This window comes from Toxotes jaculatrix, chromosome 6 (genome assembly GCF_017976425.1).
Source record: "Toxotes jaculatrix isolate fToxJac2 chromosome 6, fToxJac2.pri, whole genome shotgun sequence".
Taxonomy (NCBI): Eukaryota; Metazoa; Chordata; class Actinopteri; family Toxotidae; genus Toxotes; species Toxotes jaculatrix.
In genome coordinates this window covers 22,815,820-22,953,561 of record NC_054399.1, presented here as the reverse complement: position 1 = coordinate 22,953,561, position 137,742 = coordinate 22,815,820, and the positions used below count along the sequence as shown (strand labels likewise).

General features: G+C 40.4%; 5 protein-coding genes across 8 annotated transcripts; 2 read left to right on the top strand and 3 right to left on the bottom strand.

Annotated features, from left to right (window-relative positions):
* Window positions 1–28,903: 28,903 nt before the first annotated feature.
* Window positions 28,904–35,979, bottom strand: naprt (nicotinate phosphoribosyltransferase). Of its 2 annotated transcripts, none has more exons than XM_041040206.1 (13): window positions 35,662–35,979; window positions 34,437–34,564; window positions 34,257–34,339; window positions 32,908–33,038; window positions 32,372–32,487; window positions 31,348–31,544; window positions 30,826–30,966; window positions 30,616–30,700; window positions 30,435–30,515; window positions 30,069–30,171; window positions 29,706–29,863; window positions 29,365–29,472; window positions 28,904–29,221 (listed from the first exon to the last, which is right to left on the bottom strand). In XM_041040206.1, the coding sequence occupies exons 1-13, from the start codon at window positions 35,906–35,908 to the stop codon at window positions 29,135–29,137; spliced, it is 1,665 nt and encodes a 554-aa protein (XP_040896140.1). In that variant the 5' UTR covers window positions 35,909–35,979; the 3' UTR covers window positions 28,904–29,134. The 2 variants fall into 2 exon arrangements, with proteins under 2 accessions (XP_040896140.1, XP_040896141.1); XM_041040207.1 differs by having other exon boundaries at window positions 30,826–30,963.
* Window positions 35,980–36,409: 430 nt separating this feature from the next.
* c6h8orf82 (chromosome 6 C8orf82 homolog) lies at window positions 36,410–39,807 on the bottom strand. Its single transcript, XM_041040211.1, has 5 exons — window positions 39,772–39,807; window positions 39,314–39,400; window positions 38,294–38,465; window positions 38,152–38,200; window positions 36,410–37,712 (listed from the first exon to the last, which is right to left on the bottom strand). Exons 3-5 carry the CDS (start codon window positions 38,456–38,458, stop codon window positions 37,213–37,215), a joined length of 714 nt encoding a protein of 237 aa, XP_040896145.1. The 5' UTR covers window positions 38,459–38,465; window positions 39,314–39,400; window positions 39,772–39,807; the 3' UTR covers window positions 36,410–37,212.
* Window positions 39,318–43,221, top strand: si:ch211-191a24.4 (uncharacterized protein LOC100150331 homolog). Of its 2 annotated transcripts, none has more exons than XM_041040208.1 (4): window positions 39,318–39,458; window positions 39,838–39,934; window positions 40,624–40,742; window positions 41,633–43,221. In XM_041040208.1, exons 2-4 carry the CDS (start codon window positions 39,840–39,842, stop codon window positions 42,289–42,291), a joined length of 873 nt encoding a protein of 290 aa, XP_040896142.1. In that variant the 5' UTR covers window positions 39,318–39,458; window positions 39,838–39,839; the 3' UTR covers window positions 42,292–43,221. The 2 variants fall into 2 exon arrangements, with proteins under 2 accessions (XP_040896142.1, XP_040896143.1); XM_041040209.1 differs by having other exon boundaries at window positions 39,321–39,458; window positions 39,835–39,934.
* A 961-nt stretch (window positions 43,222–44,182) lies between these two features.
* On the bottom strand, window positions 44,183–63,234 carry LOC121183230 (PH domain leucine-rich repeat protein phosphatase 1-like). Its single transcript, XM_041040203.1, has 17 exons — window positions 61,290–63,234; window positions 56,304–56,500; window positions 55,117–55,242; window positions 54,772–54,920; window positions 52,528–52,674; window positions 51,811–52,038; window positions 51,258–51,460; window positions 51,091–51,151; window positions 50,889–50,984; window positions 49,964–50,119; window positions 49,568–49,768; window positions 48,944–49,106; window positions 48,086–48,216; window positions 47,867–47,983; window positions 46,912–47,106; window positions 46,550–46,787; window positions 44,183–46,031 (listed from the first exon to the last, which is right to left on the bottom strand). Exons 1-17 carry the CDS (start codon window positions 62,911–62,913, stop codon window positions 44,877–44,879), a joined length of 5,187 nt encoding a protein of 1,728 aa, XP_040896137.1. The 5' UTR covers window positions 62,914–63,234; the 3' UTR covers window positions 44,183–44,876.
* A 1,562-nt stretch (window positions 63,235–64,796) lies between these two features.
* si:ch211-191a24.3 (tensin-3) lies at window positions 64,797–106,226 on the top strand. 2 transcript variants are annotated; one of them, XM_041040294.1, is made up of 27 exons: window positions 64,797–64,905; window positions 68,302–68,475; window positions 69,667–69,717; window positions 69,806–69,928; window positions 70,037–70,101; window positions 71,684–71,767; window positions 72,409–72,521; window positions 73,346–73,406; window positions 73,491–73,566; window positions 73,833–73,962; window positions 74,230–74,295; window positions 75,297–75,401; window positions 79,774–80,691; window positions 84,344–84,474; window positions 85,838–85,946; window positions 86,033–86,101; window positions 99,687–99,846; window positions 100,496–100,938; window positions 101,501–101,584; window positions 101,737–101,868; window positions 102,179–102,274; window positions 103,491–103,568; window positions 104,003–104,080; window positions 104,318–104,486; window positions 104,601–104,669; window positions 105,441–105,470; window positions 105,989–106,226. In XM_041040294.1, the coding sequence occupies exons 2-27, from the start codon at window positions 68,326–68,328 to the stop codon at window positions 106,128–106,130; spliced, it is 3,732 nt and encodes a 1,243-aa protein (XP_040896228.1). In that variant the 5' UTR covers window positions 64,797–64,905; window positions 68,302–68,325; the 3' UTR covers window positions 106,131–106,226. The 2 variants fall into 2 exon arrangements, with proteins under 2 accessions (XP_040896228.1, XP_040896229.1); XM_041040295.1 differs by lacking the exons at window positions 64,797–64,905; window positions 68,302–68,475 and having other exon boundaries at window positions 69,668–69,717; window positions 71,689–71,767.
* The last annotated feature ends 31,516 nt before the right edge of the window (window positions 106,227–137,742 follow it).

Below are 137,742 nucleotides of genomic sequence, written 5' to 3'. Positions count from 1 at the left end.
CAGTATCAGCAGAAATCTGCAAGGCTGTAAAAGAACACACAAGCAAAGTGTGTGAGTGTGTGAGAGTGTGAGAGTGTCGACACTGAGATGAGACAGTCACGGATGATATCACAGCCTGTCCATGTCTAATCAACTGCATATGTCTCACTGGGCGTATCTGTGTTTCTACTACCACTGGTCAGCAGGCAGCCAATCAGAATTCAAGGAACCACTTCTCACATTTCCTGCAGCTGGGAGGGAATGTGTGTGTGTGTGTGGGGGGGGGGGGTTCTTACTGGGTTTCCACGGTGTTAGCCACATTTTTTATATCGCTGAAAGCAGGGGCGGGCTGGGGTTGAAATTCAGCCCAGGAGCTTGGTTTGGAGAGGCCTTTTACCCGATCGCACAACGGATGTAAGTGGAACTGTGATTTTAACATGAATACTTTATTTGCAATATGAAAACAATCTAATGATATACAGTAAGTAGAGTGTCAGTGTTTTGAGGTCAAAAAAATTTTTGACTTTTTTTGACCGATTTTGACGCCTTACTATACTATGACGTTTTTTATGACATTTTGAGGTCAAAAAATTTTTTTGACTTCTTTTGGCCGATTTTCACGCCTTACTATACTATGACTTTTTTTATGACATTTTGAGATCAGAAAAAATTTTGACTTTTTTTGGCTGATTTTTACGCCTTACTATACTATGACGTTTTTTATGACATTCTGAGGTAAAAAAAAATGTTGACTTTTTTTGGCCGATTTTGACGCCTTACTATACTATGACATTTTGAGGTCTGAAAAAATTTTGACGCCTTACTGTACTGTGACGTTTTTTTATGACATTTTGAGGTCAAAAAATTTTTTGACTTTTTTTGGCCGATTTTGACGCCTTACTATACTATGACCTTTTTTATGACATTTTGAGGTCAAAAAAATTTTTTGACTTCTTTTGGCCGATTTTCACGCCTTACTATACTATGACTTTTTTTTATGACATTTTGAGGTCTGAAAAAAAAAGACTTTTTTTGGCCGATTTTGACGCCTTACTATACTATGATGTTTTTTATGACATTCTGAGGTCAAAAAAATTTTTGACTTCTTTTGGCCGATTTTCACACCTTACTATACAATGACGTTTTTTATGACATTTTGAGGTCTGGAAAAATTTTGACTTTTTTTGGCCGATTTTGACGCCTTACTATACTATGACATTTTTTATGACATTTTGAGGTCAAAAAAATTTTTGACTTTTTTTGGCCGATTTTGACGCCTTACTATACTATGATGTTTTTTATGACATTTTGAGGTCAAAAAAATTTGGACTTTTTTTGGCCGATTTTGACGCCTTACTATAATATGTCGTTTTTTATGACATTTTGAGCTCAAAAAAATTTCTGACTTTTTTTGGCCGATTTTGACGCCTTACTATACTATGACGTTTTATCGGACATTTTGAGGTCCAAAAAAATTTTGACTTTTTTTGGCCGATTTTGACGCCTTACTATACTATGACCTTTTTTATGACATTTTGAGGTCAAATTTTTTTTTGACTTTTTTTGTCCAATTTTGACGCCTTACTATACTATGACGTTTTTTATGACATTTTGAGGCCGAAAAAATTTTTGACTTTTTTTGCCCGAAATAAACGCCATACTATACTATGACGTTTTTTATGACATTTTGAGAACGAAAAAATTTTCGACTTTCTTTGCCCGAAAAAAACGCCATACTATACTATGACGTTTTTTATGACTTTTAAAGGTCAAATTTTTTTTTGACTTTTTTTGTCCAATTTTGACGCCTTATTATACTATGACGTTTTTTATGACATTTTGAGGTCAAATTTTTTTTTGACTTCTTTTGGCCGATTTTCACACCTTAATATACTATGACATTTTTTATGACATTTTGAGGTCAAAAAAATTTTTGACTTCTTTTGGCCGATTTTCACACCTTACTATACAATGACTTTTTTTTAATGACATTTTGAGGTAAAAAAAAATGTTGACTTTTTTCGGCCGATTTTGACGCCTTACTATACTATGACGTTTTTTATGACATTTTGAGAACGAAAAAATTTTCGACTTTTTTTGCCTGAAAAAAACGCCATACTATACTATGACATTTTTTATGACATTTTGAGGTCAAATTTTTTTTTGACTTTTTTGTCCAATTTTGACGCCTTACTATACTATGACGTTTTTTATGACATTTTGAGGTCGAAAAAAATTTGGACTTTTTTTGTCCGATTTTGACGCCTTACTATACTATGATGTTTTTTATGACATTTTGAAGCCGAAAAAATTTTTGACTTTTTTTGCCCGAAAAAAACGCCCTACTATACTATGACGTTTTTTATGACATTTTGAGAACAAAAAAATTTTCGACTTTTTTTGCCCGAAAAAGACGCCACACTATACTAAGACGTTTTTTATGACATTTTGAGGTCAAATTTTTTTTTTGACTTTTTTTGTCCAATTTTGACGCCTTACTATACTATGACGTTTTTTATGACATTTTGAAGCCAAAAAAAATTTTGACTTCTTTTGCCCGAAAAAAACAGTATACTATACTATGACGTTTTTTATGACATTTTGAAGCCGAAAAAAATTTTGACTTTTTTTGCCCGAAAAAAACGCCTTACTATACTATGACGTTTTTTATGACATTTTGAGGTCCAAAAAAATTTTGACTTTTTTTGGCTGATTTTGACGCCTTACTATACTATGACGTTTTTTATGACATTTTGAGTTCAAAAAATTTTTTGACTTTTTTTGGGCGATTTTGACGCCTTACTATACTATAACGTTTTTTCAGACATTTTGAGGTCAAAATTTTTTTTTACTTTTTTTGGCCGATTTTGACACCTTATTATACTATGACGTTTTTTATGACATTTTGAGGTCAAAAATTTTTTTGACTTTTTTTGGCCGATTTTGACACCTTACTATACTATGACGTTTTTTATGACATTTTGACGTCCAAAAAAATTTTGACTTTTTTTGGCCGATTTTGACGCCTTACTATACTATGACGTTTTTTATGACATTTTGGGGTCTGAAATTTTTTTGACTTTTTTTGGCCGATTTTGACGCCTTACTATACTATGACGTTTTTTTATGACATTTTGAGGCCTGAAAAAAAAGGGTTTTTTTGGCCGATTTTGACGCCTTGCTATACTATGACGTTTTTTATGACATTTTGAGGTCAAAAAAAATTTGGACTTTTTTCTGCCGATTTTAACGCCTTACTATACTATGTCGTTTTTTATGACATTTTGAGCTCAAAAAAATTTTTGACTTTTTTTGGCCGATTTTGACGCCTTACTATACTATGATGTTTTTTATGACATTTTGAGGTCAAAAAAATTTGGACTTTTTTTGGCCGATTTTGACGCCTTACTATAATATGTCGTTTTTTATGACATTTTGAGCTCAAAAAAATTTCTGACTTTTTTTGGCCGATTTTGACGCCTTACTATACTATGACGTTTTATCGGACATTTTGAGGTCCAAAAAAATTTTGACTTTTTTTGGCCGATTTTGACGCCTTACTATACTATGACCTTTTTTATGACATTTTGAGGTCAAATTTTTTTTTGACTTTTTTTGTCCAATTTTGACGCCTTACTATACTATGACGTTTTTTATGACATTTTGAGGCCGAAAAAATTTTTGACTTTTTTTGCCCGAAATAAACGCCATACTATACTATGACGTTTTTTATGACATTTTGAGAACGAAAAAATTTTCGACTTTCTTTGCCCGAAAAAAACGCCATACTATACTATGACGTTTTTTATGACTTTTAAAGGTCAAATTTTTTTTTGATTTTTTTTGTCCAATTTTGACGCCTTATTATACTATGACGTTTTTTATGACATTTAAAGGTCAAATTCTTTTTTGACTTTTTTTGTCCAATTTTGACGCCTTATTATACTATGACGTTTTTTATGACATTTTGAGGTCAAATTTTTTTTTGACTTTTTTTGTCCAATTTTGAGGCCTTACTAGACTATGACGTTTTTTATGACATTTTGAGGCAGAAAAAAATTTTGACTTCTTTTGCCCGAAAAAAACGCCATACTATACCATGACGTTTTTTATGACATTTTGAGGTCAAAATTTTTTTTGACTTTTTTTGGCCGATTTTGACACCTTACTATACTATGACGTTTTTTATGACATTTTGATGTCCAAAAAAATTTTGACTTTTTTTGGCCGATTTTGACGCCTTACTATACTATGACGTTTTTTTATGACATTTTGAGGCCTGAAAAAAAAAGGGTTTTTTTGGCCGATTTTGACGCCTTGCTATACTATGACGTTTTTTATGACATTTTGAGGTCAAAAAAAATTTGGACTTTTTTCTGCCGATTTTAACGCCTTACTATACTATGTCGTTTTTTATGACATTTTGAGCTCAAAAAAATTTTTGACTTTTTTTGGCCGATTTTGACGCCTTACTATACTATGATGTTTTTTATGACATTTTGAGGTCAAAAAAATTTTGACTTTTTTTGGCCGATTTTGACGCCTTACTATACTATGACGTTTTTTATGACATTTTGAGGTCTGAAATTTTTTTGACTTTTTTTGGCCGATTTTGACGCCTTACTATACTATGACGTTTTTTTATGACATTTTGAGGCCTGAAAAAAAAAGGGGTTTTTTGGCCGATTTTGACGCCTTGCTATACTATGACGTTTTTTATGACATTTTGAGGTCAAAAAAAATTTGGACTTTTTTCTGCCGATTTTAACGCCTTACTATACTATGTCGTTTTTTATGACATTTTGAGCTCAAAAAATTTTTTGACTTTTTTTGGCCGATTTTGACGCCTTACTATACTATGATGTTTTTTATGACATTTTGAGGTCAAAAAAATTTGGACTTTTTTTGGCCGATTTTGACGCCTTACTATAATATGTCGTTTTTTATGACATTTTGAGCTCAAAAAAATTTCTGACTTTTTTTGGCCGATTTTGACGCCTTACTATACTATGACGTTTTATCGGACATTTTGAGGTCCAAAAAAATTTTTGACTTTTTTTGGCCGATTTTGACGCCTTACTATACTATGACCTTTTTTATGACATTTTGAGGTCAAATTTTTTTTTGACTTTTTTTGTCCAATTTTGACGCCTTACTATACTATGACGTTTTTTATGACATTTTGAGGCCGAAAAAATTTTTGACTTTTTTTGCCCGAAATAAACGCCATACTATACTATGACGTTTTTTATGACATTTTGAGAACGAAAAAATTTTCGACTTTCTTTGCCCGAAAAAAACGCCATACTATACTATGACGTTTTTTATGACTTTTAAAGGTCAAATTTTTTTTTGATTTTTTTTGTCCAATTTTGACGCCTTATTATACTATGACGTTTTTTATGACATTTAAAGGTCAAATTTTTTTTTGACTTTTTTTGTCCAATTTTGACGCCTTATTATACTATGACGTTTTTTATGACATTTTGAGGTCAAATTTTTTTTTGACTTTTTTTGTCCAATTTTGAGGCCTTACTAGACTATGACGTTTTTTATGACATTTTGAGGCAGAAAAAAATTTTGACTTCTTTTGCCCGAAAAAAACGCCATACTATACCATGACGTTTTTTATGACATTTTGAGGTCAAAATTTTTTTTGACTTTTTTTGGCCGATTTTGACACCTTACTATACTATGACGTTTTTTATGACATTTTGACGTCCAAAAAATTTTTGACTTTTTTTGGCCGATTTTGACGCCTTACTATACTATGACGTTTTTTTATGACATTTTGAGGCCTGAAAAAAAAAGGGTTTTTTTGGCCGATTTTGACGCCTTGCCATACTATGACGTTTTTTATGACATTTTGAGGTCAAAAAAAATTTGGACTTTTTTCTGCCGATTTTAACGCCTTACTATACTATGTCGTTTTTTATGACATTTTGAGCTCAAAAAATTTTTTGACTTTTTTTGGCCGATTTTGACGCCTTACTATACTATGATGTTTTTTATGACATTTTGAGGTCAAAAAAATTTGGACTTTTTTTGGCCGATTTTGACGCCTTACTATAATATGTCGTTTTTTATGACATTTTGAGCTCAAAAAAATTTCTGACTTTTTTTGGCCGATTTTGACGCCTTACTATACTATGACGTTTTATCGGACATTTTGAGGTCCAAAAAAATTTTGACTTTTTTTGGCCGATTTTGACGCCTTACTATACTATGACGTTTTTTATGACATTTTGAGGCCGAAAAAAATTTTGACTGCTTTTGCCCGAAAAAAAACACCATACTATACTATGACGTTTTTTATGACATTTTGAAGCCGAAAAAAATTTTGACTTTTTTTGCCCGAAAAAAACGCCATACTATACTATGACGTTTTTTATGACATTTTGAGGTCAAATTTTTTTTTGACTTTTTTTGTCCGATTTTGACGCCTTACTATACTATGAAGTTTTTTATGACATTTTGAGAACGAAAAAATTTTCGACTTTTTTTGCCCGAAAAAAACGCCATACTATACTATGACGTTTTTTATGACATTTTGAGGTCAAAAAAAATTTTGACTTCTTTTGTCCGATTTTGATGCCTTACTATACTGATGTTTTTGATGACATTTTGAGGCCGAAAAAAATTTTGACTTTTTTTGTCTGATTTTGACACCTTACTATACTATGACGTTTTTTATGACATTTTGAGGTCAAATTTTTTTTTTACTTTTTTTGTCCGATTTTAAAGCCTTACTATACTATAACGTTTTTTATGACAGTTTGAGGTCAAAAAAAATTTGGACTTTTTTTGTCCGATTTTGACGCCATACTATACTATGACGTTTTTTATAACATCTTGACCGATTTTGACGCATTACTATACTATGACGTTTTTTATGACATTTTGAGGTCGAAAAAAATTTTGACTTTTTTGTCCGATTTTGACGCCTTACTATACTATGACGTTTTTTATGACATTTTGAGAACGAAAAAATTTTCGACTTTTTTTGCCCGAAAAAAAGCCATACTATACTATGAAGTTTTTTATGACATTTTGAGAACGAAAAAATTTTCGACTTTTTTTGCCCGAAAAAAACGCCATACTATACTATGACGTTTTTTATGACATTTTGAGGTCGAAAAAATTTTTGACTTTTTTTGTCCGATTTTGACGCCTTACTATACTATGACGTTTTTTAAGACATTTTGAGAACGAAAAAATTTTCGACTTTTTTGTCCGATTTTGACGCCTTACTATACTATGACGTTTTTTAAGACATTTTGAGAACGAAAAAATTTTCGACTTTTTTTGCCCGAAAAAAAACACCATACTATACTATGACGTTTTTTATGACATTTTGAAGCCGAAAAAAATTTTGACTTTTTTTGCCCGAAAAAAACGCCATACTATACTATGACGTTTTTTATGACATTTTGAGGTCAAATTTTTTTTTGACTTTTTTTGTCCAATTTTGACGCCTTACTATACTATGACGTTTTTTATGACATTTTGAGGTCAATTTTTTTTTTGACTTTTTTTGTCCGATTTTGACGCCTTGCTATACTATGAAGTTTTTTATGACATTTTGAGAACGAAAAAATTTTCGACTTTTTTTGCCCGAAAAAAACGCCATAATATACTATGACGTTTTTTATGACATTTTGAGGTCAAAAAAAATTTTGACTTCTTTTGTCCGATTTTGACGCCTTACTATACTGATGTTTTTTATGACATTTTGAGGCCGAAAAAAATTTGGACTTTTTTTGTCCGATTTTGACGCCTTACTATACTATGACGTTTTTTATGACATCTTGACCGATTTTGACGCATTACTATACTATGACGTTTTTTATGACATTTTGAGGTCAAAAAAAATTTAGACTTTTTTGTCCGATTTTGACGCCTTACTATACTATGACGTTTTTTAAGACATTTTGAGAACGAAAAAATTTTCGACTTTTTTTGCCCGAAAAAAAGCCATACTATACTATGAAGTTTTTTATGACATTTTGAGAACGAAAAAATTTTCGACTTTTTTTGCCCGAAAAAACGCCATACTATACTATGACGTTTTTTATGACATTTTGAGGTCGAAAAAAATTTTGACTTTTTTTGTCCGATTTTGACGCCTTACTATACTATGACGTTTTTTTTGTCATCTTGAGGTCAAATTTTTTTTTGACTTTTTTTGTCCAATTTTGACACCTTACTATACTATGACGTTTTTAATGACATTTTGAGGTCAAAATTTTTTTTGACTTTTCTTGTCCGATTTTGACGCCTTACTATACTATGACGTTTTTTATGACATTTTGAGGTCGAAAAAAATTTTGACTTTTTTTTGTCCGATTTTGACGCCTTACTATACTATGTTTTTTATGACATTTTGAGATCAAATTTTTTCTTTAACTTTTTTGTCCGATTTTGACTCCTTACTATACTATGACGTTTTTTGTGACATTTTGATGCCGAAAAAAATTTTGACTTCTTTTGCCCGAAAAAAAACACCATACTATACTATGACGTTTTTTATGACATTTTGAAGCCGAAAAAATTTTTGACTTTTTTTGCCCGAAAAAAACGCCATACTATACTATGACGTTTTTTATGACATTTTGAGGTCAAATTTTTTTTTGACTTTTTTTGTCCAATTTTGACGCCTTACTATACTATGACGTTTTTTATGACATTTTGAGGTCAATTTTTTTTTTGACTTTTTTTGTCCGATTTTGTCGCCTTGCTATACTATGAAGTTTTTTATGACATTTTGAGAACGAAAAAATTTTCGACTTTTTTTGCCCGAAAAAAACGCCATAATATACTATGACGTTTTTTATGACATTTTGAGGTCAAAAAAAATTTTGACTTCTTTTGTCCGATTTTGACGCCTTACTATACTGATGTTTTTTATGACATTTTGAGGCCGAAAAAAATTTGGACTTTTTTTGTCCGATTTTGACGCCTTACTATACTATGACGTTTTTTATGACATCTTGACCGATTTTGACGCATTACTATACTATGACGTTTTTTATGACATTTTGAGGTAAAAAAAAATTTAGACTTTTTTGTCCGATTTTGACGCCTTACTATACTATGACGTTTTTTAAGACATTTTGAGAACGAAAAAATTTTCGACTTTTTTTGCCCGAAAAAAAGCCATACTATACTATGAAGTTTTTTATGACATTTTGAGAACGAAAAAATTTTCGACTTTTTTTGCCCGAAAAAACGCCATACTATACTATGACGTTTTTTATGACATTTTGAGGTCGAAAAAAATTTTGACTTTTTTTGTCCGATTTTGACGCCTTACTATACTATGACGTTTTTTATGACATCTTGAGGCCGAAAAAAATTTTGACTTCTTTTGCCCGAAAAAAAACACCATACTATACTATGACGTTTTTTATGACATTTTGAAGCCGAAAAAAATTTTGACTTTTTTTGCCCGAAAAAAACGCCATACTATACTATGACGTTTTTTATGACATTTTGAGGTCAAATTTTTTTTGACTTTTTTTGTCCAATTTTGACGCCTTACTATACTATGACGTTTTTTATGACATTTTGAGGTCAATTTTTTTTTTGACTTTTTTTGTCCGATTTTGACGCCTTGCTATACTATGAAGTTTTTTATGACATTTTGAGAACGAAAAAATTTTCGACTTTTTTTGCCCGAAAAAAACGCCATAATATACTATGACGTTTTTTATGACATTTTGAGGTCAAAAAAAATTTTGACTTCTTTTGTCCGATTTTGACGCCTTACTATACTGATGTTTTTTATGACATTTTGAGGCCGAAAAAAATTTGGACTTTTTTTGTCCGATTTTGACGCCTTACTATACTATGACGTTTTTTATGACATCTTGACCGATTTTGACGCATTACTATACTATGACGTTTTTTATGACATTTTGACGTCAAAAAAAATTTAGACTTTTTTGTCCGATTTTGACGCCTTACTATACTATGACGTTTTTTAAGACATTTTGAGAACGAAAAAATTTTCGACTTTTTTGTCCGATTTTGACGCCTTACTATACTATGACGTTTTTTAAGACATTTTGAGAACGAAAAAATTTTCGACTTTTTTTGCCCGAAAAAAAGCCATACTATACTATGAAGTTTTTTATGACATTTTGAGAACAAAAAAATTTTCGACTTTTTTTGCCCGAAAAAACGCCATACTATACTATGACGTTTTTTATGACATTTTGAGGTCGAAAAAAATTTTGACTTTTTTTGTCCGATTTTGACTCCTTACTATACTATGACGTTTTTTATGACATCTTGAGGTCAAATTTTTTTTTGACTTTTTTTGTCCAATTTTGACACCTTACTATACTATGACGTTTTTAATGACATTTTGAGGTCAAAATTTTTTTTGACTTTTCTTGTCCGATTTTGACGCCTTACTATACTATGACGTTTTTTATGAAATTTTGAGGCCGAAAAAATTTTTGACTTCTTTTGTCCGAAAAAAACGCCATACTATACTATGACATTTTTTATGACATTTTGAAGCCGAAAAAATTTTTGACTTTTTTTGCCCGAAAAAAACGCCATACTATACTGACGTTTTTTATGACATTTTGAGGTCGAAAAAAAATTTGACTTTTTTTGTCCGATTTTGACACCTTACTAAACTATGACGTTTTTTTTTGACATTTTGAGGTCAAATTTTTTTTTAACTTTTTTTGTCCGATTTTAACGCCTTACTATACTATGACGTTTTTTATGACATTTTGAGGTCAAAAAATATTTTGAGTTTTTTTGGCCGATTTTGACGCCTTACTATACTATGTTTTTTATGACATTTTGAGGTCTGAAAAAAAATGACTTCTTTTTGCTGATTTTGACGCCTTACTATACTATGATGTTTTGTATTAGATAAATAGATAGATAGATAGAGATACTTTATTAATCCCCTTGGGGAAATTCATTTGTAGCAGAAGTCACAAGGAGACAATAAATACACTCTATAAAGGAAAATTTAATTTGGGAAAGAAATATATATAGGAGGGGGTCTTACATACACATACAAACATAGCAGCAGACACGTATACATACATTTATATATACACAAACACACATATATATATACAAACACATATGTATATACACACACATATATATACATATACAATATATTTAACATATATATACAGTTAATGTAACTGAGATGTATAGCGCACCCTAGATGATGCATTAATCCAGGTTTGTGAGCACAGACACAGATGTGTTATAGTGTCTGATGGCGGATGGCAGGAATGACTTCCTGTACCGTTCCTTAGAGCAGCGTGGTAGCAGGAGTCTTTTGCTGAAGCAACTTCCCAGATTGTTCACAGTTTTATGGAGCAGGTGAAAGGGACTGTCCATGATTGTCCTCAGCTTTGACAGCATTCTGTCCCTCGCCACTTCCTCCAGGTTGGCAAGTTTAAAGTCAACAACAAACCCTGCCTTTTTGATGAGTTTATCCAGTCTGTTGGCATCCTTTGCTTTAATGCCAGCACCCCAGCACACCACAGCAAAGAAGATGGTGCTCGCCATAACAGACTGGTAGAACATGTGGAGCATCCTGCTGCAAACACTGAAGGACGCGAGTATCCTCAGGAAGTTAAGTCTACTCATGGCCTTCCTGTACAAAGCATCTACTGTTTGTGGACCACTCCAGTTTGTTGTCCAGGTGAACACAGAAGAACTTATAAGTAGTTTGAGGTCTTACTAAAATATGACTTTTTTTGGCCGATTTTGACGCTTTACTATACTATGACGTTTTTTATGACATTTTGAGGTCTGAAAAAAAAATGAATTTTTTTGGCTGATTTTGACGCCTTACTATACTATGACCATTTTTATGACATTTTGAGGTCCAAAAAAATTTTTGAGTTTTTTTGTCCGATTTTGACGCCTTACTATACCATGATGTTTTTTATGACATTTTGACGTCTGAAAAAAAAAAGATTTTTTTTGGCCGATTTTGACGCCTTAGTATACTAGGACGTTTTTTATGACATTTTGAGGTCTGAAAAAAAAAAGTTTTTTTTGGCCGATTTTGACGCCTTACTATACTATGACATTTTTTATGACATGTTGAGGTCAAAATTTTTTTTGACTTTTTTTGTCCGATTTTGACGCCTTACTATACTATGACGTTTTTTATGACATTTTGAGGTCAAAAAAAATGTTGACTTTTTTTGGCCGATTTTGACGCCTTACTATACTATGACGTTTTTTATGACATTTTGACCGATTTTGACACATTACTATACTATGACATTTTTTATGACATTTTGAGAACAAAAAAAATTTGGACTTTTTTCTGCCGATTTTGACGCCTTACTATACTATGACTATACTATACGTTTTTTATGACATTTTGAAGCCAAAAAATTTTTTGACTTTTTTTGCCCGAAAAAAACGCCATACTATACTATGACGTTTTTTATGACATTTTGAGGTCAAATTTTTTTTTAAACTTTTTTTGTCCGATTTTGACGCCTTACTATACTATGACGTTTTTTATGACATTTTGAGGTCGAAAAAATTTTTGACTTTTTTTGTCCGATTTTGACGCCTTACTATACTATGACGTTTTTTATGACATTTTGAGAACGAAAAAATTTTCGACTTTTTTTGCCCGAAAAAAACGCCATACTATACTATGACGTTTTTTATGACATTTTGAGGTCAAATTTTTTTTTGACTTTTTTTGCCCGAAAAAAACGCCATACTATACTATGACGTTTTTTATGACATTTTGAGGTCGAAAAAAATTTTGACTTTTTTTGTCCGATTTTGACGCCTTACTATACTATGACGTTTTTTATGACATTTTGAGAACGAAAAAATTTTCGACTTTTTTTGCCTGAAAAAAACGCCATACTATACTATGACGTTTTTTTATGACATTTTGAGGTCAAATTTTTTTTTTACTTTTTTTGCCCGAAAAAAACGCCATACTATACTATGACGTTTTTTATGACATTTTGAGGTCGAAAAAATTTTTGACTTTTTTTGTCCGATTTTGACGCCTTACTATACTATGACGTTTTTTATGACATTTTGTGGTCGAAAAAAATTTTGACTTTTTTTGTCCGATTTTGACGCCTTACTATACTATGACGTTTTTTATGACATTTTGAGAACGAAAAAATTTTCGACTTTTTTTGCCCGAAAAAAACGCCATACTATACTATGACGTTTTTTATGACATTTTGAGGTCAAATATTTTTTTTACTATTTTTTTCCAATTTTGACGCCTTACTATACTATGACGTTTTTTATGACATTTTGAGAACGAAAAAATTTTCGACTTTTTTTGCCCGAAAAAAACGCCATACTATACTATGACGTTTTTTATGACATTTTGAGGTCAAATATTTTTTTTACTATTTTTTTCCAATTTTGACGCCTTACTATACTATGACGTTTTTTATGACATTTTGAGGTCGAAAAAAATTTTGACTTCTTTTGCCCGAAAAAAACGCCATACTATACTATGACGTTTTTTATGACATTTTGAGGTCGAAAAAAATTTTGACTTTTTTTGTCCGATTTTGACGCCTTACGATACTATGACGTTTTTTATGACATTTTGAGGTCGAAAAAAATTTTGACTTTTTTTGTCCGATTTTGACGCCTTACGATACTATGACGTTTTTTATGACATTTTGAGAACGAGAAAATTTTCGACTTTTTTTGCCCGAAAAAAACGCCATACTATACTATGACGTTTTTTATGACATTTTGAGGTCAAATTTTTTTTTGACTATTTTTGCCCGATTTTGACGCCTTACTATACTATGACGTTTTTTATGACATTTTGAGGTCGAAAAAAATTTGGACTTTTTTTGTCCGATTTTGACGCCTTACTATACTATGACGTTTTTTATGACATTTTGAGAACGAAAAAATTTTCGACTTTTTTTGCGCCAAAAAAACGCCATACTATACTATGACGTTTTTTATGACATTTTGAGGTCGAAAAAAAGTTTGACTTTTTTTGTCCGATTTTGACGCCTTACTATACTATGACGTTTTTTATGACATTTTGAGGCCGAAAAAAATTTTGACTTCTTTTGCCCGAAAAAAACACCATACTATACTATGACGTTTTTTATGACATTTTGAAGCCGAAAAAAATTTTGACTTTTTTTGCCCGAAAAAAAACGGCATACTATACTATGACGTTTTTTATGACATTTTGAGGTCGAAAAAAATTTTGACTTTTTTTGTCCGATTTTGACGCCTTACTATACTATGACGTTTTTTATGACATTTTGAGAACGAAAAAATTTTCGACTTTTTTTGCCCAAAAAAAACGCCATACTATACTATGACGTTTTTTTATGACATTTTGAGGTCAAATTTTTTTTTACTTTTTTTGTCCAATTTTGACGCCTTACCATACTATGATGTTTTTTATGACATTTTGAGGTCGAAAAAAAGTTTGACTTTTTTGGTCCGATTTTGACGCCTTACTATACTATGACGTTTTTTATGACATTTTGAGGCCGAAAAACATTTTGACTTCTTTTGCCCGAAAAAAACACCATACTATACTATGACGTTTTTTATGACATTTTGAAGCCGAAAAAAATTTAGACTTTTTTTGCCCGAAAAAAAACGCCATACTATACTATGACGTTTTTTATGACATTTTGAGGTCGAAAAAAATTTGGACTTTTTTTGTCCGATTTTGACGCCTTACTATACTATGACGTTTTTTATGACATTTTGAGGTCGAAAAAAATTTTGACTTTTTTTGTCCGATTTTGACGCCTTACTATACTATGACGTTTTTTATGACATTTTGAGAACGAAAAAATTTTCGACTTTTTTTGCCCGAAAAAAACGCCATACTATACTATGACGTTTTTTATGACATTTTGAGGTCAAATTTTTTTTGACTATTTTTGTCCAATTTTGACACCTTACTATACTATGACGTTTTTTTATGACATTTCGAGGCCGAAAAAAATTTTGACTTCTTTTGCCCGAAAAAAACGCCATACTATACTATGACGTTTTTTATGACATTTTGAGGTCGAAAAAAATTTTGACTTCTTTTGCCCGAAAAAAAACGCCATACTATACTATGACGTTTTTTATGACATTTTGAGGTCGAAAAAAATTTGGACTTTTTTTGTCCGATTTTGACGCCTTACTATACTATGACGTTTTTTATGACATTTTGAGGTCGAAAAAAATTTTGACTTTTTTTGTCCGATTTTGACGCCTTACTATACTATGACGTTTTTTATGACATTTTGAGAACGAAAAAATTTTCGACTTTTTTTGCCCGAAAAAAACGCCATACTATACTATGACGTTTTTTATGACATTTTGAGGTCAAATTTTTTTTGACTATTTTTGTCCAATTTTGACACCTTACTATACTATGACGTTTTTTTATGACATTTCGAGGCCGAAAAAAATTTTGACTTCTTTTGCCCGAAAAAAACGCCATACTATACTATGACGTTTTTTATGACATTTTGAGGTCGAAAAAAATTTTGACTTTTTTTGTCCGATTTTGACGCCTTACTATACTGTGACGTTTTTTATGACATTTTAAGGTAAAAAAAAAATTGTGACTTTTTTCGGCCGATTTTGAGGCCTTACTGTACTATGACGTTTTTTATGACATTTTGAGGACCAAAAAAATTTTGACTTTTTTTGGCCTAATTTGACGCCTTACTATACTATGACGTTTTTTATGACATTTTGAGGTCGAAAAAAATTTGGACTTTTTTTGTCCGATTTTGACGCCTTACTATACTATGACGTTTTTTATGACATTTTGAGGTCAAATTTTTTTTTTACTTTTTTTGTCCGATTTTAACGCCTTACTATGCTATGACGTTTTTTATGACATTTTGAGGTCGAAAAAAAGTTTGACTTTTTTTGTCCGATTTTGACGCCTTACTATACTATGACGTTTTTTATGACATTTTGAGATCGAAAAAAATTTGGACTTTTTTTGTCCGATTTTGACGCCTTACTATACTATGACGTTTTTTATGACATTTTGAGGTCAAATTTTTTTTTTAACTTTTTTTGTCCGATTTTGACGCCTTACTATACTATGACGTTTTTTATGACATTTTGAGGCCGAAAAAAATTTTGACTTCTTTTGCCCGAAAAAAACACCATACTATACTATGACGTTTTTTATGACATTCTGAAGCCGAAAAAAATTTTGACTTTTTTTGCCCGAAAAAAAACGCCATACTATACTATGACGTTTTTTATGACATTTTGAGGTCGAAAAAAATTTTGACTTTTTTTGTCCGATTTTGACGCCTTAATATACTATGACGTTTTTTATGACATTTTGAGAACGAAAAAATTTTCGACTTTTTTTGCCCAAAAAAAACGCCATACTATACTATGACGTTTTTTATGACATTTTGAGGTCAAATTTTTTTTTGACTTTTTTTGTCCAATTTTGACGCCTTACTATACTATGACGTTTTTTATGACATTTTGAGGTCGAAAAAAATTTGGACTTTTTTTGTCCGATTTTGACGCCTTACTATACTATGACGTTTTTTATGACATTTTGAGAACGAAAAAATTTTCGACTTTTTTTGCCCGAAAAAAACGCCATACTATACTATGACGTTTTTTATGACATTTTGAGGTCAAATTTTTTTTGACTATTTTTGTCCAATTTTGACACCTTACTATACTATGACGTTTTTTATGACATTTTGAGAACGAAAAAATTTTCGACTTTTTTTGCCCGAAAAAAACGCCATACTATACTATGACGTTTTTTATGACATTTTGAGGTCAAATTTTTTTTGACTATTTTTGTCCAATTTTGACACCTTACTATACTATGACGTTTTTTTATGACATTTCGAGGCCGAAAAAAATTTTGACTTCTTTTGCCCGAAAAAAACGCCATACTATACTATGACGTTTTTTATGACATTTTGAGGTCGAAAAAAATTTTGACTTTTTTTGTTCGATTTTGACGCCTTACTATACTGTGACGTTTTTTATGACATTTTAAGGTAAAAAAAAAATTGTGACTTTTTTCGGCCGATTTTGAGGCCTTACTGTACTATGACGTTTTTTATGACATTTTGAGGACCAAAAAAATTTTGACTTTTTTTGGCCTAATTTGACGCCTTACTATACTATGACGTTTTTTATGACATTTTGAGGTCGAAAAAAATTTTGACTTTTTTTGTCCGATTTTGACGCCTTACTATACTATGACGTTTTTTATGACATTTTGAGAACGAAAAAATTTTCGACTTTTTTTGCCCAAAAAAAACGCCATACTATACTATGACGTTTTTTATGACATTTTGAGGTCAAATTTTTTTTGACTTTTTTTGTCCAATTTTGACGCCTTACTATACTATGACGTTTTTTATGACATTTTGAGGTCAAAAAAAAATTTGACTTTTTTTTGTCCGATTTTGACGCCTTACTATACTATGATGTTTTTTATGACATTTTGAGAACGAAAAAATTTTCGACTTTTTTTGCCCGAAAAAAACGCCATACTATACTATGACGTTTTTTATGACATTTTGAGGTCAAATTTTTTTTTGACTTTTTTTGTCCAATTTTGACGCCTTACTATACTATGATGTTTTTTATGACATTTTGACGTCTGAAAAAAAAAAGTTTTTTTTTGGCCGATTTTGACGCCTTACTATACTATGACATTTTTTATGACATGTTGAGGTCAAAATTTTTTTTGACTTTTTTTGGCCGATTTTGACGCCTTACTATACTATGACGTTTTTTATGACATTTTGACCGATTTTGAGACATTACTATACTATGACATTTTTTATGACATTTTGAGGACAAAAAAAATTTGGACTTTTTTCTGCCGATTTTGACGCCTTACTATACTATGACTATACTATACGTTTTTTATGACATTTTGAGAACGAAAAAATTTTCGACTTTTTTTGCCCGAAAAAAAGCCATACTATATATACTATGACGTTTTTTATGACATTTTGAGGTCAAATTTTTTTTTTACTTTTTTTGTCCGATTTTGACGCCTTACTATACTATGACGTTTTTTATGACATTTTGAGGTCGAAAAAAAGTTTGACTTTTTTTGTCCGATTTTGACGCCTTACTATACTATGACGTTTTTTATGACATTTTGAGAACGAAAAAATTTTCGACTTTTTTTGCCCGAAAAAAACGCCATACTATACTATGACGTTTTTTATGACATTTTGAGGTCGAATTTTTTTTTGACTTTTTTTGTCCAATTTTGACGCCTTACTATACTATGACGTTTTTTATGACATTTTGAGGTCGAAAAAAATTTTGACTTTTTTTGTCCGATTTTGACGCCTTACTATACTATGACGTTTTTTATGACATTTTGAGGTCGAAAAAAATTTTGACTTTTTTTGTCCGATTTTGACGCCTTACTATACTGTGACGTTTTTTATGACATTTTAAGGTAAAAAAAAATTGTGACTTTTTTCGGCCGATTTTGAGGCCTTACTGTACTATGACGTTTTTTATGACATTTTGAGGACCAAAAAAATTTTGACTTTTTTTGGCCTAATTTGACGCCTTACTATACTATGACGTTTTTTATGACATTTTGAGGTCGAAAAAAATTTGGACTTTTTTTGTCCGATTTTGACGCCTTACTATACTATGACGTTTTTTATGACATTTTGAGGTCAAATTTTTTTTTTACTTTTTTTGTCCGATTTTAACGCCTTACTATACTATGACGTTTTTTATGACATTTTGAGGTCGAAAAAAAGTTTGACTTTTTTTGTCCGATTTTGACGCCTTACTATACTATGACGTTTTTTATGACATTTTGAGATCGAAAAAAATTTGGACTTTTTTTGTCCGATTTTGACGCCTTACTATACTATGACGTTTTTTATGACATTTTGAGGTCAAATTTTTTTTTTAACTTTTTTTGTCCGATTTTGACGCCTTACTATACTATGACGTTTTTTATGACATTTTGAGGCCGAAAAAAATTTTGACTTCTTTTGCCCGAAAAAAACACCATACTATACTATGACGTTTTTTATGACATTCTAAAGCCGAAAAAAATTTGGACTTTTTTTGCCCGAAAAAAAAACGCCATACTATACTATGACGTTTTTTATGACATTTTGAGGTCAAATTTTTTTTTGACTTTTTTTGTCCAATTTTGACGCCTTACTATACTATGACATTTTTTATGACATTTTGAGGTCAAAAAAAAATTTGACTTTTTTTGTCCGATTTTGACGCCTTACTATACTATGACGTTTTTTATGACATTTTGAGAACGAAAAAATTTTCGACTTTTTTTGCCCGAAAAAAACGCCATACTATACTATGACGTTTTTTATGACATTTTGAGGTCAAATTTTTTTTTGACTTTTTTTGTCCCATTTTGACGTCTTACTATACTATGATGTTTTTTATGACATTTTGAGGTCGAAAAAAAGTTTGACTTTTTTTGTCCGATTTTGACGCCTTACTATACTATGACGTTTTTTATGACATTTTGAGAACGAAAAAATTTTCGACTTTTTTTGCCCGAAAAAAACGCCATACTATACTATGACGTTTTTTATGACATTTTGAGATCGAAAAAAATTTGGACTTTTTTTGTCCGATTTTGACGCCTTACTATACTATGACGTTTTTTATGACATTTTGAGGTCAAATTTTTTTTTAACTTTTTTTGTCCGATTTTGACGCCTTACTATACTATGACGTTTTTTATGACATTTTGAGGCCGAAAAACATTTTGACTTCTTTTGCCCGAAAAAAACACCATACTATACTATGACGTTTTTTATGACATTTTGAGGTCGAAAAAAATTTTGACTTTTTTTGTCCGATTTTGACGCCTTACTATACTATGACGTTTTTTATGACATTTTGAGAACGAAAAAATTTTCGACTTTTTTTGCCCGAAAAAAACGCCATACTATACTATGACGTTTTTTATGACATTTTGAGGTCAAAATTTTTTTTGTCTATTTTTGTCCGATTTTGACGCCTTACTATACTATGACGTTTTTTATGACATTTTGAGGTCGAAAAAAATTTTTACTTTTTTTTTCCGATTTTGACGCCTTACTATACTATGGCGTTTTTTATGACATTTTGAGAACGAAAAAATTTTCGACTTTTTTTGCCCGAAAAAAACGCCTTACTATACTATGACGTTTTTTATGACATTTTGAGGCCGAAAAAAATTTTGACTTCTTTTGCCCGAAAAAAACACCATACTATACTATGACGTTTTTTATGACATTTTGAAGCCGAAAGAAATTTTGACTTTTTTTGCGCGAAAAAAACGCCATACTATACTATGACGTTTTTTATGACATTTTGAGGTCGAAAAAAATTTTGACTTTTTTTGTCCGATTTTGACGCCTTACTATACTATGACGTTTTTTATGACATTTTGAGAACGAAAAAATTTTCGACTTTTTTTGCCCGAAAAAAACGCCATACTATACTATGACGTTTTTTATGACATTTTGAGGTCAAATTTTTTTTTGACTTTTTTTGTCCAATTTTGACGCCTTACTATACTATGACGTTTTTTATGACATTTTGAGGTCGAAAAAAATTTTGACTTTTTTTGTCCGATTTTGACGCCTTACTATACTATGACGTTTTTTATGACATTTTGAGGTCGAAAAAAATTTTGACTTTTTTTGTCCGATTTTGACGCCTTACTATACTGTGACGTTTTTTATGACATTTTAAGGTAAAAAAAAATTGTGACTTTTTTCGGCCGATTTTGAGGCCTTACTGTACTATGACGTTTTTTATGACATTTTGAGGACCAAAAAAATTTGGACTTTTTTTGGCCTAATTTGACGCCTTACTATACTATGACGTTTTTTATGACATTTTGAGGTCGAAAAAAATTTGGACTTTTTTTGTCCGATTTTGACGCCTTACTATACTATGACGTTTTTTATGACATTTTGAGGTCAAATTTTTTTTTAACTTTTTTTGTCCGATTTTGACGCCTTACTATACTATGACGTTTTTTATGACATTTTGAGGCCGAAAAAAATTTTGACTTCTTTTGCCCGAAAAAAACACCATACTATACTATGACGTTTTTTATAACATTTTGAGGTCGAAAAAAATTTTGACTTTTTTTGTCCGATTTTGACGCCTTACTATACTATGACGTTTTTTATGACATTTTGAGAACGAAAAAATTTTCGACTTTTTTTGCCCAAAAAAAAACGCCATACTATACTATGACGTTTTTTATGACATTTTGAGGTCAAATTTTTTTTGACTTTTTTTGTCCAATTTTGACGCCTTACTATACTATGACGTTTTTTATGACATTTTGAGGTCGAAAAAAATTTTGACTTTTTTTGTCCGATTTTGACGCCTTAATATACTATGACGTTTTTATGACATTTTGAGGTCAAATTTTTTTTTGACTTTTTTTGTCCAATTTTGACGCCTTACTATACTATGATGTTTTTTATGACATTTTGACGTCTGAAAAAAAAAAGGTTTTTTTTGGCCGATTTTGACGCCTTACTATACTATGACATTTTTTATGACATGTTGAGGTCAAAATTTTTTTTGACTTTTTTTGGCCGATTTTGACGCCTTACTGTACTATGACGTTTTTTATGACATTTTGACCGATTTTGAGACATTACTATACTATGACATTTTTTATGACATTTTGAGGACAAAAAAAATTTGGACTTTTTTCTGCCGATTTTGACGCCTTACTATACTATGACTATACTATACGTTTTTTATGACATTTTGAGAACGAAAAAATTTTCGACTTTTTTTGCCCGAAAAAAAGCCATACTATATATACTAGGACGTTTTTTATGACATTTTGAGGTCAAATTTTTTTTTTACTTTTTTTGTCCGATTTTGACGCCTTACTATACTATGACGTTTTTTATGACATTTTGAGGTCGAAAAAAAGTTTGACTTTTTTTGTCCGATTTTGACGCCTTACTATACTATGACGTTTTTTATGACATTTTGAGGTCAAATTTTTTTTTTAACTTTTTTTGTCCGATTTTGACGCCTTACTATACTATGACGTTTTTTATGACATTTTGAGGCCGAAAAAAATTTTGACTTCTTTTGCCCGAAAAAAACACCATACTATACTATGACGTTTTTTATGACATTCTGAAGCCGAAAAAAATTTTGACTTTTTTTGCCCGAAAAAAAACGCCATACTATACTATGACGTTTTTTATGACATTTTGAGGTCGAAAAAAATTTTGACTTTTTTTGTCCGATTTTGACGCCTTAATATACTATGACGTTTTTTATGACATTTTGAGAACGAAAAAATTTTCGACTTTTTTTGCCCCAAAAAAACGCCATACTATACTATGACGTTTTTTATGACATTTTGAGGTCAAATTTTTTTTTGACTTTTTTTGTCCAATTTTGACGCCTTACTATACTATGACGTTTTTTATGACATTTTGAGGTCAAAAAAAAATTTGACTTTTTTTGTCCGATTTTGACGCCTTACTATACTATGACGTTTTTTATGACATTTTGAGAACGAAAAAATTTTCGACTTTTTTTGCCCGAAAAAAACGCCATACTATACTATGACGTTTTTTATGACATTTTGAGGTCAAATTTTTTTTTGACTTTTTTTGTCCAATTTTGACGCCTTACTATACTATGATGTTTTTTATGACATTTTGAGGTCGAAAAAAAGTTTGACTTTTTTTGTCCGATTTTGACGCCTTACTATACTATGACGTTTTTTATGACATTTTGAGAACGAAAAAATTTTCGACTTTTTTTGCCCGAAAAAAACGCCATACTATACTATGACGTTTTTTATGACATTTTGAGGTCGAATTTTTTTTTGACTTTTTTTGTCCAATTTTGACGCCTTACTATACTATGACGTTTTTTATGACATTTTGAGGTCGAAAAAAATTTTGACTTTTTTTGTCCGATTTTGACGCCTTACTATACTATGCCGTTTTTTATGACATTTTGAGAACGAAAAAATTTTCGACTTTTTTTGCCCGAAAAAAACGCCATACTATACTATGACGTTTTTTATGACATTTTGAGGTCAAATTTTTTTTGACTATTTTTGTCCAATTTTAACACCTTACTATACTATGACGTCTTTTTATGACATTTCGAGGCCGAAAAAAATTTTGACTTCTTTTGCCCGAAAAAAACGCCATACTATACTATGACGTTTTTTATGACATTTTGAGGTCGAAAAAAATTTTGACTTTTTTTGTCCGATTTTGACGCCTTACTATACTGTGACGTTTTTTATGACATTTTAAGGTAAAAAAAAATTGTGACTTTTTTCGGCCGATTTTGAGGCCTTACTGTACTATGACGTTTTTTTATGACATTTTGAGGACCAAAAAAATTTTGACTTTTTTTGGCCTAATTTGACGCCTTACTATACTATGACGTTTTTTATGACATTTTGTGGTCGAAAAAAATTTTGACTTTTTTTGTCCGATTTTGACGCCTTACTATACTATGACGTTTTTTATGACATTTTGAGAACGAAAAAATTTTCGACTTTTTTTGCCCGAAAAAAACGCCATACTATACTATGACGTTTTTTATGACATTTTGAGGTCGAAAAAAATTTTGACTTTTTTTGTCCGATTTTGACGCCTTACTATACTATGACGTTTTTTATGACATTTTGAGAACGAAAAAATTTTCGACTTTTTTTGCCCGAAAAAAACGCCATACTATACTATGACGTTTTTTATGACATTTTGAGGTCAAAATTTTTTTTGTCTATTTTTGTCCGATTTTGACGCCTTACTATACTATGACGTTTGTTATGACATTTTGAGGTCGAAAAAAATTTTTACTTTTTTTTTCCGATTTTGACGCCTTACTATACTATGGCGTTTTTTATGACATTTTGAGAACGAAAAAATTTTCGACTTTTTTTGCCCGAAAAAAACGCCTTACTATACTATGACGTTTTTTATGACATTTTGAGGCCGAAAAAAATTTTGACTTCTTTTGCCCGAAAAAAACACCATACTATACTATGACGTTTTTTATGACATTTTGAAGCCGAAAGAAATTTTGACTTTTTTTGCGCGAAAAAAACGCCATACTATACTATGACGTTTTTTATGACATTTTGAGGTCGAAAAAAATTTTGACTTTTTTTGTCCGATTTTGACGCCTTACTATACTATGACGTTTTTTATGACATTTTGAGAACGAAAAAATTTTCGACTTTTTTTGCCCGAAAAAAACGCCATACTATACTATGACGTTTTTTATGACATTTTGAGGTCAAATTTTTTTTTGACTATTTTTGTCCGATTTTGACGCCTTACTATACTATGACGTTTTTTATGACATTTTGAGGTCGAAAAAAATTTTGACTTTTTTTGTCCGATTTTGACGCCTTACTATACTATTACGTTTTTTATGACATTTTAAGGTAAAAAAAAATTGTGACTTTTTTCGGCCGATTTTGAGGCCTTACTGTACTATGACGTTTTTTATGACATTTTGAGGACCAAAAAAATTTTGACTTTTTTTGGCCTAATTTGACGCCTTACTATACTATGACGTTTTTTATGACATTTTGTGGTCGAAAAAAATTTTGACTTTTTTTGTCCGATTTTGACGCCTTACTATACTATGACGTTTTTTATGACATTTTGAGAACGAAAAAATTTTCGACTTTTTTTGCCCGAAAAAAACGCCATACTATACTATGACGTTTTTTATGACATTTTGAGGTCGAAAAAAATTTTTACTTTTTTTGTCCGATTTTGACGCCTTACTATACTATGGCGTTTTTTATGACATTTTGAGAACGAAAAAATTTTCGACTTTTTTTGCCCGAAAAAAACGCCTTACTATACTATGACGTTTTTTATGACATTTTGAGGCCGAAAAAAATTTTGACTTCTTTTGCCCGAAAAAAACACCATACTATACTATGACGTTTTTTATGACATTTTGAAGCCGAAAGAAATTTTGACTTTTTTTGCGCCAAAAAAACGCCATACTATACTATGACGTTTTTTATGACATTTTGAGGTCGAAAAAAATTTTGACTTTTTTTGTCCGATTTTGACGCCTTACTATACTATGACGTTTTTTATGACATTTTGAGAACAAAAAAATTTTCGACTTTTTTTGCCCGAAAAAAACGCCATACTATACTATGACGTTTTTTATGACATTTTGAGGTCGAATTTTTTTTTGACTTTTTTTGTCCAATTTTGACGCCTTACTATACTATGACGTTTTTTATGACATTTTGAGGTCGAAAAAAAATTTGACTTTTTTTGTCCGATTTTGACGCCTTACTATACTATGACGTTTTTTATGACATTTTGAGAACGAAAAAATTTTCGACTTTTTTTGCCCGAAAAAAACGCCATACTATACTATGACGTTTTTTATGACATTTTGAGGTCGAATTTTTTTTTGACTTTTTTTGTCCGATTTTGACGCCTTACTATACTGTGACGTTTTTTATGACATTTTAAGGTAAAAAAAAATTTTGACTTTTTTTGTCCGATTTTGACACCTTACTATACTATGACGTTTTTTATGACATTTTGAGGTCAAAAAAATTTTGACTTTTTTTGACCGATTTTGACGCCTTACTATACTATGACGTTTTTTATGACATGTTAAGGTAAAAAAAAATTGTGACTTTTTTCGGCCGATTTTGAGGCCTTACTGTACTATGACGTTTTTTATGACATTTTGAGGACCAAAAAATTTTTGACTTTTTTTGGCCTAATTTGACGCCTTACTATACTGTGACGTTTTTTAATGACATTTTGAGGTAAAAGAAATGTAGACTTTTTTAACCGATTTTGACGCCTTACTATACTATGACGTTTTTTATGACATTTTGAGGTCAAAAAAAAATTGGACTTTTTTCTGCCGATTTTAACGCCTTACTATACTGTGACGTTTTTTATGACATTTTAAGGTAAAAAAAAATTGTGACTTTTTTCGGCCGATTTTGAGGCCTTACTATACTATGACGTTTTTTATGACATTTTGAGGTCAAAAAATTTTTTTTGACTATTTTTGGCCGATTTTGATGCCTTGCTATACTATGACGTTTTTTTATGACACTTTGAGGTCAAAAAAATTTTGACTTTTTTTGACCGATTTTGACGCCCTACTATACTATGACGTTTTTTATGACATTTTGAGGTCAAAAAAAATTTGGACTTTTTTCTGCCGATTTTGACGCCTTAATATAATGTGACGTTTTTTATGACATTTTGAGGTTAAAAAAAATGTTGACTTTTTACGGCCGATTTTGAGGCCTAACTGTACTATGACGTTTTTTATGACATTTTGAGGACAAAAAAATTTTTGACTTTTTTTGGCCTATTTTGACGCCTTACTATACTGTGACTTTTTTTATGACATTTTGAGGTAAAAAAAAATGTAGACTTTTCTGGCCGATTTTGACGCCTTACTATACTATGACGTTTTTTATGACATTTTGAGGTCTGAAAAAAAAATGACCTTTTTTTTGCAGATTTTTACACCTTACTATACTATGACGTTTTTTATGACATTTTGAGGTCAAAAATTTTTTTGACTTCTTTTGGCCGATTTTGACGCCTTACTATACTATGACGTTTTTTATGACATTTTGAGGTCATACAAAAATATGACTTTTTTTGGCCGATTTTGACGCCTTAGTATACTATGACGTTTTTTATGACATTTTGAGGTCAAAAATTTTTTTGACTTTTTTTGGCCGATTTTGACTCCTTAATATACTATTACGTTTTTTTTTATGACATTTTGAGGTCAAAAAAAATTTAGACTTTTTTTGGCCGATTTTGACACCTTATTATACTATGACGTTTTTTTATGAAATTTTGAGGTCTTACTAAAATATGACTTTTTTTGGCATATTTTGACGCCTTACCCCCGTAAGACATTTTTTACGACATTTTTAGGGCTTCCTAAAATATTACTTTTTTTGACATATTTTGAGGCCTTACTATACTTTGACGTTTTTTATGACATTTTGATGTCTTTCTAAAATATGACTTTTTTGGCATATTTTGAAGCCTTACCCCCGTATGACGTTTTTTATGACATTTTGAGGTCTTACTAAAATAGGACTTTTTTTGGCATATTTTGACACCTTACTATACTATGAGGTGTTTCATGACATTTTGAGGTCTTACTAAAATAAACAGCCCTCCTCTGATCAATATCCCAAAAACACAAAAATGAAACAGCGTGTAAATTATATGTTTTTTTAGGCTGTAATGTTGGCTATTGTAACATGGGGGTAAATGGATAATTGCTCACTTCTGGAGCCAGCCCCCAGCGGCAGCCGAGAAACGCGAACGCGGAAGTGATCCTCACTGCTGAAACCTACAACTCTTGCCTTGGTTACGTTCCAATCTGTGCCACCTACGGCTGCGAGGATTACACTGATACTGCATTTTATAGGGTAAAAAAAACGTTCCGACCACCAGCCGGGAACAGACCGGCCGTTCGGGAAACGTCCCGAACCTCCTGATGGTAGCCCGCCCTGGCTGAAAGTCTACTCTACTAATACGTCAAATTGGTCAAAGAATGACGGAAAACAAACAATAAACCCTACAACTTATTTACAGAACAGAGATCCCTAGTAATAGATGGAGTGGGGCACAGACCCAGGAACCTGAAACAAGAGGGACCCCAAGACCATCACAAAGAGACTCAAACCACCGCAGAGAGAATAACAAGTTATTCACACTGGAGACAGTGTGAAACTCTTCAGTTAATCATTGAACTCTCCTGAAACAGATTTCAAGTCCAAACTAAGTCAAACACAAACGGGACAAGAGCAAATATCACACACTGCACTGCTAAACACTGTCAGCACGTCTTTATCTTTGGTTGTTTCTGGCCAAACTCAAAGTAAAGCATGTGAATGAGCTGCAAATACAGTCCAATAACTTGGCTATTGTTTTGGTAACCAGTTAATAATTTAAGCAGTTTATTAAGCAAAAATGTCAGACGTTCTCTGGTTCCAGCTTCTGAACTGTGAGGATTTGATGCTGTTCTTTGTTCGCTGCAGGATGGATTTATTTCTATTCACTTCTAAAATCAATCAAATGTGCCATTTCCTCACAGGCGCTACTAGGTGTCACTGTTTGCCACATCACTGCAGACATTTCATTTTATGTTGGTATAAAAATATTGATTAATGCAGCTTTAAGTTTAAAAAACGACCCCTATGTAACATTTGTCTGTTTTTAGTGAAGTGAGGAACATCCCCACGTGTGACTGCACTTTCCATTTGTTGCATTTTATTAATACTTTCACTTTACTGTCTTTGCACAGTTTTATTTTCATTGTATCTGTTCTAATTGTGTACATCGTCTCACTGAAGGATCAGTGCCCTGTATACTGAGCACTGTCTATGGAGCAAATGGCAATAAATTCTATAAATTCTACCTTGAACCTTGATAAGACAAACACAACAAACTGAAAAGCTAAAGTCTGAAGGATAAAAGAACACAAATACTGCATGTATTTGAATTGTGTTTGAATCACAGATTAATTTTGTGTTTTCCCAATCAATCATCATTTAAAATGTAAAGTCAGTAATTTCCATGACATCTGAGCAAACGCCTTCCCCTGAGGAAGGCCATAAGACAGAGCTGAAAGCTCAAGCTAATTTGTTAATCTAAGGGTTTGTTTGTTTTTTTGTCAAACAATTTTTTACATGGTCAAGAATAAACATCATTCTTATCCTGCCGTGAACAAACTTTTTGTAGAATCAAGAAACATTACAAACATTTAGTTTTCGTCTGGTGTGTGAACATGTGTTTTGATTTTCAGACAGCCTCTCTGTTGTTTACCTTTGAATCACTGATTGAGCCTTTATCCATAAAAATGTGGGTATACATCAGGATGTTTGGTAGTTTGTTTATTTTACCCTGTTTTATATGCATAAAAGGAAGGAAACAGGCCAACAATGGATTTGTGACCTTCTGTATTTTACGACATGGTGATATGGTTTCATTATGGCAGAGCTCTAAATGTGTATTAGAACTGTGAGGGACTTTGGGAAATAGTGTTAATAAGACAACAAAAAACAACAAAAAACAGGAGATGGCAACAGAAGAGTTGTGTAGGATTATCTTTAGTTGGCTAAGAGAAAGTTGCTGTCATTGGAGCTGCCTCTTTGAATCTCTGTCACCAGGTTGTGGAGTTTCACTGACAGTGCCACCTGGTGGGGGAGAAGGACAAAGACGAGATACAGAAATCTTTCAGCTAAGGTGGAATAGTTTGTACGAATCAGCTTTTGTGTCTTAGAGAAGGTCTGAGTTGTTCTGTATTTTTGACTTCAGGACGGGTTTGACTGAGACTCACTGTGTAAGAGTCTGGCTCCTGCAGCCTCTTATGTCGAGGATGCAGAGTCTGGAGGGAGCCCTGGACCTTTGCTCTAGTTTCTGCAGCGCTACACAGACGGTGTGTGACCTACAACATGTGGGAGACACATTCATATAGACAAAACTCCACCATAGTATAGTGCTGCAATATTATCTTGTTTTGTACCATTCAGTACCTTCCAGAAATAATTTAGGATCAGATTAGTCAGCAAAGGTGTCTCAGACTTTGCCCAGAGGGTGATCCAAAAGAAAACAAGCATCAGAAAATAGAAACTAGTCTGCTGATGCAGGTTGTGTAATGATGGTAGCAGTCACCCTCACCTGTCCTTTGGTAAACACTTCCTGACGGAGACAGGTGACCTGAGCTGGAGTGATTGAGACAGCGGAGTTATCGCACCCCAGAGGGTAACAGCTCAGTGGGACTCCTGCCTCTGGAGGAGACTCCACCTCCAGGCACACCAGGTCCAGAAAAGGATGGCCTGCAGAGGGTGAAATGGTGAAAAGGTGTGGCTGAAATGCTCATTACACACCTGAAATGAGGACGTGCCAGTAGATCTAGATAATATCTAATCTAATACTGCCATAAAGAAGTCCTGCTTAGTTTGTCTGGAGACAGAAAAACAAAGAAAGAAGAAAGTGTGTTGGAACTGGGGTGAGGCAGTAGTCGTACACACTGATTCTCACCCTCAGCGTCCACCAGCCGGTAGACAGCTTTCCTCCCAGGTACAGTGCTCTTCTCTGGGTCCTCACTGATCTTCATCCTGGGCCTTCCCCTGACCTCCACCAACTAACACACAGAGACAAATAGCTTCATACAAATGTAATACAATCAAAAAACTGAGTTCAGGCATTTGAACAGAATAGAATGACTTTACTGTCACTGCACATTTCTAGTACAACAAAATCACTTTCAAAACTCTTAACTTATATGCAGACTTCTATATTAATAGACGAATGAAAATAGAAATAAATAGAGGCAAAAAAAAGGCTTCTGTGTCTCTGACCATGTTAGTTTTCTCAGTGTGTGCTCTTCTGTTTTTATTACATTACCTTATACACACAACCTAGCGAGGGCTGTTTCGTGCAGGTGACCAGATGTGTTCCAACACCAACCACGTCAATCTCATTCTCCTGAAACAATCACATACAGACCATCAGGGACGGGAATAAAGTCCAGAGAGGAGAGCAGATCAGAGACGATAAAATCTCTGCCACTTATTTATCAATTCACCTTCTTGTTGAGTTCAGCCATGCTTTGCTCTGAGATGTTATTGGTCCCAACAATGATCAGTGAATCAAAGGCAGGGATGGAGAAACTGTGGAGTGAAAAGGAAAACTGAATCTTAAATGTGTGCAGATTCTCTGGGGGCGTAAAATCGAATCTCTCTGTAGGTTTTTAAAGACATACTGATGCACACATGCAGCATGGCACCGCACTCACTGCTCGCTGCAGAGTCTGAAGACGCGACGGACATCAAGCGACTGCCTGCAGAGGTCTCCGCTGTCCAGACGAACTCCCACAGGCCTGTAGCCCAGTTCACACAGCGCCAAGGCCACAGCGCAGAAGTTCAACACCCCACTGCTGAAATCAGATGCACACATACACACAAAATCAACTGAAACATGGATAGAAACGACTGAGAAGACAGTAGGTGGTGTATCACCTTGGTTTCTGAGGAAGAAACGAGGGGGAGTTTTTACTATTTCCTGAGACTAGGTAATTTCTCTAATCGATTATATGAGAAATAACTAAAGGATGAATTGATAACGTAAGTAGTAATTAGCTGCAGTCCTGAGATTAGTTCCTTAAGATGTCTTTAACCCAGTGGTTAAAGTAGTCACTGGTGACACCTTCTGGTAAAAGTAATTTAATAGAATAGAATAGATAGTAATAGAAGCTGCTGTAAGCAAGAAGAACAACATAATTAAGTCCAAGGTATATTTCCATTCCATCACTAATTACCAGCCAACACTGTAGCTGTCAATTACAGGGAGGAAGTTCTGAGGGTAGGCGATGGCATAGGACAAGAAGGCGGCCAACTCGCCCTCTCTGATCTTCCCCGGTTCTGCTCCCAGAAGCTCACAGACACGTCTCAACCAGCCTTTTGTCAGAGAAATGAAGTCAACCGGATCTGGGTCCCCGCTCACTGCCACGAGAGTCTGTACAGGGACAAACACATGGCTCTGTGACATGGGATCTGAAAATAAAAGCTGAGCAGATGTCAGTGTCTTCAATTGCTTCCTGCAACATATATGATGCCTCCAGCCCTTTTTTTTTTTTTTTACACGATCACAGGCAGAATTTCTTCTTGAGCATAAATGATTTATAGTTTGGTCTGTGAAACATTAGAAAATAGTGGAAACATGAAAAAAGGAGACATTTTCAAGCCGAAGGTGATGTACTCAGTCTAAACCCAAAGTTGTTCAGTGTTATGATGTAAGAAAAGGAAAAGCAGCAAATATTCATGTTTGAGAAGCTCCAGCCATCAAATGTTTGGCATTTTTGCTGATCAAAATAGTTCTCGATTCATTTTCTGTGAATCAACTAATGTTTTAATTTCTATATTTGACCTTCAATTTGTCAGCCTAGTGCACCCACAGGTTCATGTTAGCCCCCTAAAATCCCAACATCCTCTGAGCAGATGCCTCGACCAATCAAAGGTCATAATCCCTCACTGACTTTACACTGGTGAATAGTGTTTATTGGACTAAACAGCTGCAGGTAAATCTGTGTGTTGGTTTGTCCCTGTGTTACCTCCGTCAAGAACAAAACGATAGAAACAATAAAGAAATAAAGGCTGTAAAATAAAGAAATAAAGGCTCACTATGGTGAGCGAAATCAGTCCACAAACGTATGGTTTGCTGCAGATGATGAGTGACAATAGGACAGTAAGCACATGCAGTTTGCAGTTAATGAGCTAAAATAGGACACACACCACTGATATGGTCCTATACAGGTGATTGGAGGAGAGATAAAACGTACTCACTTGAGGCCACACCTCCTCCAGGGAGGTAAAGGAGGTGACATATGAGTGAGCCATGGTCCCGGCAACGGGGATCCCGAACAGGAATCCAGCCTGTACATTACTGGTGAGATCAAACCCTGGACAAATTCAGGACACATTCAGCCAAAGGCAACAAACCTGAATCAAATTTTGAAGCATTTAAGATAATGACTTAAATTGTTGATTTGTTGTCATGTGTTCACTAGTTACTGCATTTTTTTAAAGCACCAGTGTGTGGGATTTTGTGGCATCTAGTGGTGAGGCTGCAGATTGCAACCAACTGAATATTCCTCTGCTCACCCCTCCATTTCCAAGATGACAGGAGAAACTACGGTGGCCTTCAGGTAATGTAAAAACACAAAATTTGTCTTGAGCCGGTGTCTGGCTTGTTTGATATTTTCAGTTTTGTTTATGTAAACAGGCTACTTGTGGCAAACAAAACTGCAAATGTGGAGAGTAACTGCACAGAATCTTTATATAACTGTCTGAACATGTTTGACAGGTCACACAGCATTCACCTCCAATGTGTGTGTATCGTGAGGCGGTGAGACCTCCATCTGGCCCCTGGGCCCGCCTGAGGCCCATCTCCAGCAGCTTCCTCCTGGGGCCGGCCGCCAGGCGGAAACGGGCAGCGTTACTACACACCAGACTGACAACAGAGGAAAAACACGCTGTTTTATAGCTTCTGCTAGAGTAAAACGTTTGTACAGTGTTATACCATCAACAGTTTGTGCCCACAGCTGTGACCGACTGACTGATGAGTGAAGCAGAGGTCAGAGACTCAGCAGGAGACTAAAGTGTAGACAAGGCTGAATAACAGTATCACATATACTGTATCTGCATCTGGTTTCTCCAGGACTAAACTGTTACTCAAACTAAACTGCTCATGTTGTATGTTTTATGACTGCACCGTTCATCATGAGGTGAAATGATTATAGACATTTCCTCATAATTTAACTGAACATGTTTAAAATCTCAAATAGACTTTTGCACACAATATGTTTGTAAATGGCCAGAGGGTGAAGCCAACAGAATTAAAGAGGTTAATGGATTTTAAAAATACTGGATTACAAGGAAAGAACATGACCTTGTATCTGTGGGCCTTGAAATACTAAATACAAAACACTGCCATGACTGTTCAGTTCATCTATGACAATCCATTAACTTAAGTCATTCATCAAGCAGAAAGGACAAAAGCTGGTTCCAGAATCAGAGTTACTCTATGTGCATCACAGGCCACTGGATCACCAGGATTTAAACAAACAAAAATAAAAGCAATAGATAAATCAATAGTGAAAGTAATTAATTGGTTGCAGAGCTACAAATATACACACATGGTTTTATAATGGTATACTACTGACGTACTGGGAAAAAGTCACCATTAAATGTTGTACACATAACATTCAGAAAACCCTTGTTATTAATAAGAGCGGTGGCCGTGAAGAGATATGCTGTCAGCATGATGTTACTCGTGCATGTGCTCACACTCAGTAGGCAGTGAGTGAGTGAGCGAGCATCCTGACCGGTCTAATCTGTTACACATGTTTTCCTATCAACTCCAAAACGCAAAACTGATCAAATTCAGATTTGTGTTCTTACTTTTCATAACACACAGGCCTTTTGATACATGTCTGGTAAATGGTTGAAGCCATTCAAGTTTCCTTGATGTGATTATGTGTGGTACAGGCATGACTCACAACCAGGTGTGTCTCCTCAGACAAGTCTTCTACTGGTGGGTGACGCAGGTGTAAGACCTTTTGTTTTGGACAAATGAGCATTCTGCAATAATCAGATATTTGTTATAGGCCCAGAGTAGTTGGAGCTCCTCAGTCTAAGGTCAGGTCACATAGTCTGTGTGTGTCATTACCTTGCGTAGTTAACCAGACACAGTAAACTGGTCTCCAGCAGCTGAACCACAGCCAGCGGGCCTGCCACCTCCATCAGAGGCACCTACAGACGTTTTAGACAAGTTAGACATTCTGACCCCCATATAGACCCTGACTGTGAACTTTGACCCTTGGTTCCACTGTGAGGCCCTGCAGCTCACCCTGGCAAACACCACAGTGCCCTCTGGGACGGAGCGGAGTGTGACGCCAGAACAGTCCAGGCCTCGCAGAAACTGGAAGAAGGCGGGGTCTGTGGCCGGCGGCAGGACGGAGCGAAGGAACTCCACATCTGGATCCACCATGAAAACACAGTGTTAACACAACAGCTGGAACAGTAACAATAACAACAGAGGGCATCCTTCATCCTAAAACACACCACACATGTGATCTTACATAAGCACATGTGTCCTTCATGTGCTCTCCCTCCCTCACATGTCCTGTCTTCACCACACACACACACAATTACAATAACAGAGCTAAATCTAATAACTTTCTGTACAGCTAATCTAATCTAGCTGCTGCTGAGATTCCTCAGTGGTGTGACTGGTTGGATTTAACGTGTTTGACAGCCTGATGAATGCAGCAGTGGAAAGTAACGATAAAGTACTCAGTTCTCAGTTGAGTACAAATATTTAGTGCAATGTAGTTATTTGTACTTTGAGTGTTTTATGTTATTTTAAACCATATTCCACCAGAAGGAAAACAGACAAAACAACTGTAAAAACTCTTGAGTACAAGTAAAAGTCCTTCATTCAAAAAAAACCATGACATTCTTACTTCGCTACATTTCAGAGGGAATTGTTGTACCTTTCACGCCCATTCATTTATTTCACAGCTTTAGATGTTAGAAAGATTAGAATTCAACAAACAAAAGAAAAAAAAACTTTTTCAGACCAAACTACAGCTGTACATTTACTTACCAACAACTTAAACATTTTGTTTTAGATTGTGCAAAATGATTTGTTGTGCTGTCTAATTCACTTTGAACTGCATCCGTGTGAACTTGAACTTGAACCTGTTGCAAAACCAGAATAATAACTTCCAGGTACATGAGCGCAGGGCAGTCTGTGCTTTCTCTGCACACTGTGTGCCATGTTGCTTCATGCACTGATTCTTACGGTACACAAGAGATTATTCTTGTGTGCTAAAGTTCAGAGCTTAGCTCAAACTTCCCTGAAATACCGCACCGGTATTCAGTTTTCTCACTGAAAGTCTCACGGGGGCTTCACGGCGAAGTATTGCGTAACCGGATCGGTATGCGTGAAAGGAGCTAGAGGAAAGAAAAGTCATTCCGGCCTGATGAAAAGCAACAGTCATTAATTAGATTATTTCACTATTGTTAATCCTGTAGACAGGCTATACTCAAGTCCAAGCTGACTTTCTCACCTTCATCTGTGAAGCGAAAGCTGCGCAGGAACAGCTGACAGTCGTGCAGACCGGCGAACAGCGAGAAGCCACCGCCGAACGGATTGTCCCTGAAGAAGAGCTCGAACACTGCGGGCTCCTGGTGCCGGCCGGTCCGCCAGTACGCGTAGGCCATGGTGAACTGGTACAGGTCGGTCAGCAGCGGGGGTACTCGGTCGCGGATAGACCGCTCCATAACCCCGCATGTGTTGCTGGACGGCGCTGCCATGTTACTCAAGCCCAGGCTCCTCGGTTCACTGATGCCGAGATCTCTGGGACATGGAGTTCTCCAGAGCCCCTGACTCCTTCACCTACTGAGTCAAGAACAGAGCGGGGCCTCTGACAAATACCGCAACGGCAGGATAAGGCGTGATGTGTGTGGGCAAAACTTCGCTGCAGTCGCAGTTTCACACGATTGTGTCCGAAGCTGATCAAACTTTCCTCACGATTAAAGCTCAGAAATGACACTTGGGTTATGTGAAAACTCTAAATCAAAAGTACTCCAGATAAATTTGCTCTTACAGGCTGTTAAGTGCAAAATGCATTTTAATACCAGTGTCTGGTCCTTGTAGTGATAATTATGTCTAACTTCACTGTTAAACTGTTTAAACTCCATGAATCTTCATTGACCTAAAGGTCAATGTATAAATATGGATTTATAAGTATAAAGTTTGCCAAAACTGAAATAGTTAAAGTATCCATGAGAAAAAGGAGAGAGAGGTGTAGAGATCTGAGATAAAAACTGACATTAACAAAGCAAAAAACAATAAGCAACATATATCTTATTTATTCAACAACCAACAATATCTTCAGTAGTATATTTCAAAATGTTTGAAATGAGGTTGTTGCCAAAGCACATTTCAGTTATCAGAAATGCTCCTGGCATCACTTATACATAAAAAGCCCATTGTTAGAATTGTGTATGTCTATGTGTCTTTGCTGAAGCTGTGGAGATGCTCTAGTTGTTTTTATAAATGTTGCTGTATTTGTGATATATAACCATCTGTAACCAATCTAACCAAACTGCTCATTTCTCTTATTTATATTCAGTGCCATATTTTCACATGACAGGACCTGATCTTTAAATGTGGTGACACAGGTCTGAGCTGAAATACATCAAGCTTTCAACCTCTTTATCTCAGCACCTGTAGCTTTAGATCAGCAGTGGCCAAAACAGGAGGTCACATAATAAATCTGAGAGGCTGCAAAACAAACAGTATGTTTTCAGACTTTTCTCTTTACTTTTTGCTAGTGAATTGTTTTGAACTGCAGCCTGTGTTGATGCAATGCACTAATCTAACCAATGAAGTCTGCATCACACACTGTATCAACAGTGAATGACAGTCCACTTCTCATGTGTCACATATATTAGGACAGGAGGACACATCGGCTCATCCTTCTAACTGTGACAACCACACTGTGAGCCCCACAGCAGTAGTCTTCTCCCACATGTATTTGGGAAAGACATGGCATATGTGGCTGAATGGGGAAATTTTTCAGAAACTAAAGTAAACCTTTGACTAGTTCTGGCCATTATCCCAGGTCTCCCTGCTGCCCGCTGCCTTCATCTGCCGAGGGGAAGAATCCTGCGAGCTCATTGGTCAGAGTGTGCTTATGTCCTCCCCAGAGAAAATGTGTGGGCTGTCCTGATTGGCCCTGCTCTGGAGCATAAACAAAAAATGGGCTGAGCTCGATAGCCAGAGCAGACCGGACCAGGCCGACCCTCCCTGAGCGCTCTGAGCAGGGATGATACACTCGTCCACTGATGGGATGCATGTACAGAGCCTCAGGGCGGAATGGGAAGGACAGCTTCTCCGCTCCGCCGCAGTACGACAGCAGCTCCTGGTCTCCTCCCATGATCCCCTGCGACCCTGCAGGGGTCTGCAGCAGGTGAGTGAAGACCACAGGTCGGTCATCACAGCGCAGGAAGTTCCTCTCCCTCCCGCACAAGGACAGGAAGGGGAAGTCCTCCTCATAGCGCCCGCTCTGATTTGAACGCAGACGACTGAAGAAGAAGACCAGGAACTGTTTATCTGATGAAAACAGAAAGACAGATGATGGATGACAAAAATACCTTACCGTGAAAACTAAGAGTCAGGCTGATGAAACATGTGAAAGTGGATTCACAGTTAAAACCTGTAGTCAGAGGGAATAATTTTGAGCTCCTGAAAGTGACCTGGACACATTTAAATCCATTTTTAGGTGGTTCTGCTCCCAGATTGTGTCTGTGTCACTAGTGGAACATCAGATACTACCTACAAAATCATTGTTAAAATATATAAGGTAAATAATTATTATCATCTCTCACTGAGACAATAAACTATATCATGATGATGTGATAATACTGTGTTGTGTATTTCTTTGTGTGTGATTGTTTTCACTCTCATAGCTTCGTACGTCCCAGTGTTTGCTCAGTCTGTTTCCAGTGATAAATCTGAATTAGTAGCATAAGTGTGCAGTGTGTGTTTATACCTTTGAAGCAGGTGACAAAGTTCTTCACTTTAGTGTCATCGAGGAAAAGCTGTGAGTGGAGAACACACCGACATGTTATGATAGAATGAGAATGCAGATTTTATTTTTGAAGACTGTGCTTGGTGTCCCTTCACACATTCACCTGTCCCTGGTGGTCCATATAGTAGAAGTACTCTCGGATGCGTGGCTCGGGGCTCTGGCCCTGGATGTACGTAGCGGTAGCTCTAGAGGCGGTGTAGCCGGCGGGCAGGCAGCGCAGAGCGGTCAGACCTCCGCAGCTGAGAGCCGCAGCCCGGAGGAACAACATGGCCGAACTGGACCACAAGCACAGCGAATATGTTCAGGAATAAACACGGAGACAGAGAAGACGAGGAGTTGAAATGACAACCGGTATATTAACCGGACACTCTACTGTAAGAAGAAGTTACACAACTAACGCTGTGTCCTCATGTTATTGTTTACAGCTGCAGACACTGTTTGACCCGGAAGAGCTTCACCGTAACACCGTCTGCTCTTCACTGCTGCCGCCTGCTGGTCACTGATGATACGTGTTTTAAAATGCGTAGATTACAGGACTTAATACGATACATAAAAAGAAATCTAAGAAAGCAATAAGTATTTCATTTCACTTCATTTTTTTTGTTTGCTTTGTTGTTATTTAGGCATTTTAAATCTTTTATAGCTATATATAGCAATAATTATTATTATCATTATTATTACTTATCAATTGGTCTTTTGAGTATTTTCTGATTGTTTCGTTTATAATCGGAAAAGCCCACAACCCAACCTGTTAATTTAAAGTCCTGCATATTGTACAACAGCAGAGAGCAATTTATTGCTGAGTGAAGAGGGCTCTTCATGGAGCTTCATGTAAATGTCTGTGCCGATAAAAGAGGCACATAAACAACAGCATTCCTCTCTGACAGTGCTGTTAAAAGGCCAACGCCCCCTAAAAGAGTCCAAACAGAGGCTTCTTTGGCTTCTCGGATGAGTCGGATGAGACTGACAACACACACACACACACACACACACAAAGCAGCTGATTCAGACGAGCTGGTAACGACTTGAACTTGAGCAACAAAACAAAACAAAACAAATCTTCAGTCTGGCTCTCCAGCTGTGAAGCTGTGACCAGAGGACTCATCCATCTACCTGAACCAACCTGTCGGTTTCTCTTCCGCCTCTTCCTCTTCCAGGTAGGGGTGGAGCAGTTTCTACCTGGACTCCGAGTACACGACAGTCGAGTGATCTAAGGATTAAATAATGGCGTTATAGCCGGAGTCTGAAGAGCGTTCATCGACTTCACAGTAAGTTTGTCTTTGGTAGCAAACGACTGAACAGGTTCGAAAGTTTTTAGCCGATTAAAATAGAAAAGAAAGTATCGAAGAAAATACGAAGCCATGTTATTGTTGTTTTTTTTTTTTAACTCACCTGCTCCACGGCTGCTTGATATGAAGTTTAAAAAGGAAGCAAAGTTTATGTTTAGTTAGTTTTTCATCGTAAAGTCTTTTTGACGTTAATAGTATAAGTTTACTTTACGTTTTCTGGCGTCGTGACGTCACGTCAGCGGTCGCTAAAAAACTAACTTTCTGTGCTGAGCCGCGGTTTCTTGTTCAGTACCTGTGACGGTTTCTCTGGAGGTCAGAGGTCGTCTCTGCGTCCTAACGTGTCCCTTTCGGTCAGCAGGTATGAGCCATCAGCCCCGTTCAAACCGGGGACACCGGGAGAGGAACGGAGACCATCGACATTACCGGGACGATGACAGACGTCCGTCATCGGACAGGTGTGCCCAGTGTACTGCAGCAGTGCACCTGTACTTTACTTACGATTTACTCCAATACTGCGCGCAAGTACAGTTTACCTGTACCTTTAAATGAATAGTGAAAGATTAATGGACATTCTATAGAAACTAAATCTGCCAACTACTCAGATCCTGTCGAATAAATAAGTGTTCAGAGCTTGAAGGTGTCAAAGCATCCAGTATTTCACAAAACAGCAAACATCAGAGAACAGCTCAAAATATAAAATATGGATTCATTAATGCATCAGTGGATGCATCAGTATTAACAGTCTAATAATGTCCTATATAATAATATATCAGTCAGACTTTTACTCTTGATACTTAAGTTGAAGTTGAGTTGATTGACTGATTCTTAGTTTTAATGAGTTTTTACAGTTAATTTTGCATTTTTTTCAATATTGCTACAGCTTTTACAATCATAGGTCATTATTATGTACTGAAAAAAAAGTATTTCTCAATACATGAGAAACAACTGAATCAAATCAGCCAAAAATATTCTGGAATAAAATGTAAGATTAGACATTAGACATTTAGTTGAGATTAGTTCCTCAACAATACCAGGTTCTCCTGTGGATATTTATTATTTATAATTCCAAAATGTTATGGAGTAAAAAATCAGCAGTGATTGTTTTGTCAGTGTTATCATGCATATGTTTCTATGTGCCTATAAGGTCTTCATCTCAACCCCCATACTACCCCAGAGAAGGAGACCACCCTCCCAAACATGTGCGGGAGGTCCCCCGAGTGGAGCACCATGGCTCCAGCTGCACACACATCTGCTCCAGGAGGGGTAAGTCACGACCCGAGGAGAAGCCGTGACTGCAAGTGAAAGCTGCTTTGACAGAGGGCAGACTTTGGTTTCAGTGCAGTTCAGTTCCTCCTCCTATGATTACTGGACAGACTGGTTTTTTTGGTGTTTACCAACTGCTTTTCTCAGAGTTTAGACTTTAGCAGTGTAACGTGACCCATTGATGAGGGAGTAGGCTCACTGCCTGATACCTGAGTCTGATAGTTTAATGACATGCTCCTGATGAGTTTTGTGTATCAACAGAGTTGATCCTCTTGGAATGGGATTCTGTATAGTGCTGAAAACTAATACACATCAGATCATAAAATACATATTCATATATATACATACTTCTACATATAAAATTATTTGGTTACCAGTTAATCATTTAAGTCGTTCATCAGGCAAAAATGTTTTAATTTCAGATTTTCACATGAGGATTGGTTGCTTTTCTCTTATTTAACATCAGTTTTAATAAAATATTTTGGCTTTTAGATTTTCAAGGCTTCAAAACCAGGCATCTGAGGACATGAGCTCATAGCATGGCTGTAGACTCTTAGTCTTGTTAAGTCCTGAGGGGCAAGTACATATTAAGTCTCTAGTATTTCAGGACCAGTTGGTCTCCAGTCGAGTCTAAAGTCCATCAGGTTTTCAGGTCTCTGACTTCTGACTGTTACAGTCACACATCATTCTTCAAAGGTTTTCCTATCAAATCTGCAAATGTCAGATGGATTGTTTTGTAGGACCAAGCGGAGCTCATACAAGTACAGGATGTTTATTTTTAATACCTACTATTTATTTTTAAATAGGGTATTTTGGCAGATTTATCAATATTGAAAATAACTGTTGGGATTTGTGTCCTCACCTATTTCACGTGTCCACTCTCTTCCCAGGTATCGTGCTGATCTGTGCTGTACTGACCAACGCCCTGGTCCTGATCTGTGCGGTTGCAGCTCAGATGGTGACATCGGGGTTATCTTCGGCGGCCGGCCTCGGCGGCATCAGCCTCGACTCCAGCTTCAACCTGCAGGGCACTGAGCTGCAACAGATACGCAACCTGGACATGCAGTACAGCCAGATGAGAGCGCCGGGGATCTATGGGGGCATCCCCTTCAGCCTGACCTTCGGGGTCATCTCGCTGCTGTTTGTGGTCGCCGGGAACAAACCCCCCCACCTGATGTCGAAGAAGCTTCTGGTCGGAGCGTTGGTGTTTCAGGCAGTGGGCGCAGTGATATACGTGGTGGCTGTCGGTCTCTACCTGCACTTCATCATCAGGGTCAACTCCACCGATGTTTGTAAACAGCGGGAGAGGTTGTACGCACGTAACGGCTACACCTGGATGAGCTGTGACGTGAGCGGGGCGGATGCAGCCGTGGCTCTGTTTGGGCTCATCACAGCCATCCTGTACACAGCCGGCACAGTGCTCACCATCCAGACCATACGACGAGTCAAGAGCTACCTGCAGGAGAGAAAACGCAGAGAGGCAGAGAGACAGCAGGCCCGAGCCCAGCCACAGAGGGCCCCGCTGAGGGCCGAAACCACCTCCGTGTGAGGGGTGGAGGGGCCGCTGATGATGATGGACATCTGGAGCCTGTATCACAAAGTGAAGCTGATGGGTTGACTTTGCTAAACACAAAAGTAGTTGTTAAAATCATCCTGCTGTGACCTTTCAGGGGCTATTATACCATGATAACTACGTCACAGACAGAAACGTTTTTTGCACAAGCCATGTGTCCACACAGGAATGAAAACAGATCTCTAACAGAGGTATAGTTTACCCTAATGAGTGAGGATTACAACTGCCTGTTATTTTCACTAAGTATCTCTCAGTCCTCACAGTGCAGATGCTTTTAGATTCTTCTTCATTGCAGCTCATGATCATTATTAGTGCTTTTTAGACTCAATGAGAGGATAACAGAGTAAAAAGTGATCAAGTGGACGTTCTAGGCTTTCTTTTTTTTTCAGACTGGATTTTTCCTCTGCTTTGGCAGATCTAACAACCATACTTTACTTTTGACTGTGAATCAAATTTTACTTGTGTGATTTTAGTGTTGATACTTGACCTTAGTATACGTCGCTCTTTGCTGCCTAACCTAATTTTCCCTAGTGTATCACAGTTTTCATCTCCCATCACACTGAACACTCACGTCACTGGCTTGTAAACGCTCTCGTGGCTGGATCAGTAAATCCAGAGTGAACAGAACATGATAAAAAGCTTTGTGATACCTGTTGTTCGGGATCATTTATGTTAGTCCAGGTAGTGCAGGGAAAAACAGATTACGTGCTTTGTCATAAAGGTTGTGTCCTTTGATTTTGTTTTCAAATGAACTGTTTAAATGTTGGATTAGACAAATGTTTTTAACTTGTATGAATTTTTTTTTTAGTTTTTTTAATATCAAAGATTGACTTTATGATGTAAAGTTTTTAATACTGCACCTCAGCTGTACAGGTTTTATCTACTCAAATTAAACGTCCACCTGTGTGACTCTCTCAGTTTGACTCTGTTCAGCCTGTAGGGGGCATCAGAAGCCTGCGCAGCTCCTGTTTGCCTTCTGTCCCCTCCAGAGGCTTCCTGCCAATCATGACATCGCTGCTGTGTGTCTCCCTCTCTGCTGTCGCACAATGGACCACACACAGACACACAAAGGACACAGCAGTGATGTAACTGTTGGTCTGTTCAGTCAAGACTTAATTACTAACAAAAGAAATTCTCCCGAGTGAGGTAATTACCCAAGTTCTAATTTTACCATTTCTCATAACACAATGCAGCGATTGTATCACAGACAACGTGACAGTAGCCCAGAGAACTGAGGGTTTGGTGCTTGTTGTTGTGCCGATCCTTTAAAAAGGCTCCGTTCACCCAAATTACAAAGACACTTCAGTGGTTCAGATCTCTGCTGCCACAGACTGGAATCAGAAAATGTTTGGCTGTGGTTTTGGCTTGAAAAATGCCAAACAATTAGTAGTATAAAGATTACTTTTCTGTCCCTTTATCAACCAACCGTTCAGGCTCTAGAATACAAGTTTTGATTGTTGTACTAACTTAATGGAAACATGTTTGAAACATTTAAAAACAAATTTGAGCAGGTCAGTCAGATCTCTGGATCATTCTCCTGTGTTTCAAGAAGGTGGTGGCAGAAGTTCTAGAAACAAGTATCTATCTTGTCACAACACTAAAACTATCAGCATGGTTTGATACCAAGAGGGTTACATGAGAAGACGTCTGTAATTTGTGTGAACTTTGAGCAAAGTGCTTAAAAGATCCTGACAAACAGAAAATATGAGTTTAAGAATGTAACAGCTGGCTGCACAATGTATCAGAGTATCCACCACCTCTCCGCAAGCAGTCAAAGTCAACATGTTGTGTTTATCTGAAAACTTAAATTTATTATATAGCAAAAGTAGCTCTGTTGTGCGATTTGCCATTGTCCAGAAGTCTGTAACACTGTTCTGAGAACATTTATTGAGCTGGTAACAAGTGTAGGATCATCCTGATCAGTATCTACTCACCACTGCAGCACCACTCTGAACTCTGCACAACCCCGAGAACGCAAACCTGGAACATCAGCCGTCTGAAATAATCATCTTTTCTCTCAGAGAATATTAGTACGCTTCAGTGACTAAGTCACTTTAAAGCATTAAACTCCTAGGAGTTAGTTAAACAGTTTTACTAACTCCGACAACTGTAAGGCCATCAGCCACACAAACTGGGGAAATGTCTGCTACAACAAAAAAACACAATGGTCCAAATCTAAAAGTACCATTTAACACAGGATGAATCTCCAAAGTCTAATAAAAAGCATTCAAAATGCTTCTTCAAATTAAAGATATGGTAAAACTCAACTACATGTGAGGATTGAATCAACATAAAGTGTTATAAAAATTGCATTGCATTTCAGGGGGCATAGAGTTAACAGTAGAAAATAAAGTATATAACAAAAACCATTAACGAAACACAGTCTCTCTGGTCCATGAGCATGTTCAGAATACTCTGAGGTTTTTGGAGGGAGCGGTACAAATGAATGCAGTGCCGAGCGTCGAGACCGGCAGTCCTGAATCCACCGTTCTCCATCCCTGAAACTCACTAAATCTGAAATCCCGGAGGAGAAACCAGCTGCTGTGGAGGGGGAACTGGAGTTAGAGTGGTGTGACGAAATAGTCTGCAGGCTTCTGGTAGCTGTGTGCTTGCTGGTTTTGTGTCTGCATCTGCTCCTGCTGCTGCTGGATGATCTGCCGGACTTCCTCCTCCAGCTCTGGCGGGATGATGAGCTGGTCGTCGGGGTCCGGCTGGGCGGGAGCGTTGAAGTAGCCCCCCTGCTTCCTGACAGGGGCGTCGCCCGCCTCCTCTATGAGATCCTGGTTCCTCCCTTGGCAGGCTACAGAGCCGTTAGCTCGAGCCCTGCGGCCCAGTGTCCCGGACCGAGCCTCTCCGCTGAGGCAGGGAGAGGAGGGAGGGACGGGGGAAGGAGACTGGGAGGAGAAAGGAGGGGGTGAAGGCTCATGGTGCGAGGCGACAGCAGGAGGGATGTTTGTGCTTGGCTGAATGTGAGTGTGTGTTTGTGCTGCTGGGCCGTCATGGCGGTGGAGACAGTGGATGTCGGCCTCCACCTCCACACGACTGCCGTTAGAGAAGACACCTGCGATGGGCTCCTCGTCTTCACTGTCGAGCCCGTTGTCAGACAGAGCTCCAGAGAACTGCCTCTGGAAGCTCCCTCCTCCACAGGCAGGTCTTCGCACGCCGGTGCGTCCCGGCAGGTGCAGGTGTGATGTCAGGGGCTCGGTCTGAGGCGGCGGCTCCTCTGACGATGCCGTGGATCCCACCTCGCTGCTCATTTCAGACGTGCTGAACTCACTGCTCAGTTCGCTCACCGTTCCTGAGGAGGCAGGTGGCAGTGGTATGCCACCATCACCGCTTGCTGAGTAATGGTGTGTGCTGGCGTGTGCACCCAGGCCGGGGCTGGGGGGCGGGGGCGGTGGCTCGCAAAAACAGCAGCAGTCTTCGGTGATGCTGAGCTGGACGACGACGGCGCTGAGGCTGTCGGAGCAGCCGTAGCTCTGAGCCAGAGTCACCAGCTTCTTAGCAGCAGCCAGAGCGTCCGGTACATTCCTGACCGCCTCCACCGCCTCGCTGGGAGACAACATGTCCCACAATCCTCGGCTGCCCAGGAGAAAGAACTCGTCCTGCGGGGTGAGCGTCACCGTGGAGACGTGGGGTTGAGGGGTCACAGACGGGCACAGGAAGGAGTAACCCATAATTCTGGTGGAGTCAGTTACCCCGCTGACTTTGTTATCCTGCAGAGCAGAGGAAGTACATTTTTTCCCACAACTCTTCACATAGTGCACACAAAGGCTGCACCTAATAGTAACAGTACTGACAATAATGACATTTGATAAACTAAATGATGAATCAATGAATCTGGCGATTGTCTGATTAATCACTTGGTCCAATATAGTGAAAACAGTAGTGAAAATAATCGTTAGTTGCAGCTATAATCTATCATATTATTAATGTATTTATTTAAAATAATTTTTAAATGAAGTGACACATTTCAGAGACTAAGGTAACATCTTCAGATAGACCTTTCTGTCCAACCAACTGTATTAAAACCCAAAGCTACTCAGTTTACAATGATATAAAACACAAAAGAGCCAGAAATCCTCACATCCAAGGACTGAAACCAGAGAATACTCAGCATTTTTGCTAAGTAAATGACTTAAAGAGCTTTATCTACTTACTGTGGATCAGAAAATCAAGTCATCATTTTAAAGCTACGACATATAAACCATGAGTGAACACAGCCTGTCTTTACCTCTGTGATGATGGCGTTATGTTGTCGAACCCTCTGGTACTCCGGCTCCTCTTTGACAGTGTGTGTGGTGGAGAGTTGCATAGCTTTGCCGTCTCGGCACAAAACAGCCTGGCACCTGCCCACGTTGGCGGCCTTCAGAGTGAAGCAGCCACCATGCTCGCCAGGAGCCACCGGGTCGTGTCTGATGTGGCATAAAGCTGCTGAGCCGCCCATCCTCTGGCCTGCTGTGCCCAGCTTCCTGTGGGAGATCAACACACGAACACAAGAGTGTAAGAGTGTGTACAGTCGCTGTCACTGTGGGAATATCCAGGTGTGATTGTGTGCCTTCTGTGTGTTGTTCAAGGAACCTTTTTAAACTTTACCTTTGCATGGTGAGGAAAGTGTTGGTCATGTAATCCTCCTGCCTCTGGCCCCTGTGGAGCTCCTCTGCTAGAACGTCTCCCATGGTGCACTGCAGCAGATAAGGCACCTCGACATTCCTGTCCCCGTCAAAAACTCCATACAGAGCTTCACGGATCCCACAGAAGCTGTCGAGGGCCAGAGCAGCCACACACAGCCTGAGAACGACAAACAAGATGATCCACAAGTTATTCATGTGTGATGAGAACGATTCTCCCAGGAAATCCAGCGGAGCATCGTCCCGGCCTTTATCTCTCCGTGCCTCTTTAATTCTCCAACTCTTCCCTTATAGGTCTGAACTGTTCAAAATGCAGCTGCAAAACTTCTGACCAGCACCAGCATTAAACCCCCCAGCTGCACTGTAGCAGCTTCCACTGCATTAAAAAATAAATAAATAAATGTACGATTCTGATAATTGCAGTCTGAACCCTCCAGGGTTCAGTTAGATAAAGAAATCTACTGTATAATGTGCAAAGATCAATACTAGGATATTTTATTGACGTAGTTTCAGAGACGTTGCAGGTCTGCTGACTGTATTTAGACCTGGTCTCTAAAAAAAAAAAAACAAACACACTTTCATGCTTTTACACTATGGCCTCAGGTGAGCTGAGTCAGTGCTTTTTACAAGAGCACCTTAAGAAGTCATCTGCATAAACCAGCTTTCTCATAACTTTGCTGTTTTTATGCTTCTATTGAACATTTTTATTTCATTACTTTTGTTATTGCATTGTATTTATTTTTGTGTATAATTTGAAAGCACGTTCTAAATGTGGTTTGGAAAAATGCAAAATAATCTAAATTAGGTTTATTCACTGATGTAATTGTGTTCTTACAGACTACAGAGATCAATAAAAGACATTAATTCCAAAGAAAAATCTGCTGGTGAGTAAAAATAGAAACAGAGGGAAAAGGACTGACTTGTTTTTGACTCCAGAGGCCTCAGTGTAGCCGTGACTCCACACTGCAGGGGCCCCATGGCTCTCGCTCACACATGGAGCAGAGGGAGATGGATCTACTCTGAAACATCGGATGTTACTTCAGAGAGGAGGAGGAAAGAGGCAAAAAAAAAAAAAAATTAGTTGGTTTTGTATTTTAAAGATTTTTGCTTTTGCTTTTGTTTATGTTGGAAGTTCATACTTGAGGAGCTCCAGACTTTTGTGGTCCAGGTTGAGGCGAGGATTTCCTGTGAGGTCCAGCTCCTGAAGCTTGAGAGGAAGCGTCTCTGGCAGAGTCACCTCAGTCAGCTCGTTGCAGCTCAGGTCAACACACTGAGGAAAGAGAGAGAGAGAGAGAGAGAGAGAGAGAGAGAGAGAGAGAGAGAGAGAGAGAGAGAGAGAGAGAGAGAGTGAGAGAGGGTCAGTCCCCTGCAGGGTTCTTAATCCAGTTCACTTTTACCCTCTAACTGGTGAACTCCATTTTGGATCCAGGTCCTCGTCAGCAAAATAGATTCCCAGATTCATTAAACTGAGATGATCAAATGTCCTGGTTACTTTCTATTAGCAAAGACCAATGTTGAAACCATGCAGGTAACAAAAACGGTTTTTAAAAAGCCTCGAAAGGGTTTTGTGCACCAGTACTGAATCATTCAATAGAAATCACAATGCATGAAAAACTCTATTATTTCACTACCCTTGTTGCACACATACACACACACTCATGCACTGGCAGGAGTATGAAACCGTCATTTAGGTTCAGACAAAGGCAGAGATTAGGGAGTTACCGGGAGATTACAAAGGATTTCCTCATCTGGCTCTACCCAATGAAGATGAACACAGAGACAGACAGATAAAGAGACAGAGGGATAAGGCTGATTTTCTTCCCTAATTTTCAGAATTAATTCCACACTAACTAGGGGAACAGCTGATACAGGTGTTTGTGGACGTTGTGTGGACGTATGCCTTGAGAAAGATCGAGCAATGAAGCAAGAAAAATATTAGTGCGCAGCCCCCACTCAGATGAATGAATGCCTCAAACACCTGTGTGTATCTGACCAACCTTGATCTCAGGCAGCTGGAGGACCTCGGGGAACGCGCTGATGCAGTTGGAGTGTGCTGAGAGTGTGTGCATGCGCTGACAGCTGAGGATGGTGGTGGGCACAGCCCTCAGTCTGTTGCCGCTCAGGTCCAGCTCCTCCAGCTGCTCCAGTCGTGCCAGTTTACTGCAGGAAGTGGAGGCACGGTTACATCAGAGCGCTGGCGCAGCAAATTTTTATTTTTGGGAACCACATTTATCAAACTCAACTCTCTTGTGACCCACAACTATTTGTGAAGGATGGCTGTGATTGGAGACTGGATGATATGGTAAAATGTACCATGTTTTTAGGATTAGAACAACTTGTAAAATCAAAGGAATGTGAGTTAAAGTAAGTTTGGGTGGACCTGCAAGCCTAAAATTAGGTGCACAAAGCCAGAAGCAGCCTTAGATCTCAACCTCAGTGTGTTTGTGAACTTAAACCTCTCAAACTAGACCTTAACAACTCTACTGAAACACTTCTGAGGTCGACTGTGTGTGTCTGTGTGAGTTTTCTATTTCTTAATTTGTCCTTAAGTACAACACAATTCTAGGAATACAACTGCCACTTAAAGAGAGATAGTATTCATATACAGTACTGCATTATACCTGGCAGTGAAGGTCTGCAGCTGGTTGTAGGCGAGGTGAAGCACCCTCAGACGACCGTGTCCCGTCAGGAGAGGGACACACTTGTCTGTCAAGCCGTTATTGGTCACATAGAGCTCCTCCAGGGCGCTGCAGCTGTCCTCTGATTGGCTGGCTGCAGGGAGGTTCTCTAGCTTGTTGGCCGACACATTTAGGTATCGCAAGCTGTGAAGACATCCCAACAGAGAACACAAACTTTGTATTGTTTGTACAATTACTTGACAAAAAAGAAGACATATCGATGGGAGGACAAATATAAAGACAGAAACAGATGAAAGAAAGATGTGACACAGACAGATGAAGAGATGCAGCAGAATGAAATACACATGGAAAAAACAATGTTTGTGTTGCTGTGTGCACCTCTGTGCTTTGATGAACAGGTTGTGTGGAAGCTCAGTCAGATAGTTGTGTTGGAGGTCAAGGACCTCTAGCTGTGATCTCTCCAGCCTCTCAGCCAGCCGACACACTTCGTTCCAGCCTGCAAGGAGCTTTCTCAAGCTCCCACTGGACAGCAGCCTACAACACAAACAGTACAGCAAGCTCAGTGTCTCTGTGTGTACTGTAAATCTGTGAGTGGGAGCAGACCTGTTTTACCCTGATGAGGACACAGAACAGTATACAAAACACACTCTGCTTTCATGATCTAATTTTCCACTGAGGTTCAATAAGTACACATTATGTTGAACTAACTCTACAATCATGGACAGCAGGAAGAAAGAGCTTCGTGTGGACTGAAGCTGAATATAAAGGCTGATGTCATTATGTATGTGTGTCCCCCTAAAAACCCAAATACATCATCAAACTGTCTTTGTGTTACATAAAAAGTAATGTGAAAAGTGAGTTCAGTGCAAGAGTTAACATGTTTAATTGCTCAGTGGTAGATGCTGCCTAAAGCTGTATACTGACTGAAAATAGCACTGCACTGGTGTGGGCGTGTTGCTACAGGTACCGGGGAGAAGATGGAACACAATCCAAGAGGTCCCGTTATAATAATAATAATAATAATAATAATAATAATAATAATAATAATAATAATAATAATAATAATAATAATAATAATAATAATATGACTGTGAGTTTAAAGACTCATCAGATGTTAAAACACTTCACAGTGGTTTATATTATTATGAGCCAAAAGAGAAGCTTCAGCTTAAAACACACATTTCATTGGCACAAATCTCAAATTTGAGAATCTGTGTGCCAGGTGTAAGGTGTTCTCCTTGATATAACCTTATATTCATTTGTGAAAAACCAGGTGTTGTGTGTGTGTTTGTGTGACGCTCACTGTATGGGCAGCTCAGTAACACAGTTGTGACTGATGTCCAACACCTCCAGCCTGACGCTCTCACACACCCAGTCAGGGACACACCCCAGCTTGTTCCTTTAAGAAAACAAATACAGTCAGCAACAAGCTCAAGAACAAGAACCTGTTAAACTCTTCTGCACTGTAAATAGGACAGTGAAGTGTTCGTAGTGAGTCTTCCTACCAGGACAAATCCAGAACAGTCAGATTCTCTGGCACAGGCTGCACCTCCAGCTGCTTCAGCTCTACAAACACAACATGCAGAACTCTTTATAGTCTCAGTGTCAGTGTGTATTTAGTGTCAAACACAATCTGTTTAACATCTCCACAACACATAATACGTGTCTGTACCGTTATGTGCAGCATGCAGGTTCTTGAGGGCGTGGCCACTGACTCTGAGGAGGGAGAGAGTGTTTCTGTCACAGCGAAGGAGCTCCAGCCTACAGAGAGACCTGACATCCAGCTCCTGTAGACCAGTATCTCTCAGGTCCAGCTGGACAATGTGGACCAGCTGCTCTGAGTCTCCCACTGTCACCTTTTGAAGCTGGTTTAATCTGTACAAGAGAGAGTATGAACAGGGAAGGAAACAGGGTAGTGAGAAAGGAAAACTGTCGGTGACTGATTAGAATTCATTGATTTCAGCTCCAGTTTAAACCCTCGCTGTTTTGGCTGCAAATTAAAAATTAATTAATAAAAAAAATTAATAAATTAAAAAAGGCTATATTTTACTTTAATTATTTGTTGTTAAGACTTTCAAATCCACAAGACAAAAAGACCAAGACGAGCAGCGATGAAGAATCTGGAGCACATTTTTCCTGCGGCATCTTGCTAAGTGTTAGATTTCAGCTGAGCTTTGTTCCAGCATTACTTCTAAAAATGTCAGAGTGTGTGAGGATGTTCTTACCTGAGATCTATGTGGTGAGCAGGCAGCCACTGCAGTCCAGCCATATCCAGGACAGAGAGCTGGTTCCCTGCCAAGCAGAGTCTCTCCATGCCTTTGAGCTTCTCCAGGACGGGGGGGACGCAGCTGAAACAGTTGAAGGATAAGCCGAGGTAGGTCAGGCCCTCCAGAGAGCCCAGCTCCACAGGCAGACAACTCAGGGAGTTACTGTCCAGGAGAAGAGTCTGCAGACTGGACACAAACAGACAGAGTTAAACCATAAATGACTGCTGCATGTGGTAATGTGGTATTGTATGAGACCTGTTACTCTCTGTCACCAGTTACTAGTCTTTCTTTCTAATGTCATCCTGAAGTTGCACGTTAAATTAAAGCACAAATGAACAAAACACTTATGACCACACAGCATTTGACCCCAGATACCCTATCATACAGGGACCTCGTCATCATGACTCCACACTCTGATCACCTGGACAGAACCTCTGCAAAGTCAGGACAGAAGTCTGGTGCTCAGCCAGTTGTTCATTTAATACAGAGAGGGATTAATCTGCTCTGATGGGACCACAATGACAACAACCCCTGTCTGATGTCTCTGTCAGCAAAGTACAGGTCACTGAGGACACATTTGGCTATCGGGCAAATACCTGCCAAATTATCATCATCATCATCATCATCATTTATAACGGCAGCCCTGAGGCTGTCACTTTCTTCCAGCCCACTTACTTGTGCATGGTTCCTACTTCTGCAGGCAGAGATGAGAGATGGTTTCCAGACAAGTTTAGCTCACTGAGCGAGGTGATGTCACACAAGGCCAGAGGAAACTCGGACAGAGAGTTATTTGACAGACTCAGGCTTCTCAGTTTACAAAACCTAGAGAGTGACAGTAAGAGAGACATTGAGAGGTAGGTAAGGAGGGAGGGAGGGAGGGACAGGAAGGCAAGGGCAGGAAAAAAGGGACATACATATTAATCGCAGTGCTACAATCAGACTTTGGACTTCTTCTGAACTGAGGCTCTAATAAAAATAAACACTGTGAAAACTTTTTTTAGTAGTTACATAACACCTGCCCCATAAACTGGGAAAATTACCAGGGTGGAAGCCTGCACATGGTCTCAAGGATACAGCAGCACACACATAAAGTACACAAACTATTTAAAGCTAAATGTTTACATGACTAAAAGCTTTCACCATAACAATGCAGCATGTGGTTCAGGTAGGAGTTTGTGTGTGTGTGTGTGTGCTCGCTCCTTGGCTTCCCAGGCCTAACCTAATCCAGTTCACAGAGGGGTCAGGGCAAAAGGCTAAACCAGACCCACGTCCTTCCGAGGGAAAGTCACAGGAACACCACGGGACAAACACATTCCTCAAAACACCAACTGGGAAGCGAGTGTGTGTGTGTGGAGGAACAATGGGATTATATATATACACGTTCTGTTTTCATTTCCATTGAGAAAATGTCAGGTTTTAAACATAATGTTCACTTGGCATAAAGTGACAGCAAAGACGCAAACTGAGGCAGCGTCACTGTGCAGTAAATTTTGGATGAGAAGCCTAAACTTAAAGAACAGAGATTACAACATGACAGTAACAGCTTCTTTTGAGCATTTTAGTTTAAAAAAATATACAGTTCGAGGTTCACATTAATGCTTCTCTTCTTGTAAGCAACTCGGCCACCATGTCTGTGTATATATATTATATACACATGTCAAATAGTCAGGTCATTACCACTTTAACTGACAACGCGTGACAATACGTTGGATCATTAAACAGGAGTTACAGCTCTCTAACAGAGTCTGAGTGTGTATAAATATCTTGTGCTGGTAAATTAGTTTTTGCACAAGACAAGAGAAAGAAAGCTGTATTTTGGCTCGAGGACATTATTACTCAGGCAGGTGTTAACACACACTGTGAGATGACGCCACAAGCATGACTGATTCTCATTGGTTTATTATGTTAATACTACACATGAGTTTTATTTTAAGTCCAAACATAACAGATCAGCAGATCTCAGCCTTGTATGACAGAGCACAATGTTCCATTCTTCTATTAGTCAGTCCAAAACAGGGTTTCTGCAGAGCTCAGGACCTTTTAATACCACTTAGAATGCAATTTAATATTGGTTTCATGATCATACTTTAAAAGAACAGCCATACATGTGTCTGGTGACATAAGTAGTGTGGTTTTTCTCTGGCTCCTCCAACAAAACTGTGCATCACAGCCAACCTCTCGTCAGAAGACGAACAGACACAATCCAGTTACTGTCGCTACGTCGTGTGATAAACTCAACATACAATGACAAACAATGGCTGTGACATTAAAACTGAGTGATCACAGAGTGGGTTAGTGCTGACAGTGCTGACTGCCAAAAGCTCTGTTTTCCCCACACACTAAAAACATGCGTGAGCATTTCCAGATTTAGCCACTCTGTCTACTCTGTAGACACTGTTTTTGTTGTTTTCTTTTTTTGGGGAGGTTGAAAATGCCAACTTAGTGTGGACAGAAAGGCAAAGATGAGAGACACATGAGATTTTAACTTTCAGTTTTAGCTCTGTGTGGATGTGGTTTTACAATGTAAAATGACTTCTCTTCATAAGATCGTGACATCAGCGACCAATCTGACAATCTGACCTGGAAAACAAGGAAAAGCCCTCTGCCCCAGAGGTCAGGTGGCTGATGTCAAATCTCTAAACATGACTGCAGCTTGTTTTTAATCATCCAAACCACAGAGCCACCCACACACACGTCATCTGTAATTTGATCTAAGCTGCTTCCTCTATAGACCATATGGTAGCTCCCCAAGACAGAAAGAACCACCGAGGGACATTCCACATCCAGAAGAGACAAAAAAAACAGAAAGAGGAAAATACTGCTTTCATCTGCTGGCTCCTCCTCTTGCTGTGCTTCAAAAAACACACAGGGTGGTAACACGCAGTCTGAGTGTGTTGTGTGCTGATGATAGAAACTCACCTGGTGAGCGCTGGAACACCTTTGTCTGGGGACATGAAGTTGTTTTTGAGATTGAGGTGGGTGAGGTCCTGGCTGTAAAACAGCTGAGAAGGCAGCTCCTCCAGGCTGCAGCAGGACAGGTCGACCGAGTTCACCCTCTGGGACACAATCTGACACAGTGAAGGGTGGGAAGGACAACGCGATGAGCAACAATAACGAGCTCACAAGAGGCAGATGTGTAAAACACTGCCGTCATCATCATCATGATACATCAACCCTGAATTTATGTGTCAATAAAAATGTAAAAGTTGAAGCAAGAGTGTTACTGTGGTCAAAAATACATACATAGTATAAATCTTAATTTACCTTTGAGGCCGTCCTGTGCCACCGCAGATACTCTGAGTAGGAGTCGTAGCTGACGTAGTAGGTCTGACTCTGAGGACCAGCTGAGCTGAAAGCCAGACAGTGGCTGTGTCTCCTCACCTCCTCCACCTGCAGCACAGAACACGTTTCAGTTTCCTCCATGATTTCCTTAAACAAGTATTTGTTTGTCGGGTCAGCGTAATGACTGAAGGTTCAAAAAGAACCACTTTTTAATCTCTGACCCTTCTCTTTTACCAGAGGTACACAACCATGAGCTGATCACTGTAGATCCCAAGGATCCAGAAATTTGTGTTTTTCTGTTTTGGACATGGATTAAATAGCATTATTCCTATTTCTTCTGGCTAAAGAAACACTTTTATTTCTAACACACACAGAGGTGCAGAGAAGTATGAACTGTAATAGTCCAACTAAAATGAAAACAAGTTACACAACTCTACTCAAATAAACCATGCTTTTTTAAATGAGACTTTTTCTGCTTTCTTGCCTTCATCAGGGTGGTGTCTGTTTCTGGTCTCAGTTGATCAGTTATGGAACACCATAGAGTTATGCTATGTGTTTTAATGTTGTATAAAGATTCATTCAAATACGAGCACACATCACTTCTCCAACTCTTCATGTTTTGAAGAGTTTGTCTTACAGTTACCTATGATCTGGATGTAAAGAAAACAGAAAAGTCTCAAATTTAGGGTCAACATTGTTGTTATATTGTCTTTAGGGACCAAAAGCAGACTTAAAACAGTAACTTCAGCTAACACAGGGTTTTATTCTCATTTTTCTACTTTTCATTTTTTATGTCCGGTTTCTGCAGGTCTGCATTTACCTCTTTTAACCTCAAAAAAGAACTAAATGTCATTTTTTCACTGGTACCAAAACTTTCGCACACAACTGTATATAATACAGTAGTATAACAAACTGAGCCATCTCTCAGCACCACATCTAAATGAAGACCTGTAGTTAGTTGGGAATTGTGTGGCAGCACAACGTGATGCAGCAGGAGCACACACAGCTGAAGGAGGAGGTGAATGACCTCGGAGTTTCATAACAAAAATGTTTTGTAGCACTGGTCTAAACCACAGACAGGAAGTCTGCCCCTTTACAGCTGATAAACAGGTACTCATTCAGAACACTTGCTTCGCACGTTAAAGACATGAAACCACTTTTTAAAGTACCTTTCCTCCGATGAGTGGGAGGATGTGCATCTTGCCAGTGTGGGCGTGTTTCACAGATGAGACAATAAGGCAGGTTCCACTGAGCGTGACCTGACGCTTCGACCAGCGGTTCACTGGCAGCGCCAGCTTCCCTTTCCGAACATTGAACACCCCTGAAAGCTGCACGCGCTCAGAACCGCCCGCACTGCGAGGCTTACCTGGAGAGAGAAACACACAAGATCACGGATAATCATGAGGGTGGTGGTTATTATACAGAGACCTTTCATAATGGCTTTCTGCACAACAGAGAGTTTTATTTTTAGCTCTGTGGGATTTTGTGAATCAACTCTCTCAGCTCATACTGGGTTTCTCTTTCAGAAAGTGAGAGCAACAGAGAGCTGTGTGGTTATATAAGTGAACTGAAGCTAATAGCCTGTGGGCTGAGAGAGAGAGAGCAGTCACTCAGGCATGATTTGTTACATTAACCCCTCGCTGGCACCAAAAGCAGCCTCAGTTCAGTTACAGACACAAGGCAGTGGGGGTGGGGGGGTGGGGGGCTGATGGCGTTTCTGGTCACTGCCCTGCACTGCCCCATGCGCTTAAAACCAACTCATAAACTCTGCAAAATATACACACACTACATTTTCTTATAAAACTGTGTCTTCTGGTCTGCTCTACCGATCACATCATCACACCAGAGAACAGGAGAAAAGGAGACACATGAAGAGTCTGAGCCACGGAAAGGCCTGAAATCAGATTAGCTTGTTATGCAATGTCTTCTAACACTAGCACCTAGATCCTCCCTCCTGCCTCCTCCAGTCACTTACACAAAACATCACTTAGGTTTCACCAGAACTAACCAGCTCTTGTGTATGGCAGCGTAGTGAACCTCTTTCCCTCTCTGGGAAAACCTGCCAGACATTTTTTTAACAAATTACATTTTTAAGGGCAAAATTTGATGCACCAGACTCAAGTTCTTAATTCAACCATGATCAACATGTGGCACTTAGAAATGTTTCCTTCAACAAAGTCCTTGCCAACACGGCAGCACACTTACGTCACAATTACCAACAGATTAAACACACAAAAGCCAGGAAAAGGCAAAAAATGTAAGAGCAGGTCACTAAATAATTACAGCTACAGTACCTGTTCATTTGGGTCCATAAATGTCCACAAATCATTCAATTAATCATTATTTTCCTTACCAAATAATCTGCAGATTACTTTTAGAATTGATTGATCAATCAGCTTTCTATAACATGTCACAAAATGGTGAAATATGAGCTTAACAGTTTCCCACACCCCAAGGTCACATTTCTCAGTTGCTGCTTTAAACTGACGAAAAGCACACAACCCAAAACACATTTCAGTTTACCATTATACATGACAAAGATAAGCAGCAAAACCTAAAATTTGAAAAGCTAAAAACAGGCAATGACTGAAACAATTAATCCATTATTAAAACAGTTGACCTGTTTTCTGTCAGTCAACTAAGCATTTCAGCTCGAGTTGTGTTTAAATCCATTTTGGGTGAGTGCCGTGCATAATTTCAGGGCTTTTTGCGGTTCATTCCAAGATGAAGGATCTGCCCACATGAAAGCTCCTTTTCTGAGCTCTGTACAGACCCTGAGTACCAACAGGAACAGCAAGTCCTGACAGTGCAGACAACAATGATGCAAGTAACTGTAAGTAAAGATACGATGGAAGAAACCAAAAGTGCTCAGAACCCAGTGGCTTGATGTTTTAGAGTAAAAAAAACCTCCACAAAGATGGTCTGTACGTTGTGTGAATATTGGTCATTTCATACAATATTAACATGTTACTAAAAAAAACATCATGTGGCTTCTTCTACCATTATGATTTGATAAATGTGATGTAAATAAATACAATAAATATAAATGTGATGTAAATAATAAATGATGTGCAATACCATTTGTGAAATATACCTCTGTTATTACCATGTGCAATATCTTTTTACGATCACCATCGTAAAAAAAAGGGGGTGGGTGCACAAGCGTTCCAATGTACATGTACTGCAATGTATCTGTTCGAAATTCACCATATAACTCATGGAGCAGATCAATCTCATTCTTTCAAACACAACCCCTTTTAAAATAAACAATCACGTGGAATGCGTATTGTGTGAGTCCACCCTTCCCTGGGCGGCGGAGGCGAGATGTATCGTGCTAATATGTAAACGCATACATGCCCTTTCCTTCCGTCCATTTCTCCGACTGTGGAATATCCTGTCTCTCAGCAAGCAGCCAATAGCAGTTTCCTGCTCAAGCTACAACAAAACTTTTGGTTGCATCTTGTCCTTGACACGCCCAATGTCTGTCCCTAAGGGCACCAAGCATCTGACTAGAGCTGAAACAATTAATCGATTAATTGATTCGTCAATTGAGAGAATATCAATCAGCAATTATTTTAATCATCCTTATTTAATCCTTTCAGTCATTTTTCAAACAAAAATGTCAAAATTTTGCTTGTTCCTGATCCTCAAGAGGAGGATTTTTAGTTTTACTCTGTTTTATTTCATTGTAAACTGAGAATCATTTGATTATGGACAAAGGCTCGAACAAGACACTTGTAAATGTTGGGAATCTTGGACTGTAGGACACTGTTTTTGCCATTTTCTGTCATTTTATAAATCAAACATCTAGAGGTGATATAATTAGTTGATCAATCATCAGTCATTTGACAGAAATCACCTGATAATCTTAGAAATTGTTTAAGCCATTTTCAAAGCACAAATGCCAAACATTTGTTGACTCTACCTTCTTAAATGTAAAGGTTTAATGCTTTTCTTTGTGACACATGATAGTAAACTGAATATCCTGGACATTATAACTGCCATTTTTCATTATTTTCCGATATATTACACAGTACAAATAAGCCCTACATCTAATTTTAGGTAGCTTAGGCCGCATATATCAGACAAGTTTGTTGGATACGTAGTATTTAACCTTGTAAAGTAAAGCAGTGACCTCGGGATGCTGCAGTTCCAGGATGAAGAGGCGTCTGCTGCTGCGACTGTCTCTGACAGATCCGAAACACTGAGGAGGTGAAATCTGAGTTCTACTAAGGTCGCCTTTCTCTTTCTGTCAGCACTGTGTGTGTGTGTGAGTGTGTGTGTGTGTGTGTGTGTGTGAGTGTGTGTGTGTTTGAAACAGAGAGAATACCTGGCAATGTGCATTTTACCGGTGGGAATTTTGCTTAGTCAAAATCCTTTGGCTCGACTCTGAACTTCAACATTAACAAACAACACGTACTGTGAGGAAAAGAAAGTGTGGCGCAAAAATACTCTTTTGTCAATTAACGGATAGTTTTACTTCTTCTTTCTTTCAAAATGACACAGTCTGAGACAAAATAAATCGCTTGACATGGGGTGGAGAGTTAACTTTGCTAACCTTTTAAGGGGTTATAAACCAAAAAGGCAGAGATCAATGTTTTACAGTGGATGACTTGTGATAAATTACTCCAATTTAACTTGGGATTTCTTATTCTGAGAACATCATGAACGTTGTTGTCACGTCATATCACCACACCAGTTCTCCTCTGTGATTGTTCCTGTCATGCCAGTAGCACTTCCACTTTCCCGTCATACGTACCAGCCTGTCACTGCTTGTTTCATGGTTGTGTGTTTGTCTGCAGTAGGTGGCAGGGCCCCTGCTTTCAGCAGCATAGCTCTACGTCATGCTTTGTTTCTCTGTCATGTTACTGTGGGAGCCTAGGGCAGGGGGTGTAGGGGGAGGTGGGGGAATTTGCCCAGCTCCCTGTGTAACATGTTCAGGGTAGAGGAAAACTTGTTTTGAATTATGTCTTGAGTAAAGAGCTTCGACAAATAGTTGACTAATTGATTAGTCAATTGAAAGGAAAATAATAAACAACAGTTCTAAGAACTGATGAATGATTTTCGAGTCTCCAGTTCCATCTTCTTAAATGTAAATACTGCTGGTTTACTTATTCTTCTGCAATTGCTAAGTAAATATCTTTCCATTTTTGAATTTCGGTCTGACAAGTCAGGACGTCACTTGTGGCTTCAGGAAACTACAAGGCTTGATTTTACTGAACAAACAATTAACTGACTAATCAAGAAAATAATCAACAGATTAATCAGCAATGGAAATAATTATCAGTTAAAGCCATGAGTATATATCTAGGTTAATGGTATAAGTAGTACTAGTATGTCTTATGGCGTATTTCTCAGTAAAAAGGAAGAAGAGGAAAAAAGTTTTCTTAAATGTTCAAAAAAATGTTTAAATAAGACAGAGAATGGGAATTAAATGAACTTGAAGTGTTCATTTTAGTAAATTATTATAATTTTCCTGCTCCATCACCACAACATTGGTTCCTGACTCTTTATCCCCATGGTCTTTGCTGAGGGTGTAAAAATAAGGTCAAAAACAATATCCAGTTGTGCTAATCCCATAAGGGATCATGGCTGTTTTTACATCCTCTTACCGTGCTTGTCAGCAGCACAACAGGATCATTATCAATAACAACATAAATAACAACAGCAGCAGAACAAGAAGAGAAACCGAATCCATAATGCCTCATGATTCTGGTCTCTGGTGTGCCAAAAGATCAGACCTGTTACCTCCAGATGTGTCTCCCTACAGGACTGCACACAGAGAGGGGTTGGAGTGGTTTACAGGCAAAACACTAGGTATTGTCCCCGCAGAACAATTGAATACACTTGTTTAACACTCTGACTGACCTAGCACAATGAGCACTCACGGTACACTGCGAATGGATGAACAATGAATGAGCAGAGACAAGCCGAGCACAACGAAAATGGCATGGTGTAATTAGCAGCTAGTGGCTGTATAACAGCTTTATCTCAGAACATTTAAACAGGAACTATAATTAACCTTCCCAAGATAATGTCCTGATTTGGACAAATACACTTAAAGCATACCTGTCCTGCGGATCTTCTTCTGTTCTCACTAAGAATTAAAGATGTTCTGAATTCAGATTTTTCTACAACTTAGACAAAGTACTCACCGAAGTAGAAACGAATCAGGCAGCCAATTTCTGGATTCATTCCCTCCTCCTGCACTCTCCAGGCATCTTCAAACCCAAGATGAGTGAGGTATTCATTTAATATCTGCAGAGGTCTCTCATCATCTCCCAGCCGTCGCACAGCTCCACCATGCAGCTGGACAAAGAGGGCCGGGGTCGGATTAGTATTGATGGGCTCCAGCCATTCCCTGCTGCCCCCGGGGATCTCCAGGTCAGGCTGGACAGATGCTTGGCTGGTCAGGGGCCGAGTCTGAGAGCTGCTGGAGCATTTAGAGGGTGGTTTGATTAATTTGGGGGTATCTGAGTTATCCCCAGCTCCAGCTTCACTGTCATGATCTAGTTTTGTCACTTGGTTGGAAGCATTACAGGGGTCTGTGGTGGTGGACAGATCTCCGTGCTGATCTGCAGCAGAGTCACCGGTAGAGTGAGTTGGAGAAGAGGTGAGATCTACTTCATCTGAGGAGCTCTCAAATGGGTCAGGTCCCTCTGGGGCACTGTCACAGTTAGGGCTCAACACTGAGGAGTCTGTACCCAAACCCAGACCATCACTGAGGGAGTCCTGGTGCTCTGTGCTTCTGGGTCCACCTGGGCTGAAGTCCTCACAGGTGCTGCCCTCCATATCTGAACCTGAGTAGACTCCATAACAGTCTGCCGCACTCAGGCTCAAATCCATCCCAATGTCATTCAGGTAGACCTCAGATGAAGAGTTACTAGCAGTTTTATCATCCAGCAAGTTAGAAGACAGTTTAGCATCAGGATAATATTGTTTGGTGTGTTCATTCTCCTCTTCTTTGGGGTTTTTGACATCGACACTGTCACTAAGACTTTTAATATCATCAGTCTGTCCATTACTATCTTTACAATTATCATTTAAGTCAATTAAAGCAGTAGTTTTGCAATTAATTCTTAACACAGCTCCAGCTTTGCTCCCTTCCAGCTTACAAGCTACCTCTTTAGCGGTGGTATCCACTGTGCACAGCACCGGGCGTGGATAGGAGGGCGTGAGCCAGTCGTGGACGTGAATGCAGCCCCGCCGAAGGTCCGATCTCACCCATGTTTTATCGGAGGCCTGAAGCTGCTTTGACTGCTTCTGCCGAAGAAAAGTCTTCCTATCCAGGCTGAGGGTGCTCAGCGGCGAGGCGGAAGGTGCGGGACTGGCCGCCTCCGCAGAGTACACCCCGGGCGAGCTGCTGGTCGGCGGAGCACCCAGCGACAGATTCCTCTTGTGCCTCTGCCGTCTCCTGCTGAGCAAAGAGTTGACAGAAGTGCTGCTGTTGACCGATGTCAGACTGTAAATGCTGGCTGTTTTCACGGCGGGCATGTTTATATTTTTGCCCCCACCGCCGATAGCGTTGGCAACTTGGTTTTGATAGATCCCGTTCCTTATAGCAATTTGGAGAAGGGAGGTGGCTGCAAGTCCCTTCCCGAAGAGTTTCGCCTCTGCGCCCCCTCCGTCATCCTCCCCGATAGAGGGTCTCTTTCCAGCAGACAGTGGTGTTAATCCACTTGGCTTAACGGAGTTACTGTCACTGCCCGAATCAACTATCCCCTGTGGTGTTGATGGAGCTGAAACCGCTCCAGATTCGTTTTCCTTTGCACTGTCCATCCCGTTAGCTAGCGGCGGCGTCAGTTAGTTAGCAACAGCCCGCAGGTGAACGCTAGCCCGAGTTAGCTCAGAGCCGTTAGCTCGTTGTAGTTACTGGCTAGTTTATCCTGGCGGCTCCACGTTAGCTTAGCATGCTAAGGTGCTGCGCAGTTCGTCCGAAGAGTTACTCAGCTACATCATCCCGTCCGGTAAAACGCCCGTTAGCTCTCCTACCGGAGCTAACCGGCTGCTTGACTTGAGAAAACGCTTTTCTAGTTGGTCGCCATGGAAGCTAACGCGTGAGGGCGCGACCGCTACTGTACAAACCGAAGAGATTGACGGTCAGCCGTACACGGTGGACAGGGCGGGGTCTCATTGGATATGAATTATGAGACGTTCGCGTGCCACCACAGTGCTCGGAATTATGTACACTGTGTCCATTAATGCGACGCGTTCACACTATGGCCCGAATACTTCCAGAACTTATTCTCTAATGTTGAACATGTTAACATGTCTTTATTCGGCGTGTTTTGGCATGTCTTTTAAGTGTAGTGTGATCTGGTGGATAGTGTTGTTAGCTTTGATATTCGGATAAATATGACAAAAAGAAGCAGAAACACTGACCCTTTATTTCCTTACAAACCACACTGAGGCTGTGAATGCAACATAAACTGCAGTTACATTACTTTACCAAGCTCAACAGTCCCATTTTAAGAAGATTAAATTCAACAAAAAATATGTTTGTCACTCACTTGATGACCTGATGCCACATTCTCCTATATGTCAATAAAACGTCTACAGTTTCCGTGGGGTTTTGTATTTGTTGTCTATCAGTGAGCACAGAAGAGATTTAACTCGTCTTTTGGTGCCACCTAATGGGATAAACACCGTATCACCGAAGCGACCAGTGACTCCCGAAGTGAGATTTAAGATTATTTTTTATTTTATTCTCTATAATTCAGAGCGGAAAGAAGTATTCAGATCCTTCACTTAAGTAAGCAGAGCAACAATTTAAAAATAACCAGCTGCAAGTAAAAGTCCAGTGAAAATAAGTAAGTAAAAGTAATAGCAGCAAAATTCAAGTACCAAAAGTGAAAGTGTTCATTGTCAGTGTTACATTATATGTTAATTATCTGTCATTGCTGATGTATAACTGTGTCGGTGAAACTAACTTGAGCAACTCATTTAGGTAGTTCAATTTATAGCATTACATTTTATCAAATGGTTATATAGTTTGCACATGAAATCTTAAAAAGTAAATAAACTTGTGCTGTGAATGTTTTTGTGAGTGATTAATGACTTTTGTTGTGGACTATGATGATCTGAAGATTTGATTGTGAAAGATGACACTATTTTTTATTTTTATTTTTTTATTTTTTATTTATTTTTTGACTTTTTTGGGAAATGTATACATTTGTATTGCAGGCTAGGTATATGACCCTGATAAAAAAAAAATCCTACTGAAATGTAGTGGAGTATAAGTATAAAGTAGCAGAAAATGGAAATACTCAGCTACAGTTACCTCAAATTTGAACTTAAGCACGGTAGATGAGTAAGAATGATTAGTTAGCAAAATAATGTAATAAATCATACACAGGATTCAATTTAATTACTATTGCCCTCATATAAAAAGCATGAATTTGTGTCCTTCACATTAAACAGTTTAAAGACTCTGCAGCACAGATCAATTAGAACTGCAACTCCAGCTTAATCAGCTGCTGTATGTGCAGAGTAGTGCTTCTGACAGAGAGGTGTCTGTATGTTATATCTGTCTTAGTCTTTATCACTTTCACATGTGCACAAACAGGGTGGACTGCTGTCACACTGCAGTCCAACAGAGGGCAAAGTGCAAGCTGTAACAGTATCATGCTCTCTCTCTCTTTTGCTTCCTCCCTCCCCCCTGTCAAGTCTCCACCTCATTTTCTATACCAGTCACACACAGACTTTCACTCATCTGGCTTCATAGTGCTGCGATTTTGACTTCACTTCTTATTTACTGCATCAACAGACAAGGTAAGAACTCTTCTATTGTATCTGAAGCTCTCTAAGTTCCCTCCTTGCGACTTCCAGTGAAGTTTGAATGAATGACAATCTGCTCCCCCCACAGCTTCCCTGCCTTTTCAGCGAGGCTAATCCAAACTGCACTAATTAGACATGAAGTGCCTTTTTCCTTGAACCTTGAACTTTTTTGGTCACTGGTGCTGGTCCACATTTCAGTGCCAACCACCACTTTGAGTAAATAAAGGAACATGTGACAGAAGAGAAATCTTGGTAGGGGGGATTACCAGTGAAAAACGTCTCCCTGCAGATGCACTGGGTGGAGGGGGGGGGGGGGGGGGGGGGGGGGGGGTTGCTGGGGGATTAGCCTCCTGACACATTAAGACACTGAACCCCAGCAGACATGTTTCCACTGGGATTCAGTCCGTGTTAAGAGGTCATTTAATCCTGTGCCAAGTCTACTTTTCTTGGGAAAGAAACAAGTGACAAGTGGGGGTGTGATAATTACTCTTATCACCAATGCAAATGAGCTTCCTGCGAAATTCTCTTGAATGATATGACATGATTTTGATACTAACAAGAGGAACGACTAACTGATTGAGACCTCTGTGAAAAAAAAGGAAGAGAATGAAATTACCTCACCCTGCTGGCTTGTTTAATTCAATATCTTTATGGTAAAATAAGACTGTGTAATTCAATAAGGAGTCTCAGTGAGGATCAGATGGGCTAAAGGAGTCTCAGTTTACTGCGGTAATGAAAAGCACTCAGAGAGAGAATTTAAAAAAACAGTAAGAAGGGGCTCTAAGTGGAGATGACAGGATAGGAGGCTCGAGGATGGCAAGCAGAACAATAGTTGGTCACAGTGAGGTGTTGCTGTCAATTTCATTTCTGTTTTTTTGCACAAACACTTTCAATTTCAAATGATGTTGTCTGTTGAATTAACCACCAAACGATGGCTCTATTCCTGCTGCATTTAAGATGCCAGAGGATATTTTTCCGCTGCCAGCTTGTGCCTTAATGAGAGAAAGGAAAGAAACAAAGATGGCTAATCCAATTCAGAATGCCTTCTTTTAAAATGGGAAATAGAGACTATAATTAGATGTGGCTAGTTCAAGCTCAAGGACTTTGCTAAGGAGCTCTCCCTATAGCAATGTGTGTGTACATGCATGTGTGTGTATGCATGTGTGTGGTTAAGTCACACACTTCTGTTTGTTTTGGTTCCTCAGGCGGAGCACTGACAAATTTAGATTGCAGTCGTCTAAAACTGCTGAAGAAACAGACCAGAAATACATAATGGGAGAGTAGTCACTTATTAAGATTGTTTGCCCAACCCCGTCAACTGTTTCAGCCAGGACACAACACATACACCCAAATGCAGAGCCACAGGAGGAGCACGTTTGTAAAAAAAAAAAAAAAAGAACATTTTTCACACATGTACCAACACAAGCCCCAGATGTGTGCCATGTGAGCCACTATATAGGAAGTAGTCACTTATACTTCAAGGCACAAATTTGCACCAGTTCAGGCTCAGCTGATTATACTGAACTGCACTGAGGTGCCTGGGTGGGACAGGGGCACTGCAGGTTCCTGGGTTCAGTCCTCAGCTGCATCATTTCTGGCTTGCCTCCATTGAACTCAGGTGGGAAGCTGATTTCAATCAAATAGCAGCGAGTCCCACCGATTGGTCTTTTTCTACAGTTGGTTTTGTTTGTTTGTTTGTTTGTTTGTTTGTTTGTTTGTTTGTTTGTTTGTTTGTTTGTTTGTTTGTTTGTTTGTTTGGTTGGTTGGTTGGTTGAGTTTTTTTTTTAATTCACAAATGATATAATTAAAAAAAAGAAAAATAAAAAAGTAGCAAAGTGAGGACTTGACTACACAGACTGCTCCAGAATAGAACATTTTGATTGGTTTGAGTGACACTTTGAACCTTTAGGTTAATTTTTGACTGTGATTTTTGATGTTTCACACTGATTTGTTGTCTCCTCTTTGGAAATGGGATCAATAACTGTTGACCCAGCCCTGAGGATCCTGGTACAATAATTGAAATTTGGACTTTTGGCCAATCTGACATTTCATCACTCTTTAGAGATCACACACAGAACCATGCATTAATGTATCAATGGGCCACATTCCCAACACAGTCTGCTCGTGTTGGGAATAATAATATGATTGATCAGAGGATCACAAATTAAACAGAAAGTTGTGTCAGGACAAAGCCTGAATAGCGCTTCCATTCGTGCTGCAGTGGTTCCCAGTAGGTTATTCCTGTGTGTAGCAGTGGTGAAAATGGTTGTATCACTGTTTACTCTGCTGTGGTCACATGGTCAGGGTGAAGGCAAGGTTAACCACCACTCTTTGTGTACTTTCCTCCGCTCCACTGTCTGTAGATCTCGCTCTCATTGACATGCACCAACATGCATGTAATTGCCCTGGTCCATATGCTAAAGTAGAGCCCAGATACCACAGAATTATCCACTCCATGGTTTACAGAAGAATGTGGGAGGAAGTCACATACTTCAGGATCTCAGATTGGATTCTGAGAAAAAAAAAAAAAATCAGAGACAGGCTGCTCATTTTTAAATTTACAAAAGCTTAGGAATTACAGCCTGTGTGAAAACAAAAGGAACATTTGCAGACACATTTCATGGCCTTTGAATTATAAGGTCAAAATAATGCCCTGCGCTACTAGTGCTCAAGTAATAGGAACATCTTTTGGGTTGCCAGGTTGTGGAAAATCTTCCTCCACCCTGCAGCTCTTTTCCAGAATAAGTGTTCAGACAAGTGTTGCACTGGGGGATCTTCAACAGCCTGGCAACCAAAAAGCTGTTCTTTTTAATGGCTTACAACAGATCTATAAAACATTCAACAGCTTATAAACCTTCCATAACTGGTGCCCAATCAGAAAGTGATACAGTTGAGACATTTAATTTTTCGAAATATAAGCCTTATAAAGGCATGTGAATGACAAATGTTTGAAAAAGCTGGATAGAACCATGATTTTCTGTATTGTCAGACTCTGTGTTTCAGTTCAGTGGTTTTGAGTTGGTGAGTAATAAGGTTGTGATCTGGTGTTTAGGCAGCGTCGTCGTTCCCTGACTCATCGTGATCTCTCCTCCGGTCACAAGCTCAGTGATGAATTCATTTGGTTCAGTTCCATATTTTTTTGGCCTTCGCCCCACTTTGTTTTAGCATCACATCCAGTAAAAGGATTTTGGGATTAAAAAGGCTGACCGCATTTAAACCCAAATATTGCTGCGTGGGCCAAAACACTCTGCTTTACATGGAGTTCCAGCTGATACAGCACAAGCTCAGATAAGTGCACTGCAAACATCAGCTGACCTGGCCTGGAAATTCTCATTTCTCTAAATTTTCCATGACATTCACTGTCATATTTCACTTCCTGTGTCTGTATAGGTGTCCATGTGACTGAAATCGGTCATGGAGGAACCGTGCCGAATCGATCTGACCTACATCACTGAACGTATCATCACCATATTCTGCCCCCCTGGATGTCCAGAGGAGACTTACCTGCAAAACCTGCAGGAGATTATTATCATGCTGCAGTCGAAGCACGGACACAACTACATGGTGAGATGTTTGGTTCTCAGGTCTATAAGTTAAAGTGCTAACAAATGCTAATCCTTCAGAGGATTCATTTGGCCACAGACAAATGTGTTAAATTATTAGCAAAGTTATCAAAATATGCTTAACTTACCAAACGTAAAAGTACTCAATATGAACAATGGTGCATTGCGGTATAATAAATATCATATTATTGGACTGATGCATTAATGTGCATGTACTTGCATAGTTCAGACTAGTTTCAGCTTCTTTACATATGGCTGGAGCAAAGTATAATAAATGAATAAAGGAATGAATGAATGAATGAATGAATAAATGGAATCAAGTAAATCAAAAGTACCCTGAAAACTGTGCTTTCCTCCCAGACACTGGCTTCTCATTTTTAAGTGAGACATGTAAAGAGTAATACAAGACAGTGAAGAACAATAATATACTGCATATTAGAATAGAGCACAACACAAAATGATAAATAAAGGATAAAAAAATAAGCACTAAAAAATCATCTCAATTTCCAAAGCACTGAGCAGCTGCTGAACAGTTGATTTTTACTGTGTGCAGCAAATTTCACAATCAATAGCTTTTCTTTTTTTTCACATTCATCTTTATCCTTTGGTTCTTAAAAACACAAATTCCTCTGAGCTCATTTTGTCTTTCCCACATTTTTAGCATCTTTTTGGTTTCTTTGATGTCAAGTCGGGTTTAACTCTTCCCGCCCAGAATCACATACCCGTCTGGTTGCACACTCTGTGCAGCTCATGACACTCTGTCATTAGATCCTCAGCTCAGAGGATGAAGAACTGCACAAAAATCCTTCCTCCAAGAGTTTTTAACAGTTTTAAAATATCCACAGTGACACAGAGAAGTAGGTTTAAAATGTCATGACTATGTTTTTTTGAGTATTTTTCCAGACTTTCACAGAACATGGTTTAAGAAATTCTTACTGGTATACAGTTTTACAATAGACCTTGGTTCTGTTGCTTTGACATGATATAAAATTCAATACCCTACTATAATACTATAATTTTAAAATATGATCACTATGAATTTAGGATTACATACAATCATGACCCCTTAAAGAAGCAGTACGTGTAAATTCCAGTTTGACACATTTAGACAATGATGAGGCTGAACGTTAAATAAACTAAAAATTGCTTTCCTCATTCTCCTCTATCCCTTTTTGTTCTGTTCCTTCTTTAGCTCATCAACATCTCACAGAAGAACGACACTCTCACACAAATGAACCATAAGGTAATGATAACACTTCTCATGGCTTATTTAAGAGAATAAACGTTGCAGTGTGTGGTGAAGTGCTGGTTATGTGTGATCTGTCTGTCAGGTTCTGGACACAGGTTGGGTGGATCTCTTGGCTCCCAACCTGGATCAGATCCTCAGTGTGTGCACGACGATGGAGAACTGGCTGCAGACAAACCCGAAGCATGTCCTGGTGTTACACTGCAGGGTAAACTCCTCTGACCCCTCTGTCACACACAGACACTGACACAATCTTTCAGCTGATGTAGGTGAGTGTGTAAAGTTTATTTACCCTGATTCTGTGGGTCCTCCACAGGGAGGCAAAGGTCAGCTCGGAGTCCTCGTGGCTTCTTACATCCACTTCAGCAACATGTCGGCCAGGTAACACTGATGTCATGGTGAATTTGTTCAAATGTTACAGGGTAAAGGATATTAAACGCATGTAAAGGTCAACTTGAACTTCAGCTTTATTCACATTTGGAAACCAGAGGAAACCTGATGACAATAATGACGATGAGCAACAAGACTAAGAGTCTGCAGCAGCTCAGTGAGGCTGCACTGTTAACTTGCTGATGCGTCAGGTGTAATGTTTATGTTCACCGTGTTAGTGCAGCATGTTAGCTTGCTAACGTTTGTTAATTAGAAGTAAACACAAAGTCCTGCTGAGGCTGATGGGGATGCCATTAGTTTTTGTTTGACTTAACTCAAACTGTAACTCGGAATTAATCAACACAGTCTTGACAGTATTGACATTTACTGTTGGACATTTACTGTTTGCAGATCAAAGAGCAGTGACTGAACAATAGACAGAGTGAACAGAGGCTGATCTACTGTACGTCTCCACCAGGCAAAGGGCAGGACGTCTGTATAAAGAGACTTTGAACCACACTGTTATTTGATTTTTGGGCAGGGATCCCTGTAGCTGTTGGACTCCAGTGAATTTATTTAGTTTTTATTATATTTTTTTATTTGGTCTTAATTTACCTGCATGTGAGACCCTGAGCCTGTAGACAGCACAAAACATTGTTCATTTCATTTAAAAGCATTTTAAAGCAAACATTACCATCTTAGTGATTGATGTCCTTATGTAACTGTTTTACTCTGTGAACTATGAAAAGCACATCCTCATTTATCCATGTCTAATAATGGGATGAAGTGAAAGCCCAGTTTGCGGCTGATCGCTGCCAACTACAAGAGCAGAAAAGAGGAAGATCAGGTTGATTCACACACTGTTGGTGTACATGTGTGTGTGCACTCCCTGTTCATGGCTGACTCACAGTTGAGAAATATCTGATAGTGACCATTGATCCTCGGACAATAACGCTGTGTGAGTTAGTGCAGGCATGCAAAGCTTTGGGAATGATCGGAAATCTGATCTGACTGGTTCTCGTCAGTTCAAGGGAAAGGTGTGGTGCTTGGTCACCCAGGTAGTTTTGGTTTTGTTTGTCCAGTTTTTTGGTTTTGAGATATTGTGTCCCTGCAGACTTCTGCTGCCACCACAGTACAGTGGAGATTAATGTGTTCTGTTAGTGGTGCATTGAAAAATGTAAATTTCTTTTTTTTTTTTTTTTTTCAGAGAGCAGTTTTCATAGGGACTATTTATTCAGTAGAAACTAGTTTTGGAGACACGGATTCTGGAAAAACACATCCCCTACTCCATATGTGGAAAAAGTTGTATTGAGCCTTTTGTGGCTCCAGAGGGAGCTGTGTGAGGTCTGATAAATGTCTCAACTCCTTTGTCAGCATTGGTTTGATCTGATGAATATAGTTTTGAAAATGATTAGATTAGACATTAGATTAGACATTTCCATTTTTTTATCTATGTTTAGTTGCAGTTGTGGAGGTTTTGATCGCATCACATCATCTTCATCAGCAAATCAAAGTCCACCTACACAAGATGTGGTGTGGGCGAACGGGGGAGCAGTGTCATGTGTCATCATCTGAATATATTCCTCTCCCTCAGTGCAGACCTTTCTCTCGACCACTTTGCCATGAGGAGGTTCTACAATGACAAACTGTCTGCTCTGATGACCCCCTCACAGAAACGGTGAGAACAGACTTGATTGAGCGGGATCACTGCAGGTCAAAGGCCAAACACCCGTTTAACCTTCAGCCTTTGATCTATGATGTAGACTGAGGGATATGCTGTGATCTCAGACTGCAAGGTCACTGATCACCTGATTTATCCTCTTGTGAAATAGTTACTATTAATAAGTCTACTATAAACTTGTAAAACAGGGAGATTGGCTCATTAAAAATCACAGCTACTCTCTGATCCTGTGCTATGCTTGTAGTGGATTACTACCTCCTTCAGCATATTTGCACATTTTTCCACTACCTCATTTCACCGTGTCTTTTTTTATTTTTTTTTTATTTTTTATTTTTTATTTTTTTTTGCACTATAACCTGCACTATTTCTGTCAATAGCCTGGATATATATTTATATATATGTAAATAGTTATATAGTTATCTTTAGTTTCTGGAACAAATTGCACCACCCACATTTTTGCACCATTAGTGTTCCGTCGGTTGTGTGTTGTTGTTGTTGTTGTCTTTGTTGTTGTACCGCAGGAGAGGAAGAAAAACCGGAGTCAAATTCCTTGTTTGTATGTACAAACTTGGCCAATAAACCTGATTCTGATTCTGATTCTGATGAACAAAACAAGAACATTTCTCTCTGCTCTGCAGGTACGTTTGGATGCTGGGGAGCATGTTGAAAGGGGGACTGAGGATGTGTCCCTCTCCGTCTTTCCTCCTCTGTGTCGTTCTTCACGGTCTCCCCAAACTGAGACCAGACGGAGGTGAGCAGTAAACGTCTGATCTGACTTAGAGGAAATGAAGCAGATAATCGCCAGTAGTAGCTCATTGTAGGAGTCTTCCATCCTGCGTGTCTCCTCCTTTTCTACTAAATTAAAGTAATTACACAGCTGTAATGCAGTGAACACTGACTGTGTTCATTACAATGTCCAGATTCTCTGTCTGTATTTTACTGTCTAGACTTGCTTGTTTTGTTAAGTTTTTTTTTTTTTTACTTTTAAACATTTACAGAAAACAAATGGAAACACAAGCTGTTGACACACAATCCAACACAATGAGAACAAGGCCTCAGAAAAAAAAAATCCTCCTCAGTGTCAGGAATACTATGTGACCCAACTGTCTCAGATGCAGCTGATTTGGAAAGTGTTTCTTCAGACTTAAAAAAATAAAATAAAAAGGTCCTGCTCAGCTTCACATTTTACTGTATAATGTTTCTGTCCCTCTGGAGTTTCACATAGGTTCTCACAGTTTTCCCATCAGGTTAGAGGTCACAGATCACATGAGTTCAAAACTGTTTTTAAGTTAAACTCAACTCATCCCAGTCCAGATGAGTCAAACTGTTATTTAAAGCCCAGATCAGAAATCTTGAATTTCTTAACAAAATCTTAAATCTTGAAGAAATCTGTGTTTGGTTTCTGAACCTCTAAACTGACTGTGGGTGGAAGTGTCTCATACTGAGATGTAGGACGACGACCTGAAGTTTCACCATGTTTCTCCCACAATTTTCAACTTTTGTTTGATTCAGCCCAAAATCACAAACTGAACCGGGTCTCACAAGCTTTTTAATCATTTCATCTTCTCTTCTCAGGATGTTGTCTCTTTCTGAGAGTCTACCAGAGCCTCCAAGCTGTTTGCACATCAGCAGTTTAGTAAGAAATACAGAACAACATAATACAACATCTCTGAATGTAACATGGGATATAACAGGTAATGTGTGTCTATCTCCATCACAGCCATGTCGCTGCAGGACAGACGGACCGGCTCTACTTTGTGCTCCAGCCGGCTCAGCTGCTCAAAGGGGACATCATGGTGAGTGGACATGTCTGAAATTTATCATGAGAAAGGCTTCAACAGTTTCTAAATCATTTAGAGGTTTTCAGAAAATGTAAAATGTCTGTTAATGGGACCCAATAACAGTTATTGTGCTTTCATCTACACATTCATGTGTACTAACTAAAATACTCTGTAGCTGACATTAGGAATGACTGAACTGTTCAACAGAGAGGCATTAACCTTCCTGACTGTGGTGAAGCAGTATGTTCATGTGTGCTCGTGCCATTATTTTCTGACTTCAGGTGGTGTGTTATGATAAAAACAGCCGCTCCGCCAGCCGTCAGGTCATCTTCCGCCTACAGTTTCATACAGGACTCGTAAATGGACACACCCTCACTTTCCTGAAGGCGGACCTTGACTGTGCCAGTGAAGGTATTTATAACCCGCTGCCGTACTCTGCACACCGCCAACTGTTCTTTCAACTGCTATCACTCTCTATTCCACTACTCCGCTGCACTATCAGTCTTAATCTGTAACTGATAAAGCCCTCAGTCTCTCCGCTCTCTCTGTTCTCCAACGCAAACACCTGAACTAACCTTGGACCCCATATCAGCTGTGCAGGTGTGAAGTACACATGAGAACAGGTCCAGTAAAGTTACCTGTCCAGCTGTCTGATCTTGGTCTTATATAATGTTCCAGATCCTCGGTTCCCAGAAGATGGAAAAGTGGAGTTGATTCTTTCTGAAAGTCCTGAAAAGATCACAGGTAGATTTACTCTCACAATTTTTCTTTTCTGGCCAACTGGCCAAGCATGACAACATGCTAGCACATTCACAGCAACAATGCTCATGTTACAGCTGAGTTTCAAGGCAGTTTGCATGGAAAGACACCAATAAGAGTAATTTAAAAAAAAAAGTCTTTTAGTAATGGAGGTGAACTGTCCCTTTACAGCCTACACAGAAAAAAACTTATCCAGTGATTTACATAAAAAGCAAACATTAGGGGAGATTAAATAAATAAGTTTCATGTTGTGCAGCAGAAACTTTTTCTTTTTGCTCTCCTGTTCTGTTAGAAATGTCACAGCCTCTAAAATGTATCTTGGTGACCCCTTGTGGGAGTGCCGCCCCCCAAATTTGTGTGTTTGCCTGATGCATTCAAACACACTTGCACATGTACAACACACACGGACTCATTATTTAGGCTACAAGTGCGTCTGATGAACAAAGACTTCACCGGCTTCACTGTGTCTCTCAACTCAAGCAGAAGAGACAGAAATGACTCAGTTTGAAGCATCAGCCCCAGACACACACACACACAGGCACGCACACACGCACACTAATCATGAATGAAAGACTTCATCATCAAGGGCAGCAAGCAGTCACCCAGGTGGGGGCAGTGTTGGACACCAGGTGAAGGGCATGGTGGCCCAAAGTGGCCGTCCACACGCACCATCACACTCCTCGCCTCTCAACAGGAAGCAATATGAGAGGTTATCACACACACACATCTGACAGGAATTCAGATCGCAGATACTGTACACAGGGGAAAACAGACGGGCGGGGAAAACCAGGGCACACAAACACACAGTCAGACACACAAACACACAAACTGAAGCAAAATCAAACTCAAATTATGATTTAAATCAAATGTGAAATAAAATCTGGCGCCAGGACATCAGCTGGTGTGTGTGTGCATCTTGTTGTTGTTTAACTGACTCCTGACCAGCGCTGCCTCTGTGTCTGCTGGTCTGTCATTTTCATGTGCAGGCAGAGAGCTGTGGCACAACGGAGGCTCTGTGACAGTGGACTATGACACCTTGGACCCTTTGGTCCGACGAGACTCTTATCAAGAGACGTCCTTTCGCGAAGCAGGTAATGTACATTTCAGTGTTTTTAATCAGAAATTCCCCCCTTTTCAAACACCTTCTCCACCTTTCTTTCACTTTCTTTTGCTGCTGTTTTGAAATCCTGCAGTGTACCTGACTTAATTATTAGACAGACTCTAACTGGGTGTTGCACAAATAAAGACAGATAAACGTGTCTGCTCTGCTCTAACTTAACCTTCAGTTCTCTGTGTCCATGACATTCTTAGCCAATTCAATCCAGGCCTCCTCAGTTCACACTTTTAAAGGGCCATACAAGTGTTTTCCTACATTTTACCTCCCTCATACTTTACATGCTGGTAACCTTCTGGTAATTTTCCAGAAGTACAGTGTGCTGCATAGCTACAGATCTGTAATCACAACAAAAACCAAGTTTTTCTTTGGCAAAGTTCATGTTTTGTTGTATGAGTTTGCAGCTGTTTTATTCTGCTCTTTAGGTATTGTTTCTACTTAACTGTGCATGTGCAGCTTTTTGGTCAAACTATGTAACTGATGCTTCTAGAAGAGAAAATACACAACTGATTTCTTTAGAAGCAAAGTAAAGATTTTTTTGAGAAGTTGCATATTTTCAAATGTTGTTTTCTGAGAAAAAGAAGAATTTACCATTTTCCACAGATATTAAACGCTAGAGTACATATGAACATATGAACTAAACTGCTCCTCATATGATTTTTATTTCTCTTCTTCCTTTGAGTCATGAGTTGGATGGCATGCTGCCTGAGTGGCACTCTGAGGGCTTCTGATTTCATTAAATAATTCGATGTTATCTAATTTGATATTAGATAATAATATAACTTTGACACAACAACAAAAGCATTGTTCAAGTGAAGGATATGTGATCTAACAGGGAAGAGATAACAGGGTAAATAATACATACAGAATCATGAAAATAGTCCTTTAAATATTTCCTTATTACTTTTATATTAATAATGGATAAAACAGACCATGTTCGGTTGTGACCTTAAGGTCAGTGAAGCAGGTTTGTGACTGTAAGGTCACCCTGGACCTGCAGGATTGCGAATAAGCAGCACTTGCCCCTCCTTCATTAGCATTACTCAGGTGCCCTTGAGTGAGGTAGTTAACCCCCAGTCGCTCCAGTGCAGCTGCTCAGTGACTGTCTGGTAAAGGAAGTGAAACATTTATCAGCTAAAGAGTCAGATATTTTTCTCAAGAGACCAAACCAGAGCTAAAAGGAGAGTGAATATTGGACTTGTGTTCATCATGTCTCCAATGGGACGATCATGTTACTCTGTCTCTCCTGTATGTGGAAATAGGCGGATGCTGGATGTTAGCCACAACAGATTTATAATGTGATAAAGTTGTGTGTCTTTTGGCTTTTTGTGGAGTTTTTCTGTCTCAAAAAAAAAAAAAAATCCATGAATGTGTCTCTGGCTGCTGCTCAGATGTTGTGTCCCTATGTGGGCACACATCCAGTCTCTGAGATTGTCTGTTTGGACTCTGGCCTTCGCTGTGGTCGGTCTTGTGGGTAATTGTCTGGTCATCAGTGTGACATCTTACAACTGTTGTGGTCACAAAGGCCTCTTTGGCGTTCCTAGGAATGGGTGTAACAACAATCATCCAGACAGCAGCCACACCAGACCTATGTATTTGGAGGCGGTTGTTTTTCAAGGAGTTTCCATTTAGTTAGAATAACCGTTCACACACACACACACACACACACACACACACACACACACACACACACACACACACACACACACACACACACACACACACACGCACAGAAAAACGCCAACACAAAAACACACATCCAGACAGCTGAAACAATCACTTTCAACCAGTGGTTGAGGTTTCAACTCCAGCTGTTTTATACCATTGCTAAATATGCTCTGTCCAGCCATGTAATTTAGATGGACCGATCATTGGGGGAGAAGTGCGGAAAAGTAGCATGTAAACACACACACACACATTTCTGTAAACACACATGGCCATTACATTTTACCGCCAGCACACACGCATGCACATGAGCATAATGAGGGTGCCAGCCAGTTAGCAACGCAGCCAGTTGCAAGAATGTTGTTTTCAACCACAGGTGGTTCTACTTTACCCTCTCGGCCGACTCACACCCCTCCTCTCTGTTCTCTCTATCACTCCATCTCCACATCTTCTTTCACTCTCTCCCTTTCTTTCTCCCCCTTTATCTGCTCTACTGTCTCCCTCTTTCTATCTTTGTGTGTTGCTTTCAGGTTCAAGTTGCAGGTTGCAATTTGTCCAATATGTCCCCCATCCCCCTTCTGCACACAGAGCCCGCCCCCATGTTTACATTCCCCTCTCCATATTTGGCCAGCTCAAGGTCCTTGTGCTTTGTGTGTGTTTTTTTTTTGAAAGTGTGTGATGTGTGCTGCACAAACTCCTCCACCTGTGTGTGTGTGTGTGTACGTGCTTGCAAGTCTAGTGAATGATCCACCCTTCAGTTTCCTTCTGCTGCTTCCCCCTTTGACATAAAAATGCATGAGCACACAATCTCTCCACAGCATTGCCTACCTGTGTCAGCCCTGGACAGGATGCGAGGGGGGGGGTGGGAGAGGGAGATGGTGGGGGTGGGGTGGGGGTAAAGGGGCAACGAGGCAAAGCAATGGCTGATTTCTTGATGACGGAGAAGGCGGGGATTCATAGTGCAGGGACGGCGCAGGCAAGGAAGGAGTGCAGGAGTGACATGAGAGAGGGGAAAGAGAGTAGGAGGTGGGGGGGGAGGAGGGAGGGAGAGGGAGGGAGGGGGGACACAGGGGGGCTGTTAGCACCTTAAGAGAAAGAATGTTCTTCGCTTGTCTTCCTGTGGCAGCCAGAGAGACAGAGAGGACGACAGCACGGGAGGAAAAAGAGCCTTTAACCAAGCTGGTCTGACTCTTTTCAGTCTCCCCTCCTCTCTCTCCTCATCCTTCTCATTCAGTCCTCGTCCCTCTTTCCTTTCTGCTTGTCATCTGTTTTTCTTTTCCTCTTTCTCTGACTGCAAAGGGAGGCTTCAGCAATCATTTCCATCCTGTTTCTAAGTCCGCAGGGGGAAACAGTGAAAGTTTGCTCCCGGCTGCCGGTAAAGTAAGCTGCTTTTTGATGCTGGTTTTAGTCATGGTAGTGTGTTTCTTTTAACTGAAGTTCTTACAGTTCTGTAAAAGTTATACAGTGTGTTTATCAGTTTGTGAGTTTATTTCTCATCTGTGCGTCTGTGTGTGTGAGTGTGAGAACTATTAGGCCAGCTGTGAGATTTTACCATGCATGTCTGGTATTTGAGTTTTATTGCCTCTCTGGACTCAAGAGGCTGTGCTCATACAGCTCTGGTATGCACTGTATGTATTGTTGGAGTCACAGTACAAGACAGTCTTATCTGACATAAGTGCAGCAGATTTTTTTCAGAAAGGAACTTTCTCTTTTTTGAATATGTTACTGTCTGGTACGTTTTAGCGGTTTAATAAATGTCTTAAAAGAGTGAAAAAAGTGCCTGTCACAGTTTCCTAAAGCCCAGGGTGACATCTTTAAGTTACGTGTTTGGTCTAATTCACAGTCCAGACCCTAAAGATTTTCAGTTTACTGTCACTACAGCAAGAAAAAAAACAAAAAAACACAGCAAATCCTCACCACTGTGAAGCCAGAACAAGAGAACATTAGGCAAATATGCTTAAAAAAAAGGAAAGAACACAAATGATGAATCAATAGTTCATTTTCTGCTGATCGATCGCATTGATTAATGATTTCAACCTGCGTGTTTCCAGTGTTGCAAGACTGAGAGATCTGTTGTGTGTGCGTGGGTGTGCAATCGGCTCTATCTGACCTCAGGTAGATGTCTATGACAGACACGTCCTTTGCGTGACACACATACACGCACAAACATAACACACATATGCATCCGCCAGCTCACACAAAGGGGTTCTGTCTTATCTACATGGAGTGTGTCTGGAGCGATGGCTGTGGTCCAACAGGTGGTGTGTGTGTGTGTGTGTGTGTGTGTGTGTGTGTGTATATATGTGTGTGTCATAATGAATCATATGTAGTGGTGGTGCAGGTATGGAGTCACTTGTTTCCAAGAATATGTTCAATATAAAGGTCATTTCCACTTTTAGTCAAACTTTTTTTGAGGAACATGATTGAATTCATGTTATTGTTGATTAATCAATTAGTCGATGAACAAAAAATGATACAGAATCATTTAAATCTTTGTTTATGCCAAAACATGATCCTTGATTCAAGTTTCTTAAATGTGAATATTTGCTGTTTTTTTTCTTACCTTAAATTAAACCAAGAGATGTAACTATGTGCACTGTGATGATCATTTTTCATTGTAGCGCCTGTTTTCACTCTTCTGTCAACATGTAAACTTGCTGATAGCAGTGATTTTGTCTTCACAGCTCCACCTCATGTCCTGCACCCTGGAAATGGCAGCTTGTTCACTAGAGTGAGGGAGAAGAGCAGCGAGGAAGGAGTTTCATTCCCCCCGACCACCAGCAGCCCCAGCTGCAGTGACCGAGCTCCATCTGCCAGCAGTGACTCAGGCCTGTCTGTTGCCTCACAGGGGAGGACCGGAGCCAAACAGAGAAGAGGGGCCTCACAGGACAAGTGCACCCAGGCAGGGAAGCTGCTCTCTGGGTTGGACTTTGAGATTGCACAGCCTCTTCTGGAGGTCATGACCGAGCTTGCTGCTTGCGGAGGGGAGGAGGAGATGGTTGGGAATGAGTCTGGGTTGGGACACACTATCAACGGAGAGGCTTCATCCAGCGAAAGGGAGACTGATATACTGGATGATGAGGATGAAGTGGATGATGTGGCAGCGTCTGCTTCAGACACGCCGAACTCAAGTAGAACCTGCTCCCTGTCCTCAGGGAATCTACCTGAAACTCAGAGGTCGGTCCAAACGGAGTACTCCACACACTCCTGGGTACGGCAGCAGCAGATGGTGGAGGTCATCACCAATAATCACTTTGAAGTGGATACAGAGGAGAGGTCAAGCAGAGTTAGAAAACAGAGGCCACCGCCCCTGGTAGCTCCTGACACACCACCCCGAGGCATCAGCAGCAGGGAGGCCGTGCAGAGAGGGCTGGTGGACGAGCACGGGACACACAGTGCAGATAACAAAACACAGTCTTGCCAAGAGGATGACATGGAGTCGCTGACCACAGACATCGATGAGTCCATAGAGCAGCTGAACCAGCTGATTCTGGACTTGGACCCAACTTTTGTCCCTGTTCCTACTCGCTGTGCCCCCCTGTCCCGTTCCGCCTCCCTCCACACCAACGGCCTCAGCCACAAGGGAAATACACATCTGTCAGGTAAGACCAATCAAAATACGTGAAAAATAAAGTGCATTGTAAGGGATTACAGTTTGAAATTCAGTGTTTACATCAGAGAAGCTAATCCCAGTGAAGCTCTGCTGCTTCCTGCTGGAGCCAAAGTTATTTTATTTACATGTTGTTTGTTCGTAGTTTGCTAACGTTTGCCACTGCTAAACCCAGACTTACGCTGTGAGGACAGGACTTCTGGAGGGAGGCGTACAGTTGCTGAAGATATTTAAACCATAATATAATGAGATGCCATCTTTTTTTATTTCTACACATTAGATAGGTTTGGCATGTGGGTGTGGGGGCTTTGAAGCTGTTTAGAAGCACCTTTGATGCAGTAAGGAAAGTGATCTAACTGGTAATGTCACAGATTACTTTTGCTGTTGGGTAATTAGTAAGATAATTGATTACGTTTGCAAGTAACTTGCCCAGCAAGTAGTACCACAACACACACACACAACTTACAACCAAAATCATGGTATGTGACAAAATATGTGTGTATTTTGGCTGAACTGCTCCTTCAACAAAATTTTGCTCGTACAGCGACACACAACAGTCCACTGTCACATCATGACTAAGAAAAATACACCTGTGCCAACAAGCTGGTGGCAGATGAAGCTCGTAGGTTGTGTTACTGCTGAGCTCACTGGTCACACACTGAGAGAACCATTTATAACCATGAAGGACCGAAGCGCTGCCTGATTGTGGAAATCTCCACCTGAGAGAGAGGAATACGTCTGTGTTTGTTACAGACGGTGTGTTTGTAAGTGTGCGAGGTGTTTGCTGAAAGGGTGGAAGCATTTGATTAAACAGGTAGAGGATATTCCTGCTATGTAAGCAGCATAAAATCAGGACCTCTGCTCTCCACACAATGTGGTGTTTACTCACCAGTCTGTCTTATTTTGAATGGAAATATACAGAAGACAGAATCACATGAGGAAAGGTACTGGTCCTATAATACATTAAACTTATGACATTAAAAGATGTCTCATCTCTTCAGTCTTTGCTGTATGTCTTATGTTCTTTGTGAAACCAGTTTGCTCAGACAACCTGGTAAATACAGTCAATTTGACATAATTTGAGGACAAGTACTTGCAGAGGACTACAGGAACGTGACTCGGGCTTGTGACAGACACCCAGATGTCTTCAAATATCCTGTTTTGTCTGACAAACTGTCCAAAACCCAAAGATATTTAGTTTATTATCATGTTTGACAAAGAAAGGCATCAAATTCTCACATCTGAGAAGCTGGAAGCGATAAATCTTTGGAAGTTTTCCTTGGAAAAAGACCAAAACAATTATTTATCAAAGTAGTGGTCAGTTAACTTTCTATTGATCTTGTACAATACCCATGTTCAGTGACTCCAGCATTATTAAACTGCTTTCTGGCTCTGTTCAGACTCACACAAGTCTTGGTTAAGGTGCGGGAAAGATCCCGGTCTGGTTTAAGACAGAAAAAGTTCACTCTGACTTTAGATACAACCCGTTTATTTATGTTAAAACTAAACCACCATCTGAACATCATCCAGTCAGCGATTACAGTCCAACAGAACGTATTTTCCATAAACGTATAAACGTAATTTCTAGGACACAGGGTTGGATGATGCCTGTTTTCCTGACCCACGTGTGTCAGCGCCGCCTCCTCTTCACTGTTCCTTCTCACCTCACTGGCACATGACAGATTTATTCTCTCTCGCATCCACTGGGGACGGAGCCTGGAGGAAAAGGCACATTTCTGCTGTGACCTACGTCCCTGATTCACTTTCTATTTGAGAACCGCGGGTCATAGGTGCATGAGTGACGTCGTCACTTCCCTGCTCTTCACGTATGAAGCAGCTGTTCCTTCAAAGCTAACCTCCGAGTGGCCTGATGGTCCACATGAGAGCTCCCTGACAGTTCAGAGCTGATGAGCATGACCATGACAGCTCCTGAATCATGTGTGTCAGGGTCTCTGCTGTGGTTATCGGTGACCCGCGGCCATGTGCCATGCAGGGTTACATTACTGCTGACGTTAACCTCTGACCTTTCTTTTTTTTTTTTTGTTCACCATCAGGTCAACGAGAGGTCTACTGAGTTTTCCTTAAATCATGGAATTTGAGCACAGGAAATGGAGCATGTGTGTTTGTATGTATGTAGGTCAGCGAGTGTGTGAGGGGGCTGGAAGCTGATATTTCTCAAGGGCACATTCGTGGCAGTAACTCTAATGTTTCCCTGCACAGCGACTCTGTGTGTAACATGTGTTTTTCAAGGGGATGTTTGGAGGCGGGAGTTTGTAAGCGATCAGGAATGCTTTTGAAGTTTGACACAACACTTTGCTCCCCTGTGTGTTTGCATCAAGTCTTCCTTCTCCCTCTCATCATCTCAGAGTTGTGTTTTTTGTTTTTTTTTCAAAAGAGAGTAGCCCTCTTAAGAGTACAGTGGGTATCAAGTGATCCCCGAGCCTGCAGACACCTCTGTAAAGGCACCCTCAGCAGGCCCTCTGGTGTGGGAGAGTAGCCGGATTAGTTTCAGTTGGTCTGGCTTGTCTTTTCATGTGATTTTGAGATGATGGATGCTCACCGTGAAAGCTGAGCTCACAGTGTTCCTCATCGCTGTTTATAGTTGATGTGCCGAATTGAGTCTGAGCCCATATAAGGTGAATCACTATTATGACACACACGTCAGCTGCCGGTTTCTGGGTTTTGGTGTGTTATGGGTGTTTTCAGGCTGCAGCACAATAAAATAATAAAATAATCCCAAATGTATAAAATAAAGTTTGCACAGTATAACTGTCAAATGTTCTCCTGCTTCTTTGCAAGTTTTTATGCTTGTTTGCTATGAACAGTAAACAAAAAATATCTCTACCTCTTACCTGCATTTCAAGTTTTAGTGTCACATTTCTAACTTTAGTGTTTCTGTGCATAAATATCAACAAAAAGTTGGCCAAATTATTAATATTGAAATTTTTGGTTAAAACCTCACACGGGAGTGCAAACTTAACTTGCCAGTTCTCTCCAGTGAGCAAAAGCATTACGCTAAAATGCAGCCTTTGCTTATCAGTTTGTTTCATATTCATATATTCCATTCATTGTGTTGGAGGCAGCCAACACCCATCAGAGGCAACTTGCTGTACAGTATCTGTATATAACGTGAGTATATAGGTTTCTGAGGGTGGATGAGTTCCAGCCCAGGGGGCGATGATCTGCTCACATCTGACAACAGAACAACTGATTGTTCCAACAGATGTTTTTCGGACAAAACACACTGATGTTCCACCATCTGGTCACGGTGAAGTCACACACGCTCAGCCCTGATGAGAGCAGCTACGCTCTGCTGATGAACACACTGATAGGAGCTTTTGTCAGACACAAACACACCAAACACTAATCGCCATCATCACCTTTTATTGCCAAATTGGCATCTGGTCATAACAAAGTGTCAATACTCTCTAATGTTGTGTTTTTTTTTTTTTTGTTTTTTTTTTAATAAGACTAGACACAACTGTGTGACACAGATGTGTAATTTCATAGAGGAGCACATGACAGAGTTTGAGTCTTTGATTATGTTTCTGATCATAATCTGTCCGACTGTCTGGCTCTCTCTCTCTGCCTGCCGCACTCCTCCTCTCCCTCATCCCTCTCTTTATCTCTCTGCTTCTGATCAGGGTGGAAACAGCAGAAGCAGGTCAGCGATGTGACGGACTACGCCGGCCTACAAAGTCCAGGATGGAGAGGGGGCGGACCTCAGACCTTCAGGGGATCCCCAGCCCACAGTCCCCCTTTCTCCCTTTCTCGGGTAAACACAGTTTCCTGTTCACTGTACCAGACAGTCACTTTACTGCTGCTGGTTGAACTTCATTCATACAAAAAGCTGTTTTCTTTAAAGACTGTTGAGGAAATGTATTTATAATGTCACTCATAGGTTTATGTTTTTATCACATTGGAAGTTACTGGTCATATAAACTAAGGACAGGACATGAAGATGACATAACATTAGTGAGCTAAGTGATAAGATTAACTAACATAGAAGCCAAAGTCCTGACGTCATGTCGAGTGGAAGAGCAGCTTGGAACCCAAGGACAACACAGTCACAGTCAAAGCTTTGTGCTATTTGGCTGTTAAAATATTGGCTTCACTTGTCAATTCAAATAACTAAAATTAAGGGGCATGGACACAAGTCATTTAAAAAGACAAGCTAGAATATTGTCTGACCTTCTAAAACAAGGTAATTAAAAGCCCAGAGAGCAGAGGGAGTCTCAGCAGTCCAGCTATTATCCCCATGCAGATACAGATACGGTCTGTCTGTGTTAGATATTTCAACTGAACAGATCACAGATATCCACTTTGATAATCAGTTTCAACACAGACAAGAACAGAAAGGACAAAACACACGTGTAAATACACCTACACAACATGAGGAAATACTCCACAGCAAATAACTAACACACACAACTCACACCGAGTATAAACTGTGACAAACACTGAACATGCAAACAGTGATCCAGAAGTCAGCACCTGCCAGGTGACATGTACACGACAGGCCAAACTCAAAGACAGAGGGAGAAGAGACAGCAGATGCTGAACGTGCTGTCAGTTTTCTAACTACAGGAAGACAACAGTATGAAAAATATCCAAAGGGAGCTGTGTTTGTGTGTGTTGTGATTCTTTGAGGAAGAGTCAGATAATGTGTCACTGAATTAAACCACAGGTTGACTCTGAGTTATCACTTAAAAATCTGTCCTGGAGAAGACAGATTTTAAAGTGATAACTCAGAGTCATCACTTTAAAATCTGTCCTGGAGAAGAATCTCTGTTGAGATCAGGGTTGTGTAACTGCCTACGTCTTTGCACATTTTGTTTCTACCTTCCTCCTCTTTCTCTCTCCATCTGTCTCTCTCTCTTTTCTTTTTCTTCTTTCTGCTCTTGCACTCATTCTTATGGCTGGGTGGCATGAATGGCCTGAGTGTTTACACCAAAACACAGGCTGTAGCCACACACAGATCACAAGACTGATGTCTGCGAGCGGGTGCACGCGTGTGTGTCTGAGTGTGTGCGCATGTGGGCTTGTCACCTCATAAGACTTAGGAAAAAAATCATGCTCTTGACTTTTTTCCCTTGTTCTTGTCTTACTTACTTTTATTCTGTTGCTCTAATTTAAAGCATGGCCATCTCCACAAAGCCAACAGCATGGACTATCAGGGCCGAACGGACAGCTCGGACATTGTCCCACAGACTCCGGCCTTCCCAGTGTCTCCTCCAACGCCCTATGGTAGGAGATAATGTCAAAATGGACACTTCTTGCTACGGGTGTGTCCACATTTTGAAATCTTATCAGCGTCTTCCTTCTCTTTCCAGTGAAACATTTCTCAGAGTTTTCCCAGCTCAGGACTGGTGGACAGTGGGACCAACACAGCTGGACACAAGGTACACTTTCCCAGGAGTGTGTGCAACCGTGTGTGTGTGTGTGTGTGTGTGTGTGTGTGTGTGTGTGCATGTTTGGCTGGTAAGAGTGCTAAAGTCTGAGCCCAAACATTTGAGCTCCTGATTGCTGCTGGACAGTGTTCAAGAGACGGCTGGAATGTCCTCCTGGCATAACGTACCAAACACACACACACACACACACACACACACCTGGCCAGTTCTGTGTTGTTATAAGCTGGATATGTGGGCACGGCTCTGTTTTTGGTAAGTCATGGCTGGTCAGAGGCAGACAGATGGCTTATTTATGCTCTTTGTTTTCATTATTTTTAGGTTTGAGACAAAAAAGTGTTTAGAGGAATTTAAAAAAAAAAATGTGTTTGGACATCCTGTCAGACCCATGCAGGACAGCTGATGCTGGATGCTTGTTAATAATAGCAGACGATAACAGAGGAAGAGACCACTGCTGGCAGGATGTCCACTCACGTCCTGTTCTGGGAGGGGACAGGAGGAGAGGGGAGGGTCTTTTGTTGCTGGGACATCCTGCTTGAGGAGATATGTACCACACAGCTGCAGGAGGAATTTACTGTAGTGTCAAACAACACATGCGTCTTTCAGTGGCTGAGTTTCATATCTGATCTCGGTGGCTGTCGTTTTCCTGTGGTGGCTCTCAACTTCTTGTGCCTTTACAGTGATGAAACTAAAGGCCACGCGTGATGTGACGACATGAGACACATTTACATTCAGATTAACGTATAGCTGTATCAAAAGATGAGGCAAATACATGTAAAAATCTGTGAGCCCACAGCTGAGGGGACACACGTCCCACTGTGATCTTTGTTGCTGTGGATGTTGAGCTGTCCATGAACCTGTTCAGACAGATTTGAGAAGCTGCCATTTCCAATAAATGATCTTATGAGTGGTTTTAAAAAATGGTTTCAGAACCTCCACACTGTTAAGAGGACGAGGCGGTGCTCACAAGCACCACAGGGCTGGGTGGTGCAGCTCACCAGACTGGACTCGGTGGCCTTAAAGAGCCCGGAGCTAATGTTGCCTGTTTCAGTCAGAGGCTCAACTGAGCAGCTGCATTACAGGCAGCCTGAGCAAATGTCATTTTACTGCATATACAAAAAAGGTATATTTGAATCTGCTGCCCCTGTGGGGGTCCATAGTTACCTCCACCCTAAAGGAAACAGCTCAACTCCTTTATTTAAAGGTGATTTGTGAATATTTTTCCAAAACTAAAGTGATATTTATGATGGCATTTCCCTGCGTGCTGCAGACAGACCAGTTCACTGTTTTAAAGGGCAGGTCTGTGTGTTAAACATGTTTGTCAGAACAGAGGCGGCAGGATGGAGAGAGAGCTGATGAAAGAGTAATTATTATTTGTGTACAGAAAAACACCAGATTCTTTCTTTCTGCTGGATGGACAGAAGAATTAACAAAGGACACAGAATATCTTTGCCTCGCTCCCATTTTGGGGGCAGACGAGAGTTTCCTGTTTCCCACGTTGAAGGCAGACGATAGTCTGGGAAACAATTTGCCATGTCGGGGCAGAACAGTCAGATTTCCCCCTTTAAATTATTTTTTATTTTATGTTTACAGTCATTAATGTAATCACAAATTGACCCAAGGCTGCTGTAATGTGGGGAGTGATTACTGTGGGCAGCAGCAGAACAACAGTGGCGCACTCAGTGCCACACTGAGCCCTGCAGCATGGTGAGTTCCCACAGCGTTATCACCAGGCTGATCACACTGGGAATGCTGGGATTGTAGCATGACATATGTGCTGGTGTTGGTAAGGCTCAGACACACAGACGCGAACACATCTATTACCTTAATTTAAATTACAAAACGGAATTATAATTACAGACAGAGAAACACGGAATTCAACAAAATTACATGTAACATTATAAAAAGTTTTCATCTAACAGCAACAGATGAAAGGCGTTCTCTATGTCTTTTCCATACTTTAGCCATTGTAACTTCATCGTGGTGTTTTGCTTTGCATCAGCCCAGAGATGAACTCTGCTGTTGTCTCTGTTCCTGTGAACGTTCATTTCCTCGTGACAGCTCAGCTCAGCTCTGACATGTTATGTAATAACATTTCTTCTGTGTACATGAGGCCGAATCAAAATAAACTGTTATATACAGAAGCTCTCATCCAGCGGAAGTAGGTTTCAGCCAAAGGAATGTAGATGTTGTTATGAGCTGAGGTTTAGCAAAGGCAGATGGTCCGCTCAGACAAACACTGGACTGTCTGAAACTCAGGGGGTCAAAGGTCAGGGGAAAGTACAGGGGAGTGGTTCTCCTTCAGACGATGAGATTGGTTGTCGGTGATGACTGAGTGACAGATAATAGATCTCAAAAGTGTTTTATAGTTTAATTACCAACTGAACTAAACGTATGATCTGTGATCCACGAGTAAACAAAAGGACTGAAGCTGCAGTTGCTGTAAAGTTGATCGACAGGTCTCCAATACAAACGGCAACCAAATCAAAGTTATTACTGTTCTCTGATCCTGTATCTGCATCTGTAACACCAGAGAACTGGCCTGTATTACTTTTATTATAAGTCACTTCATTTTCAAAGTATATTTAAAAATGACAAATGTTGACTAAAGAGCAAATACCTGAAAATAGTAGACGATAAAAGAAAATCACTAATCACAGTGAAAAGTATGAAAATATGACTTGTCATGTTATTACAACTATCAAGCTAAAGAAAACAGCTTAGACAACTTAAAGTGTTTTTAATAGCGGGGTAAGATCTAATTGTGTCTAAATGTTGGTTTATCAGTAAGGACTTTTTTAAAATTATTATTATTGTTGTTGACAAGCTGGATTTTCTTTTCAATTCTGATCAAGGTTGTGTCTTAAAGACACAACCTTGATGTCCTCCATGAAACTTTTTCAACAATTCTTTTAAAGGAACAGTTCAACATTTTGGGAAATCAGACTCTCATTTTAAATGAAACCCTCATACTCTCATTATTCTTCTGTGAAGCTTTGGCCAGCAGTCAGTTAGCGGTCAGCGTGTCTAAATCTGAGCTCTGACTGTTTTCTGATGCTCTTAAAGGCTTTTGTTTACATTTGTATTGTTCTTTAAATAAAATGAAGACGGATAATTGAGTAGCACAGATGGACGGAGCTCATTTCCACTCCAGGTTGAAATAAGGCATGCAACACATGCTTCCACCGAAACAAAAGTAAACTCAACACAATTCAATCAAGAGCTTTGTGGTGTAATTTATGATGTGCTAAGATTAGACACATGGCAGGAGACACAGTCAGTGTGTGTGTCTGCATGCCTTTGTCTCTGTGTTTGTGGCAAGCAGATGGTGGGAGTGGACACACATGCCCTGACAGAGAGGCCATAGAAACCCCCCTCCCGGTCGCCAACCACCACCTCACCACCAAACCCCACCACCGCCTCCTCCTCTCTGTGGTCCATAAAAGGCCTCATGTGACCTCTGACCCCACTGGAATCCACTCTGATTGGGAGAAAGTGCTCGTAGCGGCCCGGCAGGAACAATGCTCAGTGGTCAGTGAGAGGAAGAGGAGGGAGGGATGGAGGGAGGGTATGTAGGCAAGGATGGAGGGGAGGGGGGAGAAATTCTCTACCTCTCCTTTCTCCCACCCTCCCTCCCTCTTTCTGTCCCTCCCTCCATACAAACCCAGAAGTCGAGCGGTGTCACAACAAGCCAGGAACAAACGGGAGGCTTACTTTTCCATCTGGGGGACGAAAGGAATTGGGCATGGTGGCGAAACTATCTAGCCCCTGAAAAGAAAAAAAGAGAGAAAAAAAAAGCTTCAGCGAGTCGGGCTCAGTTTGCAGACAGAAGTGAAACAGAGAGAGAGGAGGAGGTTCTGGTAACAGGGAGAGTTTCATTCACGCTGGGGAGGCAGAGCGGACCAGAGACAGATAAAGACTTTGGAGCAGGAAGGGGAAGGAGAGATCCCAAAATCTGGGGGGTAAACAGGAAACCGGCTAATTTCAGGATTACTTCTGAGAGTGTCACATCATGACTGCATCTCTGGGTATGTACGTGCACGCTCACATGTGTCAGGAACAATGAAAGAATGCGTGTTTTCTTCACGTGTTTGTATAAACAAGCTACAAACCATCAAAGTTCCCCATTTCCACTCTCATCTTTCTGAGCGGTTTATGAACTTTTCCTCTCCTCCTTGCTTTCTTTATTCCTTGTCCTTCTCCCAGTCTTCTCTGTTTTCTGTTCATTCTCTCTCTTGTTTATACAGCGTTATCTCTCACTCCTGGGAATTTTAAGGAGGGCATACATGCACAGAAACACTTCCCCTCTCTCCTCCAGGCCTTTGGTATTTTGCAGACAGCTTCTGGCATTTTTCTGTCAGATCCCTCTGAGCCTCATCTCTCCGTCTCTCTCTCTCTCTCTTTCTCTGTGTGTGAAAAGACGTTTTCTTTGTTATTGCTCTAACGTTCTGGACAGCGGTGTCTGCAGCTCCTCTGACATCTCCCATTTGGTGGGATGGTGAGGTGGTTTGTTCCACTGCTTCGTTCATGATCTCATCCTGTTAAAGACTATTTTGGCCTCCATCATGCAGTCACGGAAGGCTGATGTATTGGTGGTTAACCGAGGGAGGCTGCTCCCCCCCTTTTTTTCTGCACTACTGACCCAGACTGAAGCAAAAAAGTCTTTGAAGATTCCTGTTTTTGTTGGGTTGCTTATTGCTGTGTTTCCCACATCTGCCAGAGATGTCATACACGATAAAGCAACATCCCGCTGAGCCACAAGTTAACTAGTTTGAAACTTTTGCAGCAGCAGTTTCATATGAAAAGAAGTTCTTTCAAGAAATGAATGAAGTGCTACCAAATGTATGGATTATGGATTAATCAAGAAAACTGGCAGATTAGTTTCTAATGAAAGAGACAGAGCTCCAAACTCAGCAGGAAGCTGTGCATTTGTCTTGTGAGCAGGTTGAAAACAGACCATCTCTCTACAGGATAAAGTTATTGACAAGTGCTGTTCTGAAACACTGTGTGGATATTTTGATAATCGATTCATTTTGCTGTGTGAGAAATGTTTGACTTTTGCATGACTGCAGGAAATTAAGGGCAAAGAGGCAGAAAATTTAAGCCACAAGGGTGGAAAATGTTGACAGCACAGTGGACAGAGGGGCCAGCGGAGGGTGCAGAGACCAAAATGGAAAAAGGGAAACAGGGATTGTATTCCCTTGAGCATTAATCAACAAGTGGTCTGTGTTGTCACAATCGCAGCCTGTGTGAGACGTACCAGATCATCAATTGTTCTACATGCGAGCTCTGGTGATGTAATGGTGTCTGGTACGTCTGCAGTTTACAACAGCACCACAAAACCTGTGAAACCAGAGGAAGTATGGAGTCTAAAAGCTGTCCATGTGACATTTCCTCAGTAAGAGCTGCAGCGAGGCAGAAAAATGAGCGAGTACCAATTAAGAACTACATTTTGCAGGCTGATCAGATGCCAGTCGCCACTTGTGGCACGGGATTTTACAACTATGGAAAGTTACCACAACAAGAAGTTCAACCTGGTGTTGCCAGATTGAACCGACAAAAAAGGAGCTCAGTCAGAGCCTGGATGCTGCCCAGTTGTCATAAAAGAGGCCCAAATAACTGAGCCTGTTGCCTCCGGTTTTCTGTTTCATCAGAGAAACTCAAAACCGAAGTTAAGTTTCAGCTTAGTTGTAATTAACTGAAATTACATTTGGTTTTGACAGTCATCAGTTATTACTCATAGCTGAACTTTCCATTGGTGGAAACCACCCAGGCAAAAACTAGTCCAAACTATAACAACCTTTCCTTCCTTCAACGACTTTTACCTTCCCAGTTATGAATATGGAAAACCTGAACTGTGGTCCCCTGATGATCACACTCAAATTTCATTTCACTTCATTCACTGCGTCCGACGCTGTGTTCCTGTTGACTTGTTGAGAGGGGAGGTTATTTTGTTTTCAGTAGCAAGTGGCGTAATTGTGCCGCTGACGTGATTTTCAGCTGACAGAAGCCGTGGTGTGAGTTTTGTTAGGAGGAGTGTATAAATATGTTGATTAAAGAGTTGTTATCTTTGTAGAACGTGTACAGCTGCTTCAGTTTTTCATGGATGCAGCGAGGTTCAGTAGGTGACATTGACATTCTTAGTCCCACCTACAAGGCTTTGATCAAAAACTGGCTGAAATAGCCATCAGTGAGCTCAACACCAGACCTGTCTGAGTTGGTGAATTAATCAGAGGTGTGGGTGGTGGAACCGAAATCTGGAACCAGGCAAAGACTGTGGCACAAGCGTGGTTTAACTTTTTGGCTGGACTACTGTGCATTTCTTTTGCTGTGCTAACGCAGTGGTCTGACTGTAGGTCTGAACGCAGCCCAGCAAACGCAGTCTACATACAAACAGGGGCAAAAGAACGAGAAACAGCCTCAGGGGACCCAGAGAAAGTCTGAGAGCTGTTTGTGTCAGCTGAGCATTCGTTCATCAGGTCATCTTCAGATCATTCAACAGTTTTGGGACACAGTGGCGGTTTCTGGTTTTGCAGATCTCACAGCAATGAACCAAAAGAAGTAGGCGGTATACATGAACCCCTGTCCTCTGCCTGATGGAGAGAGGGATGCATGAGTGTGACATGTTTCTCAATGACAGCTGCTCTGTGACCGATGATCAAAGATTCAAACTCTTTCCTGTGGATCACTGGGAACCTTCCAGCTATTGAACCACATTTAGCCAGTTTTGACCTAGATGCCGCAACCCTGCTTAGAAACACACGCTGAAGGTGGCTCATAAAGGTCACAAAGCAGCAGTGAAAAAAAAAAACACTGTCTGAAACTTTGTTGACAAAGAGAGTGAAGCGTGTGTCCATATCTGTCCACGTTTCCATAACAACAAGTTAGAAAGAGCTGCCTGCAGCACAGTGGCCTGTTGTAACTACTGTCATGTGCGAACCCACCAGCAGAGAAAAACCCATGAGCGCTTCTCCAGATGGGTAAAGTCTGAGCAGTTTCACTTCAAAACATGATCAAATATCTGGGACTGTTTTGCAGCTCAGACTCTCTCAATACATGAAATCATTGATGTTAAGTGGAACTTGAACAGAGTACCGGCAGCGTTCAGGGACGGGGGTCGATTATTGCATTTTATCTAAACCAAATCCTTTCGAATCCCTTGTTGAGTCTTTTTCAGAAATTAGTTTCTTAGGGAATAAAGACCTCTGCTTTCTGTAAGTAATAAAAATATTTAAGGACGAATAACCAGAGAAGCGTGACGCTGACTCTCAAACTGTCGACTGTCAAACCTAAACTGTGGACGTTCTGCTGAGCTGAAGCGTAGCAGGGCTAAAGTAAAAGCAACATGGCAAAAGTAATATAATATAATTATTAATCTACTGTATCACTCAGATAATATGATTAACATTACCTGAAGTTGTTGAAGTCATTGTTGCCTGGCAACCGATCACAGAGTCCGATGGGACCCAGGTTACAGCGTAATACCTGTGATAGGCTGGGGCCAAACGCTCGTCCTCTGTTAGGAAAAAAAAAAAAAACACAAGTTCTTACTGTTAACAAGAGCATCGCTGACATATCACACATATGTGTACATCATCAGTCTTTTTTTTTTTCCTGGCAGTCAGAACCCATCCCTAACAGTGCTGTTTGTGAAGCGTGAAGTATCACTGAGTCAGTCTTTATTGTTGTTGCTGTATCACGAGTCAAACTGTGAGTGAAACCATAGCAGTGGCTCTAAATGCCGTTTATAAAGCCATCAGCTCGTTATCAGAACACTTCAGACACCAATAAACACCTTGGCCATGACAGTGTTGTCTTTAAATACAGCCTTGTTCACCGTTACCCTTCACCCTCTCTCTCCACTTGTGGTGCTGTTATTCTTCACTCTCGTAACGCGGCCTCTCCTCTGCCACTTCACTGAGTCGATAAAGCTGTCGGTCCAAACAGCAGCAGAGAGCAGAGGAATCTGATTTACAGATGACCGCCTACCAGTTCATCCTCTCCACGGAAAAATGCTCTGCTCAGGCACTCAGAGCTCCTGAATAGGAGGAGGAGGGAAGACACAGCAGGGACTGGGGGTGACTGATTTTTACTGAAGTAGGGAGGGTAAAGCTCCACAACTGATCACATTCTGATGTAGCGGGAAGTGATGCCAAGGAGAGAGCTGGATGTTCTGTGGCAGAGAGCACTCAATAATTCTTAAAGCTCCACTGAATATATTATATATTATATATTATATATATATTATATATCATATATATTTTCACTATAACTCAATCCTGCTGACAGGCCCACAGAGAATTACCACCAACTCTGCAGCTTCATGGAGCCTTTTAGCCTCTTTTTTTGGCTCCTGGTTTTGTCATAACGGCACATTTACTGTCGGGTTCAGTCTCAACGTTCTCATCCAACAAACTCAGTTACACACAGTGTCCTCTAAAAGTCATGTTAAAACCAGGTAAATGGTAAATGGAGCCAATCACCCAGTCAGAATTAGAGTTTTGTCTCCCTCCTTGTTGTTTACACAAGACAGGGCAGAGCTTTAAGATGTTTAGTCCATGGCTGCAGTTTAACAGATGCTTGGTTTATCAGTCCTTTCCCTTCGTTTATTAATCCCTGCACAGATTTCCACATCAGTATTTTCTTTTCTGTGACCTTGAAATTGATCTGTTGGTATCTTAGCAAGAAAGAGTATGGAGTTTTTATTATTTCTGGATCCTTTTATCTTCATTTATATTTTTATCAGTGCAGCTCAGGTCATCGTGTCTTCTTCGGCTCAGGTCATTAAATAATTCAAGTCATTCAAGTAACTTCAGCTCAGCTTCTGATGCACAGGAACTGGACAGTACTTCAGATACTGTCAGGTATACTGTGTTGAAGTCTTTATTTATATTTGACAACTGTCATTTTAATTTAAGTATTAAATTAAATAAAAGTATTTCCGGTGAATATGGAGCCTCAGTGGGACTCAGGGCAGCAGCAGGTGTCTTCCTCCTCATTTTGTTCCTGCTTCTTCTCAGGGCTGCTCTTTGGCCTTCTCTCCCCTTCATCCCTTTGAGAAGCTGCAGCCTGTGATCGCTCTGAACAGCTGTAACATGCCACAGACCTTCAGACCTGTCAGCCTCAGATTGTGTGTCTGTGTGTGTGTGTCAGTGTGTGTGTGTGTGTGTGTGTGTGTGTGTGTATGTAGACAAAGTGACAAAGTGCTTGCACTCACATTCCTGCGGTCAGAGGGGAGTCTGCAAACCCACTGTTGTCCTCCATGTGCATCACTGTGTGTGTGTGTGTGTCTGATTTTTTTTTAATGAAGTGTGTGTAGGATCATCTCTCAGTCCTCTGTGACGCTGGTGAGCGAGTAAATGTTTGGATGCGTGAGTGGAGGAATAAAAGAGAGACGGAGAAGTGTTTCTTTGTCAGATGAAACACAGCAGCTCTGTAGCTGCACTGAACATGTGACGGCCGTATGTTTTTCTTCTCTGCATTTCTTCTCTGTTTTTCTTTCCGCTGCTGTTCATATCATCCTACTCGTGCAGTAAGGTCCGAGGTGGGAAATATGAAGGGAGATTTTAACTCCAGATAACCTCACTATTGATTAATGGGCTTTAGCTCTATGTCAAGCCTGAAGGTATGCACACATCTTCAGATAAACCATCTCTGTGTGGCATCAGCCAAGTGTGTGTATCTGTTAGTTTGTGTAGCGCACACATATGTGTGTTACAGGTTTTGAGAGGGGTTTGGTGGAGTGGGGGGGTTTACTGGCTGGTGGAGGTTGGCAGTCGTGCCCACATGGGTCTGTGCCATCTGGAATTGGTTTTGCACTGTTCGACCCAAACTGAAGAGGCTTTGTTCTCAGAGCTGCATAAGTGAGGAGAAAACAACAGACAGAAAAACACTGTTGAGAAAATGAAAGAGGAGAAACTCTCAAAGCTTTTCGGAGAATAAGTGTAACATGGAAGGTAGAGTTTGTCAGATGTTTGTGTCTCTCACTCTCTCAGTTCAGTTCAATTCAACGAAGCTTCACTGGCAGAAGCAACAGTATGAGCCAATTTCTAATTAAAAAAATAAAACATATACACACAATGTTAAGTGATAACACATGTACACAGTACATGGAGTGAAAAAGTAGTTACTAATAAGAAAATTAGTCAGAATTATACACATCATGTTTTGCTGTTTAACTTGGAAGATTTGTTTCTGTAGACATGTCACATAATCATCAAGTAAGATCACAGTTATCACAGAAATATATTATCGATATGTAAACAGCATAAATCTGACCTGACGTATGATGCCAGCTTTCAGCACTTGACAGTTTCTGATGCAGACAAACACATTTCAGTTGATATCAGATTAGTATTGATGTTTAGTGCCAAGCAGAGCTTCTGTCACATTCACACTTTCAGCAAATATAGTTTTAGAGAAGAGAAAGCTCTTATTTTGGAGGTGAAAGAGTTTCACACTGGGCCCATAATGTTCTCCCTCAGTCTGCCTCTCCAGGATTCTTCATTAATCCCTGTCTGGATGAACATGAGTAGCTATGGATACTGATCAGCATGGAAACATGAAGTGAAAGGTGTGTGAGGGCGTAATAACGACAAGGGAAGCCTTACAGAGCGGAGTCCGCCCTGAGGTCAGAGGTCAGGGTGGGGTCAGCCGGTGTTGCCGCAGTTCAGGGCTGTTCTGTAATTAAGAGGATGAGCTGGGACGAGCTGTGGAGCAGCAGATGTGACAAACCACAGTGAGAGGAATCAGCCGTGGGAACAGAGAGAGATGAAGCCCGGCTGCTCTCTGGGAAAAGTCCCGAGAGAGAAAAACTGACAGCGACTGTGGGAATGTTTGAGGAATCCTGCTGCCCTCAGTGCATTCCCCTCAGCTCGTGTTTGTTTCCTACAAACAACAACAACAACAACTACAAACTTGGGTTATCTGCTTTCTGTGCAGGAGTCAGCATTAGTGTCTCTGTGTTAGTGATGTGAGGGTAAGGCCTTATTTGAGGCAGACCACAACATAATCTGCTCTGGGCCCTTGACCTTTAACCTCTAAGAGTTTAAGTCGAGTGTTGAGTGCTTGTGTTTGAGTATAAGACACACAGTGGGGTCATCGTATAGCAGAAAGCAGTGCACATACTTTTTTCATTGTATTTGGACACAAATAAAACGGTAAATTTGAAGGGCTGTTTTGCACAGCAGGTGCCCGATTATGCATTTTTAAATCAAAGAAAGATGAATAACCTGGACACAGATTATATAACATACCAGGCGTAATACTGATAACTGCACAATATTATTACTCAATACCCATAAGCAGTGGGGGAGAAGAAAATAGAAGAGAAAGTGCAGAATATTTTAAGAAGTGATGTTTTGTATGTAAAGCTCCTCAGAATTGTACTTTATCTGTTACTGTGCATTTCTGCCAACTTCCACACTTTATAGATTTATGGACAAACACTATGTTGTGAGTGAGACTTGCTAAGAGCAGCTGCCAGTACGTTCAGATATCAGCGATATCTGATACACCATTCATAATGTAGGCATCGCAGACATTTGTGTGGGAAGCCTTCTGCTGTGGGAAAGTCACATCAAACCTTTTCACCAGTGGTGGGAGATACTTAACAGAGATTCTTACAACTCACCATTACAATTTAAAGCCCTGCATTCAGAAATGCACTGAGGTAAAACACCCATGGTGGGATTAAGCTGTCAGAGAAGGATCCTGGGCAAAAATTATCTGTTGGATCCTCCACAGTGTTAAACAGCACTTTATTTATGAACATGTGCCATATGAGCACAGGGTCCTTCTGCAAGAAAGGGCCACAGAATTGAAGTGGTTCAAACGCTGTAACAAAATAACCACTGATACAGTGAGTCTGGGGCTTTTTGGGGCGACTGGGGGTTCTCAGGCAAAATAAATATAAATTTCAGTGTTACATCATTAAACAAACAAAGGTTATGTTGTATTTTAATATGTGAATAGCACTTTAATGTTGTAGTTGGTCAAGGTGGAGCTAATTTTGACTATACTGTAAATTGATGGTTTTAATTTGTAAAATCTTAATCTGTAAATTAACAGGTAACCATGCAGTAGGTTTCTAATAAATGTCTAAGGACAGTTTTCGTCCCTGAAATACATCTGATAGGACGTGTAACTTTGTTCAGCACTCTGCAATTACTGTTGACACACTCAGATATTAAATTCACATTTGTAGTTTGCGTGTGTTGCTGTTGCATCATGCACGCATTCATGCGTTCCTCACATTCATTAACAGCACACGTGTGATTATATAATCCACTCGAGATGCTGTAGCCTGTCCAGTGTGATCACAGACAAAGCTGGTGGTTGAGTCCAAATTCCTCCATCTCTGAGTGCTTGAATGGAGGGAAGGAGCGGAAGAGGGGAAGGGAGGGGGGTGAGGGAGGAAGGGACGGGGGGCCGCCGTCCGAAACAAGGAGCTCTTTATAATGAGTGACTCTTTTCACGGTGAGTCATCGTGCTTCACAGGCCTGTCCGTGGCCTGAGGAGGCCTGCCCCAGTGTTTGCTGAATGACACACTGTGTTGTCAGAATGTCAGGATGTTGTGTTGGGATGTTTGAAATGCCCTTAAACATCACACACACACACACACACACACACACACACACACACACACACGCACACACACACTTCTACACTTCTGCTGACTATCGACTGTCAATCTCTGCTTTGCTCAAATTTAAGTTCCAGTGAAATTTTCTTATTCGCCTCCTTGAAGAGGGTTACGCAAAAAGTTAAATACTGCTCTCATGTCTGTAGTTCAACAGCAGCAGGGACGTGAACTGCCTAACTCTCAGCAAGAAAGTGAAGGTGTATGTCCCAAAATTTCAAACTCAGAATTCAGAATTAAAAAAAAATCCTGGAGGAATATGAAGGAAAAACTAATTCGAGCACTATGTGTAAATAATTGGATAAAAATAAACTCGAACTGTAACAGGCCTTTAAGATGACACATTATTACCCAGTACTATTAGATGTGGATGATTCAGACTGAAGGATGATCTAATGGGAAACTGAAAATTAGATTTATTTACATCTTATTTACATCTTGCTGATACAACCACTCAGAGGTTTAGGGACAAGTTTGAAAGAAAATTTTGTGAGATTTTGTGAAGAAAGTCTAGAAACTTTGAGAAAACATGGTGATGTTATGAGAAAACAGTTGTAATACTGGTTTAGTACTATGAAAATAAAGTCAGATGGTTAAAGACGTTGAGACGAGATAAGACTGTAGGTTGGAAACAAAAAACGTTCCACTCCCACTCCCAACTCCAGGAATTATTCCCTGAAAAAATAAAGGTTAAAGAAATTTCTGTGACAAATGACAGGTGTGTTTCTGCTCTGCCGTTACACGTTGATTACTCAAACAAAGTTTGGGTCCCAACGAAATCAAACACAGGCAGCAGGTAGTATCACTGTAGTGGTTACAGTTTACAGAGCTGTGTCTGGTTCTCTGATTTTTAACATCTGTTCAGTTGTTTAAATGATGACGATATGTAGTAAAAGAGGATTGACCTAATTCTTCTTTTCTTTTCTTTTTTTTTTTTAGATTCCCGGAATTTCCTGGACAGCATGAACCACAGTGGCGGCTCCTCAGAGGGAGACCTGTTCAGATCCGATGTGTCAGTCACTCCTGCTTCCTGTCAGAGGATTTTTGGCTCCATGTGCTCAGTGTCATCATCAGGAAGCCCCCTCCCACACACAGACAGGTACACACACACACACACACACACACACACACACACACACCTGGTTCCTAGTGCATTTACACAGTGTACAACATATGGGTTGAAAAAAGGTACTAAAGGTACTATGTGTTTCATGCTTACATGAACAAATCATGGCCACAGTCATGTTAAGACATTATTATGACATCCATAAACAAATTATATCATAACAAAGACTCTTTGACAGCTTGTACCAACTTCTGCATTGAATTTTCACTCTGTGCTGCCGGGTTTGTTTTGGATTATTAACCTCAGAATGAACCTAAATTTCTTCGTAGTGCTGAGAATCAAAAACTGTCAAGTACTGAAAACTGGCTTCAATTGATCAGTCAGATTTGATTTTCCAGTTTTAGACTATTTCACCTGGCAGTTTTTACATGGCTGCTTGTGTTTAGACGACATGTAACACGAGCGTAGGGATGTCACGATATGGTAGTCGGTGCCAAGACCAGTGAAAAATTTGATACCAAATTCGATACCAAGGGAAAAAGAAAACATCAGTCACATACACACTCAGCCCTGGACATAGTCAATGTGCAAGCATTAGTTTAGTTTTTATAAGGACAGTAACAGAATGAGCACACAGCTCACTTCATTTCTACCTCTGACTCTCCCTCTTTCTCCTCTGCAGTGCCACTCCTCCCTCGGTGTGGCATGACCAGACTCCAAACTCCCTGAACTCCCGGTATCCCCCCCAGCCCTCACCCCCTCTGTCCCTCAGCACTCCCAACGCCCACAGTTCTCCCCGGGGGGCTCTGAAAAGCCTGGGTGTCCACAGAGAGACAGACAGCACAGATTTGTCCTCGTTGTTGTTGGGGAACGGCGGCCTGGATCACAGCCTGCTGGAGGCTGTGGAGGGGCTCGGGAGCCTGAACCTCAGGGGAGACGGGGGCCCCGCTCCACTGCTGCCTGAGAAGCGGAGATGTGGTGAGGGGGGAGATCTTGGCTCCCGCTCCCCTTCTCTAAGCGGGTTTTCCAGCCCTCACAGTGGTAGCAGTATCAGCATCCCTTACTCGTCTTCAATGACCCCGGACCCCCTCAGAGGACTCAGTGGGGCCCCTTCACCCGGAGCAGGTACACTGTCGTAGGGTTAGGCTCCCTGTATTTCTCTCTATGGTTTAAACGGATTAACTTTACTCCACGTTTTGACTTATAAATGATCAGTTCACCCAAATTACTAAAAAAACATTGAGCAATGACCAGTTTCCAAAGTCATTCGTGATGTTGAAAATAAACAAATCTTTAGCGATACGTCATTGTACCAAAGAAAACTGTACTCAGTGAGGTCTGTTTTACAGAGAAGCTGTTTTATATCCTGAGTGACTGGAACATTGGTTCCCGAAATACACGTTTCTGCTGGGTTCTGAAATATTTTCAATGATTTTAGTACCGCAAACAAAATTTCATTCACCTCAACTGTGCTGGGTTGGCAACAAAGATCTCAGAGTCAGACTGGCCTGGACATGTAAAACTAAAATTATCTGCATGGTTGTGTACTGTACCACCAGGGTTGAGCTATAAACTATGTCTTCAAACAGTCTCTCTCACTTTTTTTTCCCTCTTTTTTCCACTCTTGTCATATTTGGGCTAAAGCCTGTCTCAAACCTAACGTAGAGATTTAATCTGTGTCTTGCAGACTTTGGCAGTAAGCAGGACACTGTGAAGTTTGTTCAAGACACTTCCAAGTTCTGGTACAAGCCTGACATTTCCAGAGACCAAGGTAAATATTGGTTTTGGACCGGAGAGCCAAACGGCCACTTCTGAGCAGATAATACACCCTTGTGCAAAGGTTTCCCTCCATGTGCAGTCTGGACATGATGTTTCTAACTTTGGCCAATCTTTGTTTCCTCCCTCTGTTGACCCACTGAACAGCCATTGCCGTGCTAAAGGACAAAGAGCCGGGCTCGTTCGTTGTCAGAGACAGTCACTCGTTTCGTGGGGCGTACGGGTTGGCTATGAAGGTGGCAACACCTCCTCCATCTGTGTTACAACAGAGTAAGAAAGGTAGGTTCAAAATGTCGAGAAGTGCTTTATCTGGATGTCATCTCAGCTGTACACGCTCAAAGCACAAACAAAAGCACAACACTGTGAAACTGAGCTGACATTTTGAACTTCTCAACCACTCAGTGTGCAGTTTGCTTCCTCAGATTAATATTTCCACTGGTAACTCTCTGATATATAATGAAATACATGCTATTTGATAAAGCTATTTTCTCACAAGTTAGTAACACACAGACTGACAGTTCATGCGTGTATTTAACTCTGTACTGTACATAAGTAAATATACTGAGATTCAGTCTCTGTGTCTCCGCAGTAGGAGACTTGTCCAACGAGCTGGTGAGACATTTCCTGATAGAGTGCACACAGAAGGGAGTTCGACTGAAAGGCTGCCCTAATGAGCCCTACTTTGGTGAGGACACAGTAAACGTATTTGTCTGTCCTACATCATATCTGGTGAATGTTTCTAAATATTTGAGCAAGATGTCAGCAATAAATTGTTATATGTTTACTTATATATTCTGATATTGTTGATCATGATAGTGTAAATTTTCTAGGAATTCATTTGAGAAAATGTTTGCAGATACAACCAGTGTTTCTTTTTAGGGTAATTCAGCAAATTAAATAGCTGACAAATCAAAACACATTGATGCAAAAATCCTCTAAATCCCACATTTAAGAATTTCCCTCTGAGGGATGAATACAGTATATCTATCTATCTATCTATCTATCTATTAGAATAAACTGATCCTGCTTGTTTGGAGAAGCAGAGATGACAAAATGACAAAATCAATGGCAAATTTCTGTTGTCTAACACTCCTCAGTGTTTTACAGAATAAGACGCTCTGACACACTGATAAAACAGTCCTGTAAACATGATTATTCCATTGGTCAAGTCCATGATAATGTTAACTAGAAGCAATGTTAATCAAACAGTTTAAGTAAAATTAATGTTGTGTTAATACTGTAGTGCAGTGGTCTAATGCTGACTGTTTTACTTACTGCATTGCATCCATTTTTAAAACTACTCTCGTGTTTTATAAAATGTTTATCTGCAAAGTGGGGGGTGACTACAGCTCTCGGATGAATAGAGTAGGTTATGCTTCATTTTACTTGTCTGTAATTGGTAAGAAGTCACTGACCTGTAAAATGAAGTGTTACAGAAAATTGCTGCAGAGGAAACAGAACGTGATTTCCCTCTGAACTGAAGCAGAGGAGAAGCAGAAAATAGCATTAAACAGTAGAACTAATGGCAGGTGAACAATTCCACTGCTCTCCACCAACATAAGGCCAACACCGCTCTGCTCTCAGTACAATAAAGCACAGCACATTTATATTGAGCTGGCATTTTAAACTGCTGTGTTCAGCTCTCTAAGTCAGTGCAGTAAGCAGTTTGTTTCCTCAAATGCATCCGATAATTGTCCACCTGGGTTAACGCAGTCAGGTTGTAAAGACTCAGTGGTCCAGGATTTTAATGAGTCTCCTCTGCCACCCTCTAGTGGTCAGTACAACAAGGTGCAGCTGGCTCCATTATTCTCCACATAATTCTTCACACTAATAAAGAGTCCTCTGGTTTTCTGTCTATTTGTAAAATTATAATTATGCTTTTATTTTTTCTTCCCTGACAGGAAGTCTCACTGCTCTGGTGTGTCAGCACTCCATCACCCCTTTGGCTCTGCCTTGTAAACTCATTCTGCCTGATAAAGGTACAGTGTGTGTGTGTGTGTGTGTGTGTGTTTACATGCAACACAACAATGCAGCACAGTTTTTCTAAAGGTATCAAACAGCTGGATAACAAAAAAAAAAGAAAAATATTTTAATAAAGTGTTATTTTGGTCTTGAAACTGAAATTGAAGTAAAGCATTGTGAGACCTTTACTGTGGGTTAAAGCAAAGTCAGGTTTGAACAACACTTTGTACAAACTACAGGACATTTTTCTAAATGTTTGCATGCAGCTGGACAGTGAACACTGCAGAAGTTTGTGTGTCTTTGGCAGCGAACTCATCTGTTTGTGTGCGGTGTGTGTGTGTGTGTGTGTGTGTGTGTGTGTGTGTGTGTGTGTGTGTGTGTGTGTGTGTGTGTGTGTGTGTGTGTGTGTGTGTGTGTGTGTGTGTGGGTATGGGTGTGTTTTTGCTTGCAGACCCTGTGGAGGAACTGAATGACTCATCTGCACAAACAGCAACAAACTCAGCAGCTGAACTCCTCAAACAGGGAGCAGGTACAACACACACACACACCACATATGCACACAAAGCTGTGTGTTTGTTAGATGTGTGTGTGTGTGTGTGTGCACAGCATATTCATCTTTTCTCAACACACCCAGCATTGACTGAAAATCCAATGAAGTTTTTGTCCGATATGAAATATACAAAAGACCTGAGTTGTGTTTTAGTGAATAAAATCAGAAGTTGAAAACTTTAAGTCCTTTAATTTGTGTTGCTGTGTTGCTGTGTAGCGTGTAATGTGTGGTACCTGGGCTCTGTGGAGCTGGAGTCGTTGACGGGACACCAGGCAGTTCAGAAGGCGACCACAATGACGCTGTCCACGGACCCTCCGCCGCCCTCGACTGTCGTCCACTTCAAAGTGTCGGCACAGGGCATCACACTGACCGACAACCAGAGGAAGTGAGCAATCGCACACCTACAGACCAAAGACACACACACAGACCATGATCACACAGGACCCCCCATGTTCACACAGACCCTATTTCAGCTCTGTGTCTCTGTTTGGCGCTGCAGGTTGTTCTTCAGGAGACACTACGCTGTCAACACCGTTATATTCTGTTCTCTGGACCCACAGGGAAGGAAGTGAGTGCTGTGACTTCATTTATAGAAACTGCAATAACACAACTGACATTATAGAATAGAAAACGTTTTTGCACAATCATCTTAAGATGTTATTTGGATAAATGCAAAATTGAAGCCATACATCAGAATAGATACAGTGATAGACAATCGTGCTGATTAGCTGATGGCCACTCCTACAAGAAACAGTAATTTATTCACAGGAAAAAAATCTGGATTAAAGCAAAATGCTGAAGACTGGACCGTTGTTGGAGGAATGGTGGAAAAGAAATGTATAGTAAAAGTTCTAGTTCTATCTGTCTATTGTGGTGGTACAGTGATTTCTCCCTCATGCAAAATTTGAGACAGCATACGGTTCTTCCTTCTGTAGCAATGAATGAGAACTTGAATCCAGATGTTGGGTTAGAGCCTGTGTTTTCAAACAACTGCAGGACTGTAAAAATGTCAAATAAAGTCTAGCGAGGGATAATAATTCATATTATTCTTATTGTGTTAGATAACTGGATAATAAAATTGGAATACTTTATATTATCATTATTTGACACATGCTGCTCCTGCTGTGACCATATTTAGACAAAATATGGAGAAGACTGATATCGTGATGATATCGTATCCAGAGTTTTGTCTTATCCGTGGCTTTATCACAGTCAGTGTTAGCTGAGTCAGAGGAGGCACTGTCATCATACATTTATATTTAATGTAAGATACACACACACACACATTTGATGGCCAGAAATAGTCTCATAACTTCATAATGTCGTTCTGACTACACAGATGGACAAGAGGCAGCGGATCCACTGCAAGGTACGTTTTTATTGTCTGCTTGTATATAAATACGTATAGTTTGGTTTCACCAAAACTGGCTGAAATATTAGGGCTGTTTGATAATGTGAAATCCAGAGGTTCAACACCCAGGACCCAAGGCTTCAGGGGATCTAAAATCTATCTTTAAATATCAAACACTCACCCCTGCTTAGACGACAGGTGCTATGAACAGTCTATCATCTCTTTCTTTACAAAGAACAAACTTTTCACGGCCGTTAAAAGTGTCAAACATCCACAGAGATTATGGCCCTGTCTGAAGCTTAGCAGCTCTGATGGAGGCTGCACATTTAGCTGTACCTCAGCTAGTCTGTGAGTGTGTGCAGCATATCGACAGACAATGGAGAAGTGTATTTCAAACTTGAATGTTAGATTTTGGGTGAGGTATCACCCAAAGCGCCTGTTCACACTGTAATTTACAGTTTGTGAGATGTATTGAAAATTGTTCCCCCTGCTCCTCTATAAATGTCCATGTCTGTCCCCCCATTTCTTTCTGCCAGGATCTTTGGATTTGTAGCCAGGAAATCTCAGAGTGATACCGAAAACATGTGCCATCTGTTTGCCGAGCACGACCCAGAGCAGCCGGCAAGTGCCATCGTCAACTTTGTCTCAAAGGTCATGATCGGGTCACACAAAAAGTAACGTGAGAGATATTCAAGACTACAGACTGAGGCTCAACTTCAGTGTAGACCTAAAAAAAACAGACTTCTAAAACAACTTTTCATCCCAAGAGCAAAACAAAGAAAAGAAAAACAACAACAACAACAAAAAAAAACATGAAGCCACACACTTCAGCACCGGGTCCTGTTTGTCCATCCTGCAGAGGAACCAGCACTTTGTACTTAGTGCGCTGCAGGATGCTGCCACCAGAGGGAGCCAAGACATGTATGCAAGATGCCAAACATGTCTCCGGAGCCTTTTTATAAAAAGTGTAAAAATCTGACCCTTCTTCACAGAGGATCTACAGTGAAAATCAGATTGTGTCATGTACTGAATACTTTATCTGACCTGTATCTTCAGACTTACTTACACTGAGTTTGCTTGTTGCTGGAAGTCACTGACAAAAATAACTCATCACATGTTCTGAACAAAAATATATACTTAGCAATATGGTTATAATTATGAATTCTTTTGGTCTCTTCTTGGTAAAAATGTGTAAATAAGGTTTCAACATCTCTTATGTGCAAACCACAGGTCCATGTTCAAACAGAACCAACCATCCTGTCACATGACAAAGCCAACAATGTGGTTGCCTTGTACTTCTGATGGATTTATTGTGTTGTGTTTATATATTGTTCAAAGTATTTATCCCTTTTTACAGATGTGTAAAAGGCTTTCTTTTTCCAAAATATACCTGTCATATATTTTTGTATATTAACACATACTGTACATTAGGATTAAAGGCTGTGTACCTCAGAATTTATACTATTATGTCCCATATTGTTGTGGGGAGAATATGATGTAGAATTTTACATAACAATAAGAAAACTACATGATCTGCCCATGTGTACTTGTTGTATTACTAATACAGTTGTTATGTTTCTTCACCAGTGACTTCAATACAGATTTATGTACAACTATGGTGTCATGAAAAAGAGTCACTTTCTCTTTGAATATAATCAGAGCTCAAACAGTCTTTGCACATTTTATAAATGAATGTTAACACAGCAACTCTGATCCTGAGGCCATGTTAAAGGATCAGTTCATCCAAGTTATGAAACTTTTTTTCCTTCCTCACAGTTTAGTCGAACGTAGCCGTGCAGATAGTCTCAGTTTTATGTGAACAGGTTTTAAGATACCGGGTTCTGAGATTTCTGTCTTGTTTTGTTTGTGGTGCTCACAGTAGTTCTGATGAACAGGGTCACTTTCTGACCTACTAACTCCATTCATTAATTTTCACTTGGTGACAGTGAAAGCAGCAACAACACAACACGGAAACATTACCACTTGATAACATCTTAACTTGCTAATGTTCCACTGTTCCAGTGGGATCTGTTGTTTAAACTATATGAAACTATTGCTTACTGTGACTTTAAATATAATTATTCAATGCTGTGAACATCACAAACATTCTCTTCCACTGCGCTGGGGTGGAGGCAAAAGTCTCGGGGTCAGATATCTCAAAGCCCATGCGAATAAAACCAAATGTGCATGTTATTTTGGTTGAACTAAACCTTTAAAGTCAAACATGTAACTTACAGTTCTGCCAATAGGTGGCAGTAATCAGCCACCAAATGTTACACTTCATACAGAATCAAAGCTGACAAGTTGTACTCTCACCAGAATTCACAGCTTTTCTCTTCCTCACTTTTACAATCACACTGATTTTATAGCACAAAACAGTTTCAGATGAATGTGAGCAGGTCCACACATGCGAGAAGAGCCACCCTCTTGAATAAACTTTGTCAAGGTGTGTCCAAGCTTGTGTGAGTGTGTTTGAGAAAGAAGAGGAAAGCATGAGATAGAAAAAGGTGATTTAAATGCCTGATGGGTCTCCAGGTGCCACAAAGACCTGCTCATCCATCTGAGTCTGTGCTCTGTGTCTTGGTTTTAGAGGCCAGATCATCAGATACCAGTTCTGAATGAGGCTCTATTCAGGTTCCTGGTCTCTGTGGAGAGAGCTGAGGAACTGGGAGTGGGAGAGAAACGTGGGGACACATCACCCATCACTGTCCTGCAGTCCTGCCTGGCCTGGAGAAAGAGGGACACCATGGAGGGATAATGGCGTGTGTGCGTGCGCGCACGTGTGTGTGTGTGCATGTGCAGGGGGTGGGGTGATGGAGGTGGTGGCGGTGGTGGTGGGGGGTAGTCGGTGGTGGATGACCTCACCATTACGGGAAACTTTCCCACAGCCTGCACACAAAGAAGGCCGTCAAAAAGTAAAAAGGATGAGAAAGAATAGAAATTTAACACAGTGTGTAAAAGAGGAGGCAAAGTGCGGAAGAGCAGTTAGTGGATGAGAAAGAGCCTGTTTCAGAGGGGGAGTCGTCTTCCCTTTTCAGTGATTCACAGATTCTCGGGCTTGATAGAAGCGCTGCTGCTGCTCAGGAAGGCCAGAGAGAGGCTCTGCTCACAGTGGCAGCCCTCAGTCTGGCTTCTATCCTCTCTCTGCTGAGTCACCTGCCGCCATTTTGTCCCCTAGCTGGACCTCTGCTTGCACTTCCTGCTGCACTTCCTGTCAGGCGGCCCACCAGCACCTGGTGGCCCGGCGGTTTTCAGAGCCGCCGCCACCACCGCTGCTGGACGACATCACATTCCTGGCATTGCTCGCTCCGAATGGTGTTAGGAAATCCAAAGGCCAGCTTCCGTTCGGGAATGCCTCCCTCACAGAGTCCCTCTCAGCCTCTGATCCCCGGCCTCCTCTCACTTTATTTGAGTTAGCTATTTAAAGCCTATGCTAAGTGCGCTGCTGTTGCTGCTGCTTTGACTGCACAGAGGAGCAAACACACACTCCATCTCACGCACTAAAACCACACCAACCCACAAATAATCCCTCTCCTATTTTTAATTTGGTGGGCAGCAGGGACACAGCCTGCAGGACTGACTGTGACCGGGTGGACAAACTCACTGATTTCCTCTTTAATTTGTCATCTTATGCTGTGTTATTGCAGCAAATTTGGTTAGTTTTTAATTAGCACGGGATAACATGGTGGAGATTTTGCTAAACAGTTTATGTGTTTCATATAATGTACTTGAATATTTCCATTTTATTCTACTTTATACTTCTATGCCAGTAAATGTCTTAGGAATATTGAACTTTTTACTACACTACAGTTATTTCACAGCCAGTTACAAGTTGCATATAAAGGTTTTACAAACGAAGCATGATAGCATTATAGATTATAATAATCATATTTTAATTAAAAAGGGGTTTGTTCCACCTTGACCATACAACACAATCCATTTACCACTAATACTTATGTATTAAAGTCAAATTTGAAATGCAGGAAGTGTATTTTAACATTGTGGTATTGTACCTGTCCAGCACTGTAAATACTGGATGATGTAAACATACAGTATTTACAAACTGGGACTTTGCTCCACTGTTTCTTTTTCTTTCTTCAAAGTCCGGTAGCCTTTTCAACTTAACCTTAACAGGTGAGCAAGTGCATCCAAACTCATGCTGTGCAGCCAAACTTTGTTAAAACCCTCTGACCTTTGAGTTAAGTCCTAGATGAGAACCCAACATTTCCAAAGATGCCAAACATGTCAGTCAGCATTTGGTGCAATTAGTCTAAAATGATTCCCCATACAATATGATTATATATTTGATATACATTTAATGGAAAGGTGCAGCCCAGGGATTCTTGTGTTTGTTTATTTTGCTGAGTGTAAACGTCCTACAGCCTCCAGGAACAATGAAGAGGTTGATGAAGAGTATAACTGTCAGATAGTGTGGAATAAGAGCATTTTTACAACCATAGCACTTCTTATAATCAAGACTGAAACTTTAAGGTGATAACATATTCACATCATTTTTCATCTTTAGTGTTCAAACTGTGGAACCCATTTTTCTCTGTATGAGTAGCTCTTCCTTTACATCTCAACACAAAAATACACTTGTATACACTTGTATGGGCTGGAAATCAATGTTACTCCACATGACAGAAAAAGAGGTGATTTAGATTTATGCACTTGAGTTCCAAAAACAGTGAAACATGAACGCACCACAGTATTACGCTGACACATCAGTGACTCACACACTCGCATAGTTTGTGGCACACTTTCACAAAACTCGCACAGAGATATGCCTCATGCTGACTTTATGAAACGCACACACACTCTGCACGTCAATCAAGATTTCTGGCCTACGTGCTCTCAGGCACATGCTGAGAAAGCAGTGCCTTTATGGCCAGCCTCTTCACTCCATTGTCTACTGGTATGACTGACTGAAACACACTGTTTCACACACACACACACACACAAAAGGCCTGGGTACTTGGGTATCAGCGTCAGTCTTAATGAACCTGTCTCCAGGGGGCGGGACCAGGGTAATGTCCCACACAAAGAGCTCCTGCTGGGCCACCGAGCCAAGCAGAGGCCAACAGATTAACTTGCATTACATCAGCATCCCCACAATACACCTAATGAGGGAGGGATTATCTATGTGTGTGTGTGTGTGTGTGTTGGCTCTCATGCCATTGCATCACTAATTAAATGCCATGACTCACATTTGCTGATTCAGAGTGCGTGAACATGGACGTGCTCAGGGGCTCCAGCCATATCTTAATGTACATTTTGTGTCATAAAAGTTGCACAGATCAATATTTTATATCAACAATGGATCAACTGACTTGGTGTGATGTTAAAAGTCTTGCTAGTGGTCATGAACCCACTGAGAATTATCAGCAGCTCTGCACCTTTCCTCAGCGTTTCGGCAGACACAGGTAGGGATTAGCTGGTGGAGAGGGTGGAGCATGTAGCAGCTAAAGAGCCAGACATTTTTCTAAGGAGTTGGTAGAGACCAACAACAGAGCTGAAAAACAGTGAATACTGGACTTCAATTCATCAGATGGACACAAACACCACTTCAAATCATCCCCTACACAAGGCAATTATATGCCAGATGTGGTGTTATCTTCTTGTTTTGCTGCCCCCAAGTGGCCAAAGAAGAAAGAATAAATAAATATGTACATTATTGAGGCTTTAAAAGTTAATTACAACTTTGGTCTCACTATTTCTTACCGATTTCTGAGATCTGGAGATGCTGCAACGTCTAAAAAAAGTCAAATGGGTCAAGCGGTCGGAGGGTCAGACAGGTTGTAAACAATATATTCACTTCACTTCACTTCTTCCTACATTACCAGTGTTGCTGTGTTGCCAGATTTGATGAGGACGATGACAAAATGAAGACCAAAGCTGCAATAAGCTGGAAATTTCCTTTAAGATTGCACAGTTTCCACATTAGTGTGCTGTCTTAGTTTTGCTTTGCATTAAAAAAACGTGTGTAGTTTTTGTGTGTCTCTTTGTGCCGTTTCCTGCCTCCCTCCACAGTGTTTTATTCGACCCTACGTATCTCTGGGTCACATTTCAACTATGGTTTTTTTTCCATATTCAGTTTCAGCCTCATTCTCTTTCTCCTTTTCTCTTTTATTTCCTTTCTTTTATTTGGCTTCTTGTGTGCGCTTTAAAAACTTAACAGAATGTGTGTGTCTCCTGTTTTGTCAGTCCCGTTTGACCCTTTGCATCCATCTTTCTGCCCCCAGCCTCCTCATTCTTTCTTTCTTTCTTTCTTTTTTTTTGTCCCATCAGTATTCTCATCCAGCATTTCTACCTTGTGAGATTTGTCTGTTGTCAAGGAATAAAATCAATGAACTAATCAACTGGAGAAAGAAAACAAGCACGAAACAAACAAATAAACTGAGCGAAGGGAAAGAGGGTAAGAGAAAGAGATAAACTGAGAAGGGCAGACAGAAATAGAACAGGGTCATTTGGGATGGCTGCACAATGGGCACCAGTGTGGAGAGTCTCCAGTATCGGCGCTCACTGCCCCACATCACACCCCTCAGATTTAACAAGGGGTTGTCTGGGGTAACGGAGGGGATGAAGGGACTACAGGCATTGGCTGGTGCCCAGATGCCTCGGCTGCCTGTCTGCCTGTCTCCCTTTACAATTGTGGACCATTATTATGTGGGTGCAGCTCATGTCGAGGACTTATATTCATCCCCTCAGGCAGAACTGATCGCAGTTCAGTTCAGTTCCAACTTGCCTATAAAAAACACCTCACAGTCGCTCATTATTTATTAGTTATCAAATTACGATTGTTTTTCTGTTATTATGCTTTTGGTTTTGTCATGGTGTGTTTATGGCAGGAAAAACCAGGGTTTCTGTGACCTGGATTTTATTTCCCAGAAACTATATTTGACAATAAAAGGCAGTGTTTCAATTCTACCTGTTTATAATCAGGCAAATGTTGTCCTACATTTGGCCTTAACAGAGTGAAATGTGATGTCCATGTCAAAAAGGTCAAGAAAAATAAAATCTGTCACGATCCTTTGCATTTGAAAATCACAATTTATCATAATTTCCATGACTGCATGACCTTAGCTTAGTGTTTTTCACGCAATGTTTTTAGTTATGTCGTGACTGAATTTTAGAGCTGGACCCTGATCGTGGACACCACGTCCCTAGTCATGTTACAGTAGAGACTCGTTCCTGCAGGTCCTGTTACTGTACAGTCTCAGCTGATGCTTATATTCATTAGGTTTGTCCTGATGTGATCATTGAAGAAAATACAATGTGAGAGTTGAGTAAAGTGCCGCAAGATTTGTTATGTCATTTAGATTTTCCCATGAAATTATGAAGGTCATCCAGGGTTACAAGGTGACAGGTCACTAAAAAAATACTCCCACAAAATAATCAAATGATTGGGTTACTAGCCGATCCATGTTGTAAAGAGGTGATTTAAACTGGGGACTTGCATGACAAATTTAGGGTTACTAAATTTAGGGTGACTAAATTATCAGGATAATTTATAAAAAATCCTCAGAGTCTAAGTAAAGTCCTCTGAAGTAAAAATAGCTCCACCGGGTTTCACTCAGTTCATTTATCCAGCTAACTTAATAATCCTGCCTTGTGAGACGGGCCTCAGGCATGATTCAGATCAAAGACAACAAACTGCAGGCGTAAGTGTGTCCTTATTCTGCAGTCAGCTGCTCTGGAGTGTCGAGTTTGCTGAGGTTTACCATGATAATTACCAGATGTGTTCCTAAAATGGCTAATTTGTCTCACAAAGCCTATACAAGCCTACTGGATTAGAGCTCATCTCTTTCTGGCCTCTGCTGAGAACCAAACTTCTGCTTTTTACCTGGAACAGCTAATTGTGTCAGACAGGACTGATGAAATCTCACGGTCGTCTTACTTTTCTCATTACTGAACAGAGGCAGGTATTCAGGCCAGACCCTACCAGTGTCAGCTGTCGGCGGCTCTGTCTCCACGCTGCCGGCTCGGCCCTCCTCCTCCAGACTCCCTGACTGTGTGTGCAATGATGTCATGCTGCAGTGGGGGTGTATTTGGGGTGTTGGGGGTGGAAGGCGCGGGGGCAGGATTACAATGATGGCTGAACCCTTGACCTACTGGTCGTGACCTTCTAACGCGGAGTCACCAGCCAGGTGAAGCCTCTTTACAGCAGCCCCCTCACGTGGCGGCTAGCCTGCTCTTAGCATTAGCATGGGCTAATGACACGGGTCCCGACCTCAAGGCCAGAAGGTCGGGGGAAGACCCTAAGCCAACATCTCCTTTTCTGAGTGCTCCCATATCGGCATACAACGCCCAATCAACTGCACTTCTGCAGAGAGAAACAAACCGAAAGAGAAAAAAATGGAAAAACACGTAACTTGATGCACATTCACACACTTCAGCTCATACACTCATTCAACCACAAATACAGGAACGCATGCTTGCACACACAATCCCATCCAGGTAGGGTTACCTCTAACATAAACATCTACACCCAAAGAAAGCAACACACCCTCTCGGGGACACATTCCTGTATCCTGAGCCCTGCCACTAATAAGCGTCTTATGTGACCGGGACACATGGGCTGAGTTTGGGCTAATTCCCCCTCTGCTCTCTTCCTCCACCCCTGTCTAACTCCTTCTTTGGGAACAAACCCTGCCTTGTGCAACTCTCAACAATGTCAGTGACACTCTACACTGCCACTAATTGTTAGCTCACAATGCTTCCTGGTATTGTGTTCAACAATGCCCACTCTGAATAGAGAGTCTAACCTACTTGTATTGTCGCTAATTGGTTTCTTGAGAGGAGTAGAAAATAGGGAGAGAAAGGGAGAGAGGAGATGTTGGTAATGGACTGCAGTTTCATTGGAGTCGCCAGTAAATAGAGTTCACAAAGGGCTTTGTGGGGTCGAGGGCCGAGGGTCGGAGGTGAAAAAGAAGAGGTGCACCTGCACTCTTCACAGGCCGACAATGAGCTTATTCAGCTGCTCTGCCCAGCAGGACGACGGAGGACGGAGGCAGTGGCTGTCCCACAGCCCCAGAGAGACGACCGGAGACACACACACACACAACACACACACACACACACACACACACACACACACACACACACACACACACACACACACACACACACACAGTTAAACAGTGAGAGAGGGAAATAAAAGAGAGACTGAGGGAGGGATGGGGGAAGAAACAGACTGTCCTGTATCTTTACATCTTAAAGGGATGTAGCTCTTAAAGTATTGCTCTGTGTAATAAATGTTTAGATGCCTTGTAAAGTTAATGATCACACTTCACTAATGACAGAGAGAGAAGAGGAGAGGAAAGAAAAAGAGTGTCTGATAGAGAAAGAGATGAAGAAGGTGGGAAGAAAGAGGAAGAGGGGAAAAAGAAAAGAGAAGAAGAAAGGGGAGAATGGGAAGCAGACCACGAAAGTGGAGGGAAATGGAAGAGGGAAAGAAGAATGAAGGGAAGGAAGAGAAACAAGTGACAAAAAAGTAAAGAGGATGGAAATAAGGGTGGTGGGGTGAAGAGAAGACTAGAGAAGACAAAGTGAGGAGAAGAATGGATGAAGGGAAGGGGAAGGGAAAACAGAAGAGTAGAGGGACAAAAATCGGGAGAAGAAAAATGAAGGGACGAGTTTCAGAGAGCGAGATGAAAGGTAAAGAGAGAAGAGGGGAAAAAAGAAAAGAAACAAATGAAGAAAAAGGGGGAGAAAAGGACAGAAGTTTAATGTCCTGATGGGTGTGATGTGGAAGTGAACTTCATCTCTTCATGTGTTTAAACCAATGTGTGGCACATCACCTCTGAGTGAAATCACTGATTTTGAGCAACTTAAATTTTCCAAATCTGTGCAAACATGCAAATTCAAATGTTTGTGTTGATGAGTTATGTGCAGGTATGTGTTATCACAGCCCTTAATCTGAAGCCTAAAGGTATAAACCCAAACTGGACAGAGAGACTGATCAACTGTTCCACAGAGAAATCCTGTAGAGCAGGAGTACCACATACATAACACTAATACACACCTGAGTCTCATGAATTGTGATTATAGCAGTTCAATGCAGCTGGTGGCCCAGGCTTTTATTTGGCCTTACTATCATGAGAATGGTGGCTTTAGTTCATCTAATCAATATTTGTGTTTAACCGTTTGCCTGTAGTTATGAATCAACAGACTCAACTTTGCAGCTCAATATAAATACTTAAATGCTTCTTTATAAGAATCTGTGTAAGATTCACAGCACATTTACAGTTTGGTTCAGTCTGCTCTCATCAGTCTTGTTTCCAGGCAGATGTTTTCAGCATAAAAGCTCTGATAAAAGTCCACTGAACACCACCTGCCACCAACTAGCAGACACACACAGAGCCTGAGACCAGTTAATCAATAAACATCCTGTTTTCAAGGAGTTGGTAGAGACCAAACCAGAGCTAAAAGGAGAGTGAATATTGGACTTACATTGATCACAGCTCCAGTGGATTGATAATAATATTAGTCTGTCTGCTGAACGTATAAATAGTTGGGCTGTCCTCTAAAAGTCTGTGCCTTTTTTTAACTGCCTCACAGCACACACAGAGGCAGCTTGTCTTAAAATGACCAAACCACAAATCTAACTGTGCTGGAAGCAGAGATAGCTGATCGGAACGGAGGGCAACATGACTCTTTTCTGCCTGCCGCTCTGATGGTCTCAGCTCCGGTGTCTGGCTGACAGCGCTGTCAGCAGCCTGGCAGCAGAGACTGAACTATGTCCAAGATGCCAACTTTTACTTTCTTTATGTGGCAATCTCATCTTCACCTTCACATCCCAGATGAAGCACAAAAACAACTTAGGTTTAGAGAAACATCAGGGTTTGTATTAAAATGACTATTTGCTAAGGTTATGGGAGCTTTGTCGTCATGGTTATAGATGAAGCTAAAGTTTACTGTATTAAAGTCTGATGTTTCGTCCACTCACACACTCATCACCCATCCACCCTGACCTGCTCCCTTAGTCACTCTGCAGCGTCACCTGACTTCCTCCTTTGCTCTTGTCATGATTATTGTGGCCGCTAGAGGGGTTTTGTCACTTGAGCATAAACATATATCATTTGATCAAACAGCTAATGCTGTTGTTCTTCTTGTGAGGACGATCTCAAGTGTTTAATCTCACAGTAACTCCTTCTTCTCTATTCTCTGTGTCCCCATATAAACGCTAGACAAAAGATTCTTTCAGTTCCTGCTTTGCAGTTAAAGTGATTATACTCCTGAGCATCCAGTACATCTACAGTTTGAACACTGGCCTGAATGTCCAAAAAGAGTCATGAGTCATTCAGTGTTTTCTTGGATTTTTTGATTCTGTCAAGTCTGAAGGCATCAAAGTTGTGAACTTGAATCAGATGCAGAAAGTTTTTACCAGCCAGTAGCTAAAACACAAGCTGATAAACCTTGCCACACCCCTGCACAGTTCAACAAAGTCCAGTTTGTACCTTATAAGGACACAGAACTTATAACCCAGTGTTTTCAGAGCATTTAAGAAGGTTCCTTTGTTGAAAGAAAAAAAAACTGTCTCTTAATGTGCTTATTTGGTATTTTCCACCTGATGTTTGAAACTCAGGGGACTAATAACAGAGCAATATGTATTATGTATTTATTGACTGCTAGCTCATGTCGTTAATATCCTTTTTTTTCTCCAGATCCCTCTGCCACTCATTTTCTCTCTTGTTTTCTTAGTCCATTTTTGGTATCTCCTCATATTCCCTGGCCTAGTTTTTGTATGTGTCTCACTCTATGGAATCTGCACTAACTCTTAGAAATAACAGATAACTCTTTCTCTGTCTTTCCCCATAAATTTCACACAGTCATACACACCTATAAACATCCCTTCAGAGAAGACACACACACACACACACGCACACATGCACACACACACACACACACACACACACACAGACGCACTCCTGTGTGCATTGTATGTTGCCATGAAGTCCCAAGGCAATGTTTTTGTTTCCGTTGTAAATGTAACAGGGTAAATGCAGCCACTGCTGACACAGGGGTTGAGGAGCTGGAGACACTCCCAGAATGTAAAGCCTGCAGTATTGCATGGTTACAGGGGGTACACGTTACAGTGCGTGTGATATATCTTTATCCGTGTGTGTGTCTGTGTGCATGCATGTATGTGTGCAGTGTAGATTAAAACACATGCTCATTGGGAAAGCAGCTAAGATCTCAGAGATATGCCTGTTCTTTATACTTCTGGAGCAGGTTCAGGAGGCTACAGGAGCTGATGTGCACCCCCCCAAAACTCTAATTGCAAGTCAGGGATATGGAGTCTACAAAAACTGTGATTGGTGAGCTTGGGCTTCTTATGTTTTCTTCTACAAGGTTCAAATGCTGATAGAGACTGTAAATTCTGTGTTTCAGAAAAATGTATATTTTGAGTCAAACATGTAGACATGGGTCTGTATCGCAGAGTGAATAACACAATGTAAACTTAATGACCCTGTGCAGGATAAAGCCTGCCGATGTGAGATATATTCATCTAGTATAGCAGCAATACTGCGTTTACACCATCCTTATCAAAGGAATGAGAGCACACGCTGTTTGCGCAATAGTTTAAAACAACCTATGTTTACTTATTACAACCAGCATCTCACTCATATGAGCAATTACTCCTCTAACAGCAACAAAGGTGGAAATAATGTCATATTGTTGGCGGATGGTCAGACTGAAAATAGCACTGAGGCTGTGCTAATGTGGGCACGTTTCTACAGGTAAAGATGAGGAGATTACTGTAAACATGATTCAGAATGTGAGGTGATTTGAGGAAGAGATCCAAGAGTTTGAAGACTTGTCAAACATCAGATCTCTGCACCCAGGTTTCAAATACAAAGAGACAAGATTTTGTGACTCTGGAAAACCATACTGATGCCAGTTATTTTATCCTTGGCCGCAACAGCTGCAGGGCAACGGTAGAAATACAGTTATAACATTACAAATTCATCTACCTGGAATGTATGCTTGCATGTATTTGTTGGTGCTTAATTTTGTTAGGCAAAAGTTGAGCCAGTTTCAATGTATTTGAGTGTTTTGTTTTTTTGGTAGATCTCTCCGCAGCAGAACCCCCGCTGCGCTAACCTAGTAGCCTCACTGAAATGAATAAAGAGGTTGTGCTTTTTGAGGCAGCACTAATGCCCCAGTGTCAACGAGTGTACGGTCTGTATGAATCGATGCATCCCAGTTACAGGTACTTGAATTATTTCTTGTGTGTGTCTGTTGTGTGTCCAGTGTGCATTATGATGGTCAGTGGCCATGTGCTGCACTTCTGCATGAATTTGCATGGATGCACTAGCACTAACCAAGTAGATTTGATTTCTTAAATTCAACCAGACATTACAGCAGATCAGAAAACGCTCATATTAGTTACATGGGTTGTTTTGCAAAGCACTGGTATACGACCTACTTTAGTTAAAGGGACTACTTTGACAATTATTTGGCTAAACCCTACGTCAAAATACAAATTAATTTTTTTACCTTCAGATGAGAGAAGTATAAATCTGTGTTTCAGCGTGGTATTTTTTTTAAATTGTCTGTAACCCAACACCAGAAGATGTTGTGAAACAGAAGTACAGAACTGACAGGGAGATACAGTAGAGGGAATAAACGCAGCACAAAACGTTGAGGCAGAAGAAAGCAGGAAAAAAAAGGCAGATTGAAAAGAAGGGGGATGGGGGAAGGGAGTGCAGAGAGCAATATAGGGGAATGGGTGAGGGGTCTGTTATGTGGTTGTACAAGAGCCAGTGCACGAGATAGTGAAAAGTGAGTGAGTGGAAAAGAGAGAGGGGGAGAGAGAGAGAGAGAGGTGTTGGTGCTTTTTAAATAGCCTACGTGGAACACCAAATCCCCTCAGCAGCACAAATCAGCTGACTGACTGCCACTTGCCAAGGAGTAGGTTGGGGGGTGGGGTGGGGGTGGGCAGGGCTTATTACTCTCCCCACTGACACATCCACCATGCAGAGACGAGAGAGAGCTTTATCCATGTTGGCTCTGGAAGACTCTATCCTGTCTAAACATAAACCTCCTGGTGCACTAGGGGAAGGCGAAGGAGAGGGTCATGCAAAGAAAGAAAAAGGAGACATCAGCCATCTTTGTCTTTCCCTACCATGCTGCAATTGATAGAAATCAACTTTTTCAAGTGCCATTTTTATATCCTGGTGCAGTAAAGCACAGTCATTCAAGACACACTCACTCAAAAAATGTTGATCCTAACAGCTCAACATTTTTTCATGGATTTCATGTAGGGCTGAATATCAAACTTCAGTCCTTTTTCTTTACTGACTAAAGTGAATCAAAGACTTTCCAGTACTTAAAGTTGGAACCAAATACTCTGTTACATTTGTTTTGGTGCCAAAACTAATATTGAAAATTTTCAAACAATACCCAACACCTAGTTTAGGTAAGAAGACCTTTAGGGTTCAGTAATAGAGGATAATTGCTTGACAAAATGAAACTCTTCCTTGTGTGCTGCAAATTATCAGGTAAGGTTCTGCACTTCAAAAAGGAAGGTTCATCCATCCAAGTCACAGCTGCAGCAGGCTAAGTAAGGTAGCCCAGGTATCAGCCAAATACTGCAGGTTCCCAGGTCTTCTACCATTGGGATGAGCACAAAAAAGCTAAGAAAAATTTCCAAGAGGTCGGGGTATGCATGGAACTAAGTAGTTTGTACAAAGTGTCATCTGACAAAGCCTAAAAGCCGAAGTGTTAAACCTTTTCCAAATGGCCACGCTCAAACAGCGTAGGGAAAGAAAGTGAAAGATAGAGGATGAGACACAGTGAGCTGTTAAAATGGAGATAACAGTGCCCACTAATGGATGGTTTCTCCTCAAAAGTATCTGTAGACTGGTGGCAGAATGAAAAAGAGAGCTGAACAAGGAAGCTCACATCCTGCTTGCTCTCTCACCTGTGCACACCTGGCCAATCACTGCATGGGCGCTTATGTCAAATAATCTGTTTCAAAAAGCTGCAAAAATTGCTGGATGCAGCCTGGGGGTTTCAGATGCCTGTCAGTATCCAGAGGTCATGACCATGGGTGGGCAACTGTACATGGGAAGCTTTACTTTCAAGCTCAAGAACAGTTATAAAATGTCCTAATAATTATTGCACGATCTCTTCATTCAAAGATAATCTTGTGAGGCACCATTAAAGAATTATGATTAGGACTCAGTAGTGGCCTGACTTTTATCCCTCTCCCTCTCTCCTGAAGTCGAGCCGGTTTCCTGCTTTCCCAGAATAATGCACAGTTTATGAGGCAGGCAGAGGGCCATGTTTTATAAATGGCACTGTCTAAACCCCTATGCTCATTTGCTCACTCACTCTCTCCTGCTCTGTCGCCCTCCTCCACTCTCCAATGGTTCATGGCATTTGTGTAAGGTTAGTGTATGTGCATGCCTGACACATCTACTGTGTTAAGATATGCAAAGGCAGAGAGGTGCTGTGTCAGAAGATCCTGTTATATTGCCGTTATATTAAATACAGGAATTCACTCATGGTGGACCTTTTAGATTTTTTGGCTTCCTTGGATTCCTACCATATTAACCTCCCCCTTTCTCAGATTTATTTACTTGGTGGAACTGTCACACGTCTCTCCTCATCCCCCTCATCTTGTCGTGAAAGGTGACCAGCAAATTGTCACCCTGCACTCCTGTAATGCTCCCATGAAACACTTCGCAGAAAGTTAAGGCTCTTCTGCAGAAGACGATGAATCAGAAGACCTCAGTCTCGTCTTACTCAGAGTTGTCGCCTTGCTTCTCACCCTGCCATCACTCAGCCCTCACCCTTTCCCTTGTTTTCTCTCTTTCTGGTCCTTTCCTTCTTTGTTGGGTGACTAACATCTGGGAGGATGAGGGTGGAAAACATGCCAAACTGTCCTTAATGAATATCAGAGATGGTGTGTCATACTGTATGTTTGTGATTCATATCCTCTGTTATCTCAAAGGCTCTATTCCCCATAACCCCAGTCCCAACCGCGGTGGAGGAAAATGAAAGAAGGATGGGCCGAGGTTTGGCCAAGGCCTTTGCTTCCAGTTGAAAGACCTGAACAAAAGTTTACTTTGACTCAAGAGGAATCTGTCCCTAATCAAAACATGCCTGTGTTTTGTTTCAAATTCCATCCATCTATTTTCTGTTGTTAATTGGGTTGGTGGCAGCAGGATGTGTTTAAATTTATCCACAGGGCTCCCAGCAGTTGGACGTGCCTGCCTGATCCACATCAACAAGCTCCTTTTGACGCAAAGGATCAGCGACTCTACTTCATCCTCACCATGTCTCTAGAGCTTTTCTGTCTCTACCCAAAGATCATGACCATAGCTGTTAGTTGGAACATGAACAGACTGGTAAACTGAAAGCTTTGCCTCGTCACCATAACAACCCAGTACAACAGCCACATTACAGCTTGTACCGGACAAATCCGCCTGTCGATCTCAAACCACATTCTACCTTCAGCGGTGAACAAGACCCTGAGATACTTAAACTCCTTCACTTGGGGCAATATCACATCTGCTGCCTCATAAGCCACCTGCACTGCATTTGAGTGGGTATCACTTCAGCCATAACTCACCTTTTGACCGGCATTAGTCTGATTAGATGCTACGTTTAGCATGTGACCGTATTTTGGGCTTGTGGGAAATGGTGTTTGTCTAAAGCCACTTAAAGTTTGTGTTTGTGGCCAAGCAGGACACTACCATGTGTGTTCAGACACATGGCAAAGAGGAGCAGACTACATAGAAAGTTAAAGGAAAGACGTGATCAGACACAAATTCGTCAGGGCACTGTGATTGGATGCAAAAGTGTCTGCGTGAGTTCTGAATGTTTCAGCTTGGACAAAACTTTATGAATCGAGCACAAGCTCAAAAACACAGATGAGGGAAAAATAGGAGGAAGTCTGGAGGGACATTACAGTAAGAAGGGGAGTTTCTGGTGAGTTTTGAGTTGAGTCAGAGTCTGAGATGAACACAAACACACACACACACATTCCCACACACACAGTCAATGACTCCATTGCTACATAGCTTACGGCTAATGTCTGTACACTAGGTACACTGGCTGTTTGGGGTTAATCAACATTAACTGCACAAACGATGCCGTATCTGACTGAACACAGCTTTAGACTAAACAGAATAAAATGTAATCTTCTGGTTTTTAGTCATTAGAAATGTCAGTTTGACCTTGATGAAGTTTTCTTACATGAAGAATTGAACCCTGAAGTTCGACTTCAGCTCTTTGTGTATGCTCAGCAGCAGTTGCAACACACTGGTACGGTCGGTTTAAGTATATGACAAACGCCTCAAACGGCAGTCCAGACATTCTCTCACCGAATAACATTCAGAAGCATGCAGGCATGCAGCGCACTCGTGTAACAAATGACAAGAATGGACGCACGTTCATCTAAACACATACACGCACTCCAAAGTCAGAGCAGGCGTGCATCACACATACGGTGACTGAGAGGAATGACGTGTGAGGTAAGGGCAGCAGTGTCTCGTGGCCCGGCTGCAAAACATAGTAAAACGCACTTTGATTACATTCCTCTGTGACCAGTCGTATCCCACTTTCCGTTCTGTTCGCTGCCAACAAGTGTTTTATGCACAGCCGCTCTGTTTTCATGATGCAGGGCAGCGCTGAGGAGTCTGTGGGGGTGACTCACCCACGATGCATCCTTTTGATGTCCTGAGCTCAAGACCTCCCAACATTTTATGTCCCACCTGTCACATAGGTTAGAGGTGGGGGTGGTGGAGCAGAGAGCCGGGAGCAGGGGAGGTTGGGGGTATTAAAATAAAGACATGTAAAGAGGGGGACATGGAGTAGCTGCATGCGTGGCTGATGTGTTTAATGATCTCTGCATTACTGTATATATCCTGAGGCTAGGAAGGTTTAACCCTTTGATGGCCACAGCTCAGATAGGTGCTCAGCTTATATAAGAGGTGCGAGGAGTTGCATCATCTTATCAGAACTCAGAGCCGTGTCCTCGGCTGTCCTCACACTGGGAGAACTGGAGTCTCAAAGTGGGAAACGCATGGGGGCTGAGCTGGTACAATGGCTTCAATTTTTGTAGAAGCTGTTTGTTCTGATTTCAATATGTATCTTCTCAAAACAAGGGATTTAGGTGAGGCCACACTAGTTAAATAAAAGGCAGAATTTATAAACGCTACTGTGTTTGAGATATTTGAATCCATCAAAGGTTCTAGACACCTATTGTTTTCCATGAATGTCCTTACATTTATGATCAGACAGATTCTGGTTTTCACTGAGTTCTTTTTCAAGTTTTTTCTTGTGTTTTCCTTCATCTTCTTCATTTAGTGTCTGTTTTGGTTTATGCAAATGAATTATGCTGAGTAGGAGTCTCAAAGAAGAGATTAAGATATCAAGAAAGTATTGTGGTTAAATGTATGGTCAAATAAATAAATGCTGCTGTCTCTGAATGCACCTTTTTCCTTACACTCCAGTCAGCCATTCATTTTAATTCAATGGTTTGTCTCTTTTTTTTCCATATTCTTCTTTATTTAATTTCCTCTGTATTGGTTCATTTAACATAATTTAGATGGATGTGACTGTAATTTGCAGGTGAATAAAGGCCCAATATGTGAAATAATAAATAAATGCACTATTTAATATTCAGGTACATAATTTAAGGTGCCTGGTGACAGAGGACACACGAGTGAATAGTCTTGAGTCCGTCCTCTGTCTGCAGAGGAGTAAAATAAGGCTGTCTGTTTTCTATGGCTTTCGCTCATTTGACCATAGTGAATTTCTTTTTAACCCTCTGTCTGCAGCTCAGGAGGCAGGACTTCAGCCCAGCTGTGGGGTAAACCATTGGTTGTGGTAAGATGACTGACAGACTGCACCGCTGAGCCGCGATTGGCCGTTCAAACCTCCTGATCTGTCTCCACCACTCCTCGCCAGTCAGTTGACTGTGACGCGCTGCAAAATCAATGTTATCAATCTGTCCTCACAATCAGCAGGACCACCACTAATGGGGAGCTGAAATTTATCAATGCAATAAATTGCTCCTCTTTCCCTCCTTTAGCAAAAAGCCTAATTTCTCTTCCTCTGGCTTGTTTGTGGTTTACTGCAGATTAGATTTATCATGAGGCAGTTTGGGGATCGAATGGGTTATGACAAACAATTTCTGTTTCTTTTTAACGCTTGGCCTCATAAACACTCAATCTTTGTGTTCTTTATTAGACAAATATGATCATTTTCGAGACGTTGTTTCTCCTTTCCTAAAGCAAAAGTGCCATATGGGAAATGTATTGTAGTGGTAGAGTAGTAAAGAGAGATGAAGCAGGTAGATGTGCTGTACGAGTGACCACACAAGTTTTCAACATGTTTAACTGTGAAGAGGGAAAGTCGGCTCTTCAGTTAAAGCTGAAACCTGCTTCTCAAGGCAAGTGTTCGCATGGCTCCTTCTTCTGTACCCGCATTCATAAAAGTTCCTTGATCCTTGATTCATTTTGCTGACTTGTATTGAGTATAAAGCTTTTTTCTTTTCCATTGTGAGCTCACCTGTAATTTTTTGGGGATCAACCAATTAGCTCGCTCAACACTCACACAATAGACACACAAGCTGCACAGTAAAAGTGAGTGACCTAAAGTATAGAGATATGCTTCAAGTCAATTTTTGAGGTTACACGAATACAGATTGAATGAAATAGAAGAATATCTAACACTTACACTACACAAGTGTCTTGTTTTCGGATAATATCCAAATGAGTTTTAATACACTTTAATTTACATTTTACCACGTATATGGGTGTGTCTCTTGGCCTGATCACAAATCTGATTGCAATCGGTCTACATACATATCAAAGTCAACAGTCCTTCAGTCCAGAAGGAGGCGGTAATGCTCCTGAGGCTGAACAGAAGAACTGCTGCACTTTAGCGACAACAGTAACTGTTTAGTGTTATCCGCACACACAACATTAACACAGACACATGGATGAATCGTATTTAAGAACTAAAAGTGAGACCAAAGTTTTACGTCGAGGCTCTAACTCACGTCCCTCACTGACTCACACAGATAGTTCAGTGGTTGAGCTGATCAGGGATCAGATAAATGCTCGGTGGGACATTCATTTGATTGTATGTCGAGAACTTGCTGAGACAGAGATCAGCAGCTCATTTCAGTGTCATTTTAGCTGCCATTATCACAAAGACAGAGGTGGCAGAGCGTGGCTGTATTAAGAAAATGAGAGAGTGAGTGGATGTTTCCACAGGCAGACATGTTACAGATTATGAATGTGTGTTGTAGAGAAGACTTTTGGATGCACTCACACTTTGCTGTTTTTGAGACTCGACACTTGAAGTCACTGAACTCAGGAAAAAACGTCTTCGAGAACATTAGACTCTGATGAGGCTAAATAATAAAATCCAGAGAAGTGAAATAAAAGGTCTGCATGACACTTGCAAGGTGTGTGTTTTGGTTCTTTTGCGAGACCCTGCAACCTACAATTACCCATGAGACCCCTCTCTGCTTTTACTCTTAAGATGTTTTTGTGTATCTTGGGAGAACCACAATGCCAGTCTAAGTCAATGTGTACTTTTTTTTTTCAGCAAAAACTAAAGAATAAGATCCGGTTTCTAAAAAAAAACTGAAATTTTCACTTAGTTCTGTCACATCCCCATCTCTTCAAGAATGCAAGAATGAAAGCTGCAGCTGATACTGGAAATGTTTCTGCAAGGCTTTGCTTTATACTGGTATTTTCAACCCACTGTCTTTGTGCTTGTGGAAAAAGAAATAAAAAAATTAGAAACCACACAAAATGAGTAAATCAGCATGTCAGGCACCTCTCTCCCAGTAACATCATCAGCCAAACAGCCAGCGGTAAAGGCCAACTCAAACCACCATCGTCACAGACACCGCGAGAAGTTTAAGCGATGGTTGGCCACGGACACGCAACGATGGCCCAACTGCAGCACACAGCTGTCAGTCTGGTGTACTGGTTCCCAAACAAATCAGGCTGCTTTTAACAGAGAGCTAAAGTCTGGAAAGTGTACGAGCTCTTGAATGAATCTCATGGACAAAAGAGGAAGAAGAGTGAAAATCCAGAGTTATTTCTCTCGATCTATTGCTCAACTGCCTGCCTCTTCAGTGAGTACACCACCAAACACACACACACACGCACACGCACGATCCCTGTTTTGCACGTGTGTGATGTTGGAGCTGCAGCTCTGCCTGCCTCTTGGTGTGAACGGCCCGGCTCCAGAGCACCATGTACTTTTGTGGCAGAGAGCGGCACTTTCAACTTAATGAGGCCATGTACTGCCTGATTCATTTACTCCAAAATACATGTTGCGGGGAACGAGAGCAGTGTGTCATTAGAAATCACTTGACGGGGACCCAAAACAGAAACAGCTCAGAACCTCTTGCTCTTTTTCTTCTCATCCACATGGAGAGTGAAAGGGAGACAGACAAAGGCAAAGAGACAGGAAGAAGGGGAGAGGAGGGGGAGGATGGGTGAGAGGGGTGAGGGGTGTCAGAAAAAGTGTGAACTGCTGCTCCTTTGTGACCTGTTAAAATCACTTGGTGAGCATTCAGGGTCAGTGAGGACAAAGGAGGGAGGGGAATCCGCTCTTTCTCTGCTCGGCAGGCAACAGCTCATGCTTGACTAACTCTTTGGATCCCCACTGAGCCAATCTATATGCTCTTTCTTCTCGCCTTGTATCTGATTCTGAAAGTGTGTCAAAGCCAATCATTATGTTTGTTTCAGATATCACTGACCTCTGCGTGCGCGCATGTGTCCGTGCGTGTGTTTGGAAGGGAAACCTCCGGGTGTTTTTTTCTCATGCACCGACTTTTCAGCAGCATCATACCCAAACCGCACAGTGGAGTGTCTCTGGGAAGCGCAGCGTTTCTGTCCAATGTGTTTTGCGCTGCATGCAGCTCCAGAGGTCTAATTATGCTCGGTTTGAAAGCACAGACACCCCCATGTCAAAGACAGACTCTATAAATCACACACAGTCATTAGTGGGAAAATATGCTTTTTTTCTATTCTTTTCAGGGCTTGGCAATACAACATAAAGCCATGACAAATAAAAGCAATAAACTATTTATTGTCTCGAGGGTAGAAATGGTTACATCTCTGCACACAGGCAGGAATGGCATTTACGCAAACGAATTGGCTGTAAACGCTTTTTATTTGAAACCCAGGATATAATTAGAAACTTGTGGCTTTCCAAGAAAGGATATGTATGTGTGTGCATGTGTGTGTGTGTGTGTGTGTGTGTGTGTGTGTAAGCCTTGATGAGCCCATGTGCGTGCGTGACAGTGTGCCTTTTCTTTCTTTCTCTCACACACACTTTCTCTTCTTCATTATGTCAAGTAGTTCCCAAGTATTTTGTGTCAGAAATAAAGTTCACATGAGGAATTTCACAGGTGCTCGTGGCAAAAATACATTAGACTATATGGTCAGGAAATATGAATCTGACATGTACAAGTTGTTCAGCGTGAACAAAAACACACCATCTCTGCGTCACCGCAGCTTCCAGGGCTTTTGTAATCGCAAAATAGATTCTAAGATTTTTAATGCTAAACACTCACAACAGTCTGCTCATGTAAAGTCTTTTGTACCCGAGCCTCATTTCCTTAGTTTTTAATATAAACCAAGTTCATAAATTGCAGATTGCTTCAGTTTCAATCAATAATTCACAGGATCAGCAGCATCTTAAACTTAGCACACACACAATTTAAACCAAAGCCTGTTTTTAAAACCATGCAGGAAAGGAAAAGCCAGTGCAAATACCCGTTTCACACAATACAGGAGACGACAGTCAAAGCTGAACATGTGAGGTCAGTATTACTGCATCAGACGACTAAAGACACTCGGCGTTACCACAAGTAACCACAGGTACAGGTATGGCAGTAAAGGCCTCGGGATGATTTAAATAAATATTTAATTCTTCACATAATTCATTCTGTCACTTCACTGAACATTTAATTTGAAATTAAAGCTGAAATCAAAATACGTTCTGTTAAATAAATGCTTATGTCTTTCACAGTGACTGTGAATGTAAACATCCTGCTTATTATATCACCTTACTTCCACCAGCACAAAGGGCAGACCATTAGCACAGGCTGGGTCACATGAAACCAGGACAGATAGCTCCTGCTGATAAGTGTCAGCATTTGACTGAAGTTAGCAAACAGAAAATTCAAGTATTCACACGTCAAACCAGATTAACTGCCAGTCATGTCAGTCTCCTTTTGGCAATTACAAACAGGGTAAGCTGGATGTTTTCTTAAGTCGCTCATTACGTCTCATCACATTTCTGCAACACAAGCACTTTTGAAACTTTTTGGCACAACAAACTTGTTTTTTTGTGGTGCCATTTGTCGTCATGTTTCAGAGTTTCCCCACGGTGTGTCTGTATGGTGGTTCTATTTCTATTTAGGAAATATCGTCTTAAAATCCAAGCACGGTTTTATTCTCATTTTAACTGTAAACTGCTGATTGCCTCAAATTGAAATCTGTTCAGTTTTGCATTTTGATCCCATAAGGTTGGATCATCAGTCCATGTGAACACCAGCCTCCAGACTCTGCTGTCAGCAGCTCTGCAGCCTTGTAATGCAGAGCAGGTGGCATGGAAACACAACCTATAGGAGACAGCTCTTCAGAGAGATGTTGGCCCAGACGCTGATATTGCTTTCACTCCCGGCATCTTTATTATTGCTCTCTCCCCCGACACACACCCCACAAATCAAATGATATGATGCGCACTCTGAGCCCTACCTCCCGTCTTCCCCTGTCATCCCTCCCCCGCCGGACTCCCACACATCCTTCCCAGCACTGCAAGAGGACCGGGATGTGACCGCGCATGAGTTACACGAGATTAATCTGCTGTTTGATGGGAAACGTGTTGTTTTCAAGGTCTCGCAGGGGAGACAGATTTAAAAGCTGGAGTGAGATTACATTTTCATTCTTCTCTCTTTTTCCACTGCTGACAGAGGAGCACAGTATATTTACTTTACCAACCTTTTACAGCCACTACCCCCACCACCACCACCACACCACCACCGCCTCACTCAGCTTCCCTGCTTTGTGATAAGCTGGGGGAACCATTAATTTCTCCCCCCACACACACCCTCACTCTCTCTATTCACTTAAACAATCTGCAGAGCTCAACGTGCCTTTTACAGAGCCATGGATATGAGGAGAACAGGGACATGTACATGAGTATGAACATACATAAAAGTAAGTAATTTAAAGGGATAATCTACTAAAAAAAACTATTCTTGAGTATCAAACACTCACCAAAGTTTGTGGCTCATTGCTCCTTTACAGAGGATGGAAGTTACAGCCACTGACAGCAGTTACAATGGATTCAAGAGACGTTCTAGTTACATTTTTAAAATTTTTTAATTTTAATTACTTTATTGATTCCTCCTGGGGAAATTACTCTCTGCATTTTATCCACACCAAGTGAACAAAACACACACACACAAGCATGCACATGCACTAGGGCAGGACAGGGGGGCTGCCTAGTGTGGCGCCCGGGGAGCTGGGGTGGACTGGTGCCTTGCTCAGTGGCACCACAGTCATGGTCACAGAGGCAGGGGACGTGCGTCTCCTTCACCACCACCGTATACGTTTTTTTGCGCTTGGTCGAGGGATTTGACCCACAACACTCCAATCTCAGGCCAGTCCAAAGCCGCACTCTTAACGCCACGGCTGGCAAAATAAAAGCATCAGAATTCCCACAGACACTTCTGAAAGCGCTCCTGCAGTGTTTTCAGCCTCTTCTACGTCCATTTAAATGTTCCAAACACTTTTCTGGCTAAATACAAAGCTCCCATTTATCTCTGGCTCAGGTATCTGTCTAGCTAGTTGTACAAGACAGAGAGCTATAAATATAATGACAAAAGCAGCATGTCTGAAACATATATGCAGGGCATATAAAACATTTTGCACATTATTGGGAAAAGATAGCTACATTCCAGCTTTGTGAGATGACACAAAGTGAGTTAACACAGTCGCAACCAGACATAACATTCGCTAGCGACAAAGCAGATGCTGTTTGTTTTGCCTTTTTATGTGTGTTTTTAGAACATACTGCTCAGATACTGTAGAGAGACACTGAAGAGTTGGATCATGGAAACTTTTCTGTGGATGTTTTGATGTTTTGCTTTGTTTGATGCACAAATCCAGTACTGAAACTGAAATTAGTCAGCCCGTGAATTTGTGTATCGACAGACAGTTAACCAATAACTATTTTGAGAATTTTAACAAGCAAAAATGAAAAACGTTTGCTGGATCTTGCTTTGCATTTTTGAGTTCTGCTCCTTTTGTACTTTTGTACAGTGAACAAATTTCAGTTTCTGTTCATCGGACAAAGCAAGCGACCTGAAGGTGTCATCTTAGGCTCACAGAACTTGTGAAGGGCACCACTGACATGTTATAGATCAATTAAAGAAAAATTATCAATACATTAATTGATAAAGACAGTATTCGCTGCCAGGTTTTTGGTTGAGTATCGCTTTTAAAGCAGAATCTGATTGAGTGGGGCTTTGAGAGTGCGCTCCGTACATTATCATGGCCACACCTAAATTTTCCTATACAGCCTGTCAGCCCCCCACATGTTCAGCACGGAAGCCGTCCATTAGAACATGGCTAGGTACTGCCCAGAGCAGCTGTTAGCTGCCTGAGTGCAGCAGCTAAGATGCGTTGCGGTGGAAGGGCTCCACATCACGACCTAATCAGTCACCCGCAATCCAAACAGCACGTCAGGCGCACAGGTTTAACAGGCGGCAGGGTTCAGCCAGAGCCACTCTGCAGCTGGTGTGCAGGACATGTTGCCTTTTAGCCCATTCTGGCACACACCTGCTCAGTGTCAGGTCAGGCCTCAACATGTGTCAAAATATACAGGGGTTGGGAGTGTTACATTCATACCTAATGGGCTGAGCTCTTTGGCAGCACCCTCCGCAGTCCTAACACCTGTCGCTTTATCAGTGAGAAAAAGAAAAGGATTGTTTTTTTTTTTTTTATCTTTAATCTTTTAACTTCTAATCCATAAGCTCTCTTTGCTATTTATCATCTCCCTGCAGTAAAAATTTAAATGGTCAGTTCACCCAAATTGCAAAAAAAATATTGATACTCTTAATTCTTTTGCAGAGCTTTTTGTTTTTAGGCCTTTCTGAGGCAAGTCAAAGTCAAGTCACAAGATGATATGAGATGCATAAGCTTCAGGTTTTTGAAAAAAATTACTCAGCATTTAATGCAAATGTTTAACAGACAGCAAGTCCTTTCAGTGTATGGACCAAACAATTTAATGCTCATGGTGTGTAGCTGTGTGAGGCCTGACTGATGCTGACTTTCCTTTGTATTTCCAGACAGTCCCATGTTTTCGCTTTCAAGTCTTAAGTCTTCAGGGTGACGGGTCTTTAGTAAGCCTGGTCTTGCAGAGGTCAAAGGTCCAAGTCAAGTTTCCAGTCCTCATTTTTGTGACTTATTTTATTTCACCAACTGGCGGTCATGCAACAAGCTGTAAACTCAACGATCACATATTTAACCTAACGTTATTAAGGTTCAGCTTCTTAGCTCTGGTTTGGTCACTGCAAACTCCTGAGGGGAATATCTCACTCTTTAGCTGCTAAATACTCGACCATGTTCACCAGCTAACTGTTAACTTATGCTCACCAGGTAGGTACAGTGGGTTTATCTGAGCTTTTTTACTAAAACAGCTGCCTGCTGTGGTTACACTGACAAATCAAAACAGTAAAGCTGCAGATCATAACATCACAACGGGGCTAAAATAAATAGTCCCAATGAATTCTTCGTGATTTGGATGAATCGACTGGAGGTGGAGGTGACATCACTACCTGTGATGTGCTGAGTGCAAGCCTCACCACTCGTTCAGATCCAAAATTAGACACCTCTCTGTGTCTCCCTCCCCTACTGGCTTTTCTTCTGTTTTCTGCCCTTCACCCTTCAGTTGTTTTAGCCTCAATCCCAGTGCATTGTCTCAGAAATCATTTCCATGCTCCTCTCCTCTAGTCTGACTGACGTTCTATGAACTGAACTGCTGGCCTTTGCCTGCTGCCTACCTGTGGTCACAGTGAGACTTTGTGGTTTAAGATCTCAATCCTCTTAGTGAGGACTTTGTCTTTGCAGTGAAACACTCTCTGATCCCATCCATGCTGCAGGACCACATGGGTTTTAAAGAGCGTGGAACAGTGTTTGAAGCGGCTGTGCCTGGTGAGCGGCGAGCCTGAAGACATCTGAGTGGTGCTTGCTGGGTATGTGTGTCAGGACAGGAAGGGGAAACTGATCCTCTTAGCAGCCTAGAATTGGCCCACTCTCAGGAAAGTGTCACTTGAGTTGGTCAACCTGAGAGCGCCAGGAGAGATTGTCTAGCCCTGTCTCTCCCTCCCATGGCAGCCTCCTCCTCCTCCTCCGCCTGGCTGGGCGTGGGAGGACAGCCGACCCAAAGACAGTCGGTGACTGTGAGCACGACTGTGATCTTTCCTCGATATACTGCTAAGTATGACTTCACCTGGCCTCCAGGCATGAGCTCAATCCAAGATGCCACACTGCCTCTTTGACCAATTAGAGTGAGCCTCTGCTGGGCAGAACCCAGACCTCCTGCTGAGAGCTGCCAGGCAAATCTAACCCCAGCCCAAACAAACGGCACAGACTTCACCACAAACACTTTATAACACATGCTTGAACTCTAACCTCTTTGATCAAAAACCTACAGCTAGTTAACTTTTTGGGGTTCTATCTTCACCTTTTTAGCTCCACACATTCCTCTTCTTCTCTCTCTTTTCTTGCCTCCAGATGTTTCTCTAACCATGCCATGCACGCCGTGACAGAGAGCGGTCAGACCATGTTCATTCCATCAATTTATTGAAAACAGATATAACAGGAAGAGTTCATTCCTGTAGAGCAGCCCCCATTACAGCAATCAATAAGGAATGGCTGGTTTTAAAAGCGTGCGTGGCATTTAATAGACCTCAATAAAAGCTGCACCATTATCTCTAGAAAAAGGGTGGCATTGTGTTACAGCAGAACAACTTGTGCCATAAAATTCACAAATGTTATCATGAGAACACTTATAATTTCTGGTACATTTATTCTAAAGTCAACCCTTTGCTTTCCAAGAAAGCACAAACCCAAGTCACTGATGGCTGTTATGGAAAATGTGGAAAATTTCATGGTTATGCAAGTTGGAAAACACATAAAAACTAAACAGGACTATACTGACACAGTTGTTTACCTGCTTTCACTCGACCGGGAAGCTTAAGGGAAATTCTAACTGATTCCAATACAGTTCCAACAACAACTATAGGCCTTGAACTTTCTGGAAAACGATTCAGCTGTCAGCCCCAACCTCAAAACAGCCAAATTAATGGGGTCTGAGGACAGTGGTTAACAAAGGCAGATGTCTGCCACCCAAGTTGGCATCCTACATACAGTTACATCCCATCATCTTTGCTCTACTGAAGTCAAACGGCAGTAAAAAGCATTAGGCGGTAATGCTAGATGTCAGTTCTGACTGTGATGGAAGCAGCAGATTTCCAACATCCACCAACAAATCCTTACATTTTTGTACTGCAACTTTACCAGATTTTACTACATGCTACACAGTCGCTTTAAAGGCCCTGAAACATCCCAGATGCAATTATCAGCCTGCAGAAATGTATCCCACTTCATTAGCTGATCTTCATGTTCCCCCATCACGGACGAGGCCTGTCTTCGCTGTCAGCGCCCCGGATGAGTTAAGGAGCACCAAATGGTTTTTCTCAGCTTGCAGAGCACATTATTTATGCTTTTTCCCCTGTAAGCCACAGTCAACATCATTCAATAAAATTACATCTTATTCATTCTCCTGATGGGAAAGCGACCCAACTTCGTACAAAAAAGAAAAAAAAAAAAAGTTAAAATTGAAAGTGGCTGCGCTGTTGGCTGAGCTGCACAATAATAGAAGTGCGTCACAAAGCAGACTGTCTTAAAACATTTGGGCTGCATGATAAGCATGTTTACCAAGCTGGAACGTATTCCGTTGATAAGAAATGCCTTTGTTTGCCTGCTTCAAGGAATGCTTAATTAATTTCCACTCTGTCACCCTCCTAGAATATGCTGAAATCTCTAGGAAAATGTTTTAAAAAGAGAACATGAGTGTGCTGCATAAGGAAAGGTTTGGGTAAATTTGACTGATTGATTCTGTTTTCCTCTGTGATTTGATTTCCTTTAACAGAATTATACACGAACAGATCAGATTTCTGGAGCTGGAACTTTCATTTTCATTTCAAAGTTGATTTACAACAAGATCTTGTTTTCAAAGCCCTGCTGATCATTCCAGTCAGTTAGGATATTGTTGTACTTTCTAGGTCTGTTACTGAAAAAAATGAAGTTCAAACAAACTCAAATAAACACATATTTGTTCAATTTAATATGAACGCAACCCATGTAGCTCATCATACTATACACTGGGGCTGCAGTCACATGGATTTCACTCCCCATTCATTTCTATGATGGACAGATTGAGACATATTGCTACCAGACAACAACCAACCAAGCCTCAACTGCTTCACAGTTTAATCAAACTGATCGTGACAAACTGAAACTCTTGTACTCACCAAAGGAACGGAGAGAAACACGAGTCCCCAGGTGTTCAGACAGGTTGTAAAAGGATCCCCAGATTACTCATATTTATCTGGAAGAAAAAATGAAGGTGAGCTGTGAAATCATCACCCAAACTATCAGTTTTAAGCAGACGTCACACTTTACACACCTCACACAATTCCTGGCTCGACTCTGATCTATGGGGTGTGCCAAAGTTGTGAAAACACACTTTTCCTGTGCAATGGGGGATTATTATATCATGACATTACAGGTGCTCAAACTTTACATTTTACTTTCCTGACCTCCTGTCTCTTAGGTCTCACTTATGTCACACAATGACAACTGAGCTGTCTCCATAACAACAGAGCAAACTTTTGTAAACGTTTTAATAAACTGGGATCAAAATTCCTGGAGCCAAATGTTTTCTTTGTCTGACCAGCAGTCTAAGATCCAAACATTTTCAATTCACTGTCACAAAACCTCTCATCTCATGAGCTAGAACCAGCAAACGCTTGGCATTTTTGACTGATAAGCGACTTACAAATGAATCAGTGTTGTCAGTTTTGTTGTTAATTTCTGTCAGTTATCTTGACAGATTAGCCGACTATAACTTTCAGCCTTCACACTGTGATAACAATTGTTACGGAGAAAGAGAAAAACACCAAAACCAGATCCTTGTTAAGCATAACGTAGACCAGTTGTAGCAGACTGCGATGGACCTGAAAGTCGGCCAAGTGACAAAACACTAAATAACAGTGCTGTCAACGTGATCCATGTTGCATAGCCTGTTAAAAAGGCCTGTTCTTGTATGAAGTGATATGCAGGTCATAGCGTGGTCACCGAGTGGGGCGCGTGCTGATAGTGCAGCTCACGTATGAAGACAGCTCATGTTGACAGCCAGGAAATTTCCTGCTCACATCACTCGTGGAAGAAGGAAACAAATAAATCACTCCGTATCCTTTCGTTCCCGCAAAACCTCAAATTATGAAGTGCATTGTGCCAGTGTTACTGAGGACCGTCACCGACTTTGTGTTTCCAATTAATGATTTATGGCCTGAAATGTGCTGCATTGTGGGAACATAGCGTAGAGGAATGTTGACTGGAACAGAGATGCTAAAGAGAAGGAGACATTAATAATGAGAGAATATCAGATTCCTGGAGGCGGAGAAGACAAAGAGGGTGAAAGACAAAAGTGCAGACACAAAATGAAGACAAGATTGTTGAGTAAGACAAATAGTATCTCTTATTACAGTTCGTTGAGACTGCGGCAGAGATGGGGTTGAACATATGGTTTGGGAAATGAGACATGCAGGTTTGTGCCAGCAGTTATCTGATTTCATTTTATCTTTTTATTATACCCAAACTGTCCCCGAGGCAAATTACTACATACTTTGCTCTGACTCTTGACTCTTGAAATCTGGAGGATCCCAATGGACGTGCAGGAGAGGGTGAATGTCGTGTTACGTCCTGCTTGGTTGACCTTTACCACATGCTACCTCTTCTGCATTACACGGCATCTAACCAAGCAAAAATGTCATTAAACTTGAGAATGTTGTATCCATTAATGCTGTTTATGTGCTGTCTGAAGACCGGTTCAGCAGCTATCTTCAGCCAGGAAAACAATAACAGCACATCAGCATGAACCCTGCCACCTTTACAGTATGACAAAATAAACTGGGAGTGTACGGTATTCTCACAAAGGGGGTACAGTTTCCCCAAAGGGTCTTTTTGCTGAATTAGTTCAAACTGTAAGGGCGCTTTAGGTAAATCACACTCTGGTCTGACGGGCAGACAATAAACAAGCCAAAGGTCAGACGCTGAATATTTTAGAGATGGAAAAATGCAGAAAGAGAAAAAAAATGTCAAGTAATAAGAAAACTAATCTTAGCTGGAGACGTTTTCATGCTATTCCGGGGGTGTTTCCTTACCCTCTGCTTGTTTTTCATAATGCAGTCTCAACACTTTTTCTGCTTCTGTGGTGGAAATCACACAACGGCCGATACTGATTGCTTTATTTTCTCAGTGTGTACCCCCCTCTCGCGTTTGTTATTGCAGAACAGGAGGATATGCTGGACAGGGGGGCGATGCTGAGCCTGCAGAATCTGAACATTTTCTTTCTAATAATTTGAAATCCTGTGGGGTCGGGGGGGGGGGGGGCATACAGGAGAGAAGGTGCAGGGGGTCTGGATGCTTGCTGGTGGGGCTCGTGGAAGGGGGGTGATGGTGGAGGGGGGGGTTGCAAAGTGCCAGATCACCAGGTCTGCTCAGGGTATGTGAAAGGTGAGCACTGCATTCAAAACTATTTGGGCAAAAGGGTCAGGTATGCAGTCTGGTCTGCACGTGCTCAGTAGCTGTGGCTGCTGTTCTGACTGATGTGCCTTCTAACTCTGCAGCTTCTATAACCCAGAACAGTAAAGCAATACTTCTTTGGCTGCACCCACCGCCGAGCATGTGGTCACACTCACACAGAGGTTATATGTAAAGAAATTATTGTTTTAGTAGGTTAATATGAAGGCCACCTACACACCTGCCCAGAGGAATGTAGTGCACGTGGGGGGTACTGCCACTGGCATTCAGTCACATACCACTGGTGCCAGTAGGGGATGTGGCCAGTGGTGTGGAAACCTCCAGAGGTTTGGGAGCAGCCAGCACAGAAGAAACCGTCCCAGTCATTTCTTACTCTCTGGATGTGCATCTTTACCTGT

Bases quoted from the DNA above. Each gene is read 5' to 3' on its own strand.
- naprt (XM_041040206.1), bottom strand. From the start codon at position 35,908: ATGGCAGCGCCGTCCAGCAACACATGCGGGGTTATGGAGCGGTCTATC. The intron at 33,039-34,256 runs GTAATGACACAC...CTCTGTTGTCAG, and splicing joins TGTCTGGTTAACTACGCAAG to TCTGGTGTGTAGTAACGCTG. The intron at 29,473-29,705 runs GTGAGGGTGACT...CACATGTTGTAG, and splicing joins AAGTGTTTACCAAAGGACAG to GTCACACACCGTCTGTGTAG.
- c6h8orf82 (XM_041040211.1), bottom strand. From the start codon at position 38,458: ATGTTGTTCCTCCGGGCTGCGGCTCTCAGCTGCGGAGGTCTGACCGCT. The intron at 38,201-38,293 runs GTGAATGTGTGA...CTCCACTCACAG, and splicing joins ATATGGACCACCAGGGACAG to CTTTTCCTCGATGACACTAA. The intron at 37,713-38,151 runs GTATAAACACAC...TGTTTTCATCAG, and splicing joins CTTTGTCACCTGCTTCAAAG to ATAAACAGTTCCTGGTCTTC.
- si:ch211-191a24.4 (XM_041040208.1), top strand. From the start codon at position 39,840: ATGAGCCATCAGCCCCGTTCAAACCGGGGACACCGGGAGAGGAACGGA. The intron at 39,935-40,623 runs GTGTGCCCAGTG...TGTGCCTATAAG, and splicing joins AGACGTCCGTCATCGGACAG to GTCTTCATCTCAACCCCCAT. The intron at 40,743-41,632 runs GTAAGTCACGAC...CTCTCTTCCCAG, and splicing joins ACACATCTGCTCCAGGAGGG to GTATCGTGCTGATCTGTGCT.
- LOC121183230 (XM_041040203.1), bottom strand. From the start codon at position 62,913: ATGGACAGTGCAAAGGAAAACGAATCTGGAGCGGTTTCAGCTCCATCA. The intron at 56,501-61,289 runs GTGAGTACTTTG...TTCTCTCTCCAG, and splicing joins CCTGATTCGTTTCTACTTCG to GTAAGCCTCGCAGTGCGGGC. The intron at 46,032-46,549 runs GTAAAGACAGGC...TCTGCTCTGCAG, and splicing joins ATAACGCCATCATCACAGAG to GATAACAAAGTCAGCGGGGT.
- si:ch211-191a24.3 (XM_041040294.1), top strand. From the start codon at position 68,326: ATGGAGGAACCGTGCCGAATCGATCTGACCTACATCACTGAACGTATC. The intron at 68,476-69,666 runs GTGAGATGTTTG...TTCCTTCTTTAG, and splicing joins AGCACGGACACAACTACATG to CTCATCAACATCTCACAGAA. The intron at 69,929-70,036 runs GTAAACTCCTCT...GGTCCTCCACAG, and splicing joins TCCTGGTGTTACACTGCAGG to GGAGGCAAAGGTCAGCTCGG.